This window comes from Saccostrea cucullata, unplaced genomic scaffold (assembly GCF_032062105.1).
Source record: "Saccostrea cucullata isolate Sc308-1 unplaced genomic scaffold, CSIRO_AGI_Scuc_v1 ctg277, whole genome shotgun sequence".
NCBI lineage: Eukaryota > Metazoa > Mollusca > Bivalvia > Ostreida > Ostreidae > Saccostrea > Saccostrea cuccullata.
The window spans coordinates 540520-684698 of NW_026935934.1; the positions used below are offsets into that span (position 1 = coordinate 540520).

The following is a 144179-nucleotide window of genomic DNA, read 5'->3' on the forward strand; positions in this document are numbered from 1 at the left end:
GTATAATCAATAAAGCCCCACCCTATCACTAGAATCCCTGACCCTGGGGCCATAAAATTCACAATAATGGAAGAGGCACACATTCTCATCAAAACTAAGCACTTAATTTGTTTATTTAATACCCAGAAGCAGAGGAGAAGATTTTCAAAGAATTCATGTATTTTCACTATATAATTTAAAGAGCCCCCCCCCCTACACCAGAACCTCTGACCCTGGGGCCATCGAATTCACAATTTTGGTAGAAGCACTCTTGCTCATCATAACAATGCACTTAGTTAGTTAATTCAATACCCAGGAGCAGAGAAGAAGATTTTCAAAGAATTCAAGTATTTTCACTATATAATCTATAGAGCCCCCCCCCCCCTTACACCGGAACCCCTGATCCTGGGGCCATAAAATTAACAATTTTGGTAGAGGCACTCTTGCTCATCATAACTATGCACTTATTTAGTTTATTTAATACCCAGGAGCAGAGAAGAAGATTTTCAAAGAATTCATGTATTTTCACTATATAATCTATAGACCCCCCCCCCTTACACCAGAACCCCTGACCCTGGGGCCATAGAATTAACAATTTTGGTAGAGACACTCTTGCTCATCATAACTATGCACTTACTTAGTTTATTTATTACCCAGGAGCAGAGAAGAAGATTTTCAAAGAATTCAAGTATTTTCACTATGTAATCTATAGAGCTCCCCCCCCCCCCTTACACCAGCACCCCTGACCCTGGGGCCATAAAATTCACAATTTTGTTAGAGGCACTCTTGCTCATCATAACTATGCACTTAGTTAGTTTATTTAATACCCAGGAGCAGAGAAGAAGATTTTCAAAGAATTCATGAAATTTCACTATATAATCTATAGAGCCCCGCCCTAACACCAGAACCCCTGACCCTGGGGCCATAAAATTCACAATTTTGGTAGAGGCACTCTTGCTCATCATAATTATGCACTTAGTTAGTTTATTTAATACCCAGGAGCAGAGAAGAAGATTTTAAAAGAATTTATGTATTTTCACTATATAATCTTAGAGCCCCACCCTAACACCAGAACCCCTGACCCTGGGGCCATAAAATTCACAATTTTGGTAGAGGCACTCTTGCTCATCATAACTATGCACTTAGTTAGTTTATTTAATACCCAGGAGCAGAGAAGAAGATTTTCAAAGAATTCATGAAATTTCACTATATACTTATTTAGCCCCACCCTAACACCAGAACCCCTGACCCCGGGGCCATGAATTTCACAATTTTGGTAGAGGACTCAATGCTGATTACAATCATGCAAACAGTTTGACTGCTTGATGTCCAGGAGTAAAGAAGAAGATTTTTAAAGATTGCACTAATTTTAGTGGTTTTTGCCCCACCCCCCAGGCCCCAGGGGGGCAGGGCCCATGAAATTCACAATTTTTGTTCCCCTTCACCCATAGATGCTATATGCCAAATTTGGTTGAAATTGGTTCAGTGGTTTCAGAGAAGAAGCTGAAAATGTTCAAATGTTAACGCACGACGCACGACGCACGACGAACGACGACGGACGAAAAGTGATAGCAATAGGTCACCTGAGTTTACTCAGGTGACCTAAAAAAATCAGTGTAAACTCAACATAAAAATGCACTTATGACATATAAAAATTATTGCCATTTGAAGTGCAAATTGTATTGGAACTGCAGAAAGATATTTTCTTTGACATTTTGCCGCGATGATGTATGATTTGGTGGATTTTCCTTTCCTGCACCCCAATACACAAAACGTCAACATTTGTGCTTAAACATGTTAAATTTGTCTGCATGCAGATTAAAATGTTAACTATTATTGCTAGCGCTCTCGAGCGCTAGCAACTACGTTAGTCCAAATTCCTTGAATACGCATGCTCGGCTTCACGGTCGTGCATTCTGGGAAAACTACTATAGATAGACCGTACGATAACAATTTCGTTGTATCATGTTGTAGCATTAAATAACTATGTTTATTGTGTAGCTTACACTTTAAAGACATTAACTACATATTTGTAATACTTCACATTTTACGGGTTTTTCTTTGATGGAAAAGCCTGGGTCATTATCTGATTGTCCTAAACAAAGACAAGGGAGGTTTTTTTGTTTTTTTTTTACGTCTAAGCACCACCAAAGATAGACTCTAATTTCTGATTGGTCAATTTAGCCAATCTTACAAATCCCAGGAATAAATCCATTATTCATATAAAAAAAAATTCATGATGTGTATGGTTTTTAACCTAACATTTCTTCACAAAGATGACCCAAAGGACAATGCAAGCTACTTCGCATCTTCACATTCGGAACTCTGGATTTCTTTATACAACATACACTTTGAGCTAGTTTCTAGATTCCTTTTAACTCCCCTGTATTTTCTTTGCTACATTGCCAAGAAAGTCTATTCTTAATCCAGCTAATACAATGCCTCAATCGGCATCTTCTCCATATTATATAGAGTCTCCCCCTTTCCAGTAAAGGTCATAAATGAACCGTTGCGCCAAAATTCAAATTTTTTAACCCCCCCCCCCCCCCCCCCCCTCGTTTCTTACATATGTGTCTATAAAATACACTTCACAAAACAATTATAACTTTATCACTCTCCAGCCGCAATAAAACTTAAAGAATTCAGCAAAATAAATCACTTGATCATGGATCCTCCTTTCTGTGTTTAAAAACTGCTACGGCGCTAGCTCATCTATCTTTTTAAAAAGATAATCTTGTGAATTTACCGGAGAGCTAAGATATTTTGATGCTGAGAATTGCTTTTTAATATTCCATTATAATTGTAAACCTTACATTGTAAACACGTGTCATTTTAAACAGATCTAAGTTGTACGACCCTTGATTTTCCGGCAGATTCTAAATACGTTAATTTAGTATGAAGAGAGAATATTAATTTTTCTCAAAATGCTTATACTTCAACTTTTTACCTTATTCCTGAATGATATATTGGGTAAATTTGAATGAAAAAGCACACGATTTGCAATCGTATTGCCGTTCTAAATAACAAACAGTTCTATATGTATTGCAAACACACAATTGGATTTGGAGTTTTTGAGAATATGTTCCGAAATTTATGTAGGTAAACTAACTTTCTTATATAGAGTAGGTCTTCGTACCATTTTTTTGAAAATGGTGAGAGATACATCCTTCCATACCTTTTCAAAAAGTGGTACGAAGACCCTATATAAAAAAACACAGTTTTAACATTCCATTTCTATCATTTTTATGGTTACTAAAGCGTGTTACCATTTTGGTGGGTTAATTACAATCAATTTCTAAGTCATTTGATTAAGGTTTTGTCTTTACTATACGCATATGGTTATAAATAACTTCCAAATTTAACAAAAAGTGGAATTTGTAAAAAAAAAAAAAAAAAATTAATTGATATTTTACCTGCCCTTGCGTAGGCATATGATTTGTCTCATTCCCCCAGATTCTTTAATCTCAATTATATCCAAATTTTATTTGATATTTCATCTAATATCAAAGTATACCTAATGTAAAATCTCTACAATTTACAAAAATCTCACGAAGACTGAAAATATTTTCCTATGAAAAAGCATACACACACTAAAAAGAACAAAAATGATCATTTATACTTCCACAATTTTATTCAGTATGAGAGGGTCTTCGCTCCATTTTTTTGAAAGATAATCCTAAAAGTTCACAATAAAATATACATTTTTTGGTTTACAAAAATATGGAGCGAAGACCCACTATACCTTAAAAGTACAAAACATTCGCATCTTTCCGAGGAATACTTCAAGTCCATTAAGTCAAGGGTTATATCACAAACATGATTAAATGCCAACAAGTTAATTCAGAGAATTTGTGTCCCCCGATTAGGGAAAAAGTAAGCCATGCGCAGTTCGGGGGGGGGAGGGGGGGGGGGTCGGATCCCCCTGACTGAATTTGTAGAATTATTAAATGTATACATGTATACTGAAGCGAATAAAATATGCCAATAAGGATATAAAGACTTGATTGCTTATTCTTTATTATGCGTATAGAAGATTCTTATAAATGGAATATTTATCACACTGTAATGATAATTTTATGAGTTTGTACAAGCCAGACCTCATAAATTTTTCATTTTACATGCTGAATACTATCATTTAGTAGAAAAAAAAGTATTTCGGAAAAAAAAGAAAATGTACCTTTCGGGAGTCGAACCCGAGACCTCTCACATGTGAAGCGAGAGACATACCACTACACCACGCAACTGCTTACGATCAGCAACAATTATATGCGAACATGAAGTCACATACATGTATATATTCACGTTCGATATTGTCAAAATTTTACACAATGCATGGTGTCTAATTTAGCCTTTATTAAACAGTTCTAATAGTTGTAATAAGAATATAAAGTCCGCCGAGAACCTGTTTTATAAGCAAAAACTCTCCTAATGCCCCTGCGCTAAAAATAGAGGCATGTAATACTATAAATAGTATTTATAGTATTTATTAAATACTAATAAAACAAACGGGGAGGGACACTTTGAGAGGATTGAGAGAGGTCCAAGGGAGTTTTGGTATAGAATTACATGTACATTGCAAAAGCTCAAAATCTTCTTGAAATATCGCCCGGAAACGATAGTGCAACAAACAGAGAGAATATATAAATTTACGACCTTGAACTTTGACCTTTTGACCTCAAAATCTATTGGGGTCTTCCTTAGGCCACAGGGAGTTGTTATGTAAAATTTCATTGCAAACGCTCAAAGGGTTCTCGAGATATCGCGCGGAAACGAAAGTGTTATAACAGACAGAATATGCGAATTTATGACCTTGACCTTTGACCTCAAAATCAATAGGGTTCTTCTTTAGTCCTTAGGGAGTTGCTATGCAAAATTTCAGTTCGAAAGCTCGAAGGGTTCTCGAGATATCGTGTGGAAACGAAAGCATTACAGACAGACAGAAAGACGGACGGACAGACCCAAATTAACATCCCCCACTTTTCAAGCGGGGGACAAAAATCATCATGAGGCAGGTAGCATAGTGGTTAGCGCGTTAGTCTCAAACCAGTATGATACTCATACGTCGGATTTGACTTTGTTGTTCTTATAATAAGAATATTTTTTCCTGTAAATTCCTATGTAAAATTTGACCTCACCTATCCCTGGGGGTGCAAGCACTTTTTTTGAACAAATTTCAATCAATTTTACTTGTCAAGTGAGTACAATCAACCTGCAACGTATAAGGATGCTTCTTTAAAGTATCAATGAAGAATATTTTTTCCTGTAAATTATGACTAAACTTGATTTTGCTGTTTTGGAGGAGATTTTTGTAGTTTTTATCCCATATTAAACAGATTTTGATTTACACTATGTAAAATAAGGTTTAAAAAGAAAATGTCTAACTTTTTTGCCCAGTGGTTCTTTATGAAAATTATGAGTATATAACTATGACCTATACGTTCACATTTATATTGAAATTCATCGAAAACGCGTGAAATTATGGAATCCAACGTCAGATCCTTTATGATTTTCTGGATATTGATTATGTCATACATCTGTAATTAATTTATATATTTTTCAATAATAAAGATATCTAATGTATTCACTGAAAAGTCCCCATTTTATCTGATGCTTAAATAGTATTTTAGTATATTCTTTGTGCCAAAAGTTAACTTTCATCTTCTACTGTTTCTTACTTAACCCCCCCCCCCCCCCCCCACTCTTTCAATTTGCTTCCGATTCAACTTAGATACACGTATGGGGTTAGATATCTTTCTTTTTCTCATTACAGTTTATTATTTTGCCCACATGATTATTGTATGGCATGTTGGTAGTATGTAGAAAGAACATTAACTCTTCAATGTGCTAATATTAAATATGCGTGTACAACAAGAGGGAAAGAAAAATATTCCTTAGATAACTTAATAAAACAAGAGTCCCATGGACCGCAACGTTCACCTGAGTTACTTTGGCCCTGTGGTTAATCATATTTTAACACATCTTCTGTTGTAACCAAGCCTTATCTACAGAGGCCATGATATAAAATGAATAAGAAATTAAATCTGTAGTATGATGCCCCCTCATTTTCAGTAGGGCCTATGATTCGCTATAATCTGCACTTGAGAGAGGACGTGGCATTTTCTCTGAACAAATCCAAATCCCCTTCACCCAAGGATGCTTGGGTGAAATTGGCCAGCTGGCTCTTAATTGACAAGAAGTCGTAAATGTGAAAACATTACAGACAACAGACGGACGTCGGACACCGTTTATTGATTCAACTTTAACAAGCTAATTCAGAGAATTTGTGTCCCCCGCTTAGGGAAAAAGTATACCATGCGCAGTTCGTGGAGGGGGTGTGTCGGATCCCCCTGACTTAAGTTGTAAATAATTAAATTTGTAGAATTATTAAATGTATACATGTATACTGAAGCAAATAAAATGCATGTACGTCAATATGCATATAAAGATTTGATTGCTTATTCTTTATAATGTGTATAGAAGATTCTTTTTATATGGAATATTTATCACACTGTAATAATGATTTTATAACCTCATAAATTTTTCATTTCACATGCTGAATACTATCATTTAGTTAAAAAAAAAAGTATTTAAAAAAAAAAAAAAAAAAAAAAAAAAAAAAGAAAGGATCGACCGAGATTCGATCCCGGGACCTCTCACATTTGAAGCGAGAGACATGACCACTGGACCACGCAATCGCTTTACTCGTTGCGAAGTATATGCAGAAGTGAAGTCACATACATGTATATATTCATGTTTTCATGTTCGGTATTCTCAAAATTTTACACAATCCATGGTGTTTGATTTATTTAGCCTTTATTAAACAGTTCTTATAGATGTAATAAGAACATAAAGTCCGCCGAGAACCTGTTTTATACGCAATAACTCTCCTCTAAAAATGCCCAATAAAACAAACGGGGCGGGGCACTTTGAGAGGGGCGAGAGATGTCCTAGGGAGTTTTGGTATAAAATTACATTGCATATGCTCAAAATCTTCTTGAAATATCGCCCGTAAATGATAGTATTACACACAGACAGAATGTAAAAATTTACGACCTTGAACTTTGACCTTTTGACCTCAAAATCAATAGGGGTCTTCACTAGGCCACAGGGAGTTGTTATATAAAATTTCATTGCAATAGCTCAAATGGTTCTATAGATATCGTGTGGAAACGAAAGTGTTTTAACAGACAGAATTTGCTTATTTATGACCTTGACCTTTGACCTTTTGACCTCAAAATCAATAGGGGTCCTCTTTAGTCCATAGGGATTTGCTATGCTAAATTTCATTGCAAATGCTCAAAGGGTTCTCGAGATATCGTGTGGAAACGAAAGCGTTACAGACAGACAGAAAGACGAACGGACGGACGGACAGACGGACGGACGGACGGACGGACAAACCCAAATTAATATCCCCCACTTTTCAAGCGGGGGACAAAAAAAAAGCTCAATCAATAGCTAAAATTCAATCTTTTCTATTCACATTTTTTCCCTCCTTCTGACCGTCCGTAAAATATCAACATTAACGACTTTTTCTCAAGAATAAATGAATCATTTTCAACTAAACTCCTTTGTTTAAGGGATTTTGTTGAAATTGAAGGACCATGATTCGCCCGTTATGCATAAATTATCCCACGTTTCCAATTATCGTTGCATACCCAACAAACTAGACAGTGATTCCTTAAATATACCACAGACCTTCACTGTAGGTCTATGAATCACAGAAAGTTAATAACTGTAACGATCGTTCTTATTGATATTGGTTACATGTTCACGTAGTCTTACTATGGCCATTATTTATTACAAGATATATGCAATGCCTGGTTGTGAAATTTTAATTCTAGTTTGTGCACGTTCAGAAGTTCATTATTACAATAGATCTTCAATTGAGCGTGAACACTTTAAATATATAACAGATTCTGGAGCTAAAAGGATATCACATCGACAAACTACTGCTGTTTTAAAAATACTAAGGTTAATTGATATACAAATGTTGTATTTGAACTTTATTATATATTTATGAATTATATAATAAAGTTCAAATACAACGTTATATCAATTAACCTTAGTATTTTTAAAACAGCAGTAGTTTGAAATAACGAATATGATCATCACGCCATATGCAATAAATTCTATAAAAAGAATATGGCGTGATCGCGCACGTGTAAAATAGTAACCGAATAACAAACACAACAAGACCGGCCTCTAACACGTAAGCATGCTCTTATAATTAATTTAGAAAGCTTTTTAGTTTAATTCAGTTAATTTTCTTTCTTTCTTATTTTTAAATAATATTACATTTAGAATAAATTGATTTTTTCATGGTTATTTGCTCGTCAGTAAAAATATTTATGCAATAAAATCGTTGTATCGATTTTAAACAAGTTACTACGCGTTCTTTCAAATTCTCTTTTTAAACATTTTCTTTGAACATGGAAGAAATGGTTTCATTTGATAAACTTAATAAGCATTACAGAAATAAATTAAGTGTAAAAATTGAAATTTAGCAATTTATTTCTTCGAATTTACTGCTCCCTTGTCATTCGGATCTGTTCGCTATGTTCGAAAAAATCGTGCACTGGAGTTAACTCTAAAATTTCTCCTCTTAAAATTGATGTCCCCCTTTAAAAAAAACGCTTGAAAAAACTGGGAGGTATCTAGTGATCGGGATATCCGTCCGTCCGTTACGCTCTAGGGTCTCTTATCCGCAACTCTTCTTATATTGTGCTCACAGTACCTCTATAGTATCTATAATATTGATGGGTACCAACTTTCGGGTCTCTGAGAGAAAAACATGGACCCTGCCATTATAACCATATGGAAGGCAGGGGTGTCATTTTGTGAGCCCAGTGCTCACAGTATCCTCCAGTTGTTTTATAACTCCTCCTATACAACTGAATAGAATTTTATAATACTTTGATATATTCCTTATTACCATTATCTGCCATTGTTCACCACCAATTTAACCTTTCGATTGGACACATTTCGGGTCTACCAGTGCAAAACATGGACTTTGCCATGAAACTCATATGGGAGAAGGGGGGGGGGGGGGGGTTATGATTTACCGGTAGTCAGCGCAGTGCTCACAGTACCTTGTAAAACATTTGCCATTATAACTATATTGGAAGCGCTGGGTATCATTTATTGAGCTCATTGCTCACTGTTTTACCTCTAGTTTTAACTAACTTTTGGCTAATGATGAATAATTTTGATTTTTTAAATTAATAACTTGTTTCACTTTCTGCTTAAACATGCGGAAAATAGGAGGATTGATAACTCCTATAGTTGATGGTATAAAAATATCGAGCAATTTCTAGAAGTCGAAATGTTCAATATACATGCATGTATTCTGTTTTACCGTATTGCGTATTTCCCCTGGTAAATAATGAACATTTTGTGCTCTGAAGATTTATATCGCCCCGTATTGATCTGGAAAACTCGGGAAAGGTCCGGGCCTTCTTCCGTTAGTCAAAACTTTTCGGGTAATTTCTAGAGACTAAAACTATATATAAAGTTACCCCAAGAGGTTGCATCTGACCAGATACATGCTTGTTCGCCTATTCCTTAACTTTATCTATTTTTGTGGATCTTTTAACCGAGGTAGGTTGCAAGATTTGCACTGATTCGGTATGGAATTGTGGAATGAATTTTTTGTTATAGCTTCGTCATTTTTTTTTTTTAAATTTGATATTTGAGAGTTACTGATCTTTTTATTTTAAATAAATTTTACAAGTAGGAAATACTGAACTGTTTATCCATATACTATAGATTACTTAATTTTCGCAAGATATTAATTGTTGACTCCATTAACGAGACATTTTTTTTGGCTCACAGGTACTTGGGTCTTGGTTTATAAATATGTATGTACCTTATTGATATGTAAAAACAGTACTTTTGTACATATCAGTAAGGTACATACATATTCATAAACCAAGACCCAAGTACCTGTGTTATTGTTCTATAAACTCGTTAAAAATTCTAATATACGCGAAAATGTACTTTTTGCGAGGATACTATCTTGCCTAATTACGCAAAAATAAAGTTTTCGTGAATAAAAAGTAATTTAAAGTTACAGTATTTACCCCAGTATATAATGTTCAGAGTACAAGCCTTCAAAATTATCTTCCTTTAATTGGCTGAAATACTGCTTATTCGGCGAAAAGCCTCAAGTCAATCAATCGAACACACTTGAATGCTGCAATCGTCCATTGTGCAGGACAAATCAAGGCCCCATGATCATGAAACATCTAAGCTTTAATCAAAAGTTTTGAGATTAATTCAATTACAAACGAATGTTTTACAGGCGATTGAAAATTTGACTTGGGTCAAAGTCTGTTTCGTGATCTTTGGACCGGAATTTCGAGATTAAAAAATTAAAGATGGTTTGTGAGAACTGCTTAAATAGTAAAACTTATAAAAAAGACTTGATATATTTGGAAATTATTTTTGCAATGAAATCAATGTCATTATGGTTTTAGAATAATTAGTTTCGATGCACTATGTATCATTACATCATGGCATAAAAAAATTTTTCAACTATATTTTGTTTTGGAAACTCGAAAGATACTACTCTACATTTTAAAACAGAAAGTCAAACTATGCATTTTTAAAAATATTCAAAATTTGGTACATTCAAAGCACAAGTACCTGTGATTCAAAGTTAAGAATATTACATGCATCATTAATTCAGTGGATCTATCCAGCATTAGAAAATGGGAGAAAAAAATATGTTGCACGATCTATTTACAGCAGCAGATCAAAATGGCAAGCGTTGAAGTGAGAAGCCCTTATGTTTCCTACACAGCTGATTTCATCCAATCCAAATACGAGTACCAGTCTACTAAAGTGGACACGGACTCGACAGGAAAAATCACCGCCACACCCGTCTCTACCCAGTATCTGTTTCGAACACACAGAAAGGTTCCAAAACTGGGTGTGATGTTGGTTGGTTGGGGCGGTAACAACGGAACTACAGTGACGGCGGCCATCTTGGCCAATAAGCACAAGATGGAGTGGCCTACAAAAGAAGGACTTAACAGAGCGAATTACTTTGGTTCCATCACTCAGGCTAGTACGGTGTTACTAGGAACCGGTCCACAGGGTGAAGTTTACGTACCTATGAAGTCCCTGTTACCCATGGTTGACCCAAACGATATTGTTTTAGATGGTACGTTTCACAGGGGAAAACAACAAGAAAGAAAACTTGCATTCACAATCCTTAGTAAAACTTCATAGTTTCATAGACGTTATATTTCAAAGTGACATAACTGTACAATTTGTGTAACCTTTATTATACTTTTAGGATGGGACATTTCCTCAAAGAATTTGGCAGATGCCATGGAGAGAGCAAGAGTTCTGGACTACAATCTACAAACTCAACTGAAACCATACATGGAGGATTTCAAGCCCCGCCCGTCAATATATATCCCAGAATTCATAGCTGCTAATCAGGCAGAGCGGGCCGACAATGTATTAACTGGTACCAAGCAAGAAATGATGACAAAAATCCGAGAGGACATCAGAGAATTCAAGAAATCGAGTTCTGTTGACAAAGTCATCGTCTTGTGGACCGCAAACACGGAGAGGTTTTCCGAAGTAATACCAGGTGTCAATGATACGTCAGAAACCTTGATTAAAAGTATTCGGGAAAATGAGAGCGAGGTTTCGCCTTCAACTTTGTTTGCAGTTGCATCCATTCTGGAAGGTGTATGTATATCATAAGAATATATTAACATAATAAATAAAATTATTCTTTTCAATACTTGAGAAAATCAAAACAAAAATCGTTGATGACATTTTATTTCATCAAAATAAGAGAACCCGGGCATTGCAAAACGAGGTACAACTAAGGTTAAGGACAGAATAATTGCACGATGGTAAACATTTCTTGACAGGTAACCTTCATTAACGGATCTCCTCAGAATACGTTTGTACCAGGTTGTTTGGAACTGGCCGAAAGAAAAGGGGTCTTCATTGGAGGTGACGATTTTAAATCGGGACAAACAAAATTGAAGTCTGTCCTGGTGGACTTTCTTGTTAGCGCGGGGATCAAACCTAGGTCTATCGTCAGTTACAACCACCTGGGAAACAACGACGGGAAAAACTTGTCTGCTCCTCAAACCTTCCGCTCAAAAGAGGTACATTTTTTAAAACGAAACTATTTTTCACATGGTTTAATACTAGAAAAATTACGCATATTTGTTTTTTCACTTTAGTACTTCATATTATCTAATTCGTACAGGGGGTATAGTAACGTAGAGCAATATAAATTCGTTCATTTTCTTACGTCAGATTTTTGTGCTCACTAGTTGAATTTATAAACTATGTTCATTTTATATTTCAGATTTCCAAAAGTAATGTAGTGGACGATATGGTTGAATCCAACAATATTTTATATGATAAAAGGGAAACTCCGGATCATTGTGTCGTCATCAAATACGTGCCGCACGTGGGGGACAGTAAGCGGGCTATGGACGAGTACACCTCGGAGATCATGATGGGTGGAACCAACACGATCGTAATCCACAACACGTGTGAGGACTCCCTGCTAGCCAGTCCTCTTATCATTGACCTAATAGTGCTGGCGGAGCTCTGCGAGAGAATCCAATACAAAGTCGAAAACGAGGCTCACTTTCAGAAGTTTAACTCTGTATTATCCATACTGAGTTACCTATGTAAAGCCCCTTTGGTTCCCAGAAGAACCCCCGTCATAAACGCGTTATTCCGACAGCGGTGTTGTATTGAGAATATCCTGAGAGCTTGTATTGGACTAGCTCCTATCAATCACATGCTATTGGAGTATAAATTACAACAACAAGAAATGATTGTTCCTACCAAGAGTGCAAAGCCAACCATAGACTCCAGCAAGGACCAAATTATTTGTAAGAACAGCGACAGTAGTGATGATACTGATTGTGAGAAATAGCAAGATACTCAGATTAAACAATTTATATTTTGCTGACTTGTCTTTCAAAAAAGTCCTTTTTGGGAGGTGTGAGCAATTCTAAGCATTTGAAGTTGATGCTCAATAATTTCTCGGTGAAAGATATACTCCGTAAATTCCCTGTAAATTCCCTATCACAAGATGAAACTGCTCCATTCAGTAAGCTAAACTGTTATCAGAAGGCAAATGGCATTCAATGAAGTTTCAGTGAACTGAATAGTCTACATGTAGTTTCATCCTGTTTGATAGTGTGTTTACTATGTGAAGATACAGAAGTTACAAGGGACACTATCAATATCGACTACTAAATAAAGAAACATTTCTGTCACCCTATTTTAATTCAAACAACTTCAAAATAAAATGGTAGTAAAATAATTTTAGGGACTTTTTTTAGTGTGAATAGACCAAAAATGCTTAGAAACAGAACATACTGAACGTACATGTAGGGTTGTGCAAAATAATGTTGGAGATTTTAAATATTTGTTCATTTTTACATCAATAAATGACTGTTGTATTGTTATATTTTTTCTACACTTGAGGACGTGGAGGAGAATTAATATGGGGTTTGTTTCATGGTTTGTTTATTTTTGTGTGCATGATGACCATTCACATGCTTCATTTGTGAGAACATAATACTGTGTCATCTAATATATAATAAGAGGCCCATGGGCTACAACACTCACCTGAGTAACTTTGGTCATGCTGTTTTACACCAGATTTTCCCCTATTGCAATACCATTAGTGGCACCGCCCTACCCCTGGGGCTATGATTTGAACATTTTAGAGTCTATACTACTCCAGGATGCTTCCACATAAGTTTCAGCTTTTCAGACCCAATATTTCTCAAGTAGAGGATTTTAAGATTTTTCCAACATTTTTTTATTGCCAAAATTTGATTCCCTATTGTGGTCCTGACCAACCCCCAGGGGTCATGATTTTTTAACTATTTAAGCTAAATGAGGATGCTTTTACATGTACATAAGTTTCAGCTTTTCTGGCCCAGTGGTTCTTGAGAAGAAGATTTTTAAATGACCCCGACCTACTAGTATTTCTGTCTTTTCTTGATTATCTCCCATAGTAAGAGGGCTTGGTCTCACCAATAATAACTACAGCAATAAAAAATAACTTTTTTTCCAGTAAAAATAATGTAGCATAAAATACAATGTACTTCTGTTTTTTGCCTCTCAGTCTAATGTCATTCTGTATATAGAAGTTGTCACTCTTTGATCTTAAGGAGGAATGCAACACCAATATCTTATTTAATGGCTCGTTTATTTGCGAATCTTAAAATTAACATTGAATTTCTCTTGATTATTTTATAGATTTTCTCTTAGAAAGAAAATGTATATTAAATTCTTTCATTTGTAAAAAAGAAAGTGTTTGATTGAAATTGGCAATATGTCTGTAGAAAAAAAAATTATTGAAATTTATTTAAGGATACATGTAGTTATGGATGAAAAGACATTCAAATATTACTCAAGTAATGTATAACCCCCCCCCCCCCCCCTTCAGCTTCAATGCACAAAAATGCATCTGATATTAAAATCCAAGTTCACATCTATTAAACATAATTCAAGTGAAGAGAATTAAGTATAGGCAAGACTTTATTGTCACCTTGAAACAACCTGTTTGTACACTAAAATGATATCTGCTCCACATCCATTTAACGCCTCCTACAACAGAAGAAAACATTGTTATAGCATGAGAGACAGCTGATCTGTAGATAATGCTATAGACTCTATCCTAAGGGCAGCTAAATCACTCACCTGAGGATGCTTCCAAGTTTTTTTTCCCAATAAGTCATTTTTTTTTTTCCAAATTTCAACTAACACCACCTGAGGATGCTTCTAAGTTTTTTTTCCCAATAAATAGTTCTATGTTAAACTATTATCTATTTGTGGTTCACACTACACCTGAGGGTAATGATTTGAACAAACTTGTATTTACACCCCCTGAGAATACTTTCAGATAAACACGACTAACCATTGCTTTGCTGTTCTTGAAAAGATTTTTTATATATTCCTATGTAAATCTTTGATCGACAGTTGTGGCCCATTCCTACCCCTGGGGGTCATGATTAGAACAAATTTGAATCTACACTAACTGACAATGATTCCACATGAGTTTAATCTTTCCTGGCCCAATGGTTCTTGAGAAGAAAATTTTTCAATGATGCCATTAATTTTCCCGCATTTCATAATTATCTCCCCTTGGAGGAGCACCCTTATTTGAAATTGGTCCACTGGTTCTGGATAAGACGAAAATGTGAAATTTCATGACAACAATGACAATGCTGATGGGAGACAACAAACACATTTTGTTCAGAAAAGTTCAGTTAGGCCTTTGCCTCAGGTAATCTAAAAATACTACAAGTTGACTGGGTTTTACTAGATCCATCATGACATCATAATTGCTTTTTTTCTGAAGGCTACACTAGAATTATGTAAAAAATGAACATTTCCACAAAAATCACTATTTGCTTTGCATTAAACAATGTCATTCATTATGTTCATAACATATCATTCCATAATTTACTAATTCACAAATGGTCTGTTCATCATGAATTAAGATCATAAAACACATCACATTTCCAAAATCTACCAAGGTTGATGGTTTTTGAGACAAAATTAGGATTCTATTAAAGGAAAACAGTGAGGAGATCACTGTCTTTAGTCTTGTATGATTTTGACCTTTTTTTGACAGTCAATTTTCATTTTTCTGTAGCCATGCCCTATTTCTTCAATCAAAATTATCACTAATTAGTACTCAGTACATTGATCAACCCTTGATCATTGTCCAACAGGTGATCATTTGTTAATGAAGGCTGACAGTAAAAATAAAACTACGGTGCTGCACTCGATCGGCTGGCTATAGGATTTGTAAATTTATGAATATTCAAACATTTAAAAGTTAGGGATGTTCCTATGAACTAACACAACTGCTTTGTCTAATACTAATTTTGTGATTTTTTTTTTCAGCTGCCGACACGAGAAATTTTAATCCCATTAACTAAAATGTGTCTCTGGCATATTGGTCATGATGTGAAAATAATCATTAATTTTTAATGTATATTTTGCCCTTTTCACCTCACACACTATTCAGACATAACAAATGCACTAGCTGCAGATCTGTAGCGTTATGGTTTTATATATATTGTCTTTGACCATAACGCTACAGATCCCGTAATGCAAAAAAGGTGCAATTTATGGCGCAATATTTTTTGCGCACTTTTTGGGAGAATTTCTCCATTTTCCAGCAACGGTCAATTAAATACCTTTCACTCCCTAATTCTAGGCATATTATTTAACCAATCTGTATATTTTATCCATCTCCCAAACCTTTATAGTCGTCTCTACAAGTGATTAACTCGCGTGATTAAAATGATTTGTCAGATTGCTGAAAATTCCCTTCAAGCGAGTTTATTGCCTGTAAAGACAACTATAAATGGTTGGGAGGTGGATAAAATATACGTATTGGCTACAGAATGTGTCTAGAACAAAGGAGTGAAAGGTAGTTGATTGACCAATGCTAGAAAGTGGAGAAATTCTCCCCAAAAGTGCGCAAAAAATATTGCGTTGTAAATTGCACCTTTTTAGCATTACGGGATGTGTAGCGTTATGGTCAAAGACAATATATATAAAACCATACGCTACAGATCTGCAGCTATAAATGCACCAGTTTACCTTTGATACATTTCTCAGCTGATCTTTAGTTGCAGATTTTAAACATCCTTTCACAAATTCTGAGATCTCTGTCCAATCATGAATCAGGATTTCATTCTAAATTAAATAAAATCAATTAAATTAACAAAACACACAAGGGTCATATTGGTTATCAGAGTATAATAAATCCCCTTTAATTTGCATAGGTGAATAATCAAAGGGAAGTAACCAATCTCAGAGTAAAACTAGAAACATGTCCATAGGACATGAATGCCCCGCCAAGGGTATATTAGTGATGCAACATGAAAATTTGTTTAAGTATATGAAATTTGATCAAAATATCTTGAATAGTGATGCATTTGAATTGCTCACATCAGTATGTATCACCATATGAAGTTTGACACTAATTTCTTTAAAGTGATGTCAAGGTCAAAAATGCCAAGGTCAAAAAATGTTGATGCAGTTGAAAAGCTCTCATCAGTATGTATCAGCATATAAGTTGAAAAATTATTATAAATGGTTTCTTTAAAACTGAATTACACCAATTTGATAAAGTGAGGTGAAGGTCAAATGAAAGGTTAAGGTCAAAAATGTTGATACAGTTGAAATGCTTACATCAATATGTATCAGCATATGATTCTGTTTGACAATAATTTAGTAAAATGTGAGGTCAAGGTCAAAGCAAAGGTCAAGGTCAAAAATGTTGATGCAGTTGCATATCTATCATCAATATGTATCATCATATAAAGGTTGATAAAAAAATGTTGAATGATTTCTTTAAAACTGACTAAAACACAATTTGAAGGTCAAGGTCAAATTAAAGGTTAAGGTCAAAAATGCTGATGCAGTTGAATAGCTCTCATCAGTATTGAATTGTATGTATCAGCATAAAAAGTTTGTCACTTATTTAGAAAAAGTTCGGTCAAGGTCAAAGGAATGGTCAAGGTCAAACATGTTGATGCAGTTGAATAGCTCTCATCAGTATGCCTCAGCATATGAAGTTTGATAAAAATATCTTGGATGGTTTCTTAAAAACTGAGCTAAACACTTATTTAAGAAAAGTGTGGTCAAGGTCAAAGGAAAGGTCAAGGTCAAAGGAAAGGTCAAGGTAAAAAATGTTGATGCAGTTGAATAGCTCTCAATATCTATCAGCATATGAAGTTTGATGAAAATATCTTGGATAGTTTCTTTGAAATTGAGATTTGAACAGAGCTAAACGCAAAGTGTGACGAAAGGACAGACAGAAGGACAGAAGACGGACATGACAAACACAATATGCCTTGGCCACATTCATGGCGGGGCATAAAAATTTCAAAAGAGCTCTTCCCTTGGCCATATTCATGGCAGGGCATAAAAATTTCAAAAGAGCTCTTCCCTAAAACCTGAATATCCTTTTCTACTGGATGCAATGAATTCAACAAATCTAGTAAAAACCTTTGGTACTTATACCTGTTCTGTGTACTTTGCCTGCAAGATGTCCAGTTGCAGAAAAAAATGTCTCAAAATTCCATGTAATTTTACTATTTGGAAAAAAAAAGAGTCTCATCCCAACATCAGAGCCCCTGTCCCAGCTAAGGACTATTTAACTGACAATTTACATCGAGACACTCTTGATCCCCGTACCATGTGTTTTACACATTTTGATTGGATACTAATGTACCATGTATTTTACATATTTTGATTGGATACTTATGTACCATGTATTTTACATATTTTGATTGGATACTAATGTACCATGTATTTTACACATTTTGATTGGATACTAATGTACCATGTATTTTACACATTTTGATTGGATACTAATGTACCATGTATTTTACACATTTTGATTGGATACTAATGTATCCTGCTGACGTGTACCTGGTCCTGTTTACAGCTGCCTCCTGGTAGTCCCTCCATACTTCTGAGGACATCTCTGTACAGCAGTAACACTGATGATATATAGGTCAATTCACTTTGACAGGGGGAAGTCTGACTTTTCTCAAGAAACCTTAAACAATGTACAAAAAGGATTATTTTACTAGTCTTTCAAATGTAAATTAAACATTTCATTATCATTTTACTTTAATTTCCGTAACTGTTAAAATATGTTTTTAGCAAAATTTGACACAGATTTTCTTATCTGACTGTGATTAAAAAAAAAAAACCATGATAAGTAAGTGTTCCAGAGAATAACAACTTCCACCAAAAGGCAGAAGACAAAAGACAGATTCAGGTATCAAATAAGGTCCCCAATTCTATCTTAGTAAGGTGTAGGGAAATACACAAAAGTCAGACAGATGCAGGTGATGAAGTCCTCTATTCTATCTAACCTGAGTAAGGTGTAGGGCAGAAGACAAAACAAAGATTCAGGTAATAAGGTCCTCCATTCCTGCTTTCCATCACCAGCCAGATAAGAGAGTGAACCTGGAGCTGAGGAGAGCAGATAGTTCAGGACTGTCTGTGCTTCACCATAAAACTGATTCTGTACACAAGAGAAATATCAAGATTTGTTTTCAGGCATTTACAACTAATTCAAAGATTTACATGCATTTTTTTTTCATTTACCAGAATTAATGAAAAATTAACCTTTGAATCAGACAGCTCAGTTACAAGGAGAACTGCAAATCCCTCCAGAACCTGAAAAACAGAAATATAACAATTCAATAACATTTTTTGTTCATGTGGATAAATTGTTTTCATTAAAAAAAAAAACAAATTAGAAAATGCTAAATAGAAACTTTTTTTAAAATTCCAATCTATTGGATAAGATGCTGAAATTTGTGACAACTTAAATCATCTTCTGTGCCTGAAAAATTTGTATTTTAGGAAAAAGCCCTCTAGTCAGACATTCACTCAACAAGGTCTTAAGATCTATCTGGTCCTCAGCTCAACTGCTTGTATGTAATGGAGCCCTACTCATACACTGACCCTTACCAATGAACTGATGCTTTACCTTGCTGTCTTTTTCTGCTTTTATGATCTCTGTTACAGAGGATGATCTGAAAATTTAAAATAATTATTTTTTTGTTCATATACAAACATACATAAAGCATGTTTCATAATATTTCTCCCCACTCAAATCGATCATAAAATCTTGAATTTGAATCATTTTTAAAAAGGAAAACATTATTCCAAAGAAAAAAGAAAATAATTTTACTTCTTTAAAAAATTAAGAATATTTCCATCATGATGTCATATTTGATGTCATAAAAAGACTTTCACATCTTTGTCCAAAGAGCACAGTTTTGATGTTGTTGCAGATGAACCTTGAATGTAATTCACCAACTAATTCATGTTATCTTGCTGAATCAAATAAGTATCAAAGGCAGAAAAAAATCAGGGTCTTGTAAAATCAAATTTCAAAAAAAAAGCAAGAACTGAAATGATTTCTGATGCAGTGATCTGAGTTTTTGACCTCGCATTCAACTCTTTGTATAATGGGAATGTCACTTACATCACATCATGAAACACCAACTTTTATTAGAGGTAAACTTAACTAAGAGCACCATGAAATAAAATTACAAATATGAGGGGGAAAATGTTGAATTAAATTCTTTTAACTTATTCAAACATTCTTCATAGATTAATTTATTGTATTTCTATATCAGTTTGTATTAAGGACAGATATTATGAAATACCTGTATAACTATGTGGGTCAATTTCCGCTGCATTTCAGTTCCAGAAATATGCAGAGCATATCCGACAATTTTTTATTTCATTTCCGATATTTTTGTTTTCATTTCCAACATAGTTTTTTTTCATTTCAGGTATTTACCGGTGAGGCAATTTTCCAAGTAAGTGAAATGGAATTTTAAAAGTATTTATTGCTAAATACTGATAAAATATATATAAAAATCCATCTATACATAAATACATACATGTAGCACTAAGTCTAGGTAAAAGATTCCACTGAGCATAAAACTGTTTTCACCATGCACATTTAATGTGCATTGAATTTAATGTCAGTGACAGCGCCAAACTTACATGTATGTCCAAGTCATTGATCGATTTAAAAAAACTCAGAAAATAGATTTCAATGATTTATTAATGATTTATTCCTTTTAAATTTTTATAGTTTAAGTCTTCAAATCTGTTACTAAAGCTATCTGAAAATGTCGGAAATGAAAACAAAAACATGTCGGAAATGAAAAGCTGATAATTACAAAAAATTCCGGAAATGAAAATCAGCCTCAATTTCATTATATGCATGCTTAAATTAAGCCATTTCCACCTACTCAGGCTATTTTTGCCCTTCTAGTAATTTCCAACGCATATTTATCACGCAAGTAGAATTCTAGAAATGTTTTTCAGTTTATTAATCTTTGTGTTGTCATTTACATCTTCATGACTTTAATCAAGAAAACAAATAGCTGCCAGGAGTTTTAATTATAATTAACACAAGGACTTGTTATGTACACAAGGTGTGATATGTTTATGTTAGAGCTGTTAATTATACTCATTAAGTTTTCATTTGTACTCGTCGGAGAGTTCAATTATTGAAATTATAGGTACTGTGAGCAAGCTCAGATATTAATATCCTCGCTGCTATCAAAAAAAAAAAATTTTCATTCAAATTTTGTAAATGTGACCTTGAACTCACCAAAAAGACCTTAATTCATTACACAATTTCTGTGCATTGGAAATCTTTCTGTGAAAATCTTTATATGGACATGCAATGTTTTCTCCATTAAAAAACATACTAGGTGATCATAGATAACAGAGCTCACCTCAACAAATGTTGTCTATAAGTAAATATTTACATTTCCAATGTCTTTGTCCGAGGTAAAATTACCAATTGTAAATGCAATTTATTTCCTCATGAATGTTTTGGCACGGTTCCAAAAAAAACCACGTGTAGGGCGGGACAACACCTAGAGAGAAGCAGGCTTGGAGCCCGTGGATTGGCGGAATCAAAGCATGTAAATATAAGGAATAACTGTCTTATTTTTCGAATTCATGAAGATGATCAATGGATTGGCTTGTGTGATAATTTTATGCATAAACGCCTTCGGCGTTTATGCAAATTATCACACAAGCCAATCCATTGATCACTTCATGAATTCGAAAAATAAGACAGTTATTCATTAAATAAGGCAAAATCCTCCGTATTTAACCAATAATGTAAATGTACTATATTTGGTGTGTACAATATTTGACAGAAATTGATTTCTGGCTATGTTGGCGTAGATTTGATTTAATGCATTCATCAATGTTCTTATCTACCCAAACATGTCCAAGACATTTAGCATTTTATTTGAAGTAGCAGAAGTTTGTCTCCGCCAAAGGCACTAAAAGAAAATCTAGAAGTGTGCAACTCTATTTCTCAGGGGTATAATAATTATATAAACCAGAATCTCTTGTTGCTACAGCAACAAAAACGGTCTTCCGTTCTCCTTTATTGGTCTGTATGAATGATCTTTTATCCATGTTAAAAAAGGCATGTAATATTTACAATGATTACAGAAAAACAAACAGCCGAAGGTGTAACTTACCAAGATTCTCGACATTACTTTAGACAATTATACTCTTAATAACATTTATTAAAATCAATTTCAATTTTTTTTTATCACTTCCTGTGACGACCGGAAGTGACGGCGGATGTAATGTTAACTTCTCATTTTGAGGACAAGAAATCACGTGACCGGAAGTAAATTTTTAAAAAGATATTTGAGGTTACTCTAGAAATTTGTAGTCTGAATAACATGTCCTAAAATCATTCCAAATACCCTTTTTATCAAAGATATCTATGGGATAGTATGATACACAATTTATGCAGTTTTTCTCTCATAACGGGAAGTTGTCGTTTTTGATTCCGGTGGGACTGACATACAGGTGACTCTCGATCTCTCGAAGTTCAAGGGACCGCAAGAAAAGTTCCAGAGATCGAGGGCTTCGAGAGATAGAAAGTAAATAAAATCTGGAATTTTCAGTTCCGATCATCGATGTTGTACTATTATAAATACTGGAAGTATATGTAAATAAAGTCATTTCATGTTTTTCAATCGTATTTTACAGGTAATTTACTTGATATCAACAGCAATGATCGTATTTCGACTAAATAAAATGAAATTCTAAAGTTTCAATATTTATTTGTTATTTTTCATGATTACATGAAACCCGAATAGCAATTGTTGGTTTGGCTATTCTGCGGCTTGATCGGGTCCTTCACCAGTGTTCACCAGATGTTTTTAATCGGTATTCAGTCCTTCAGAAAGGAATTTCTGTGCAATATTTGCAATACTGGGATTATGTAGACTCCAATAAAACTTCACAGTCTTTGGAAACTTAATAAACCTAACATCTATACATTATTTTCTAAAAATTATTGTCTCGATTTCAAGTCAAAATAAGTTGTGAATTTGTTTATAATTTACCAATATAATAACCAATTAATTATATCAACACACGGACGACCCACAGGTGTAGTGTCATCTATGTAAACACCCAATTAACACCTCCATGCCAGCCCCAGGCGTTCATTGTTTCTAGGTAAGTCCAGGCTGCATCAATTTTACGCTTGATTGGCGTGTATACGCACGCAATCAAAACTTCGAGAGATAGAGAGTAAAATTCAATGAAATATGTGTAACGGGACCCAAGTTTTGGTTCGAGAGATAGAGAACTTCGAGAGGTAGAAGTTTGAGAGATCAGGAGTAAATTTGCTTAGTTATATAGAGGAAAAAAACGGGACCGGAGGTTAACTTCGAGAGATAGAGAACTTCGAGAGATCAGAGTTTGAGCCATCGAGAGTCACCTGTATTTCGAAACTACAAATAAGATGCTAAAATGTAATGCTAAAAAAGATTCCATATAAAAAAGTTGAAATTTTTGATTTATTTTACCACTTCTTGTGACAAGCGGAAGTGACGGCAGACAAACTTAACTTAAATGGATTTGCTAACTCAAGATCTACCATTCCTTTAAGTTTGGTTTCTTAATCTCTTGCCGTTTACAAGATCTAGCTATGATAACTTCTCATTTTTAGGACAGGAAATGATGCGACCAGAAGTGAATTTTACAAAGATATTTGACTTAACTGTAGACATACGCAGTTTAAATAACATATCTAAAAATCATTACAAATACTTTATCAATAAAAAATATTTATGGGAATGAAAAATACTCAAATTATGTAGTTTTTCTCTTATAACCGGAAGTTGTCGTTTTTGTTTCTGGTAGTACGGATATAATTTGAAACTACAAATAAGATGCTATAATGTAATGGAGAAACAGTTTCATAAAAGAAAAGTTGAATTTTTCGATTTCTTTGATCACTTCCTGTGACGACTGGAAGTGACGGCGGACAATCTTATCGCAACTGGTTTTGTCTACTCATCAAGATCTACCACTTATATAAGATTGGTATCTTCATCTCTTACCGTTTACGAGATCTAGCTGTGATAACTTCTCATTTTGAGGACAGGAAATCACGCGAACAGAAGTGAATTTTACAAATATATTTGACGTTACCGTAGACATTTGCAGTCTCAATGAAATATCTAAAATTTATTACAAATACTTTATGTATAAAAAATATTTATGGGAAAGAAAAATACTGAAAATATGCAGTTTTTCTCTTATAACTGGAAGTTGTCGTTTTTGTTTCCGGTGGGACTGACATATTTCGAAACTACAAATAAGATGCTATAGTGTGATGCAAAAAAGATTTCAAAAAAGAAAAGTTGAAATTTTCGTTTTCCTCGATCACTTCCTGTGACGACCGGAAGTGACGACGGACAATCTTAACCCAAATGGGCTCGCCTACTTATCAAGATCTATTACTCATATGAGTTTGGTGTCTTAATCTCCTATCGTTTCTGAGATATGACTCAGACAAAATTATTTTGAAAAAAGCAGAAATCGGACATATCTGACGACCGGAAGTGAATTTTGAAAAAATAAAAAAAATTGTCTGAGCGTATTTAGGTTCTCTATCATCCCTGAAAATTTCAGGACAATCAGTCCAGCCATCTCTGAGAAATCTTGCCAACAAAATTAGGGAAAAAAAATAATAATAAAAAGAAACAAGAGGCCCAGGGGCCACAGCGCTCACCTGAGCACATCAGGCTTAAATTTATCCCCCATTCGATCGGCCATTTTGGCCCCACCCTAACCCCGGGGGTCATGATTTGAACAAACTTGAATCTACACTACCTGAGGATAATGCCACATGAGTTTCATCTTTCCTGGCCAAGTGGTTCTGGAGAAGAAGATTTTTTAAAAGATTTTTACTATATATTCCTATGTAAAACTTGGGTCGGCCATTTTGGCCCCACCCTTGCCCCGGGGGTCATGATTTGAACAAACTTTAATCTACACTACCTGAGGATGATTCCACATGAGTTTCATCTCTCCTGGCCCAGTGGTTCTCGAGAAGAAGATTTTTAAAGATTTTTCCTATATATTCCTATGTAAAACTTGGGTCGGCCATTTTGGCCCCACCCTTGCCCCGGGGGTCATGATTTGAACAAATTTGAATCTACACTACCTGAGGATGCTTCCACATGAGTTTCATCTTTCCTGGCCCAGCGGTTCTGGAGAAGAAGATTTTTTAAAAATGCTATTAATTTTTAACAAATTCATGATTATCTCCCCTTGGAAAAGGGCGTGGCCCTTCATTTGAACAAACTTGAATCCCCTTCACCCAAGGATACTTTGTACCAAGTTTGGTTGAAATTGGCCCAGTGGTTCTTGAGAAGAAGATGAAAATGTGAAAAGTTTACGACGACAACAACGACAACGACGACAGACAACGGACAAATTTTGATCAGAAAAGCTCACTTGAGCCTTCGGCTCAGGTGAGCTAAAAACAGTAGAATCACTATAAGGTCTTCCGTCTGAAACAGAAGACCTTAATAAATTCTGCAGTATTATCAGGGATACCAAAATCAGAATGGGAGACTTAAGAATCTAAATTTCCTGGGATTTCCTTGAGATTTTTCCCCTGTAAATGTCGCAAAATTTTGATTCCCTATTGAAGACCTATCCTTCCCCCTGGGAGCATGATTTGAACACTGAACTTTGGAACCTTCAATACTAGTACCTGGAGATGCTTGTAAATGAAAATCTCTATTCAGGTCCTATTGTTCCTGAGAAGAATTTAATAGCCATTCTCTGTAAGCACTTAAACTTCGTTGCCACGCATGGTCACCGATTTTGATGAAACTTTACCCATGCATAGTACTTGACACCAGAAACAAATATCAAACAAAATTTCGTTGCTAAGTGTCTCGGTTGCTATGGCAACAGCTGGAAAAGGTTGAAAAATCGAGATTTTCAGCCACTTTAAATCTTGAATGTGGCTTAATAAAAACTAGAAAAAGCAAACAAACCATTCTCACTAAAACATGACACCTTGATGTCACTTATACTGTAAAGAAACTGTTTAGAATATATCTCTAAGTAAGTGGTAACCAAGGGTACATTTGGAATACATTTAAAATGCTGAAATATGCTGATAAACACTTCGTATTTACTAATGGTAGGTGTTACATGCTCAAACTCAATCAACGACTTCAGAAAAACAATGAAAATGTTTGACCTTAAGTATATAAGTGTAAGCAATATTATTCTATAAATAGCTTTTATGGTTGCCATGGTAACACAGTGTAACCATGCAAAACCAGTAACTAAGATTGGGTTAATGCTACTTTCTTGAGGAAAAACATAAAAATTCAAGACTGGCAAATATGCATCCTTAGGACCTTGCATCACCAAATACATGAGAAAAATTGGGTATAATTGATACTTTGCAGTGTTACCATGGAAACAAAGTACCAGTGCTTAAAAGTGAATTATTTTTCACTGTATTAAGAATTAAATTGTCATATAATCAAGAAACAAATTAAAGGACTCAGCTTGAATAGTACTTATCTGTTAGAACTGAAGTTGAATATCATATATTGATAAAATTTTATGAAGAATACAACACTGTTGCTATGGTAACCAAGAAGGTAAAATGTTCAACTTTGTGAACTTTATATCAATATAAAACTCTGTGTGCCAACTTCTTGCATCCACTTAGAGATTGGATGATAGTCAAAATTAAAAGTCAGGTTAGCTGTTAATAAATATCAATCATAAAAGTTTTGGGAATCTACATTAAAGGGTACGTATCCAAGGAAAGAAAATATGTTTCAGGTTTTTAAGCATATATTTTCTGCTTACTTCCATAGCAACGCTCTATTTAAAGAATCTAATCTGAATTTCTTCAAATGGGAAAACTAGGAGCACACCAACATCTTTAAAAATTGATCATTAGTTATGGGGAAATGTGCTTTTTTAAAAGATAGGATCAGATTTAAAAATACAGAGTGTTACTTTGAAGGCTCTCTTTGGTATAAAAACCTTGGCAACCATTGCCAACCAATATGAAATATCATATTTTGATCTTGGTATATGTTTCAAGGCTCTTTTTTCTACTATTTGGTCACATTTCATCCTATAATTGCTTTTTATTTTTACGTGTATGAATTTATAAAATTCAATGAATATTTTTTTTTACTTTTGAATACTTTGTTACCATAGTAACGTATGTAATAGTTGATTTACCAAACATATTTATCATGCATTTGAGACATCTAACCTTCAACTTTTGGAAACAGTCATTGCCAATTGCTTTGCCGCAAATGTTAACTATGGGGCTCTAAACATGTTAAAATATGCCATTTTTCGAACTTTAAGACATGTTGCCATGGTAACTATAAAGCATAGCAACCAATTTTTGCCTGATATTAGTTTAGGGTATCAATGACTTTTATCATAGAGAGTTTGGAGAAATTCTGAGACTATGCGTGCCACAGCTCCTATATAAAATTTCAAATCATTACAGAGAATGGCTCTTAAGCTTTCTAAACATATTTCTTGTAAATTTAGGGGGGTCACACTGTATGAAAATAATTTCTATATGCTTGTGAGCCTCAACATGTTAGAAGAATTAAGTTCTTACCTCACGTGGACGAGGGAAAGTAGAGCAGCACACCTACGTGGATCTGTAACATTAACAACTGGCAGAAGTGTATCAGGTCTCATCCGGCAGCTGATAAATAAAGGAACATATTACAATTTCAAAATATCTGTGTCATAATGTCCTTAAAGAAGTATTTCTAAAGTACCATGATCTGAGCAAAAGTATTATTATATTTTATATATGATAAAGACATACATGTATACTGTATTTCTGTCCCCAGTAATAGTAATCTCTTAAAATGTGAACAATTGTATATTTTGTATAAAAAATCTATAATAAATATAATTATATCAAAACAATTTAAGTACATAAGCAATGTAAACAATGCTGTTTGAACTTTACTGCCTCTTCCCCTGTAGTTGAAGAGTTCCAATACTTAAAGGAACTATGTGCTACAATTTAATGTCTATATTTATTTTTGGAATTTTACAAAAACAACTAGAACTGTCCAATAGGGACAAATACCCCCGCTGGGTTTTTCAGAGTAGGTGCCAATTCAGAAATATTTTATGGATCTAGTAAGAGGTATTCACTATTGTCTAATAAAGTGCCTTGCCACAGCATGATACGCCCATCAAATATTGTTCGATAACCATAAATTGGTTAGGGTGCAAGAAAATTAAGTAACCTTGATTAACAGATTGACACAGATTTCAATGATCTAATTTCCATTTCTTATCATGTTTAAAATATTGTACATACATCTCTAAGAGACTTACAGTGTAGGGATTAATTAAAACAAATAATACATCATATAATTCTAAACTGGCTGTGTTAGAGCTTAACAAATATCCATCTGCAGCTTTAAATTGTTTATTGCATATTTTATGAAATAATGGAAATGCTACAGTCTAATAAAAAAAAATCAAAAATTAATTATTCTTTAGACTATAAAATTCTAAGTGAGACATGACTGCAATTTGTTGCAAATATATAAAAATTGAAATGTAATTTTTTTTCAATGAACACATGTATAATTGATTTTAATTATATAATACAATACTAATTCAGTTTTAATCATACACTAAAACATCAATTTGTTTTAATTACATTACACCAATTGAAAGATCATTATCTGAACTACAGTCATCAAGAACTCTTAATTAACACAAGCAACTAAGGCCATTTCTTTTTGCCCAACTCCCAAGAGATAAATTAAGATTAGATCTAGAGATGCTCTTGCCAGTTAACTCCCAACAATGAACTCATTAATTTCTCTCTAATTTGACATGCACATTTCTGCTATCAAAAATTCTCCTTGACCAGTGCTTGATAATTATGCCCATGGGAAAAACTGAATTCCTCTCAAATCATTAACATTTGTTATAGAATTTGCTGTAAAGTATATGATAAAAAATAAGTTTTTACTTAATTTAGCATTTTTTAATAAGGATACAACTATATTTTTACATTTTTTAGGATTATGAAATTTAAAATTTTAAAGACTTATTTTAAAAAAAAAAATCACTTAAATTTAAGGTCACATTGACCTTGAAATAGGTCGTGACACACTGTCTACCCAAGATGCATATAAATTGTCCAAGTTTGATGATGGTAAGTCTAATAGTTTTCTAGTTATGAGCCAAACAATATCACAAAATAAAAAAGGAAAAACGCCTGTAAAATGCAGAAAAATCATCCAATCATGATGAAAATCCCAGGTGCACACCCTCATATAGTGAATAATAAGTGTATAAATTTTCAGACAAATCCATCCAACAGTTTCTGAGAAACGGTCCGGACAAAATCTTGTCTACAGACAGACGGACAGACAGACGGACATGGTGATTCCAATATACCCCCCTAAACTTCGTTTGCGGGGGTATAATCATCAATTAATATCTTTTCACAACCCCTTGTAAATTAAAATTATCCTGATTTTCAATCAATGAACCTCTGATGGCACTGTAATCTTAAAATACGAATATCCTCAAAAATTATCAGTAGGTAAGGTACTTTGCATATATCCTTAAATGGATTTTTTGGTCTCAGTGACATTGCAAATTTTCCACTGAGGCCTATGGGCCACAACACTCACCTGAATGACTCTGGCCCTTCTGTTCTTCAATAGCAGATTATTTTCCCTATATGTTCCTTGGTAATATATAAACAACTTATTGTGGCCCAACCCTACCCATGGGTGTAAATCTATACTGCCTGAGAATATGACAAATTACACCTTAGCTGTTTTTTGACCAAAAAACAATTTTTTTTCTTTTATATTCAATTATAAAACTGTAATTGGTTGTTCATCATTAAAATCAGTAAGAACCAAGCACACCACTGCATATTTATCTTGAGTAGATCCATGCTGTTCCATCAAAAACACATAGGTTTTAGATTCCAATAGTATTATATTCAACGTAACTAATCCTACTTTACATATCAATTTTAATATACACAAAATGTCTTTCTTTGTTACTAAAGGAATTGATGTTTAACAGCTTACACATGTTATGCACTTTTCTGGAACAGTTGCAACTTTAATCCTCATATTAACAAGAAAGAACACATATTATTGTTTATTTAACCTTCCAAAAGAAATTAAAAAAACAAGAGGCCCAGGGGCCACATCGCTCACCTGAGCAGATCGGAATCAGATCAGAACTGAAAAGTTTACTGAAGGGGGGGGGGGGGGGGGGGGGGGGGGGGGGGGGGGGGGGGGGGGGGGGGGGGGGGGGGGGGGGGGGTGCTTGAATTTTAATACTACTTGAGAATGCCATCATATCAATACAGCACATGACTTTGCTGTTCTAGATAAAAAGATTTTTTAAAAACATTTTCTTCTTATATATTACTTCATAACAATTTAAATTAGTATCCCCATTGTTTCCCTCCTACTCCAATGGGCCATGATTTGGAACAAAGAAGATGGGGGGATAAGGTGGGTGAAGTGCCTATAGTGCAACAGATAAGAAGTGAAAAATTAAATCTCAACTATATCTAAATTTTATTTGATATTTTATCTAATAATAGAGTTTATTATATGATTGAATAATTTCCATCTCTCGGATTGGCTGAGATCCAACTATGTTAGAAAAATACTACGTTGTATTGACCTGCACTTGACGTTCCAGGTGAATACAAGGATTTATTTCCTCTACATTGATCTAAAAATAGATCGGGAAATTCCAAATTGATACAAATTATTTTGGAAAGCTGTTTAAGTGACTATGACTTTTTTTTCATGTGAGCAAAACATAAGCGAATATATATTTTCGGGTGAGGGTGGTAAGAGGGGATGCAGGGACCGCCCTCCAACACTTTTACTGAACAACAATTTTGACATTTTGGCAGTCAGTTTCCCTGATAATACTCCTTCCTTTCAAAATCTATCCTATAATAAAGACCGACATTATATTTTTCTTCATGGCAACTAAAATTGATAAAAAACATTTCAAATTGATACGACTGGTAAGGTTTATTTACATTTTAATTCTGCTTCTTTCTTGTATTTAGCTAGGACTTAATTAAATGCAAACAAGTAATGAGCTTTATCATTTTATCAAGGAATCATACAGCCAAAAAGTAAAAATTGTTGTTCAGTAAAAGTGTTGGAGGGGGGTCCCTGCATCCCCTCTTACCACCCTCACCCGAAAATATATATTCGCTTATGTTTTGCTCACATGAAAAAAAAAAGTCATAGTCACTTAAACAGCTTTCCAAAATAATTTGTATCAATTTGAAATTTCCCGATCTATTTTTAGATCAATGTAGAGGAAATAAATCCTTGTATTCACCTGGAACGTCAAGTGCAGGTCAATACAACGTAGTATTTTTCTAACACAGTTGGATCTCAGCCAATCCGAGAGATGGAAATTATTCAATCATATAACCAGAAGTCTCTGTCGAGACTGAAGCTCTACTGGTTTGTACTTATAGCAAAGGAAGAGAAAAGTACTTAGGTAGTTGGAAATTGAAACTTTTCAACAGCAATAAATAGAATAATGATTCTTGATTAAGTCTCTTTATGTTCTTAGTGTAGTCTACTTGCATGCCACATTATATTATAATTAGACTAAAACTGTATTTGGAGTAGCATTTTGAGAGTATTTAACAGAAATTTCTATTTTTAGTAACCATGGCAACACCATTCATTGAAGTGAAAAAATGACATACAGAATTATGTACCTTAGTGTAGTCTACTTGTGTGCCAAGTTATATTGAAATCAGACCAAAACTGTAGTAGGTGCAGCATTTTGAAAGCATTTCACAGAAATTTCTATTTTTAGTAACAACAGCAACACCTTTCATCAAAATCAAAAATCGATACACAGAATTATGTATCGTAGTCTACTTGTGTGCCAAGTTATATTGAAATCAGACCAAAACCGTAGGAGGAGTAGCATTTTGAAAGAATTTCACAGAAATTTCTATTTTTAGTAACCACGGCAACACCGTTCATTGAAATCAAAATCCGATACACAGAATTATGTATCTTAGTGTAGTCTACATGTGTGCCAAGTTATATTGAAATCAGACCAAAACTGTAGGAGGAGTAGCATTTTGAAAGAATTTGACAGAAATTTCTATTTTTAGTAACCACGGCAACACCGTTCATCGAAATCAAAAACCGATACACAGAATTATGTATCTTAGTGTAGTCTACTTGTGTGCCAAGTTATATTGAAATCAGACCAAAACTGTAGGAGGAGTAGCATTTTGAAAGAATTTCACAGAAATTTCTATTTTTAGTAACCACGGCAACACCGTTCATCGAAATCAAAAACCGACACACAGAATTATGTATCTTAGTGTAGTCTACTTGTACGCCAAGTTATACTGAAATCAGACCAAAACTGTAGGAGGAGTAGCATTTTGAAAAATTGTTTACAGACAGACAGACAGACGGACAGACAGACAGACAGACGGATGGACGACGGACGCATTACTATCGCATAAGCTCTTCTGGTCTCTGACCAGTAGAGCTAATAAAAACGATTATTGCTGTTTTTTTCGCTCAATACAATGATTTAGCCATCTTCGAAACAATGTTCACCTCGCCCTTTGGGCTCAGTGAATATTGTACTCCTCAGATGGCTAAATCATTGTACTGACCTCAAAAACAGCAATAATTGTATAATATTTACTGTAAAATCTCCACAATTAACAAAAATCTCACAAAGACTGAAAATATTTGCCTAGGAAAAAGCATACACACACATAAAAGAACAAAAACGATCATTTCCTCACACTTAAACAAAAATTTTCAATATGAGTGGGTCTTCGCTCCATTTTTTTGAAGATGATCCTAAAAGTTTGCAACAGAATATACAATTTTGGTTTACAAAAACATGGAGTGAAGACCCACTATACCTTAAAAGTACACTTTTATGAAAAAATATTCGCATCTTTCCAAGAAATACTTTAAGTCCATTGAGTCAAGGGTCATATCACAAAATGATTTAAATGCCCAATAAAATCATGAGCTATGTAGCATAGTGGTTAGCGTGTTAGTCTCAATCTCAAAGCAGAACGATTTGTCGGATTTTTTTTTTGTTGCTAGGGTTCGAATCCCACGAAAACTATCTAATATTTTCATAAAAGTAAATCTTTTACGATATTTTTTTTCTCTCAGAAAAGGTATTTTTCTAATAATCTCAATAATGAGAAGTTAATTTGAATACCCCTTTCACATATTGAATATTATTTCTTAATATCTGATGCTATAGGCATTCTGCCCGCTTTGTTCCCCCATCTTCTTTAAATCCTCAATACATGAGGACGCTTACATGTCAATATGACTTAACATAGCTTTTCTGTACTTGGGATTTTTCCCTATATTTTTCTATGTAAATCTTTGATCCACCATTGTGGCCAACCCTACCCTTATTTGAACAAATTTAATTCTACACTACCTGAAAATATTTCCATATAAATACTAGTATCACTAATGATGGCTTTGCTATTCTTGAGAAGAAGATCTTTTTAAATGTATTTTAATGTTAAACTTTAATCCCCCATTGTGGCTCCACCCTATCCCCGGGGGGGTTATGATTTGAATAAACTAGAACCTAAACTAGCTGAGGATGATTTCATATAAATATCACTAATCATGGCTTTGAAGTACTTGAGAAGAATATTATAAAAGATTTTTCCTATATATTCCTATGTTAAAATTTGATCAGCCATTGTGGCCCCACCCTACCCCTGGGGGTCATGATTTGAACAAATTTGAATCTACACAACCTGAGGATGCTTCCACATGAGTTTCATCTTTCCTGGCCTAGTGGTTCTTGAGAAGAAGATTTTTAAAGATTTTTCCTATTTACTCCTATGTAAGACTTTGATCGGCTATTGTGGCCCCACCCTTCCCCCGGGGGTCATGATTTGAACAAATTTGATTCTACACTACCTGAGTATACTTCCGCATAAGTTTCATCTTTCCTGGCTCAGTGGTTCTTGAGAAGAAGATTTTTAAAGATTTTTCCTATTTACTCCTATGTAAGACTTTGATCGGCCATTGTGGCCCCACCCTACCCCCAGGGGGTCATGATTTGAACAAAATTGAATCTACACTACCTGAGGATGATTCCATGACTTTCATCTTTCCTGGCCCAGTGGTTCTTGAGAAGATTTTTAAAGATTTTTTCTATAAATTCTTATGTAAAACTTTGATCGGCCATTGTGGCCCCACCCTACACCCAGGGGGTCATGATTTGAACAAAATTGAATCTACACTACCTGAGGATGCTTCCACATGAGTTTCATCTTTCCTGGCACAGTGGTTCTTGAGAAGAAGATTTTTTAAAAATACCATAAATTTTTCACTAATTCATAATTATCTCCCCTTGGAAGAGGGCGTGGCCCTTCATCTGAACAAACTTGAATCCCCTTTACCCAAGGATACTTTGTGGTAAGTTTGGTTGAAATTGGCTTAGTGATTCTTGAGAAGAAGATGAAAATGTAAAAAGTTTACGACGACGACAACAACAAAGACAAATTTTGATCAGAAAAGCTCACTTGAGCTAATAAGTGTCTGTGCATATTGCTTAAGCAAGGTGACTCAGGTGACCTAAAAACATACTTGTTTTACTCAGGTTCTAAAGCTCTTGGACCATAGACTTTGAGTACCTGTTCTTTGTAATAAAACTATGGTTACAGTAATTGATTATACAGTAATAGAATCTTATTTATTTTGTGTAAATTTTGACTTTGATCTTGTTCTCACCTTTCTACCCAATCTGTGATTTTCATTAAATAGGCTAATTCAGGACAGGAATGCCGTTTACACAGTCTTTTCAGTAGATTTTTCGTGACCTGTGTATGGACCTAAAACATGATGCATGCTTGTACAATAACAATTTAATTATGAAATTATGAAACATTTTACTAACATACTTTTATCTGTCCCCTTGTTGTACTGGTTTACAAAATATTGAGTGGATAAAATGTTCTAATATGGAGAGAAGTTTGATCTTGTGACCTCAATATAAATAGGGGTCACCTACATCTGAGTATCAGTGTACCAAGTAAGTGTAGAAATACATATAATTCTTACCTTTACCCTGATTTGTACAGGTATAGAGATCATTCTATTTTTTTTTACCTTATGAGTATGGAAATAATCCTTAAATTTTATCCTAATTTGTAACCAAACAGTAAACTATAACTGTCCAAACAAGACAAAATACCCCCCGCTGGGTTTTTCAGAAGTAAGTTTTTCCAAGATATGGACCAAACACGAATTATGAAATTTTTCTTCAAGTGACCTTGAACTTCCCCATATGACCTTGAGCCAAGGTCATGACACACCCTTAGGTCATGGGCAATCTTTGTGTGAATGAGAACTTACCAAGTTTATCCATAAGAAAGATATGGACTGGACACGAATTATGAAATTTTTCTTCCAGTGACCTTGAATTTCCCCAAATGACCTTGGATCAAGGTCATGACACACCCTCGGGTCATGGGCAATCTTTGCATGAAATAAGAACCTACCAAGTTTATCCATAAAAAAGATGTAGACCGGACACGGATAATTAAATTTTTCTTCCAGTGACCTTGAACTTCCCCAAATGACCTTGGGTCAAGGTCATGACACACCCTTGGGTCATGGGCAATCTTTCAGTGAAATGAGAACCTACCAAGTTTATCCATAAGAAAGATATGGACCGGACACGAATTATGAACTTTTTTCTTCCAGTGACCTTGAACTTCCCCAAATGACCTTGGGTCAAGGTCATGACACACCCTTAGGTCATGGGCAATCTTTGTGTGGAGGAGTACATTCTAATGTCCCTCCGTAAGAAAGATATGGACCGGACACGTTTGCACAGACAGACGGACACTGTGATTCCTATATACCCCCCCAAACTTCGTTTGCGGGGGGTATAATAAGGATGTAATCCTTTCCATTTACCCTGATTTTGTTTACGATTAGGAAGACAACTAGTGTTTATGTCATATTACAACTTACCACAATAGACAAGGTCAGAAGAGGACAATTCTTTAGAACAGTTTCAATATCTTCACTGCTTGCCAACTGGCTCATACCCTTAAATAATAACATATTTAAAAGCAACTGCATAAATATAAAGAATTGCAATTTGTTTGTTGATTTTTTCTTTGTCTTTATTTGTTTGTTTTGCTGCAAATTGAACAATATGTAATATTAATAAATTTAATCAAGCTTAAAGTCTGTTATAAGCAAATGATTCAAATTTACAAATCTAAATATTAATTGGCACATACTGTAAACGTATTACATTTAGCGGTGTATTCTATTTAGCGATTTTGGCGGAAGGCAGAGTCCGCTAATTCAAGTACATCGCTAAATGTCTTGTATATTAACTTTTATAACTAGCCAATTCAGACAGCGCTAAATCAAATCTACGCTAACTGTTTGAAAATTGAATTACCGCCAAATATCGTACACGCCAAATGTAATACACTTACAGTATTAATTGATATAAATTTTGTCTCAGATTAAAAGAAATCCCAAGTTTTACTGTAATTTAGAAATAAACAATGTACCTGTAGAATATATAAGGTGATACTTGTTGGCAAATAACCATGTCTGCATAAAAGTGACTGAAAACAAAAGTTTCTGATTAGTATGTACACATAGCAAATTTAAATAAATGTGGTGGACAGCAACAGCCATTGAAATGGACAGTGTTCAATATATCCCTTTCTTCTATTGTCTTTTATTATATTTGACTTGTTATACATGTATTAGTGTTCATACTTGTTTGTTTGACCTTTGTTTTCTTTTATCCCACCCTTTTTTGATGGCAGGCATATCAGTGCCTGTTTTATGCTATATATTTAATTTAAGGGGGTCAGATTGCATAATATGATACCAAAGATTTTTGTTTCTTTCAAAGTTTTTTCTAGTTTTGTCTGTTATGTGTATTTTTGTTTTGCATCATTTACTCGCTTAAATAACATTTTTTTCACTTTCAATATTGTTGTTATTTTCTTTTATCCATCAAAAACTAGCTCAGTTGACTTGGCTTCGGTCTTGCAATAATACCTAATGAACATAAATATATTTGGTCGTTTCATTGGATATTAAATACATCTACAATATGACTTTTCACTGTGATTTGAAATTCATAAAAAATTCTGGAATTACACAACCGAGTATGCCTTTCCCATCTAATCTATTGCAGAATAAAAAATACACTGAAATAAATAATCACTTCCCTTCACCTAGCTTATTTTTAAAAGGAAAGTTGTACTAAGAACTGTAATTTAAATCAAACCTCAACTTTCACTTTTAAAGAATTATGCATCAGGATTTTTTATATGAATTTAAAAACCAGTAGTTTTTTAAGGTCCTCTGATTCCTTGTTAATCAAACATCTTTATCATTACCAATCATTATTACAGTCTACGTTGTATGTTGATAAATGAGACTTACCAAATAATTGTTTATAATTTGGAAGACTTACGAAGTACTTGTTAATGATCTGACAAGGCAGATCCAGCGCTCCTGAAGTGGATGGACAGTTGACAAAGATTGAGTACGCAGGTAAACAAGAGATCAATCTACAAAACAAAAAATCAATACACAATATACAAAAACCAATAGCAATACATGATATACAAAAATCAATAGCAATACAAGATATACACAAAATCAATAGCAATACATGATATACACAAAGTTTTATGCATACAGAATGAAATTAAATGATAACAAGCAGCCCATGGGCCACATTGCTCACCTTAGCACTGTGACTGGGGAAAAAATGAATTCTTTATCCAAAAGTTTAAATCCATGATTTAAACAAACATAATTCTACACTACTTTCATAAAAATATGACTAATTAGATGATTTTTAAAGATGTTTTTCCCATACAGTAAAACTCGTTTAGTACGAACATGTATATTACGAATTTGCGAATAAAGCGAATTTATCTTGCATCCCCAACTACATTTGATAGGTCCCAGTTACTTCGCTACAACCAAATTTTACTGTACCTATTTCTATGTAAAACTTTGATCGCCCATTATGGCCCCACCCTACCCTCAAGGGTCATGAATTGAAAAAAACTGCAATCTTCACTATCAGAGGAGCTTCTACATGAGCTTTATCTTTCCTGGCCCAGTGGTTCTTGAGATTTTTAAAAGATGCCAATATTTTTTAACTTATTCCTAATTATCTCCTCTTGAAAGAGGACATGGCCCTACATTTGAACAAACTTGAATCTCGTTCACCCAAGGATACTTTGTGGCAAGTTGGTTGAAATTGGTCCAGTGGTTATTGAGAGGACGAAAATGTGAAAAGTTTACAGACAGATTGACGGAAGCCAGACAAAATGTGATCCAAAAAGCTCACTTGAGCACAGGTTGGTTAAATTCAAAACTCAACTATACTATTAAATATTTTCAATACATTGTATAACCCAAACAAAAGAAATCAATTTTGTAGCAAAACAGGATGACATTGCTTTCATATCTAATCCGAACAGTTTTTCTTCACATGAACAAGGAAACTAAATACACTTCTCTTCAATCCAAGGTCAAGGTCAAAGTTAGTTTTGACAGAGATAGGGTGGTCAATTAACACATGAATTTAATATCAGTTTGGTAGCAAAACAGGATGACGTTGTTTTCATAACTAATTATCCAAATAACTAATCCTAACAGTTTTTTTTACATGAACAAGGAAACTAAATACACTTCTCTTGAATCCAAGGTCATGGTTAGTTTTGACAGAGATATGGTGGTCAATTAACACATGAATTTAATATCAGTTTGGTAGCAAAACAGGATGACATTGTTTTCATAACTAATTATCCAAATAACTAATCCTAACAGTTTTCTTTACATGAACAAGGAAACTAAATACACTTCCCATGAATCCAAGGTCATAGTTATGATGGAAATATCATAGTTAATTAACACATGAATTAAATAACAAATACAGTACAAGCCGTTTAATTTAATACCTGTTTTATATCATAGGCCGTTTTTTATCATAGATATTTAAAACACAAAACCATTTCTTAATAATTCAATGTTAATTTCTTACGTTATTATCATAGGTAAAAGTGTGTACTTCGGTTACTATCATAGAAAAATTTCGTCCGTAATATTTTTTTTCAAACATTTTACACTCTTGAGACAATTAACAAAACAAAAGATAACACCTGTCAACACCTGTGGCCCATGCACTGTCGCTTATCTATACACAATGGCTTGACTGAGGGGGATTAGTCACACTCCAGCGCATTTACCTGAGCGATGACTGGAAGTTTGTTTATTTCACAAAGTACATTACACAACAACAGGAAGCCATCCGCAATCTTATTTTCTTCTTTTGTTTAATTGTTTAATTGTACATTGATAATAAATGTGTTTTACCAAAATGTGTTGAATCTAAATTGAGTGTCAATTTACCCAAGCTATCTTACGCTTGTTGCCTGATCAATGGTCATAATTAATCACATTTATAAATTGTCCAATTTATTCAGAAGTGATGTGAAATTAACTTTTTAACCAGCCTGTCCAAGCGGCTTTGATTTACATCAGTGTATCAATTAATTTAATTTCAATTAAACGGCACCATTAAGTGTAATTAGCGCTTGGGTGCAAGGAAGAAAATAATTGGGCTTGTGTTTTAGATGAATTTTCCCTGACACTTAATAGCTTGAAGGTTGAAAAAGAATGAGAAAGAATTAAACAATTTTAATTCATGTTCTGTTATGTTGTAACATAATTTTGATACCGTAAATATTGTGTAGTTGGTAAGCAAGTTGTGTTATGCTGAAATGTTAAATGTTTTTTTCGTTTGTACGTTTTTATATACTTTTTATAGATATTTTCTCTTTTTGTTTTGTGTTTCATTAAAGCTGCAACGTAAAAAAAAAAAACAAACGAATTATTAATAGATTGAATTGATCATAGAACCAAAAAACGAAAGTAGATGAAAATGAAAGTTAACAAGATGGATGCCAAGACATCTAGAAGATTGAGTTCGGAGATTATTAAGCTTTAGGAAAGTGAATTTATTTATACAAAATGTTGAAACAGTAAGTAAAAAAAGTAAAATGACATGTTAGCTAACTTGTTTTTCAAAATAAACCTAAAAATATGAAATTAATACTATAATACTTATTTAATATAGTGTAAAAACGGCAGGCATGTTATTGATCAAGTCATGTTCATGTCAGACCTCGGAGATGAATTTCAGCTGTCTATGGTTATAATCATAGTCGGTTATTATAAAGTTTTGGCCTGACAAATAAGCTATGATAATAAACGGCTTGTACTGTACCTTGATGTTAATGAAAAAAAGACATTGTCTCTTGTTTGTTACATGCTTTGCGTTTTGTGAACTCTATTAATTTCATTCTTAAATATTAATTTACTTATGTTTTTTAAGATTAGAGTTTCAAAATAAATCGGTTGTTGCGTTAACTCATGTGCACCAAAGCTGCAGGTTGTACAGTGATAAACCTGTTAACACTGCTGTTTGTTTATAATATATACTACACTGAAGTGAAACATTTTTGACCAGTCAAACCTGTTGTAACCCAAAGTTAATCAGGTGTTTAACTCAAATGAGCCGAAGGCTCAAGTGAGCTTTTCTGATCAAAATTTGTCCGTCGTCTGTCGTTGTTGTCGTTGTCGTAAACTTTTCACATTTTCATCTTCTTTTCAAGAACCACTGGGTCAATTTCAACCAAACTTGCCACAAAGTATTCTTCAGTGAAGGGGATTCAATTTTGTTCAAATCAAGGGCCACGCCCTCTTCCAAGGGGAGATAATTATGAATTAGTGAAAAATTAATGGCATTTTTAAAAATCTTCTTCTCTAGAACCACTGGGCCAGGAAAGATGAATCTCATGTGGAAGCATCCTCAAGTAGTGTAGATTCAAGTTTGTTGAAATCATGACCCCTGGGGGTAGTGCGGGGCCACAATGGCCGATCTAACTTTTAAATAGGATTATATAGGGAAAATCTTTAAAAGTCTTCTTCTTAAGAACCACTGGGCCCAGAAAGATGAAACTCATGTGGAAGCATCTTCAGGTAGTGTAGACTGAAATTTGTTCAAATCATCACCCCCAGGGGTAGGGCGGGGCCACAATGGCCGATCAAAGTTTTACATAGGACTAGATGGGGAAATCTTTTAAAATCGTCTTCTTAAGTACTTCAAGGCCATGGTTAGTGATATTTACATGGAATCATCCTCAGGTAGTGTAGACTCTAGTTTGTTCAAATCATAATCCCCACAATGGGGGGATCCAAGTTTAAATTTACATTAAGGTGGCTCATTACATCCACAGTTTATTTTAGATTTCATGACAGCACCACTTATCATGTAGATGCCAAATATCCAAATGGAGATATTGATATCGTAAATATTTTTTAGAGAATTTTTTAACTTTCTTTTTATTTTAGTGAAATGTTTTATTTCAAGTTTATTATTTCCAGAATTTCAGAACTTTCAGTATCAAATGATGGACATCTTCTTTAGACAAGTACACACAATGAAAATACTTCATAATACCTAATATTAATTTTATTAGAAAAAATAGTTTTCTTCTAAAAAACAATAAATGTCATTATCTTTTTAATCTGCGCATAAAATATTTTTAAAATGAGTTCTGAAGAGACAATGAATGTATTTCAATGAATTGCTTGTGACAAATTGAAAGAAAAATGTTTTAACGAAATGAAAATTCCAATTTCGAAAATATTTGGTATAAAATGTTCTTTTTCAAGAGTTATCTTTCTTAATTACCCAAGACTCAAAACACAAAGGAACGTGTGAACATTACATCTAAATTTCAAAATAAAGCTTTAAACTTCCATAATATATATTTAAATCAATAAAGCAAATGTACAAATTAACACCAACACAGTAAATTGTGCAAGTAAATAACATTTTTAATTTCAACAAGGTTGTAAATTTAAACTCGAATTTCCTCCATGCAAACACGTTGATTGATAGAGCCCACTGCTTCGACATGTCAGAAATTGCACATTACTTGTTTGGCGAAGATTTGGCTGTTGTTTTCTTTTGTTTCTGCTAAAAAGTAATCCCTCTTGGTGTATGTAAAATGAATCCGTTACTTTGTTTTCACTGTTTATAACACCGCATGTTTCATCTATTTTTAAAGCGTTCTAAAGGTCAGGGTCATATAAGTGAGGTACCCATACGATTCGACCCCAAAGTAATTCGGTCGAAACAATGGAGGTTTATTTTATTGTGTAGTACGTCATCAAAAAGTGGTGTAATGAGCCTCCTTAAAATATATTTTAAAAAAATCTTCTTCTCAAGAATAGCAAAGCCATGATTAGCGATACTAGTATTTATATGGAAGCATTTTCGGGTAGTGTAGAATTAAATTTGTACAAATCATAATCCCCAAGGGTAGGATTAGTTCCACAATGATGGATCAAAGTTTTACATAGAAAAATAAAGGGAAAAATCCCAAGAACAGAAAAAGCTATGTTTATTCATATTGACATGTTTGCATCCTCATGTATTGAAGATATAAATTTATTCAAATCATGGCCCTTTGGGGTAGGGAGGGAAACAATGGGGAATCAAATTCAAATTATTATGAAGTTATATATAGGAAGAAAACGATTTTAAAAAATCTTTTTATCAAGAACAGCGAAGTCATATGCTGTATTAATATGAAGGCATTCTCAAGTAGTATTAAAATTCAAGCCCCCCCCCTTCCCCCTTCAGTAAACTTTTCAGTTCTGATCTGATTTGTGCTTTTTCCTAGCTGATTTGCTCAGGTGAGCGATGTGGCCCCTGGGCCTCTTGTTAAAATTAATATGAAAAATATTAGCCAAAATACAACTCCTTGATAGGTTTTCTATCATCATTACAATGACCACAGAATTTAGGATACAGATTTCTACCTGACTACTGTCTGTATGTAGAACTCTTGGTTTAGTCTGGAACCTCTCCCCTCCATGATGTCCTGTATTTTTTGTGCCAGCCAAGCATCAGACTTATCATCAGGCTCCATATAGGAAATCAAAGTCTACAACATCAAGGCATTTTAATTATTTTCATACTTACACAAAATAGAACTGTCCAAACGGGACAAAAAACCCCCCGCTGAGTTTTTTCAGAAGTAAGTTTTATAATAATAAAGATATGTATCACACATGAATTATGAAATTTTTCTTCCAGTGACCTTGAAATTCCCCAAATGACCTTGGGTCAAGGTCATGACATACCCTTGGGTCATGGGCAATCTTTGTGTGAAATGAGAACCTACCAAGTTTATCAATAAGAAAGATATGGACCGGACATGAATTATGAACTTTTTCTTCCAGTGACCTTGAACTTCCCCAAATGACCTTGGGTCAAGGTCATGACACACCCTTGGGTCATGGGCAATCCTTGTGTAGAATGAGAACCTACCAAGTTTATCCATAAAAAAGATGTAGACCAGACACGAATTATGAACTTTTTTCTTCCAGTGACCTTGAACTTCCCCAAATGACCTTGGAACAAGGTCATGACACACCCTTGGGTCATGGGCAATCCTTGTGTAGAATGAGAACCTACCAAGTTTATCCATAAAAAAGATGTAGACCTGACACGAATTATGAACTTTTTCTTCCAGTGACCTTGAACTTCCCCAAATGAACTTGGGTCAAGGTCATGACACACCCTTGGGTCAAGGGCAATCTTTGCGTGAATTGAGAACCTACCAAATTTATCCATAAGAAAGATATGGACCGGACACAAATTATGAAAATTTTCTTCCAGTGACCTTGAACTTCCCCAAATGACCTTGGGTCATGGTCATGACACACCCTTAGGTCATGGAAAATCTTTGCGTGAAATGAGAACCTACCAAGTTTATCCATAAGAAAGATATGGACCGGACACAAATTATGAACTTTTTCTTCCAGTGACCTTGAACTTCCTCAAGTCACCTTCGGTCAATTCATGACACACCCTTGGGTCATGGGCAATCTTTTCATGAAATGAGAACCTTCCAAGTTTATCCATAAGAAAGATATGGACCGGACACGAATTATGAACTTTATCTTCCAGTGACCTTGAACTTCCCCAAATGACCTTGGGTCAAGGTCATGATACACACTTAGGTCATGGGCAATCTTTGTGTGGAGTAGTAGATTCTAAATGTCCCTCCGTAAGATTAAAGAAAGATATGGACCGGACACGTTTGCACAGACAGACGGACAAGGTGATTCCTATATACCCCCCAAACTTCGTTTGCGGGGGGTATAAAAATAACTTTTTTTTTATTTTACTGAAAATTTATTTGGCAGATAAATAGCTAATGAGTAGATCATTCAACCTTAAACATATAAATTATATTTTCATGAACTTTCTCAATTAACACAAACAAATATCAACTGTTAATCAATTATGTAATAATATTGACTTGAAAATGTGAAAAACAATGGGCCAGCTGGTGACTTCACTCACCTTATCTACAAAACATTATGTTAACAAATTTCAATTAAAGCAATAACTATCCAAGCAGCCACTTAAACCTTGTCATTTCTGGTTTCAAACCTGCTGCCCATGCTACATAAATGATCATCTCAACCAAACCTGTTTTCAAATTGTGGAAAAAAATTTAACTAGAACTGTCCAAACGGGACAAAATACCCCCCGCTGGGTTTTTCAGAAGTAAGTTTTTCCCTAATAAAGATATGTATCAAACATGAATTATGAAATTTTTATTTCAGTGACCTTGAACTTCCCCAAATAACCTTGGGTCAAGGTCATGACACACCCTTGGGTCATGGGCAATCTTTCAGTGAAATGAGAACCTACCAAGTTTATCCATAAGAAAGATATGGACCGGACTTGAATTATGAAATTTTTATTTCAGTGACCTTGAACTTCCCTAAATAACCTTGGGTCAAGGTCATGACACACCCTTGGGTCATGGGCAATCTTTCAGTGAAATGAGAACCTACCAAGTTTATCCATAAGAAAGATATGGACCGGACTTGAATTACGAAATTTTTCTTCCAATGACCTTGAACTTCCCCAAATGACTTTGGGTCAAGGTCATGACACACCCTTAGGTCATGAGCAATCTTAGTGTGGAGTAGTAGATTCTAATGTCCCTCTGTAAGAAAGATATGGACCAGACACGATTGCACAGACAGACGGACAGACAGACGGACAAGGTGATTCCTATATACCCCCCCAAACTTCGTTTGTGGGGGGTATAATGAAGGATTTCAATTCCATTTACCCTAACAGTGTTCCGCACTACACAGACAACCTTTTTAAAAGTCTGCATTTCGTAAATTCTGTTGTCATTATAACTACCTTGTTAGCATATATAATTCATCATTAGATCATATTTTGCCTTGTTCCATAACCAATTGTTATGCCGTTTTTTTTTCTTTTACTGAATAAGACTTGGAAATGTTTCTTCTAACTGATCATTACATAGGGCCCAGGACAGGTGTGTCCAGTTAATAAGGGATGCTTAGTCCTCCAGAGCACCTGATCCCACTTCTTCAGCTCTGTTTTATGCCCTCTCAACTGATTTTTTGAGATTGATCGTTTTTCGTTATCTTCACTTTAATTTTTCTTTATATAGCAGTGCTTTATGACAGATGTACGTACCTGTAGGGTTGCAGTGAAGTGGTGTTGTGTGTCTGTCTGTCTGAAGCTTTCTCCCTCCTTGCAGTTACAAACTGGTACTGGAACAACAACCTGTCTACACATAAAATATACTGTCTTTTATACATCTGATATCAAAATACTGTAATAAAATAAAGACACAAGGCAGTCATTTACGTACCTTTGAAAATTAAGCAGGAGTTCTGTAAACAGCTCACTACATAATATACGACATCTTTTATTCATAGACTGTTCAACTGAACCACCCATCAGGTAGACATTGAAGACAGTATCATACACATATGTCTGCCTGAAATTAAGCAATTTATACTTTAGATACTGTTGATTCTTCCTACAAACAGAGAATTCACCCCCCCTCCTCCCAACTCCAATCTGGAGAACACAAAACTAAACTTGATATCAAAGTGACTGTCCTTCTTCAGCTGCTATCTTATAAATATTAAGGACAGATGATACAAACAAACTTTTGGTAAAAAATTTGAAAATAACAACCTAGGTTATGTTTAAATGAGTAAAATGAAAAACTTTTACCGCATAGTTTTTAATTTTTTATTCTAATTTTCACATAAATGGAATTTGAAGTGAAAAATATTTGTATAGATTAATAAGAATGGTTTCACAAGGGTAGACGTTTGAACATCATAGAAGGTTTACTAATTCTTTATGTTCAAGAAATTTATTATTTGCATCATTTGCAATGAAAGTAGGCCAGAAAATATATACCAATCCAGGCATCCATTTTTTTGTTTTTATCATCTGTCCTTAAATGACAACTAAAGGAAAGTTACCAAGAATTTCAAACAAGAGATGTTTGGGAAACACATATGTCCCACCTCCCCCCTCCTTGGACATACATTATAGGGTTCACAAGCCAGTGTACATGGAAATGAAATTGATTTTTTGAACTTAAAATCAATAGGGGTCACCTACCAGTACTATCTGAGATGCATCAACTGCAAATAATAGGATTTTTTTAAGTCCAAGGGACATAACACTGTCAAAAATTGCTCGATTGTACTCAAAACAGAACCTGACCTAGATATCTGTATTCCAAATTTCATTTCAATATGTGCAACTTCTGCAAAGAAAATGAATGGAAACTGCAAATAATTGGAATTCATCTATGTCCAAGGGGGATAACTCTATCAATCATTGCTTTATCAAACCCAAAACAGACCTAGATATTCAATTGATAAATCTGTACACATACAAAATTTAATCAGTATGTGCAACCTCTGCAAAGAAAATGAACGGAAACTGCTTGTGGACCGAGAGATAGAAGCAAAGCAATATGCCCTCCCTTCTTCAAAGAGGACAGGGGGATAAAAATTGTCCCTTAACCCGGAGATGCTATGTGCCAAGTTAGGTTGAAAATGGTCTGCTGGTTCTCAAATAGAAGTGAAACGTGAAAAAAAAACATATGGACAAAAGCGTTTGCACAGGTGAGCTAAGAAATGAAGTCATGCAGACAGATATTAACACCCTGTAAAGGTGTTAACCATGTTCTCTTTAAAAAGCACCTGATCTTACAGACATTTACTGCTTATGTAATCATGCAAACATAATTACACTTTTAGCACCAAGTATTTAAACAAGAGGCCCATGGGCCACATCGCTCACCTGAACACTGTGGCTAGCATAAAAGCAGAAATAAGTTTATTACTGAAAAGTTTAAATCCAAAAGTAATCCCAACCATTCCTTAAAGAGGAGAGGGTATGATTTGACCAAACTTGAATCTACACTACCTGAGGATAATTCCATATAAATATTGACCAATCATGGGTTTGTTATTCTTGAGAAGAAGATTTTAAAAGAATTTTCCCATATATTTCTATGTAAAACTTTGGTCGGCCATTGAGGCCCCGCCCTTCCCCCGGGGGTCATGATTTGAACAAACTTGAATCCACACTACCTGAGGATGCTTCCATATTAATATGACCAATCATGGCTTTGTTATTCTTGAGAAGAAGATTTTCTAAAGAATTTTCCGATATATTTCTATGTAAAACTTTGGTCGGCCTTTGTGGCCCCACCCTACCCCCGGGGGTCATGATTTGAACAAAATTGAAGCTACACTACCTGAGGATGCTTCCATATAAATAAGACCAATCATGGCTTTGTTATTCTTGAGAAGAAGATTTTTAAAGAATTTTCCCATATATTTCTTTGTAAAACTTTGGTCGGCCATTGTGGCCCCGCCCTACCCCCAGGGGTCATGATTTGAACAAACTTGAATCCACACTACCTGAGGATGCTTCCATATTAATATGACCAATCATGGCTTTGTTATTCTTGAGAAGAAGATTTTCTAAAGAACTTTCCCATATATTTCTATGTAAAACTTTGGTCGGCCTTTGTGGCCCCACCCTACCCCCGGGGGTCATGATTTGAACAAACTTGAAGCTACACTACCTGAGGATGCTTCCATATAAATAAGACCAATCATGGCTTTGTTATTCTTGAGAAGAAGATTTTTAAAGAATTTTCCCATATATTTCTTTGTAAAACTTTGGTCGGCCATTGTGGCCTCGCCCTACCCCCAGGGGTCATGATTTGAACAAACTTGAATCCACACTACCTGAGGATGCTTCCATATAAATATGACCAATCATGGCTTTGTTATTCTTGAGAAGAAGATTTTTAAAGAATTTTCCCATATATTTCTATGTAAAACTTTGGTTGGCCATTGTGGCCCCACCCTACACCCGGGGGTCATGATTTGAACAAACTTGAAGCTACACTACCTGACGATGCTTCCATATAAATATGACCAATCATGGCTTTGTTATTCTTGAGAAGAAGATTTTTAAAGAATTTTCCCATATATTTCTATGTAAAACTTTGGTCGGCCATTGTGGCCCCGCCCTACCACCGGGGGTCATGATTTGAACAAACTTGAAGCTGCACTACCTGAGGATGCTTCCATATAAATATGACCAACCATGGCTTTGTTATTCTTGAGAAGAAGATTTTTAAAGAATTTTCCGATATATTTCTATGTAAAACTTTGGTCGGCCATTGTGGCCCCTCCCTACCCCCGGGGGTCATGATTTGAACAAACTTGAATCTACACTACCTGAGGATGATTCCACATGAGTTTCATCTTTCCTGGCCCAGTGGTTCTTGAGAAGAAGATTTTTTAAAAATTCCATTATTTTCTCACTAATTCATAATTATCTCCCCTTGGAAGAGGGTGTGGCCCTTCATTTGAACAAACTTGAATTCCCTACACCTAAGGATACTTTGTGGCAAGTTTGGTTGAAATTGGCCCAGTGGTTCTTGAGAAGAAGATGAAAATGTGAAAAGTTTACAGACAGACGGACAGATGGACAGCTAGACAGACAGACAGACAGACGGACGCCGGACAAAATGTGATCAGAAAAGCTCACTTGAGCTTTCAGCTCAGGTGAGCTAAAAAGCCAGACAGAATTAATAACAATTTAACACATCTTAGAAATCAAAATATCAAATGGGATTGGTGATCATGGTGCAATTTTTATATAGGTCTTCGATTTCAACCACTCCTACCCAGAAGTAAATGCACAAGCATCTAAATTTTTTTTAATTTTTTTTAATTTTTTTTAAATGAATATCCTTTTTAATGTTTTTAATTCATGTTCTGCATTGAAATCAACATAAGGCTTTTTAATAAATGAAAATATAGTTGTGTAGAAAAGGTCTAATTCATTTTGTTATTGTGTACGTAAACATGTGATTTTCCATATATATTAAAAAAAAAACATTGGTAATTAAAGAATACAAAGCTCACTTGGACAAGTTTTATCTATCTAGTAAGGCAAATGTCATTATAATTAATTATATTTTTTTCTAGTTAGTGTGCATTTTGAGATCAATTTCCATCCAAGTTTGATTTTTTAGGACTTATGGTTACTTGGGAATGGGCCTGCTTCAAAAACTTTAATCTATTCATTTATCAAGAAATATGTCAGTCAGTTCAAACATTTGGAGCAAGTCTGTAGATTTCCATCCTAAGGTTCAATATTCAAGCAAGTTTAATAATAACGGGCCAAAAATTACAGAGCTAGTCCAGAAACATTACCCTTGTCACTCATCAGGAAAATGTATGTCCCACTCAGCATCCAAAGCAAGTCTGGAAGTGTCCATGCGTACATCATCCAAGCCCATTGGCTGAATATTGGCTATATTCACTCATCTTGAAAATGAAGGCCAGATTCAGCATCCATAGCAGATTGGGTAGAGTCAATCCCAAGATACATTATCCATGCATGTTTGATTTTGGTAGGTTTTATAGATACTTGATAACAGACCTGCTCCAAAAACTTTACCCTGGTTCACTTATCTGGAAAATGTAGTTCAGATCCAGCATCTGAAGCAAGTCTGGTAGTATGCATCCCTATGTATCATCCACACAAGTTGATCAAGTAGGGTCTATATTTACTTGGGAATAGACCTGATCCTAAAACAAGGCTAAATCCATTACAGACGCTGGGGTATAGCATATAAGCTCATCTCAACTTTGTCAAGGTGAGGTAGACAAATAATGGACAGGTTTAGGTTTTCAACATGTTTATCAATTTTTCAGATGTGAAAATGTAGATCAAGAGTCATAAATGTGATGCTTTGTTTTATATTCGTGAGGATTTTCACGATAAATCTGTATACCAAATTAAATCAGTATGTGCAACTTCTGCAAAGAAAACGAACGGAAACTGTTTGTGGACCAACAGATAGCAGCAAAGCAATATGCCCTCCCTTCCTCAAAGAGGAGGGGGGATAAAAATTGTCCCTTAACCCGGAGATGCTATGTGCCAAGTTAGGTTGAAAATGGTCTGCTGGTTCTCAAAAAGAAGTAAAACGTGAAAAAACAAGAGGCCCAAGAGCCACATCGTTCACCTGAGCACATCGGCTAAGAAAAGGCACAGATCATGTCAGAACTGAAAAAGTTTACTGAGGGGGGGGGGGGGGGTGTTCTACCCTCCCTACCCCAAAGGGCCATGATTTGAACAAATTTAAATCTTCAATACATGAGGAATATGACTAAACATAGCTTTTCTGTTCTTGGGATTTTTCCTTTATTTTCCTGTGTAAAACTTTGATCGACCTTTGTGGCCCCACCCTTTCTCTAGGGGTTATGATTTGAACAAACTAAAATCTACACAAAGGAGGATAATTTTATATACATGTAAATATCACTAATCATGGCTTTGAAGTACCTGAGAAGAAGATTTAAAAAGATTTCCCTATATATTCCTATGTAAAACTTTCATCGGACATTGTGGCCCTGCCCTACCCCCGGGGGTCATGATTTGAACAAACTTGAATCTACACTACCTGAGGATGATTCCACTTGAGTTTCATCTTTCCAGGCCCAGTTGTTCTGAAAAAGAAGATTTTTAAAAGATTTTAACTAGGTATTCCTATGTAAAACTTTGATCAGCCATTGTGGCCCAACCCTACCCCTGGGGGGCATACTGTATAGGGGGAAAATAACTCGCGGTGTTTATATTCGCTATATTCACGGTGTTCATAAATACGTGAATTCAAGAAACAGTGAATTAATTTATTAAACTACGATAGGTATATATACATGCATGCAGTACATGGTCACTTCGGTAATTACAAGTAGTACTTGTCATTCAATTACAGGTGACTCTCGATGGCTCGAACTTCGATCTCTCGAAGTGAACCTTCGGTCCCGTTTTTTCCCTATATATAACTAAGCAAATTTACTCCTGATCTCTCGAACTTTTCTATCTCTCGAACCAAAACATGGGTCCCGTTACACATATTTCATTGAATTTTACTCTCTATCTCTCGAAGTTTTGATTGCGTGCATATACAAGCCAATCAAGCGTAAAATTGATTCAGCCTGAACTAACCTGGAAATTAGTGAACGCCTGGGGCTTGGCATTGAGGTGATAATTGGGTGTTTACATAAATGACACTACACCTGTGGGTGGTCCGTGTGTTGATATAATTACTTGATTATTATTGGTAAATTATAAACTGTTTTTAAATTCACACATTATTTTGACTTGAAAACGAGACGATAATTTTTACTAAATAATTTATAGTCGAATCTAGAAGTTCCCATAGACTATGAACTTTTATTAGAGTCTACATAATCCCAGTATGGCAAATATTGCACAAGAAATTCCTTTATCAGGGACTAAATACCGAATAAGAAAAATCTTGTGAACGCTGGTGAACAGATGAAGGACCCGATCAAGCCGTGGAATAGTCAAACCGACAATTGCTATTAGGATTTCATGTAATCATTAAATAAGAACAAATAAATATTGAAACTTTAGGAATTCGTTTTATTAAGATGAAATACGATCATTCTTGTTGATATCAAGTAAATATTACCTGTAAAATACAATACAAAACGTGCAATCACTTTCTTTACATATACTTCCGGTATCTATAAAAGTAGAACTTCGATGATCGGAACTGAAAATTCCGGATTTTATTTACTTTCTATCTCTCGAACTTTTCTTGCGGTCCCTTGAACTTCGAGAGATCTCGAGTCACCTGTATTTTAATTATCACGCTTTAATTTACTTCAATTCAAACCAGCAGATAATAACCTGCATTTGTTAAAAAGCTGTTTTAATAGCCAATGCTACATGTTTTGTCAATCAAAACACGTGGGCCATGATTTTCATTACCCATGCGTAACTAATGTTACCAAGTGTATTAGTTACATGTACCTGCATTAACACGCATATTAATTTTTATCGACGTTTTAAAAACATTCAAATAACTATCGAACTTACTGAAGATTTTGGAAGGATATTATTTCGATGACCTACATTAAAACATTTATTACCGCCCAGTGGTTTTTTTCGCCGTGTTAACGTTGTATTGCAGATCAAGGGGTGTACATGCACTCATCGTTATATGCATATAGGAAAGTCATTAGACGTTCAAAGTCAAGGACGTCTTATAACTGCACTTGTTTTAATCAATAGTTAATTATTTATTAAATCTAGCAATCCTGTTGATGTCGTTTACATGTAGCTAAACGGGATATAGACAAGGGAGGTAACTTTTATTTTATATCAATTCCGCGAATTCAAGAAACCGCGATCATGTCAGATGAAAGAAAAACGTGAAAATTACAACCCGTGAAATTAATCCCCTATTCAGTAATTTGATCAAACTTGAATCTACACTACCTGAGGATGATTCCACATGAGTTTCATCTTTCCTGGCTCAGTGGTTCTTGAGAAGAAGATTTTTCAAGATTTTTCCTATATACTACTATGTGAAACTTTGATCGGCCATTGTGGCCCCACCCTACCCCCCGGGGGTCATGATTTGAACAAACTTGAATCTACACTACCTGAAGATGATTCCACATGAGTTTCATCTTTCCTGGCCCAGTGGTTCTTGAGAAGAAGACTTTTTTAAAATGCCATTAATTTTTCACCAATTCATAATTATTTCCTCTTGCAAGAGGGCGTGGCCCTTCATTTGAACAAACTTGAATCCCCTTTACCCAAGGATACTTTGTAGCAAGTTTGGTTGAAATTGGCCCAGTGGTTCTTGATAAGATGAAAATGTGAAAAGTTTACCACGACAACGACAGACAATGGACAAATTTTGATCAGAAAAGCTCACTTGAGCCTTCGGCTCAGGTGAGCTAAAAACATATGGACAGAAGCGTTTGCACAGGTGAGCTAAGAAATGAAGTCATTCAGACAGATATTAACACCCTGTAAAGGTGTTAACCATGTTCTTTTTAAAAAGCACCTTCACGATCTTACAGACATTTACTGCTTATATAATCATGCAGACATACAGTAATTACACTTTTAGCAGGAAGTATTTAAAAAAGCCAGACAGAATTAATAACAACTTAACACATCTTAGAAATCAAAATATCAAATGAGACTGGTGATCATGCTGCAATTTTTATATAGCCCTTCGATTTCAACCACTCCTACCCAGTAGTAAATGCACAAGCATCAAAATTTTTTCCATTTTTTTAAATGAATATCCTTTTTTATGTTTTTAATTCATGTTTTGCATTGAAATCAGCATAAGGCTATAGTTGTGTAGAATAGGTCTAATTCATTTTTTTGTTGTGTATATAAACATGTGATTTTTCCATACACATTAAAAAAAAACATTGGTAATTAAAGAATACAAAGCTCACTTGGACAAGTTTTATCTATTTAGTAAGGCAAATGTCACATTATATTTTTTTTTCTAGTTAGTGTGCATTTTGAAATCAATTTCCATCCAAGTTTGATTTTTTAGGACTTGTGGTTAGTTGGGAATGGGCCTGCTTCAAAAACTTTAATCTATTCATTTATCAAGAAATATGTCAGTCAGTTCAAACATTTGGAGCAAGTCTGTAGATTTCCATCCTAAGGTTCATTATTCAAGCAAGTTTAATCATAACAGGCCAAAAATTACAGAGCTAGTCCAGGAACATTACCCTTGTCACTCATCAGGAAAATGTATGTCCCACTCAGCATCCAAAGCAAGTCTGGAAGTGTCCATGCGTACATCATCCAAGCCCATTGGCTGTGTATGGCTATATTCACTCATCTTGAAAATGAAGGCCAGATTCAGCATCCATAGCAGATTGGGTAGAGTCAATCCCAAGATACATTATCCATGCATGTTTGATTTTGGTAGGTTTTATAGATACTTGATAACAGACCTGCTCCAAAAACTTTACCCTGATTCACTTATCTGGAAAATGTAGTTCAGATCCAGCATCTGAAGCAAGTCTGGTAGTATGCATCCCTGTGTATCATCCATACAAGTTGGTCAAGTAGGGTCTATATTTACTTGGGAATAGACCTGATCCTAAAACAAGGCTAAATCCATTACAGACGCTGGGGTATAACATATAAGCTCATCTCAACTTTGTCAAGGTGAGGTAGACAAATAATGGACAGGTTTAGGTTTTCAACATGTTTATCAATTTTTCAGATGTAAAAATGTAGATCAAGATTTATGAATGTGATGCTTTGTTTTATATACTTGAGGATTTTCACAAAAAAAGACATCAAGAAACAGTTTAACACTGTCTTGAGAGAATTAATTTTAAGGACAAATACTACCAATCTCCATAGGATAATTCATCCTCTGGGACAGTAACTTCCATTTCCAGATGTACCCAGCTTCTAAAGGAAAGCTACAAAGATTTAATACATATATATACAATTTTAATGTTATACATATGTGTATATAAGAATATATAATATATATAACCTAGGTTAATTCAGTTTATTCTTTCTCAACCCCAAAAGTTTATAAAACTAGAGGTACTGTGAGCAAAGAGCTCACTAAATGATACACCCCCCCCCCCCCCATATGAATATAATGTCAGTGACCATGTTTTGCTATGGGAAATCCAATATATGTGTTGGATCAAAAATTAAAATAAGAGGTGCACAATGGCATTATATAATAAAGATTCTCTGAAAGTCTCATCAAATTTTATTCAGTGGTACAAGAGGAGTTGTGGATAAGAGATGGGTACCCCAAAGTGTCACAGACGGACATACAGACAGATGGACGGATATACCTATTACTATATAACCTCCCACATTTCAAGCGGGGGGTACAAATATGTAAATTGTTTCAACTCCAATTACTTTTTGATCAGACACAATATCAGGTTTCCCACAGCAAAACATGAAGATTGCCATTCTTTCCATAATATTGAGGGGTATCCATCTCTTATCCACAACTCCTCCTAAACCACTAAATGAAATTTTATACTTTCATGGATTCTTCATTACATAGTGTCATTGTGACCTTCTACGAGTTTTTCATCTGACGTTTATTTTGGGTCAGCCAAAGCAAAATACATGGCCTTTACCATAATAATCAAATGGTAGGCAGGGTGTATCATTTTATGAGCTCATAGCTCACAGTACCTCTAGTTCTTGTTTTTTCTTTATTTTTTTTTATTTGGTAAACTTTGCATTAGAACACTACTTGAGTAAAATACAATTGAGCAAAAAAAAAACTTTCCACTACAGGAAAAATATGTTAACATATTACTGCATAAGAGAAATTTTACAAACCTTTACTCTATATAAAGAAGCTTTTATTTCCTCCGAAAGATTTGAGATGTCTTCAACACTTTGGTCTCCATGATGAAAATATTTGATGTGGTGATACAAAAACTGAAACTTGAAAATAATACTGCACATTCACCAATGGGCTCTTCCTTTTTTTTAGAAACCAAAAGACAAGAAACTTGTATATGTATATGTACCAATATGTATATATATATATATATATATACCAGTTTTATTTTATTCAGATATTTGGTCTTATTAATATTTTCATGCAGACAATTTGAACGAGAGAACGCATTTTTAAGCCATTCCGTTTTGTTAAACACACAGATACTTTGTATAAGAAGGTGTCCGGCAGGAACTCTTTGATGACAATGCCATTCATACTTGACAAACTGCTGACATATTCCATCATTATTCTGTAAAAGAAATCATGCAGTCAAAATAATAGAATTTATATTTCATTTCACATTAATTAAGTGACCAAAGTTACAGTCCTTTGGCCAGTTCTGAATTTTGACCAGTTCCGAATAATTATTTATTTAAGAGCTGATAATTAATACATTCAAATGTGTAAAAATAAATTGATACCTATTAGGGCTGTGTATTGAGCAAAAACTTTCGATACGATACAATACAATATTTTTCAAAGCGATATGTGATATATTGGATTCTTAAACAAGTCCATGAAAAAAGGCTTATTAATCATTTAATGTATGGATTTCATAAAAAATTTAGTGTTTTATTACCCATTCCAAAGTTCTTATCCAACAGTCAGTAAATAAAACACTTCCAATCGAAACTTTTAATGACTGTAAAATCAACATGTTAAAATAAAATTATGTATTTTATAATAACTATAAAAATTGTGTTATTTCTTTTATAAATCTATAATTATTGATCAGTTTTAATTCAAAAAAGTGAAATACAATATTTGCTGATAAAAATTACCATCTTATTAGTAGGATTAGAAGAAAAACTGCTTGTCCGATACGTATTAGAAGTAATTTTTCGATACAATATTTTTCTTGAATTTCGATACGTATCGATATATCGATATATTGATACAGCCCTAATACCATTGGTAAGAATACTTATTTATGAGTGTTTGAATTATGGGAAGTTCTGATGCTTTGCCGTCAGTTCGGTTTCGTTATCGTACTTGAAAGAGTAGATATACTTTTACAAAGCAACAAATCTGAATCGCAGCGACACGCAAGTCTGCAGAAAAATCTCTGTGGAGACATCAATTTTTCACATAAAACAACATTCCAGGTATCAAAAGTAAGTTTGATATGAACTCTAACAAATATGTAAAACTTGTCTAAAATAATATTTAGAACACTGGAAAATATCGGAATATTTTTGTGTTGTCATTTTCCTAGTTCCGAATACCCATTTTAAACACTCTTATAAATTCATTCTTCCTTGTTTTCTTCATTGTAAACGTGACTTATTATACCCGCACTTGAAAAGCAGGGGGAAGGGGGATATAGTGATGGGATGTTTGTCCATCCATCGGTCTGTATGTCCATCCATCTGTCTGTACGTCTGTCCGTCTGATATGCTTTGGGGTACCCATTTCTTATCCAAAACTCCACAACTCCTCTTGTACCACTGAATGAAATTTAATGAGGCTTCACAGACTTTATGAGTCTTTCATAGAATCTTTGTTAAATTGTGCCAAAGTGCACCTTCTATTTTATTTTTTGATCTGGCACATAATTTGGGCTCCCTTAGCATTACATGGATACTGCCATTCTTTCTAATATTAAGGGTATATCCATCTCTTATCCACAATACCTCCATTCCACTGAATAATAAAATTTAATGATACTTTCATAGATTCTTTATTACATTGTGACATTGTACATGTGACCTCTTATTTTACTTTTAGATCTGACACTTATTTCGCATCTCCCAAAGAAAAACATGGACTTTGTCATAATAATAATATTGGAGGTGTGGGGTATCATTAAAGTGAGCTCAGTGTTCACGATACCCTTAGTTTCTCTTTATCCTTTGGAAATACAAATAATTATTGGTAAGCAATTAATTTAACTATTCTTAGGCATGCATATGGATAATGTGCTGAACATATATTTTTTTAATTTAGGGTTGAATTGAATGGGTACCGCTAAGGTATTCGGAACTCGTCGGCTAACTCGTGACTGGAAAAATGAATACCTATGTTAACTTGCGAAATAATTTTTTTGGGGGGAAGGATGAACTTTTATGGAACAATATTTAATTCCACAAGTCACTCAACTACCTAGCTTGACAAAAACTTGCATCTTGAAATAATGCCTCGTATATTTATAGCACCGCCAAATCTGTTTCTTATTCAGAACTGGTCATGCAAATACATGTATCAGTCACACCTGTGTCACAGGGTAAATTTTTACATATCATAACTTGTACAGGTATATGTACAAGTGTATGTTAATTTTACACCAAAGTACAAAGCATCCCTTCAGATCTACCAATATTTCTTGTCATATTAAAGTTCTTGAAAGGGAGATTTCTTAATTAATTTTCAATGAAGTTCTCTGTAAAATTTTAACCCTCTTTGTGAACCATTCTTTGCCTTGGCATAAGAGTCATAGGCTTCTAAACAAGCATTTGCCAGTGTAAGCCCTATAGCTCTGGTATCCTTCTGGTCTTACTCTAGGGAAAAACATATGTAATCAAAGGTTACGTAGCTCACCTCGATGAATGTTATCAGTTTAAGTAATGCAAATCTCACATCATATTTTCTTAACAGTTAGTATTTATTCTGACAATAATATTCAAGCAAGTTCTGTTTAAATAAGTTATAAGTTCATTGGGATCGATCTGTTACAAAAAATTTAATCTGGTTATTCATTTTGAAAATGTAGGTCAGATCCAGCATCCGAAGCAAGTTTTAATTGTTCATCCTTAGATGCATCATCCATGCAAGTTTGGTCCCAGTAGGGCTTACAGTTACTTGGGAATAACCTTGTCACTCATCTGGAAAATGTAGGTCTATCAAGCATCCGAAGCAAGTCTGGTAGTGTCCATCCCTAGATGCATCAACCATGCAAGTTTGGTCTAGGTAGGGCTTATGGTTACTTGGGAATGGACCTGCTCCTAAAACTTTAACTGGGACCCTGATGCTAACGCAGATGCCAATGCCGGGGGTATAGCATAAGCTCATCTGTGAGCTAAAAATGTTTGCATTGACTTCTAAGTTTGTTCATTTTCTGTTAAATCTTTAAAATTTGACTTTAACCCAGTATAAGTTGGCAGAAGTATATAATATCTTACAAATTTCTTGACAAACAATACAAATCTACTCTAAACAACATGTATTCCAATCTCTACAACAATTGTAAGATATAGCCTCTGTTTATGTCTGATTCACCTCAATGAAAACTTCCTCCACTTGCTTGTAGTTACTGGCAGCTCCTGCCAAATTAAATTCACAAACTTCCCATGCAGTGTCTGGCAGCTATTCTGGCATGTTATTATTTCTACCTCAAGAGATCCCAGATAAATGTGATGTAGATATGCCAGAAGAAAGCCAAGGGTTTTGATGTGATGACATTCCAACTCAAAGCCCTAAAAGAGACATACTATAAACAATTAAAAAAAATACCCATGAATGCTACATGTATATAGATCAATTTGATTGTTGTTTAACGTCCCTCTCGAGAATTTTTCACTCATACGGAGATGCCATCACTTGCAGGTGGAGAGCTGCAAATTTTGTCTATTGTGTCTACACACGAACCCATGACGTAAGGATCGCCTTACTTAACAACTCTAGAAAAGATGATCTAACTACTGCGCCAAGCAAGCGACTACATGTACATGTATACGGAAATTTGGTTCAGCAGTTAGATCTCTCATAATTTACCTGTTCCATAACAAGTTTCCAAATTCTTATAAGTAGTGCAGAGTGCGACTCTTTTACTTCTTTCAGAACAGTGAAGAAATCTTGTGGCCATGACACAGTATCTGTTTTGATGTTAACTGTCTGACAAGCTGATGCTAAAAACTCCAGAAGTTGATCAACAACCTGAGGAATCCAAAAGTAGCAAGTCCTTAACCATGCCGTTTGGATAAATCATCAGAGAAAATAAGTATTTTACATCTATCTCGATGCAACAAATAAATTAAATGTAAATACAAACTAATTATGTGTCCTGATATACAGAGCATATTTTAACATGTTTAAAATGAAGCAAATACATACAATGCACAACAAAGATTTCTTTGAATTTCTCCCTGGGATCTTACTACTCTTTGATAAATAAACCATTCCATTTTATATACCTTTATATTTGGTATAGAGATGTCTGCAGCATCCATGTTGAGGAGGAGACAAGCATGATTACATTCACTATTGTCCTCAGAGTTCAGACAAGATAATAACTTCTCCCTCACTAATGAACACTGTTCAATCACTGCAACAAAAAAAATCATCTTCAATTCACAGTGCAGCTAATATAACTTCTCTCTCATTAAATAAAGTAATTATTAACTTCCTCCTCACTTAAGAACATATTGCTACTCACAAAATAAATTTTCTCAAGGTTTTGGAAAGCTAATAACTTCTTCCTAAGTTAAACATAAATGGAACCTCAGAGTGCAATATGTAACAAGTTCAATTACTTTCAAGCTTTGCAATAATCATGGTCAGAATACTGTAACCAGAAAGGAAAAATGTGATGGACCAGGCCAGGTTTTATACCTGGGCCCATTGAATCTGCAGTCAGCCAGTTGCTCTACCTATTGAGTTTTCTGGCACCAGATGTCAAGCCCTTTTGACTGCCAATATGGATCAACCTATACATCCTATCATGACCTACTCCTATTGCTGGGAATTTCCCATATCGTTTTATGACCTACTCCTATTTCTGGGATTTTCCTGTATGGCTTTATGACCTTTATGACCTACTCCTATTGCTGGGATTTTCTGTATGGCTTTATGACCTTTATGACCTACTCCTATTGCTGGGATTTTCCTGTATGGCTTTATGACCTTTATGACCTACTCCTATTTCTGGGATTTTCCTGTATGGCCTTATGACCTTTATGACCTACTCCTATTGCTGGGATTTTCCTGTATGGCTTTATGACCTACTCCTATTGCTGGGATTTTTCCTGTATGGCTTTATGACCTTTATGACCTACTCCTATTGCTGGGATTTTCCTGTATGGCTTTATGACCTACTCCTGTTGCTGGGATTTTCCTGTATGGCTTTAAGAAGCTGGTCCAGTCTCCTCTGTAACTGTTCTGTCTCGGTCAATTCCATGTCCATATCCTCCTCCTCATCCAGGAATACCCCTGACAACAGAAACAAATGTCAACAGGTGATCTTATTCTTAGAATTACTCTTCCAGGATTCCAGTCTGACATACCTTCCAAAAGCCTGGATGATTCTGCTTTACAAGCCGTGATGTAGTTGTTATACAGAGTCAATGGAATTTTCTCTACTCTATTCAAAATATCAATTCATACATGTAATTATTCTGCATTTTAATCCACTTTTTACTTGGTGACTTCCCCCCCCCCCCTTAATTTTTCAATAAATACTAGTAATTGATGCGTTTCAGTCAAATTTTTGATGAAAATACATTATAATACTAATGTCAAAAAGATACAACAAAAACAGACTTACAATTTCAATGTATCGATGAACTTCATTCTCAGATCTGGAATGTCTGGAAGCTAAATAATAATGTTGGAGATAAATTATTTTATCTACACATACATGTAGCTTGACATTATTTGAATCAATCTCAAAACTAACCATTTTTTGGCATGATATTATATATTCAGTATAATTTGTTTAATTCAGATTCTGAGTACTTTTGAATTTTGTACATTTTGGCTTTATATTTTAGTCCCATGCACATTTTTAGTCTCTGGCATTTCCCATTTTTAAGTAAAATATTCTGAGTAGACCAGATTCTGTCTATTCTGTATTCAGTAAGTCAATGGTTCCAACTGCAGCCACAAAATGCAGCCACACAATATCAAAAATTCAATGTTATTAACACTTGGTTAATGTTTAAGTGCCATGAGACAACCTGAAACTCGACGATGGAACAGCCCATTGAAAGTGATATAAGGCATAGATACAAGTAGTTTTATAAAAGAATACTTACTCATTTGACTATTAGTACCAGACCTGTTTACCTGTATTGTTATCTCTCAGTATTATATATTAGATTTGTCAGTGAGATTTGGCATTTGTCAGTAAGATTTCTCTTTCCATTGATTTTACATATAAATTGGGATCAACCTCAAACATCTTAAAATCGGCACCTTTAATGCAGGATGAATACATTATCAATCATAAATAATTGGAATCTGCTTACTAAGACAAATGCCACTGTATTGACATGAGATATACTTACAGCCCTTGGCTTTAGGAGGACGGGTAAAAATCTGCCCACATAGTAAGGCTTCCTGAATATGCTGAAAATGAAATAAAGGTCAAGAATGAGAGAAACATATATTTGTCTCTGCTTTTATCTGAAAGAAAATTAAAATTAACTTAGTATTCAATTGATTAAAAATCATGCAGTTACAAAAAGGTTATTGGTTGCTACACTGAAGGCAAAAAATTGGTACAAAAATTCTGTAAAATACATGGTTTGCCAAGAACTTACGTTCTATGAAGATATAAGATCTATGGACCACAAAAAAGTCTGTAAAGTTAAGGCCATCGAGAAGGTCATAGTCTTATGATACAGCTGAAATTTTTGTCAATCTATATTTTTATATGAAGCTTGATGAATACATTAAGGACAGTTTCTTTTTTCACTATGCTTAATGCAAAACAATGTCTAGAGAGGTCAGGAACATATTAAAAGTCAAGGTCAGAAAATTTTGAAACAGCTCTATACATCTTATTGATTCAAATCTAAGATGTGTTTGAAGAAAATAACTGGAATAGTTTCTTTGATTTTTATTTAAAATGAGGAGTAGCAGAGTCAAGTCATAGGGAATTTCATTGTAAGACTAAAAATATGTCCATAGGACATGAATGCCCCGCCGAGGATATATTAGTAAAGTAACATGAAAATTTGTATGTGTATAAAATTTGATCAGAATATCTTGAATAGTGATGCAGCTGAATTGCTTACATTAGTATGTATCAGCATATGGAGTTTGACACTAATTTCATTAAAGTGAGGTCAAGGTCAAAGGAAATACCAAGGTCAAAAACTGTTGATTCAGTTGAAAAGCTCTCATCAGTAAGTATCAGCAAATGAAGTTGAAAATATAATTATAAATGGTTTCTTTAAAACTGACTTAAACAAAAATGGATAAAAGTGAGGTCAAGGTCAAATGAAAGGTGAAGGTAAAAAATGATGATACACTTGAAATGCTTACCTCAATATCTATCAGCTTACGACGTTTGACACTAATTTAGGAAAAGTGAGGTCAATGTTAAAGCAAAGGTCAAGGTCAAAAATGTTGATGCAGTTGCATATCTCTCATCAATATGTATCAACATAAGAAGTTAAAAATATAAAGAAATGATGTCTTTAATTAAAGACTGACTTATACACAATTTGATAAAAGTGAGGTCAAGGTCAAAGGAAAGGTCAAGGTCAAAAATGTTGATGCAGTTGCGTATCTCTCATTAGTATGTATCAACATATGAAATTTGATAAAAATATCTAGAAATGATGTCTATAATAAAACATAGGTAATCAAAGATTACGAAGCTCACCTCGAAGAACGTTATCAGTGTAAGTTAAATGCAAATCTCGCATCATATTTTCTAAATATTTAGTACAGTGGATCCCGCTTAATCCAATAGTAAAATTGTCAGCCTTCTGTTATCCGAATAGCCGAATATTCGAATAGCCGATTGCTCCATTTCGAGTCCAAACAAAGATTTATAGAGCTACATGTATTGACAATACATCGTAGCAAATTTCTAACTTGCACTTTCTTTTTGGTTTGATTATTTTACCTGGCGATTCTCATAAAATAAAATGTTAAACATTCTTATCAATTTAATGTGGTAACATTTTTTAATTAAAATGACTTATAAAAATCTTTTTTCAATAGTTATTGCCATTTATAATCAGCACATGTTTACATTCCTTCTTTGATGGCCGCCATTATGGAAACGGAAGTAGACTAAATGCCTGACTTTATTCCGTAATTTATTTTTCCCCGGATAAATGGTACATTAAAATTAAACAAAAATATTAAATTGTTTTGTTTTCTTTGTTTCTTTAACATGATTATGTATTTCATACTGTTTGTGACAATTCTCAAGCCAATAATCCCGTAACTATGACGCATTTCAATGTCCCAGCAAATTGTCATACACAAGCTAATACGTGCAATAATTAAAATCTAACTTAAGAAAAAATTGCAAACGATTATCATAATTATCAAGTACATCACTGAAAAGTAATTTTCATTGAATTTTCATTTTCATTCAATAATCATTGAAACCCTAGCTGATCATCATAACTGTATCAAAACAGTGTGCCAATTATTAACACAGGTAAGGTGATCGACTGCGTGCATTCAGCCGTGACTAATCCCCTCATTATCGTACTCAAGGTGTCAGATAGTGTAAACAAAGGCTTCACTAAGGAAGAGGTGTGAACAAGGTCACAATTTTCTATAAATACTACGATGGTCCAAAGAACTTTATTCGGTAATAACCAATATTTGCCCCCCAAATCAAACTTTGATGGAGATATATTTAATTAAGTTCTTAAACAGGGGAGTATATGCTGACTTCAAAGCACTGAATATTTTCATAAGTAATGACGCCATATGTACGTAATGACGTCACAAACATGACGTAAATTTAAGTTTTTTATGAATTTTACAGAAAAATGTACATATTTCGTCGATATTTTGAGTAAAAGTCACCGAGCGCATGTGTGTTCAGGATCAATATTTTGATATAATGTGTAGAATGATAATATCAATGAAATATGTCAATATTGTTCCTGAACAAACTTGCGCTCTATAAATTTTAAAGCTAAAATTGTTGAAATTTTGTCCATTTTGTCCTCTTTCTGAAAAAAGGATATAAAATCGGACTAGTTTGTGACGTCATAAAAACAAAAATTGTGAATACACTGCTTTGACACTATAATATTTTCTGTTAATTTATATTTCTCATACAATTTATTGAATTCAGTACCTTTCAGGAAGGTTTTCAAAATTTGACTTTTGTGGGGGCAAATATATCCAATATACCGCATATAGTTCTTTGTGTATCAGATTTTTTCTCATCAGAATATCATCAGAAATTATTAACAGGTATATAAGAAATGGTTCTGTGCTCTGATATTATATTGAAATAGCCGAAATATTCATTTAACCGCTATCCGATTAAGTGGAAGCCACTGTATCGGAATGTCTTGAACTTTGACCATAAGGTAAATACAAAATGTGATGGACTGATGGAAGGACATAAAAATGATGACAAACACTATATGAACCTGCCTTATTCATGCTAGAGAATCAATAATAGTACAGTATCTGTTTATCAATATTCCTTTACCTAGCTTCCATGATTGATGTTGGAATTTTTTTGGTGGACTTAAACACAACTAATGCCTTCTGGATATCTTCTTCTATCTGTTCATTCACCTACAATATTAACTTTACCTTCATTTTACAGGTATAAAATTACACTTCATATCTAATTCACACTACATGCCTCAGTTTTTTCAGCTCTAAAATATTTGATTTTTTTTCAAATGAAAAAAAAATTAAACATTATAGCCATTTCATGATTTAATATTTATCGACATAACAATTTCTCAGAGCCAGATATGCTTGTTTTTCCCCTTATTTATCCATTTGTAACACTAAACAGCCTCTCCTTTGAAGGGCAATGATTTAGATGTCATTATACTATATGAACTTGAATAAACATTACTTGTAGGTGAGTCTGGTATCCCATACCACCTTATGGACAGATGATACAAACAAAAAATAGATGCCTGGATTGGTATATATTTTCTTGTCTTATTTCACTGATTATGATGTAAAAATTAAATTTCTAGAATATAAAGAAATTGATGTTCAAATTCTACCTCTCTTAAACCATCCTTATTAATCTATACAAAATTAATATATTTCTCTTCAAATCCCATTTTTGTGAGAATTTGAATAAAAATTCAAAAACTACGCGGTTAAACTTATTCATTTTACTCATTAAAACATGACTCAAGTTGTTATTTTCAAATTTTGAAATTTTTGACAAAAATTTGTTTGTATCATCTGTCCTTTAAACAATAAAAAATAATTGATGTATTATACATTCAAAATAAAATTCTTATGTAGTTTTTACTTTCAAAATACCATCATTTACAATAGTCTCAGTGATCAATATAATATGTGAATAATTATGGTGGAATAACTTCTCTCAATGCAGATTAAAGAATAATTCCTACACTATCAATAGAGCGATGCCATAGCATTAAAACCCTGACCAAGGGTCACGACCTTCAAAAGTTAGGCAGAAGCTCTCACTATAATCATGAACTTAGTATGTCTGCTTAAACCACCCCTCACCGTTTCCATGAACTTCACAATTTTTGGAAGTAACATCAATACTCATGATAACCATGTACTGGATTTTAATCTTTAATGCAAGGAACAAATTTTAGGAAGTTTTTTTCAAAGGACTAATGCATTTTCACTATATGATCAAAATAGCCCTTTTTAACACACAACTCAAAGGCCATGAATTTAAAAAAAAAAAATTGGAAGAGGCACCAGTGTCTATCGTAACAGTGTAATTTGTTTGTTTACTCAGTACCCAGGAGCACATACAATTTTTAAAGAATGAAAGAAAAAGTGAGCAAGCTCACATACCCCAAGCTCCCCCAAAACTAGAAGTGCTGAAATTGCCGGGAAAATAAAGGAATCCCAATTTCCTGGTAATATGCACATGTACACATTGTGTCCTAAATATCTGCAAAGTTTGACGAAATTCTGTGCAGCGGTTTATGAGGAGTTGCGCCGACAAAAAAACAGGACTGACTGACTGAATGAATGACGGAGGGGTCAAAAACATTATACCTCCCGCAACTTGTATAATTAGCACATTAAAACTTTACTGATTAATACAGCCCTGCCCTAACACCTAAACACCTGATCCTGAATTTTACAATTTTAGAAGATGCACCCCTGCTCACAATAATCATGCACTAACTTTATCTTCAGGAATTGAGTCTTAATACTGTACACTGTCAAAAGAATGTCAAAACCTTTTTCCTGCTTCCTTGGTCCTTGTCTTCAGATTCTGCATCCAAAGGTTGCTGAAATAATATGCAAAGCACTATAATTCCAATCTTGATTTTATTTACTGATTCCTTGTGTTTTGATTGGACGAAAACAAATTCAAGAAAAAGTTTACACATCGATGAATTCTTCAATCAGAAGTGAACTACTTTCTTGACTGTTGTAAAAATAATGAAAACAGATACTTCTATAATCCGTTTTAGCTAAATTATGATTACAAGAAACTTGAAATAAAAAATGAATGAATGAATGAATGATCGAATGAATGAACGAAAAGGAGATAAACAGGACTGACAGACGGGAATATCATGTTTATGTCACTGTCGGATCACGAATGTGAATTTTAAAAAATCGCTGATCATGCTGTCATTTTCTCGACGTTCCATATCAGTTCAGTTGGTATCGTTGTGATAAGGAAAAGAAACGTACCTCAGACTCTGGCATTTTTAGCATCAAATTCATATGTTTATATCCTACAGATCCCATATTCTCCCTAAATCTTTGAACGAACCAAAGCAAATCGAGGACGTCGTCGGTCTGCTTCTTTCGTTATGACGTTGTTTATGTCAACATGGCCATGGTCAAGGACGAATTATTCTGGAGAATACGCGTATTTACGATATTTGTTGACTTAAACAACATTCAGTGAGTTTTTATAAGTTTATTTATCGATTGTTTTGACAATTGAAGTTGGATTTTATCGATATTCATCTTGTATACGTTTCTTTGCGACATAAAGTATTCCTACGCCGAACAAAATAACGGATTGTATGGCGGCCTCAAAGAGAAATAATTTTAATAATTTAAAAAATTCGTAATTGGAATTATAAGAATTAAACGTTCTTTTTTCAGAATTTATTGATGTGTAAACTCTGCCTTTTTACTCACAAACTTAACATAAAAGTGCTTCGCACTTTTATTCAGTTTGTGAGTAAAAAGGCAGAGTTTACACATCGATAAATCCTGAAAAAAGAACGATTAATCCTATAATATTCTGGATCAGGAACATTTTATCAATTACATGCAATCTTGTACATATTGAAAAGACATTTTTTTTACCTTTAAATCTGCAAGTCTGGTTTTCACTAACATGATGTAGTCTGTGAAAAGCTCTCTACACTTTGGAGGTACATAAGGGGGTCTTACTATATGGGCCTACAAAAGGGAAAAAACGCATTTAATCACATTTGCTTTATTTGAATTTAAATTAATTAAGGGAGACAAATTTTCATTTCATCCAAATGGTAATTTTTCAGTGGTGATCCATTTTGGGCTATGCCTTTTGTGTTGTAAATTGTTTATATACAGCAAATCTACATTTCTTCCTAGGTCCCCTTGTATATACTACATGGGCTGTATTCAAAATTGTTAGTAGCTTCTCTGTGTTGCTTTGTTGGTGTCTTTTGAATGGGTTTTTAGTGCTTGTTATTTTTACAAGGTATTCTGCACACACAAAAACATATAATTAGATCTGATAAAAGTTATTAAAGAATTATACACTTATTATTTATAAACAAATTACTGCAAAACAGAATTGCTTGCTAATATATGCATATCAAGAGAAGCATGGCTTTGGCCCGACATGATTCGCTAAAAAAATTGTCGAACTATCGCCTCACAAGTTCTTCTTACCCTTGGTAAGATTTATTTTGTAAATGCCACAACGTACTTTTAAATGTGACGATGACTCGAAAGGCACCATATCCGTGAGGAACTTTATGAGACACATGAAAGTCTTCCTGCTTCCTGCCGGATTCTGAGGAGACTCTGAAAACATTTTCTACAAAGACAAAAATTTTCAGTTATTGTGTGTACTTTGGAATTATAAAATTTTCTACAAAGACAAAAATCTTCAGTTATTGTGTCTTTACTTATGAATTATAAAATTTTCTACAAAGACAAAAATCTTCAGTTATTGTGTCTTTACTTATGAATTATAAAATTTTCTACAAAGACAAAAATCTTCAGTTATTGTGTGTACTTTCGAATTATAAAATTTTCTACAAAGACAAAAATCTTCAGTTATTCTGTACTTTAGAATTACAAACACAGACAAATTAAGACATTCTTACAACACGTACTTTGTCAATAGCTGTAGACTGGCAACCTTTAACATTTTACAATTGCTAATATTAACTTTCTTTGTTTGCTGATGCCTATATACAGTACTGCATGTGAATATACTTAAGTGTTCCAGAGAATATTTGCAGTTCTAGTATTATAGATTATAGTGTTCCCCTTTCTAAATAATAAAGTTTCGAACTCAAAATTCTAAAGATATAATGGTTTAATTTCAAAAAAGTCTGCTTAGAGTTAAGTCAAGTTGGCTATAAAGCTTTTATTTTTCTAAACTTTTTTACAAAAAATTCGGCCTTTTCTGAGGAACTCCTAAAATATTTTGACTTGTGGTTTGAAAAGTGTGGCCAAAACATTTTAATAAATTAAATCTTCAGATCAGAATTCTTTTAAATTCCTAGATATCAAGGAACAGATTGATGGCATGATAATTAATGCCAAAATTCATGATCCCACTCTTCAACATTTAGGTCCAATGATAAAACTAAGTTGTCACATATGCAATGATGCCTTCTTCTCATCATAAATTTGAACTTGAACTGCAAACCATCATGCAAATAGTGATAGGAAAATCAGTCATTAGAGTTTCTCAAATACCAATATTTTTTAAAAAGTTTATCAAACATTGTTACCTGGAACCAGTCTGGATATGAATCAATGTTTTATGGAACCAGTCTGGATATAAATCAATGTTACTTGAAACCAGTCTGGATATGAATCAATGTTAACTGGAACCAGTCTGGAAATGTATCAATGTTACCTAGAACCAGTCTGGATATGAATCGATGTTACCTAGAACCAGTCTGGATATGAATCTACCTGAAACCAGTCTGGATATGAATCAATGTTACCTAGAACCAGTCTGGATAAGAATCTACCTGAAACCAGTCTGGATATGAATCAATGTTACTTAAAAACCAGTCTGGATATGAATCATAGTTACCTGGAACCAGTCTGGGTATGAATCAATATTACCTAGAACCAGTCTGGATATGAATCTACCTGAAACCAGTCTGGATATGAATCAATGTTACCTAGAACCAGTCTGGATATGAATCAATGTTATCTGGAACCAGTCTGGATATGAATCAATGTTACCAAGAACCAGTCTGGATATGAATCTACCTGAAACCAGTCTGGATATGAATCAATGTTACCTAGAACCAGTCTGGATATGAATCAATGTTATCTGGAACCAGTCTGGATATGAATCAATGTTACCTAGAACCAGTCTGGATATGAATCTACCTGAAACCATTCTGGATATGAATCAATGTTACTTAGAACCAGTCTGGATATGAATCATAGTTACCTGGAACCAGTCTGGATATGAATCAATATTACCTAGAACCAGTCTGGATATGAATCAACATTACCTGGAACCAGTCTGGAGACAAATCAATGTTACCTGGAACCAGTCTGGATATGAATCAATGTTACCTGGAACCAGTCCCAAGACAAATCAATGTTACCTGGAACCAGTCTGGATAGGAATCAAACACCAGGGGCCCTTCATAGCAGCACTGTCTGGTGAAGAGGAAGGCAATGACAAGGTTCTCCAGATTAGAGCTCTCTAGTCCATCTCTCAGCAAGACGCCAACATAATCTGGTCATCAAAGAAAAGGAAATATTGTTGTCATTGTGCTATTTAAAATTTAGGGACATCAGTAAATATTTGACACATATATTATAGTGAGAAATAGTCTTCTTAATGTACGACAACTTAGTAGGTGTCTGTGACTATACTGTTTCTACCTTGTATAAGACTGGAGAGGCCTGGCATACAGACCACAGCCGTGGACAGGAAAGAGAGAACCGCGTGCCAGTTCACTTCCTGGGTTTCCATGACAACCTTCATCTGCTCCAAGACGTCCACTGCCTCCAACATTACCAGACACTATGCAAACAGGACAGTATCGTAGAAATTTTCAATTTTCAAAATTTTTATTACCAGACACTACGCAAACGGGACATTATTTAAGAAATCTTCATTTTTCAAAATTTTCATTCAAATTACCAGACTCTACGCAAACAGGACATTGTCATTTGACATTATCTGATATTTAACAAGAGGCCCAAGGGCCTTGAATCGCTCTTCTGATAAATTGTACAACCTATCACTTGTATTTGAAGCCTCTAACCCTAAGTATCCTAAAACCTAAGTTGCATCAACTGATAAAAAGTTTGATGATTCTTAGCCAATTAGGACTGAAGATATTTTAATAAAGCTATAAAAAAAAAACATGAGTAGGTCACGGTGACCTACTTTAAGATTGGAGTTTTCTGAGGACTCAAGATGCATTAATAGACAAACTAAGATTGAAGATTCTAAGCCAATATGTATTTGCGATATTCAAAAGTAGGTCACCTTGACCTACTTTTTGGTCTACATTCTTGGAAAAACCAAGATGCATCAACTGACAAAGTTTGATGATTCTAAGCCAATAAATACCTGAGATATTCAAAAGTATGTCACCATGACCTACTTTTTGGTCGACATTCTCTGAAAACCCAAGAGGCATAAACTAACAAAGTTTGATGATTCTAAGCCAATAAGTACCAGAGATACTTAAATATAGCCATAAAATGTCAAAAGTAGGTCATCGTGACCTACTTTTTGGTCGACATTCTCCGAAAACCCAAGATGCATCAACTGACAAAGTTTGATGATTCTAAGCCGATAAGTACTGGAGATACTTAAATATAGCCATTAAATGTCAAAAGTAGGTCATCGTGACCTACATTTTGGTTGACATTTATCAGAGGCCTAAGATGCATCTGCTGACCAAGTTTGATAATTCTAAGCCAATAAATACCTGAGATATTCAAAAGTAGGTCACTGTGACCTACTTTTTGGTCGACATTCTCTGAAAACCCAAGAGGCATAAACTAACAAAGTTTGATGATTCTAAACCGATAAGTACCAGAAATACATAAATATAGCCATTAAATGTCAAAAGTAGGTCACCATGACCTACTTTTTGGTCGACATTCTCTGAAAACCCAAGATGCATCAACTGACAACGTTTGATGATTCTAAGCCTATAAGTACTGGAGATACATAAATATAGCCATGAAATATTGAAAGTAGGTCACCGTGACCTAATTTTTGGTCGTCACTCTCCGAAAACCAAAGATGCATCAACTCACAAAGTTTGATGATTCTAAGCCAATAAATACCTGAGATACCGAAATATAGCCATAAAATGTCGAAAGTAGGTCACAGTGACCTACATTTTGGTCGACATTTTTCAGAGTCCCAAGATGCATCAGCTGACCAAGTTTGATGATCATTGGTCTGAAGGTAATCAAAATATGCCTTTTAAACAATTTGAAAACAAATGCCTGCAAAATTCTAAAAGTAGGTCACAGTGACCTACTTTTACTTAAATATGTTTTAAGGTCCCAAGATGCAGCAACTTACAAGATTTAATGATTCTAACCCTCTCAGTGTCTGAAATAATGGGATGAAATGTTTTAAAAAGAATAAGTCATAAAGTTCAAAAAGTAGGTCACGGTGACCTACTTTTAAGTTGACGTTGTTCAAGGACCCAAGATGCATCAACTGACAAAGTTTGATGATCATAGGCCTTAAAGTGTCCTAAATATGCCTTCAAATCAATTTGAAAACAAATCCCCGCAAAATTAAAAAAGTAGGTCACCGTGACCTACTTTTGAGTTAACATGATGTGAAGTCCTAAGATGCATCTACTTACAAGATTTGATGATCCTAGTCCTTATAGTAAGCAAAATATAGACATTTTCATTAATTGTAAATTTAGGTCAACTTTGAAGTGACCTTGAGACCACGCCCTTTGCCCCAGGGTCATGCCTTGAACAATTTTTAATCTTCAACATATCCTGATCATTGTATGTAAGTTTGGTGAAAATCTGCCTGGTGGTTCTGGAGAAGAAGATTTTTTTGCAACCAGTACTTTTGGTTTTGTTTTCCTGATTATCTCCCCTTGTTTTAGGGTCCCAACCCTTATTTTAGTATAAATGGTAGCCCATGGGCCAAGGATACCCTGTGACAAATTTGACACTGATTGGCCAAGGGGTTCTTGAGTTACAGCCCATATTCTAAAAAGTTAACGCACACCGCACGACGCACACCGCACAAATGGCCATAGCATTAGCTCTTTGAGCCTTTGGCTCAGAAGAGCTAATAATCTTTTTAAAGATTTTTCCTATGTTTTCCTATGTTAAACTTTGATACCCCATTGTGGCCCCACCTTACCCCTGGGGGCCATGAGTTGAACAAACTTGAATCTTTACTACCTGAAGATGATTCCACATGAGTTTCATCTTTCCTGGCCCCGTGGTTCTGGAGAAGATTTTTAAAGATCTTTCCTATGTATTCCAATGTTAAACTTTGATACCCATTGTGGCCCCACCCTACCCCAGGGGGTCATGAATTGAACAAACTTGAATCTTCTCTACCTGAGGATGATTCCACATGAGTTTCATCTTTCCTGGCCCATTGGTTCTGGAGAAGAAGATTTTTAAAGATTTTTCCTATGTATTCCTATGTTAAACTTTGATACTCAATGTGGCCCCACCCTACCCCTGGGGGTCATGATTTGAAAAAATTTGAATCTTCGCTACCTGAGGATGATTCCACATGAGTTTCATCTTTCCTGGCCCAGTGATTCTTGAGAAGAAGATTTTTAAAAGATGCCAATATTTTTTCACTTATTATTAATTATCTCCCCTTGGAAGAGGGGGTGGCCCTTCATTTGGACAAACTTGAATCCCCTTCAACCAAGGATACTTTGTGGCAAGTTTGGTTGAAATTGGCCCAGTGGTTCTTGAGAAGATGAAAATGTGAAAAGTTAGCGACGACAACAACGACGACTACAATGACAATAGATAAATTTTGATCAGAAAAGCTCACTTGAGCCTTCGGCTCAGGTGAGCTAAAAAGTCAGTGCAGTATACAAACAAATACAGATACACATAACTGCAATAAAATGTAAACAAAGGCAATGCAAGATAACTAGAATGAACACGGGTCACCATTCCATGCCGATACCCACGATAATAAAGCAGTCGAGTGTAACGAATGCGAGGGGTATACCCTGGTGCTGTTATCTTAGATAGTTACTGTATACAGGGTTATTTTCGCCCCGTCTTATTTTCGCCCTTTCACACTTGCAAACAATTTTGCCCTGTTTTAAATTCGCCCAGTCATAGTTTTGTTAAAGAAATTATACCGTATTTTTTTAATTCGCCCCGTTTTAAATTCACCCAAATGAAAGTAGGGTGAAAGGGGCAAAAATAAAACGGGGGCGAAAATTTCCCTGTATACAGTATATGGAAATTGGCATATGCCTATTTGAGAGTCATGTTCAGCTGTAAGTTTTAATTAAAATTATGGTCAAGGACTAAAATATAAAACCATAATGCTACAGTTGTGCAGCAACTATGAGGATATCTAGATCAATAGGTTTGCATTATCCATTGCTTATCAATGTGTGAACATCATAGCTTTTGTCTTTTAATATATATTTGTAAGACTCCAAAGTGCGATGGTGAAGCCAAAGTCCGATGGTCGCGCCAAAGTCCGATGGTCTGCACCAAACCCCGATGGCTCGCTGTCTTTACAGACGCCCAAGTCCAATGGTTACGCCCAAGTCCGATGGCTCGTTTCCTATGAGACACGTTGCACTAAAGTGTGATGGTGTGGTACGCCAACGTATGATGGTGCAGAGGAATCAATGTTTATGATGTCACAATAGTCCGATGTCATGCCTTTGTCCTGAATTCAAAATCCATTGAATCAGTACATGTATTCGTTTCGTGTATACAATTGTTCTGATTTTGCTTATTGTTTTCACCCACTAGAAGCATTAATTAGGGTTAGTCCTCGCACACAACTCGACTGATTAAGTTTAGTCCATGAACACTACTGAATTGATAATTTGTTCGGATTAGTCCTGCACTCTGCCAAGATATTTATGTTATAGTTACCGAGTAAATATGAGGGTAAATCTTTGCATTTTATTTTATATATTTGTATTTATTTTAAACAATGAGGCCTTGGCATGGCAGGACATCGCATTTTTGCATAGTAGTACTATGATGTCATAAACTTTAATTGTTTTCTGCACCATCGGATTTTGGCGTGTCAAACCATCAGGGTTTGGCGCAGACCATGGGACTTTGGCGTGACCATCGCACTTTGGAGTCCTACATCTTTAAATGAAGTAGCCAAATCTCTTTGAAAATGGCTCCTGGAAGCGATATTGATGTACATAACTACAAGAAAATGAGGGTGGAACTTTTTTTCTGGATTCCTCTCAGCATTACCAACATTTTATCAAAAATACAAAATTTGGAATGTAGCTACCTAAAAATGATGTAGCATGCTAAAAAACCTAACTTCTATTTTATTTAACGTATGCTGTAGATTCAAGTTCATAATTTATATAAGTTTGATCTGATTAGCAAGGCTATAGTTATAACATTAATTTCAGATTTTTTTACCTGTTTGTACCAGAGGATTAATGAAGAGGACAGTTTGCTGTAGGTCCATTCTCTTTGTCTTTTTAAGGCATCTGCCACTGAAAGCAATGAACACACATTAATTGCAATATCCTAGCAATAAGAAGTATACTGTAGATCACTAAATTTCCGCGACACCTTATTTTTGCGAGATTGTAATTGACTCTTTATAAGCGAAACATAATTTTCACGAATAGTTGTTATCCCTCTACATAATCGTATGGAATACTTTTATACGCGAGAATTAAATTTTGGCGAACGCATTGTCTCGCGTAATTACGCGAAAATAAAGTTCTAGTGAATAAAAAGTGATTTACAGTATTTATTTGTGAGACATTACTGAAAACTAAATCTTGTTTGCAATATCCATTCTTCAATTCTTTATACACAAGTAGTCCTAATGATACAACTTCCAAAAATCTTTTTCTCTCAGTCAGTAAGAATCATCATGAAAAATGTTATTCAATGCACTGACTGACTGCAAGAGATACACATCCACAGTAATAAATTTGGCAGCATCAGATGCCAACCCAGTTATCTTTAAATTTACACAATACTAGCTAGTGGGCAAACTCACAAAATTCTCATTACCTAAATCTAACAACTATGGGCAAGTTTCAAAAATACCATCTTTGGTTTGCTTGACATGCAAAAATGGTTAAACCCATTGAAACATGGAAATTTTAATTTTGAAATTTTGAAAAATTTTTGAAAGTAAACTTGCCGTGATTTTTCATCAGTTTTCTTGATCCAATCACCGAATTACAAAAAAAGAGGAACTTCAGAATAGTAAAATATTTTTTTAAAAGTTCCTTGAACATATTGAAAATAGCAATTTATTAACATCAGTTAAATGACTTCGGTAGGATGTTATGTTTGACTTACAGTACTAACATAATTCTAGAGTCATTGCTCTACAGAAAAGACATACCGTATTTAAATATATTTTTTTTAAAAATAATACAATTCATTTTAATGCAAGCCAACTACTAATTAACCATTACATGGAAGTGTGAAAACAAACTGTTTGTCTTTGTTCCTTCATGCGTAAAGTCTGGCAAGGGTCTAGGAGATAATTGATTATGCAGGGTGAAGTCCTAGTAAGTAAGTGCGCTACATTTCAGAATTGAAAGACGGTAGAATTGTTTGATTAAAGTTTCACTTAGAGAGAATTTATATGTTTGGATTTTCTAAGTATCACAGATCCTACTGTGTCCGCAAAATTTTTACTGTGTTGCATGCATAAAAATTGAATCGTTACCGTGTCGGAGAAAATTTTACTGTGTCGGGAGCAACACAGTAAAACAGCTCATGGAGAACCCTGGGAACTAGTCCTATTTCTTCCACTTTGAAGGGTTCAACCCAATCACTAAAGAGTGTATTTCTACATCCCTAGGTTACAAGGGGATAAATATGATGATTCATATGTACACTTTGTGGGTATATATTGTTTAAATAATGTTCCTCTCAAGAATTTTTCACTTATATGGAGACGCCACCACTTGCCGGTGGAGAGCCGCAACTTTTGTCCTATACTCGGCACTCAGGGCCATTGACCAGGGAGGGATCTTTATTGTGCCAGTATCTACTGTGACATGGGACCTCGGATTATACGGTCTCATCCATTGGACAGGTCTCCCCATCCTACAGTGGCATTTGAACCCACGATGTAAGGATCAGCTCCTTACTTCGCGAATCTAGAGCAGCCACTCTACGCAAACCTTGTGAGTAACAGCATAAAAGATTTTTTTTAAAACTATTTGATATTAAAATTTTATAAGTATTAGTTATAAACAATAAGCTTTTCCTTTTACCCTTCAGTTCAGGTCGATGCGACATCCACAAGCTGATAGTACTCAAGCAGTGTTTCTTTAGAATGTCTGTTGAACAGCAGTCTGACAGGTCCACAGTGTTTAGAGTTCCAGAGTTCATCATCAGCTCATCTAAAGCCTCTATAAGAATTCAGATACTAATGCTAAAACAATAAATATTACACAGCCAGACAAATCTAATGAGAATGTAGCTCTCCTGGTTTGTATACCGATAACAGAAGAGAAACTTGAAAAACTATCTTGTCACATCTAGAGAAATAATGTTATTTTCAGGGTAATGTTTTCTAAACCAAGTTATAAATTCAGTAAGAGCTAAAAATATCATATTTATAAGAATTTCACAAATCATAAATGTTCAGTAATCAAATTATTTTGATGTTTCATCAAGATTTCAAATGGATACACATAATTATGAGCCAAATGGTACAGTTATTGAAACAAGATCAAAGCTATTCTATTTTAAGTAACAATGGCAACAATGATTTATTGATTGTAAGTTGTTTAATGTCCCTGTGAAGATTTTTTCACTATGGAAATGCTTCCCCCCAATTTTTTTTTTTGCATTAATCTTATTTGGTCCTTGACAATTAGAGCTAAAGTATACTTACTCTTATAGAATAAATCCAAGATATGCTTGGAAATCTGAAACGAAAATATACTAGAAATTAATCTTTATAAAAAATAATTTCATTTGTATATTTAATGCACAGCAACTTCACCATCCCAAAAGTTTGTCTTGGAAGAAAATGTTTCTATTTATTTCCCTACAATCATATTTATATTCCAGCTCTGGATCATCCGTGTACTACCAAAACAAGATGTGTTTGTGAAACACTATGCCCCTGATGGTAACACAATTCTGGAGTGGGATGTAGAATGAAGTGGTATATACCTCAGGGTTAGGGCTAGGTTAAAGTTGAAAAGAGACAGACAGACAAACAGATAGACAGACAGGACACAAACAATATACGCCCGATATTTCGATCCAGGGGCATAAAAATTTTTAACCAAAAGTCTCTCAATGAAACCAATGGTAATTAACAAGAGCATGCATGTATAGCTCTAACAACTCTTCTGGGATTGTAATTTGGTTTACCTTTCTAAGTCTCCCGGCATCTTTGTCTCTCTGAGTAGACTGGGAATTCCTGATCACCAGAGATAAAATTTCTGTCAATACAAAACATCATTTTATGGAACCCTGCAGTCTCTGATGAGAATCTCTGTCTTCATACAGTAAAACTTGGTTGAAGCAAAGTCTCTGGGACTTGTTTTTTTTTTTTTTTTTTGTTTTTTTTTAATTATGACTACTGTATACTTTCAAAGACGTTCTACATACAATTCAAAGACAAAAACTAGTTTTTTTCCACGAGAGAAATATATTGTGTGCAAATATGTAGCATAGAGTAAGTGATATTTGTATAATGAGTTTAGCAGTCTCACATGAGTTAAATTACAGTGTATAAATACAGGTGACTCGAGATGGCTCGAACTCCAACCTCTCGAAGTTCTCTATCTCTCGAAGTGAACCTCCGGTCCCGTTTTTTTCCCTCTCTATAACTAAGCAAATTTACTCCTGATCTCTCGAACTTTCATCTCTAGAAGTTCTCTATCTTCCGAACCATGACATGGGTCCCGTTATACACGTCATTGTTTTTCACCCTCTATCTCTCGAAGTTTAGATTGACTTACCTGGATATCAGTAAATGCCTGGGGCTGGCATGGAAGTGTTAACTGGGTGTTTACATAGATGACACTAAACCTGTGGGTCGTCCTTGTGTTGATATAATTAATTGGTTATAATTGGTAAATTATAAACGAACTGCTTCACAACTTATTTTGACTTGAAACCAAGACGATAATTTTTAGAAAATAATTTTAAAACATATGTGTCAAAAGGTTCTTATAGACTATGAACTTTTAGTACAGTGTACATAATCCCAGTATGGCAAACAAGGATTGAACGTTGAATACCGATTACGAGAAATTTGACGAACACTGGTAAAGGACCCGATCAAGCTGTGCAACAGCCAAACCGACAATTGTTATTTAGGTTTCACGTACCCGTAATCATGAAATAAAAACAAATAAATATTGAACCTTTAGGAAATCAATTTATTTATTCAAAATACGATAATTGTTGTTAATATAAAGTAAATTACATGGCAAATACGATTGAAAACATGCAATGACTTTGTTTACAAATACTTCCGGTATATACAACATTGATGAACGGAAATGAAATTTCCGGATTTTATTTACTTCCTATCTCTCGAACCCCCCGAAAGGAAGTAAATAAAATCCGGAAATTTCATTTCCGTTCATCAATGTTGTATATACTGGAAGTATTTGTAAACAAAGTCATTGCATGTTTTCAATATTATTTACTTCTTATCTCTCGAACCCCCCGACCCCGTGGGGATCCGGGTTAGAATAGGTCCTCAGTACCCCTTTGCTTGTCGTAAAAGGCGACTAAATGGGGCGGTCCTTCGGATGAGACCGTATAAACCGAGGCCCCGTGTCACAGCAGGTGTGGCACGATAAAGATCCCTCCCTGCTCAAAGGCCGTAAGTGCCGAGCATAGGCCTAAATTTGCAGCCCTTCACCGGCAATGGTGAGGTCTCCATATCAGTGAAATATTCTGGAGAGGGACGTTAAGCAGTATACAATCAATCAATCAATCGAACCCCACGATCTCTCGAACATTTCTTGCGGAACTTCAAGAGATCGAGAGTCACCTGTAATTTATAAAATAGGATTGGGCAAAAGGCTCAGTCTATTTTACAAACAAATGTTTTTTACTTACATTTTACATTTTACAACATGAAAGTCTCACAAATTTGGAGATAGACTGTTTTTAATTGATATAAGAAGAGCTAAAGATTCTGATTACTATATAATAGTTATATATGTACAAGCACAAATATAGCAAGTTTAGTATGAATTAGACCCTTACCTAAATACCATGGTTCATCACTACAAGTAGACAGGTCTGATATTAACTCACTGGAAAAGGCCTCAACAAAATCTGGTGAAGAATATTTACTGAAATTTTAACAAACATAAAAATATAGGCATTGCACATCTCCGTCAATGTTAATTAATCAAACAAATTATCTCAAATGCTTTTCATTCGAATTCTATTTAAGCAATATGTAAGGGATATTTTTAAACAATGTTTATTCTACTTTAAATAAACAATGTTTCCAAACCTCGCTGACCATTATGGCAGAAGAGGAATCTAAGCACACTGATCGACCCACCCCACCCCAAATGGTCAATAGGAATCAACTCCTCCTGAGCTTATGTCCCACAAAATCTCTGACAACAAGCATATTTATGATTTGATAAATCAGTACCTAACTATCTATGTGATTTAAAGAGGCTGGGGGGTGGCATCCATTTTCAGACTATTTCGATCTCCTTTAAAAGAAGAGCTCCATTTTAAGATATACAAAAATGATCAAATTTTAAAAACTAAAATGTATGAATTTTTTCTTTGCCAAATGATAGTTGATTAGCTTAATATACCGTATCTAAAAAAATATGCTAAATCTGGTGGTTAATTTGTTGTTAATTTGTTGAACCCCCCCCAGCCTCCTTAATCAAGAAATAAGGTATCATTTTTAAAACATCTATCAGGATATAAATACAGGTTGGTCACGGATTAAATTCCATAAACCCCGAAGGGCTTTATGATGAATTTGATCTCGTACCAACCCGTGTTTATAGCCCGATAGATGTTTTACAAATGATACCTTATTACTTATACAGTGTATTTACATTTGTGACTTATTCATACTTTATATTTGCCTGATTGTGACTTTTAACGTGTGAAATGCATTATTTTTCAAACCCACTGAACGCCCGTCGACCCTTTATGACTTCACAGAGAAATTAAGTCGAACGTTTATCCATACGCAAATCTATTACCTCTTGACCCCGTACCAGTATTTATACAGTTATAGATACGCATTGCTTTCAGTAGTGTTATATAAAGGAAAACATTTGCAAATGTAAATATTTATAAATAACATTCAATAATGATCTGCTTTTAATTTGTTTTGGGTTGCTCGTATTTTCTAATTTTCAGTTATCTTTTAACTATAATAACACTAATCCCAGACTGCTTGTTCTAATACAAACTTTACAGGACAGACTTTTACTTACAAGGATAAGTATGTATCTAAAGCCATTACTTCTTCTTTGTGAAGTACCCATACAACAAAAATAGGCAGCATCCTCTATAAACAAAGCATTAAAGTTAACAATCATTAATCTTACACCACTGTAACAAATAAAGGTTTATACGTCATAATGCTCACCTGAGTAACTTTCTCAATCAACTTTATAAAATATTGATATGTAGATGATTAAATTGTCCATCTAGTTACATGTACTTATCAAATCTCAGTATATTTAGTCTTGATATCAAGTTTACATAATGCAGTTTTCTATTTCTTGATTAAGTCAATAAATCTCTATGTACAGCTTTCTTTACTTCTCATGGTGCCATCCTTGCCCAGGGAGTCAAGATTTGAACAAATTTGCACCTACATATATGATACAGAGGTAAATGTACATACAGATGTACAAGAAAATGAAATAATGAAAGATTTGATTTTTTTTAATCAAAAGTTAACCTCAAAATACACTCACCTCATTACAAAACAGGTTCAGTAGTCTTGGTCTGTTGACAGTCTGTCTGTCTATCATTTCACGAACCATTCTGACCAGACAAGTCAGCTTCCCCTGTTATAAATATATTAACATCACAAAGACATAAAAGTATTAACTTTTTTAAATTCCAAATATTGCAAGGAAATAAACTCAACTGTATTGGAAATGCTACAACAGAATTAAGCTTGCTCTGTGTTTTAACATTGTTTATCTACCTTGCAAAAACAAAAAAAAACACATATGAAAACTTTCAATGACAAAAATGAGAACACCTACTTTGAGCTCTTCATTGAGACTCGAGTTTCTGGGCTTTTCAACCAAGCTCAGAATGGAGTTGACACAAGTCTCCAAAGTACTCAAGGCATTAGCTTCTGACTGGCTCGTGGAGGAGACACATGACTCCAACACCCCTAAAACAGAAAGGAGGAATTTTATTGATGAACACTTTCAGGCATCAAACATTATGAATAGTGTAAATACTTTTACCACAACACTCATTAAATTTCCCTCGTCCCTTACAAACTACAGCTTTTAATTGTTGCTTGCAGCAACTCTGAATCAAAGAAGTGGTTATGTTTTCCAAACCTTAATCTAATAATGCTAATTAGCACATTTACTAGGAAATTAAAAGCTTAATCTACTTAGAACCTTTACTTGGTTGTTAAAATGGCTGACAAAAGATAAAAGAACCAGAAGTCTCTGTCGAGACTGAAGCTCTACTGGTTTGAACTTATAGCAAAGGAAAAGAAAAGTACTTAAGCAGCTGGGATTTGAAATTTTACAACAGCAATAAATAGAATAATGATCGTTGATAAAGTCTCTTTATGTTCTTAGTGTAGTCTACTTGTGTGCCAAGTTATGCTGAAATCAGACCAAAACTGTAGGAGGAGTAGCATTTTGAAACAATTTTACAGTCATTTCTATTTTTAGTAACCATAGCAACACCGTTCATCAAAATTAAAATTAAAATTCGATACACAGAATTATGTATCTTAGTGTATTCTACTTGTGTGCCAAGTTATACTGAAATCAGACCAAAACTGTAGGAGGAGTAGCATTTTGAAACAATTTTACAGAAATTTCTATTTTTAGTAACCATGGCAACACCGTTCATCGAAATCAAAAACCGATACACAGAATTATGTATCTTAGTGTATTCTACTTGTGTGCCAAGTTATACTGAAATCAGACCAAAACTGTAGGAGGAGTAGCATTTTGAAAGAATTTCACAGAAATTTCTATTTTTAGTAACCACGGCAACACCGTTCATCGAAATCAAACCCGATACACAGAATTATGTATCTTAGTGTATTCTACTTGTGTGCCAAGTTATACTGAAATCAGACCAAAACTGTAGGAGGAGTAGCATTTTGAAAGAATTTCACAGAAATTTCTATTTTTAGTAACCATGGCAACACCGTTCATCGAAATCAAAAACCGATACACAGAATTATGTATCTTAGTGTATTCTACTTGTGTGCCAAGTTATACTGAAATCAGACCAAAACTGTAGGAGGAGTAGCATTTTGAAAGAATTTCACAGAAATTTCTATTTTTAGTAACCACGGCAACACCGTTCATCGAAATCAAAAACCGATACACAGAATTATGTATCTTAGTGTATTCTACTTGTGTGCCAAGTTATACTGAAATCAGACCAAAACTGTAGGAGGAGTAGCATTTTGAAAGAATTTCACAGAAATTTCTATTTTTAGTAACCACGGCAACACCGTTCATCGAAATCAAAAACCGATACACAGAATTATGTATCTTAGTGTAGTCTACTTGTGTGCCAAGTTATATTGAAATTAGACCAAAACTGTAGGAGGAGTAGCATTTTGAAAAATTGTTTACAGACAGACGGACAGCTAGACAGACGGACAGACGGACGGACGCCGGACGCATTACTATCGCATAAGCTCTTCTGGTCTCTGACCAGTAGAGCTAAAAAGTGAGCAAACTCACATACACCAGGCTCCCTGAAAAGTCCAAGTGCTGAAATTCCCGTAAAAAATAAAGGAATCAGAATTTCCTGGTAATATGTACATCTACACATTGTGTCCTAAATATGTGCAAAGTTTGCCCAAATTGTGTGCAGAAGTTTATATGAGGAGTTGTGCTGACAAACTGTTCATCTCTATATTCAAGATATAGCCAAAAATCTAAGTTGAAAAGTACAGAAATTCCCAGAAAAAATAAAGGAATAGGAATTTCCTTGTAATATGCACATCTACACATTCTGTCCTAAACATCTGCAAAGTTTGACCAAATTGTGTGCAGCGGTTTATGAGGAGTTGCGCTGACAAAAAAACAGGACTGAAGGACTGACACTCTGACTGACTTATGGATCAAAAACATTATACCTCACACAACTTGTTGTGTGGGGTATAAAAATAACCTATTTTCTTGATTGTACAAACATTTTCTAAATAGTTAGTGGGTTTTTTTTGAAGTTATAATAAGGTTAAGAGGCCCATGGGCCTTATAGGTCACCTGAGTATCATGTAACAACTTCCCAACAATTGAATTTGATTTGTGTTTTAAACCAGAGGCCATGAAATTCACAATTTGGAAAGAGGCACCATTGCTTATCATAACTATACACTTAGCATACTTACTTTGGTTACTTAATACCCAGAGGTAGATCAGAGTAACAAAGAGAAAATGCATTTCCACTTTTAATTTATCAGTTGTGCACCCCATCCCACAGGAGTCACTGACCCCAGAGCCACATCTTTCAAAATTTTGGAAATTTTATAAAATTTTATTTCATCATGTTGTTGATTGATATTAAAGTGCAGATTTCAAAGCATCAAATTACTTTCAGACTATGTAACACCCCCCCCCCCCCCAAGCTCGAAAATTAACCATTTTGGAAGAAGCAGCTTTCTTCGTCATAAATATGTACTAACTAAAGATAATTGGCATAATACTCAGAAGCAAAGGAAAAGATTTTCAAAGAATTCATGCATTTTCATTATATAAAAAGTTAAGAGCCTTGCCCTTACACAAGAAGCCCTGACCCAGGGGCCCTGAAATTCACAAATCTCAAAGAGGCTTTCTTCCTCCTCATAACTATGTTTATAGTTCATTTGTTTAATACCCAGGTGCAGAAAAGGAGATTTTTAAAGAATTTATGCATTTTCACTATATAATCAATAGAGCCCCACCCTAACACCAGGACCCCCAACCCAGGGGCCATGAAATTCACAATTTCGGAAGAGGCGGCCTTATTCAACATAGCTATTTACTTGGTAAGTTTATTTAATACTCAGGAGCATAGAAGAAGATTTTCAAAGAAATAATTCATTTTCAATATATAATCTTTATAGCCCCACCCTAGCACTAGAACCCCTGACCCTGGGGCCACGAAATTAAAAAATTTTGGAAGAGGCAGCCTTATTCAACATAACTATGTACTTGGTTAGTTTATTTAATCCTCACGAACAGAGAAGAAGAATTTCAAAGAATTTATGCAATTTCAATATATAATCTATATAGCCCCGCCCTGCCACTACAACCCCTGACCATGGGGCCATGAGATTCACAATTTTGGAACAGGCAGCCTTATTCAACATAACTATGCACTTGGTTAGCTTTAATGCCCATGAACATACAAGAATTTCAAAGAATTTATGCATTTTCACTGTGTAACTTATTTAGCCCCGCCCTAATACAAGAACCCCAGACCCTGGGGGCATAAGATTTATAATTTTGGTAGAAGACTCAATGCTGATTACAACCATACCAACAGTTTGACTGCTAAATGTCCAGGAGTAAAGAAGAAGATTTTTTAAAGATTGCACTAATTTTAGTGGTTTTGGCCCCATCCCCCAGGCCCTGGGGGGGGGGGGGGACCATGAAATTCATAATTTTTGTTTGTCTTCACCCATAGATGCTATATGCCAACAAGAGGCCCATGGGCCACATCGCTCACCTGAGCACTGAGCACATGGGCTAGTTAAAAAACCAAAATCAGCTTATTATTGAAAAGCTTTCTTGATGGATGAGGGGGTTTTGTTTTCTATTACTAACTTGAAAATGTCAATATATCAATAAACCATTCAAAAGTCATGTAAAATTTTGACATATTTGAAAAGAAGATTTTTAAAGATTTTTTCCTATAAATTACTCGATCTCCCATTGTGACCCCCCCCCCCCCCCCCCCCCCCCCCAACAATTTTTGAATAAATTTAAATCTACGCTACTTGCAGATGCTTACATGTCAATTTGACAAAACTTTTCTGTTCTTGAGAAGAATTTTTCCTTTATATTCCTATGTAAAAATTTGATCAGCCACTGTGGCCCCGCCCTACCCTGGGGGTCATGATTTGAACAAACTTGAAACTACACTACCTGAGGATGCTTCCACATTAGTTTCATCTTTCCTAACCAAATGGATCTGGAGAAGATTTTTAAAGATTTTCCCTATACATTGTATATTCCTATGTAAAACTTTGATCGGCTATTGTGGCCCCGCCCTACCCCCTGGGGTCATGATTTGAACAAACTTGAATCTACACTACCTGAGGATGATTCCGTATTAGTTTCATCTTTCCTAGCCCTATGGTTCTGGAGAAAAAGATTTTTAAAAGATTTTCCCTATATATTCCTATGTAAAACTTTGATCGGCCATTGTGGCCCCGCCCTACCCCCGGGGGTCATGATTTGAACAAACTTGAATCTACACTACCTGAGGATGATTCCACACGAGTTTCATCTTTCCTAGCCCAATGGTTCTGGAGAAGAAGTTTTTTAAAAGATTTTTCTCTATATATTCCTATGTAAAAATTTGATCGGCCATTGTGGCCCCGCCTTACCCTTGAGGGTCATGATTTGAACAAATTTGAATCTACACTACCTGGGAATGCTTCCACATGAGTTTCATCTTTCCTGGCCCAATGGTTCTGGAGAAGAAAATTTTTAAAGATTTTCCCTATATATTTCTATGTAAAACTTTGATCGGTCATTGTGGCCCCGCCCTACCCCCAGGGGTCATGATTTGAACAAATTTGAATCTACACTACCTGAGGATGCTTCCACATGAGTTTCATCTTTCCTGGCCCAATGGTTCTGGAGAAGAAGATTTTTAAAAGATACCATAATTTTTCATTAATTCATTATTATCTCCCCTTGGAAGAGGGCTGGCCCTTCATTTGAACAAACTTGAATCCCCTTCACCCAAGGATGCTTTGTGGCAAGTTTGGTTAAAACTGGCCCTGTGGTTCTTGAGAAGAAGTCGAAAATGTGAAAAGTTTACAGACAGACGGACGGACAGATGGACTACAGACAAAATGTGATCAGAAAAGCTCACTTGAGCTTTCAGCTCAGGTGAGCTAAAAATTGGTTGAAATTGGTTCAGTGGTTTCAGAGAAGAAGCTGAAAATGTTCAAATGTTAACATACGATGCATGACGAATGACGACGGACGAAAAACGGACAGCAATAAGTCACCTGAGTTTACTCAGTATAAACCATATGAACAAGTATGTCGATGACACAATGTATCCAATATAGATGGTTTTCCATTAAGGTGATTAAAGCAAGAGTTATTTCCCATGGCCGCCATATAGTATGGCCCTTCATTATTCAGGTCTGGACGATTTCCAAATAAGGAAGTCAAGAGCGATAACCGTGAATGCTATAAATACACAGAATAAACACGTTGCAAGTCTTTCTGACCAATCAGACAACAGCATTTAGACAAATAAATAAAACACGTGGTTTTTAAGTTTTTTGCTCAAAAGATGTTTTTAGTACAAATTTTTTGTAACCTTTAAGCGCATTTGGGAATAATTTAATATTTATGACAATTCTACCGTGAACAAACACGACTTGTAAGCTTAGAATACATTTTAAGTGGGATAAAAAAATCTGTCACTAGGAGGTAGCAATCCCAAAAGTTTAACTATCGTTAAAATTTTGATATAAATACAGTAAATTTTCAGTTTTTAGAGCCTGACATAAAAATCTTATTGAATATATATTTATTTAGTCTATATTATTTTTTGAGTGTTTTTTACAAAATAGGGCCAAAATAAAAAATACCTTTGTTTCCCCTAACGCGACCGATCCAATTAAATTGCTTCGACTGAAAAGATTTATTAATTAAGATGATTCAAAAATTTTTTTTATTGTCAACCAAGTTTTATAGAATATACAATTTCATCAAATTAAAGCAGTTTTTATCAGAACGGCCGACATTGTTCTACCGTGGTTTTCAAGCATTTGATGGAAACAAAATAGCGCCCAGATGTGATTACAGGGAAGAAGTTCCTCATAAAACAAGAGCATTGTCTCAATCTTATGCCTTTAGCTAACTAAAATTCTTTACTCTTGAAACAGTTTGGTAATAAAATTTACCATGACTAATTAAGAGTGTTTCGGAGGTGTCTTGGCGTCTCTATGTGAGTGAATAAATTTTCGAAAGGTACGGTAAACGAACAAACAAATCTGTCTGTTGAATTTCAGGTACGTAATACATGGCATCATGAGCAGATGAGGGGCCCACCTATTGAACACATCATTCAATTTCACTGCATTTTATTTAATTTAAGTTTTGATGTAATAAACAATTTTTCGATGTTCCTATATATACTATTTGCCATTATGGAATCATAGGAGTTGTAAAAATGTCTGCATATTCATCCTGATAAATATAATTCAGTTGTACTTTTTCATGCCTTTATTTACGGGTTAAACTTCGTTACTATGACATTGTTTTATATGACAATTTTATCATTTGTAGATTTGTTTTGGTTCATTTAAATATTGTTTAAATACTCTTTCCAAATAGTTTTGAAATCATAATTCAGCTTCCCGAGATATCCAGTGTATTTTTCTTTAATCAGGCCCTTGAAGATTGGTTGTTTCTTTGCTTTTAATCCCTTCGAGATTTGTTGGGACATTTGAAGATTTCCCCATTGCTCCAAATTTAGACGTACTACGCACTTTTTTGATATTAAGCATTGGGGATCTTTTTTTGAGCCAGCATCTTCTGCGACACTGGATATGTTTTTATGGTCCCTTTCGAAGGACCGTTTTCAACGTTCCTCATTGGTATTTGAACCTGCGACTTACAATTAGCCACTTACTTTTTAACTCCAAAACAAAATGCTCTAACACCAATGCAAATCTCATTGCCCTCAGAAAAGTACATTGACTGTCTATAAGCACTGGAGGGTGATTGAAAGTTTGAAAAAATATACTCCGATGTCCAGTCTTTGCGTATTTGAGAATCTTGTCTTATTTATTCGATTTATATAAATGTACTCTGGCGTGAGATATTTCACAAGTTCATCTAAATTACAGTTGTGAATTAATTAATCATGAATTTTGCTTTTAAACGGCATATGTATGATACTTAGCATTTTGTTCACAAATCACTTTCTTTTGTACTTTTCTTATTTAAAAATGTAATTTTCCACTAAATTTTAGCATGTATTTTCAAAGCTGCTGTCAGAAAATAAAATTGTTTACCTACCTACCGACCAAACTTGAGAATTTAGGGTCGGGTTAGGGGAAACAAAGATATTTTTAATTCCGGCCTAGTCCATGCAGTTTCTGATATGCGAGGTAAGACATTGAGATACAACTCATTCATGTATAATTACAGGATTCTCTTTTCTCCACATTATATGCCTTTCCTCATGCCTATTTAAAGTCTGCATAGCTTAGTATTCAGCGCTCATGAAACCTGTGATAATTTAAAACTATATGTTATCGTCCATACGATAAACACTCGTGTGAGTTGATCTATACACATGGAATTTAAGCATTATCGATGAAAATCGGACAGCTAAGCAAATTATATTTACCAACATATAATATATTCTGGTAAATGTTACAATTGAACTTGATAAGAACTTGCTGGTGCGATTTATACCTCCATACTAAACGATTAAATTCTATAATCATGCATTATTTTTTTTCTTTACCGAGATAAAAATGTCAAGGTTGTTCACGGTAAATATGTGGGGAATACCTTATTCTTTAAATGTTTTCATTTTACTTCTGCAGATTTTTTGCTAAAAAAATCTTTTTGAGGAAAAAAAACAAAAGCACGTGTTATCTTTTTGTTTTTTTTAAATATGTTTTGGGGTGTGTAAAAATGCTGTTGTCTGATTGGACAGAAAAATAATTACGTGTATTTGATGTACATTTATAGCAACTTTCAGTTATCGTTCTTGAGTTCGCCTTGACTTCCATATTTGGAAATCGTCCAGACCTGTTATTCAACCAAGATCAATTTGTTACACTGGTTACTGAGATAAAGATAACATAATTTTTCTTATGAATATACATTTTTTTAAAGCCTCTATTAATTCATAATTTTAAAATTGTAAATATTTTCCCCCAAATATTTCTGGCATGCATGTTTAAAATTGGTTGCTCAAAGAAGAAAATTCACTGCTTTGCCCTTCAAGATGGTGGCTAAGGGGAATAACTCTGAGGCAAAATATGTCATAGGAAAACCATCTATATAAAATAACTGTCCCACCTGTCTGATTATGCGGCAACAATACTCCCCTCCTCAACGAAAGTCACAACAAGGGAGATAATCTTGAAATTTGCGTATTCATTTGTGCCAAGGTTACAAGAAAATAAAATCTTGCCTTACCACATATGTATTTTGTTCCATGCATGGTACTTATCATGCTTATGTTTGCAAGAAGTTGCAGAAAAAGCAGTCTTTTGCTGAAGATCTGATTACAACATTTGATATGATGTAAAATGACAAACTTCCTGCTTTTTATGTACCATGAAGTTCTTTCAATGGGCTAAATAGGCAGGGTTTTAGAAAATATCAAGTTAAGATTCACAAACTTAACAATGAAGTGAAATCAGCTTGACAAACAAAATAAAATTTGACTCATGTTCAAGTATTTTGATGCACCTTTGCTGCCCTCTACTTATGGTTTCCAATTAGTCCACTTCTATGTTTACGTTTTAAATCTTATGTTGCAAGTCTTTGTCAAATGACATAATTCTTTATATTGGACTCTAACATATTCTTGTTTTCCCTCCAAAAGATTCCAACATATATTTGTTCAGATCTAAAGTTAAATAAAACACAGCCTTTCATCTTATTAGCTTCAATTTTTAGCTTTAATTGCAGGTATAGATGAAAAGAAGAGTAAAACACACTAAAATATCCATTGTGTGTATATAGGAATTTAAAAGCAGCTATGCCAATATGGTTGGCAAAAGTGAACACAGTACCTTTCACATTTAGGTCTGAGGTTGATAACAAGTCAGCAACCTGAAAGGAAATAAAAGAAACCTGAAAACTGACCAGTCAGCAAGGACCTAACATAGGATGAGCATATACAGTGGAGATAATGGGAGAATATTTAATTTTATACAGAAATTTAAAATTCAAGAAGAATTAAAACAATTTATGCACTATAAAATGTCAAAAGTGATGATATTTCATAGAAAAATGTATATAACAGTATGTGTATAGTCAAAATAATTTTTTAGAAAAAGGGTGATACCATATCCATAATGCATTTACATAAAGCAGTCATAAAAAGTTGTTTTTAATAAATCTGTTGATGAACCGGAACTGATTAAATCTGCTTTTGAACTAGAATTCCTTTAAAAAACATTTATACAACGTACTTCAACCAGAGTGAAGCGAGTATTTTATAAAATCTAACTTATCAGTAAATGCAAAACCTAAGCCTCAATTCCACACCAAAATCACTGGCAGAAAGAGATATTAAATAATCTAAATGTGACAGATACAGATTGTGCTTTGGTTCCTCTGCAGCAAGCAATATAATTAATTCCTTGGGATGGCATCTACACCTCTATTCCAGATCCTAAGTGGATGACATACAGAATCAAACTTATCAAAATATGTCTTACTGCCTACAGAAACAAAATGCCAAATCTGAATTTAAATTGGATAATAATTAAAAACTTTATTAGGAAGAAACTAAAAATTGTGGATAGACAGAAAGTCAAATAGACAAACTGACAGTGATGACTATACAGCTCAAATTCTTGTGACCCCTAATAAACCAGAGAATTCACTCATTTTGGTGTCCAATTTTAATTTTTTCATGTATATTTCAATTATTGTCTTCTTTCACTAAAGTTCTTCTCTCACCTCTGTGACGGCTGCACTATTATTGTAGTGATAGGTCACCAACTGCAGTACTGCATTCTTCAGTTCTTCTCTACTTCTCAGGGATAAGATTTCAGCATTCTGCTCAGGGTCTGATATAAACATACATAGATTATGTTAAAGGTACATCTATTTAATAAATGTTATTTATTACCATTTCAAATGTTCATATTATTTTTGATCAGATATCAGAATATGGGTATGGTAGGCATTGAATTCATTTTTTTTTTTGACAGGGTTTTTTTTTTAGTAAAAATTTTCAGAAGCTTAAAGATGGGGGTGAGGGTGGTGAGTACACTATACATTTTTCAGGTGCCCAAAGCTTGGTTCTGTGAGTATGAATTCTCCTGAAACATTACTGGTTTTCTCCTGAAGAAATTACCCTCTCACATTAACATCTGTTCAAAGGACCATTGGAAATAAGCTTTTGAGCTGTCATGGGCTATCCTTGGAAACATTATATATAAAATTGTTTACATGTACACATATATATGTATATATTGATTAATTATTATTTTATTTTTTACTTCAATCTAGTACTGTAACTAAATAACCATGTAATTTACTCTTCCTGTCAAATTATAATGATTGCATAACACTTGATGGATGTAACACTGCACCTTTTCTATCTAGTAATCAGGGTTCAAAATTTACTCTATACATGTGTGTTGCAAAATCGGACCAAATTTACAATCGATTATCAAATTGAATCGGAAGCACACAATCGATTATTTTACTTTAAACAAAGTTATAAACCATGAAATAAAAATATTTCAATACAAATCTGTCAAACCAACACACCAAAAAATCAAGGTTCAGTCACAAAGGATTTATTTGTTTAATTATTTTTGGCTAATATTCAATCTCACATATGTTGATCCTGTCAAATTATAAAGTTTTTAGTTTTTTAAAACATTTATTTTCACTTTCCATAAATGCCTAAATAAATAAGGGTCAAACATCCCCAGTACTGAATTAACCAGGTACGGTATTTACAGTGGACACCCAACATGGCTGTCTTGTGGTGGAAAACGAATTAAGTTTAAAAAGTTGTTGGGGTATTGCTAGATGATATATATAATAATGATCATTATACTTCATATTTAAGGTGAATGGTTTTTAGGATGAAATATTTGATATCTCAAAGTTACCATTAACATTCTTGGTAAATATTGTATCAGTTGATTGATCAAGCACATGCAGATTTGGCATGGTAAAAAATCCATCCGACTAGTCACTACAAATTGAATGGGTCCCATTTCAAGAAATAAAGGAACGTCTTTCGATAAAGTTCAAAGATTAAACCTTTTTGTTTAAAAATATATTTTGAAAAAAAATTACCCGGTAGCCACTACCGATTTTAAAATGTTCTATCGATTGTCGCCAACATTCTGCCCTCAGTGATGATTTTTCGATAGTCTATCGTAACAACACTACTTTATACAACTCAAAAAATGAGAGTAACAATATCCAAATTGCGAGTTAAAATATTTGCACCATGCAAAAATTTGCGAGTTGATTTTTTCCTTGTAATTTTTTCACCCAGGAAAGAAACATCCGTTTCAAGGTTCCAGGTTTTAGTCTTTCTCTCTTTAGTTATTGTTTATATCTGCCATTTATAAATGAACGAGCATGTGCCATTTATGATGATCATGTTGAAAATTACAAAGTATTTTAAAAGATGGATAATGGGTTTTTATTTTTGAAAAGCTTTCATTTTAAAAGTGCAAACTGTCTTTTGAAATTACTCAGTTCATTTTTAAGGTACTCGCAATAATTGGGTGCATTGATTTACCCAAATGGACCCAAATGCAAACAAATGGACCCAAATGGAAATTCAAATGGACCCAAATGGAAATCAAATGGACTTAAATGGAATATAAAATATATATTATCGTATTTTCAAGTTAACTATTAACAAGAGGCCCAACCGCCTTACAGGTCACCTGAGTATCGCGTAACAACTTTCAAACAATTAAAATTGGTTCGTGTTTTACCCCAGAGGCCATGAAATTCACAATTCACAATTCTGAAAGAGGCACCATAGCTTATCATAATTATAAACTTAGCATGCTTACTCTATTTACTTAATACCCAGAGGTAGATCAGAGTAACAAAGAGAAAATGCACTTCCACTTTATAACCAGTTGTGCACCTCATCCCAAAGGAACCACTGACCCTGGGGCCACATATTTCAAAATTTTGCAAATTTATCATAAAATGGTTGATTAGTACTAAAGAGCAGATTTCAAAGCATCAAATTATTTTCAGACTATGTAAACCCCCCCCCCCCCCCGACCCAGGGGGCATAAAAAATAACCATTTTGCTAGATGCACTTTCTTCATCATAAGTATATATATACTTGGATCACTGGCATAAATCCAAGGAGCAAAGTAAAAGATTTTCAAAGAATTAATGCATTTTCACTATATGACCAAAGGAACCCCGCCCTAACACCAGAACCCCTGACCCTTGGGCCATAAAATTTAAAATTTTGGAAGAGGCACTCTTGCTCAACATAACTATGTGCTTAGTTAGCTTACTTAATACCCAAGAGCAGAGAAGAAGATTTTCAAAGAAATAATGCATTTTCACTATATAATCTATATATATAGCCCCGCCCTAGCACAAGAACCCCTGACCCTGGGGCCATGAATTTCACAATTTTGGTAGAGGATTCAATGCTTATTACATTCATGCCAACAGTTTGCCTGCTTGATGTCCAGGAGTAAAGAAGAAGATTTTTAAAGATTGCAATAATTTTGGTGGTTTTGGACCCACCCCTCAGGCCCAAGGGGGGCGGGGACCATAAAATTCATAATGTTAGTTCCCCTTCACCCATAGATGCTGTATACCAAATTTGGTTGATATTGGTTCAATGGTTTCAGAGAAGAAGCTGAAAATGTTCAAATGTTAACACAATACGGACAACGCACGACGACAGACGAAAACGGATAGCAATAGGTCACCTGAGTTACTCAGCTGACCTAAAAATGTTGAAAATAATGAAGTTAACAAAAAGAGAATATTTTAATATTATTATTTTCTTAAATTGTACTTAAAAATATGATTTTTTTTCTATTTGTAATAACTTTTGTACATAATTGAATATAAAACTGAAGTATATAGTTGTCATGGCCGTAGGAACGGACTTGTTGCACAGAAAAAATATTTGAGGACATAATCGGGCAAAATGTCACACATTATGTTAAAGAATCCTTACTTATATGGTCTTCAAAATTTCATATCAAAATGTTGTAAATTGGTATCAATTCTGAGTGATTTTTCAGGACATATCATTAAGTGGGGGAGGCATGCCACACATCCCAATAATAATTAATTTATGTCTCAAAATACAATATTAGAAATTAATAATTAATTTAAAACTCCATTTAAACTGTAAGTTTATTTATTTTCATCTTTTTTAATGAGTTATAACATACGGTAATACATAACTGATATTCAATTTGATTTCCACTTGGGTCCATTTGTTTTCATTTGGGTTCCATTTGTTTCCATATGGGTCCATTTGTTTCCATTTGGGTTCCATTTGGGTCCATTTGAGTAAATCGACGTGCTGCAATTATTTGCAAGTTATACTATGGGTGCGTTCAGAGTACTACCGTTGGCTGACAAAAGTTACCACTGGTAGAATTTTTCACCATTATAAGCCAACGGTACCAAAGTTTGCCGAAAAATTTTTACCATAGGTAGATTTTTCTGCAGACGAACTAGAGCTCTGTTAGCGATGGTAACTTTTTTAATGACGTCAAACAAAATGGCGGGTACTGATCGAGTCGGTCCTACTAAACAGAGAGCCCGAGAAATCTCTAGGTTTACCGGGTGGTATTTGGTAAATTGAAATAAATTTAATGCGTAATTGAGCTCATTTTTACTCTATAAATCGTTTTCTATGTATTAAATTAATAACAAGATTATTCTATGAAAGTTTTCCCTCGGGAAAAAAGTTGAAAAAGTAACAAATCATTGTAATATTTTTACCATACCTATATACATAAACTCTGTGTACGAGGGTTGTCCCATAAAATCGTGGACAAAGCGTTTTTCTCGAAAAGTAATGGGCGCACTAAGCTGAAATTTTCAGTAAATGTTTATTCATCATATTTAAGTGAATCATAATGTTTTTGATAATATATATTCAAAAACAAAGATTTTATTCTGCTTGAATGTGCACAAGGTATGGTCCTACGGCGCACGGTAAAAATAGCATGTTTATATTAGAGAAGACATAAGAATTAATTCGTAATAAAAGTTTTCAATACATAAGATTAGGATGAAAATTATCCTAATTCCATTCCTTAATCAATTCTGTCGCATTTTTAAAAATTTCAATGCATTTGGGTAATTTTTGGCAGTTTCCCGAGCAATTGAAATGGGAAAGTAATAAACACAATTCACGAAAAATGGCGACTTTTTATGACGTTACGGCGCACCGGAGAGCAGTTCAGATAGATTAGGATGTTGTAATGATGCCTTAAGAGACTTTAAAGGAATACGGAAGAAAGAAAATATGAAAAATATCACCAGATCTTTAGTATATAAATGAAATGAAAGTTTTCTTAGTGAAGTCTTCGTGAAAGAGAGAGAGAGAGTACAAAGACATATGGACAGACTGTCATTTGTAATAGCAAAGGACGCTGTCACTGTCGACCGTCGATGTGAGATTCTCTTTTAGTTGAATGATGGTGAGAATACTGTCTGTAACTTGCTAATAAATATTCAGAAGATCGCATGAGTGTGCCACATTGGTTTCTTAACTGGTTATAGATACTCACATATGTAAATCAATAAAATTTCTAAATTTAAGTTGGGCTTATCCAACTTTAAGTTTAGCAAAGATGAAATGTGACGCTGTTTTAGACACTTTGACGTTATCATCCGTGCGCCGTAGGGCGATACAGCACATAACATAAAATATCACGATTTGTTTACCTATGCATATATCTATTTGAAATTTGCTATGTATATTCATAATTTATCTGCTAAAAAGTGGTGAAAATTTCAGAACGCAGTGATGATTATTTTTCAAACTAGACAACTTGTCCACGATTTTACGGGACAACCCTCGTATATAGGTGTGAAACGTCTTTTTTTAATGTGGTTTTTCTTGACTGAAAATTTCAGAATCTTTTTTTTTATAACGTTTAAGTGTATTTAATGTAGAATCAAAATTTTATTTATTTAATTATTTTACATTTGACACTTCGGAAGACAAAAATTCTGTTGTGGAAAAGTACTTTACTGTACTAAAAAAGTATTTCTGAAAGCATTCTCTTGCTGCAAAATGATGCACGAAGCAAGAGTAATAATCTTCATTTGACATTTTCCTCTAAGAAATCTGTCAATGTTAAGAATGATATACTCCAATGTCACAAATGGTACACCAATGGTGCCATTGTTAACATTGGTGAGTTTCCTACCAACTCTTCCCAAAATTCGTTCAGAGTACACATGGGTCCAATGGTACCAACGGTACAAATAGTTACCATTGGCAGAGAGGTGATGGTACCACTGGCAATACTCTGAACGCACCCATAATTCTGGGGAGTTTCTATCCCTGTTAATCCTCCCGATGAAGCGACCCAGGCATCTCTGTATTGATTGTGTTTGTGGGTTTTTTTGTTTGTTTGTTGTTGTTGTTTTTTTTTTGGCGTGCTTTTACTGGACCGAGACGGCGGAAGCATCAAGTTGTGGGCTCGGCCTCGTTCACAGGCTTGCTGTGAAACAAGCGCCTAGCTGTGCTCTCGTTTCACTGATGTGATTACAACTCATCAACTGCAATTGGTCCTTCTCTGAAAAGCTAAACAAATTATTGAACATTTCTGCTTCACATATCTAAACAGTACTTACATGATCCCTGTACCTCCTGGATTAGATGTGAATTGGACATGTCACAGTCAGGTAATTCAGTCATTCACTTTGATCGAATGTTGTTTACCCGCCAAATCTGCCATCTGTCTATTTATTTTCAATTTCGATCCCGATCAAAAAACGGCAACAAATTCATGGAAACTGTTTACGCTCATATACTACCAATATATTTTTGAAAGAAAACATAATTTTTTCCTCAATAGGGGAGATATATTTTTTTATGAATCTTTGCTCATATTTTTCTATTTATTTGCATTCGGTTGCTCATGATCATATATTTTAAACAAACGGAATCGATCGTTCCCTGACACAGATTAATTTATAAAACACTTCCCTACCAAACCCCACGGAATTCTACTGGGTCTCAATGCTTCTTTAAAAAATAGAAATTAAAGATATGTTGTTGGTACGTGAAAAATTTTCAATCTTAAACATTTTCTAAGCTATGTCGGAGTGACTTTTTTTTTTATTTTAAAAACATAAAATGTAATCTTATAAAAGTAAATTTTAGTCTGCAGCAATTTTTATTATATTACTTGTAAAAAACAATTAAAATGGTTTACTAATCCCAATATTCCCGTGCATACATACAACGACTTCAAATGCACGTGAAGTGTCGCTGGTTTGAAGCAAAACACGTTGTTTTATTACCGCGCACAGCACTATTGCTCATAGCTAAGCGATCAGGAGCAAGTTTTGTAAATTCTCTCGATGCGGAAAAACACCCTCATAAAATTAGGCAAAGTGCATTACCTGCGGTGAAAGTTTCACTTTTAGAAGATGTCAAAATCATATTTACTCGTTGTTTTGGAGTATTTAATATTTTCACTACATTTTAAAGGTAAGTATTTAGTAAGAAAAAATATATTTATTCGATCATTATTAAAACTCGGATTACGTAAGTTTGAAGCTGGAATTCCTTTTGCATGGCTTGCTCTGGCACGCAGATGTTTCACTTCGAACTTATAGATAAATTAAAATCTATAGATATTAAACAAAACAAGGAATGTCGACAAAAACAAGAGAAAAGCACACAACTTGACAGTATCTCCTTGTAGAATCAAACCAAAGATAGTTTTAGGTAGTAAATAAATCACTCATACAAATAAGCTAAGTAGTACCGAAAAAAAAGTCTGAAAGAAGCATATTGAATTTTTGATAAGTTATTCTATAAATAATAAATTACATTCTCTAATATAATACGTTTTAAAAATTCAATTATATAAATGTGTTTTCATGACGCATCATTATTTTATTCTTATGCATTTTTTCATATTAGTTGCGATTAACATGGCCATCTTGACTGTGCATATCACAAAAAGGTGGTAGCAATATTCTGAAATAATATGTGCACTGAGAAATGGCGACATTCAGCATTTTTCTTATCATCCAACATCTGAAAAAATGTTACGCCATCCAAGACAAACAACTGTAATAAATGGGTCGGTAATACAGCTAGTTCCCATAATGCCGCCGCCTCACGCAGCGAGTTACCGAGTCCCTCCCAATCTGAATCAAAGACTCACGGTTAACTCTTGGAAAAAAGACAACCTAGCTCAGAGAGAGAGAGAGAGAGAGAGAGAGAGAGAGAGAGAGATTTCATCATAACCCTTGCAGAATGTTTTGATAGCTTATATTCACCAGAAGGTGTGTGCGATATATTTTGCATAAACAACATCGGACGTAATAAACTGTCAATAGAGTCTTACAGATACTTCCTTCTGATATATAATTCGTTGATTCAAGTGGAAGGACATCCATTTTGGTACTATAATAAGAACGTTCTTTTTGAGAAAATATACAAAATAAAACAAATTTGTTAAGTTCATTTTTTTTTATTCATTATAGAAAAAATTGTACCATTTTTATTTTGAAAAGATATTTAATTCACTTTTTAAAAATACACATTTAATTAAAAATATTTATCTGGACCTCGAGTCTTCTGACAAATGATAGCATATCAAATAATTAGCACCATTGTCTTCCATCTCTTTGCATCTCAAAAATCTGCAACATATCAGCAATTATAATATAAACTGTACAACTGCAAAGAATTTATACTTTTAAGCTGATATTTAAATCTGTCCACACAGCAACGCTCTGACCCCCATTTTTGGTTATGAATTTTTATCAAGATATGGGTGTAGATTCTAAAAAATATACTTGACAAAAAAAATTCTCAATACTTTTGATAACAGCCAATTGACCTCCTTAACTATATTAAGAGCTTTTCTATATTGTATCCCCTGGGAAAGAGATTCTGAGTGAAAAATATGAAATCTTTATTTTAAGAATCCAGGGCCTGTTACATTTTTTTGTTCATTAATGTAGCAGATTGTACAACAAGACCGCCCGCTGTAGAAGATAAAGCTATAATTACTTAAATACACATCATCCTCTTACTCTCTCGAGGCTGAGATGAAAAATGGTGGGAGGGGCATTTCTTTATAAATTGGCAAGATTTCCTCTTCCGTTTGTTTGATGCGGTGTTAATTGCATTTATTTTTTATAACTGTTTGTTAAATATATGATCCCCTGCATGATATGAAGGATGTAATTATAAGAAATGAGATTCATATTTATATATTTTCGAGACATTCCTGTTTCATTTTCCTAATTTGCTTTTTTATAAAAGTTTAAAATTACATGTACAGTGGTCCATTTCCCGAAACAACTTCCACGTGGACAGGAGTCTTTTAAGATATTCACTTGGCTCAATTGTATTTTTTTTTCATTTATTGTTTCTTATGCGGTCGAAAAAATCCCGTGAGCAAGAGTGTATATGAGGAAGGAATTGCAAATACCTGTGCATATATCACAACTGATTTGTTACACAGCAAAGAATGTTATATTTCATAAAAATCTCCGAACTCGAGATTGAGCCCTCATGGTTTTACTTCGTGATGCTAGGGCTGTTAATTGCCTTTTTTATACTGTTTGTATCAATATATGAGCCACGATGATATGTATCACGATATGTTTAATTGCTTATAAAATCTTTTTTTATATAAATAAACAAATTATTTCTTTGCAAATTTACTTTTTCAAAATAGTTGTAAAATTATATGTTGTAAAACAAAGTTATTTTACTCAAGTAGTGTTAATTATTTATTTCATATCTATATTTATATTTAGCTTATTTTTTTTTATATATTAAACCCAAAATGTGAAATAAACAAAGAAAAATAGAAGTAAGATTTTTGTGCATATATCACAACCGATTTGTTACACAGCAAAGAATGTTATATTTCATAAAAGTCTCCGAACTCGAGATTGAGGTCTATTGGTTTTACTTCGTGTTCTAACCTAGCTGTTCTCTTCAAACTCTTCAAAAAGTGATTAATATTTGTTTTTTGTTCACCGAGGGTAAATTACACATGTCTACATTCTCTCATTGGCAGAGGTAACAAAATTATTGATTACGGTATCAGAAAACAGTAAAAAACAAACAAGTGAAGAGAATCCGTCTTCATCTGGACTTAATTACTCCGTCAATCAATGTTGTTCAGCTTCTGTTAAAGCCATCTTGGAAAGTGGTAGGTATATCTAGCAGTGCATTAACCTCAGTGGTAGATGTAGCCAGACACGTCCAATCCTCAGACAAAAAAGGGATAATCACTCCAAGTCTGTTTGTCTATCTATAATGTGTAAAAACACTCTTCACAGATGAAAATTTATCCAATAAAAGGATTGACTTTCACAATGACAGGGAACCAGAACAAAGTTTTGGTTAATCCAGTTTTGACTCTTTTTTATTATATTCAATTCAAATTTTACGAATCATTCGAAGGATAAAAGTAATTAAGATTCATGTGATTAATTTTCAAAACAAAGAATAAATTATATAAATTCTGTGATGATGCTTTCAAGTTGACCTGTATATAATTACCTATAAGTTATTTTTCAATAATTTACCTCTTTTGAGAAATTGTTCATACCTAGAGCATGCGCTTGCATATCGAATCAACTGAAATATATAAACTCCGTTTGCAGGTGATGAAGGTATTTTGCTGCATAAATAAGGAAAGTTGACGATAGAAAAGTTAAATTCATCACGTTTATCATACAGTCTTTTTCAAGTAAAATATCCAAGTATGAAACAGATGTGTCAGACTCTGTGGGTTCTTTTATCTCAGGCTCACTAGGATATATCGTATCGACATAAGAATGAACATTACCATTGTTAATTGACAATACATCGTCGATATATCTAAATGTCGAACTGAAGGCCACAGCAAGTGTTTTCTTCTTTTTACGCATCAGATTTTGCACAAATTCTGCTTCATATAAATACAAAAATAGGTCTACTAATAATGGGGCGCAATTGTACCCATGGGAATACCAATAGATTGTTGGAAGACCTGGTCTCCAAAAACAACATAGATATTGTCAATCAGAAACTCAAGCGTCTTTTTGATGTCAACTTCAGAGTACTTGTGTGTACAATCAGAATGCTTTTTAACAAAATAATTTTGCAAATGACCAATGACGAGGTAAGTAAATTAACGAGTTCCATTTTTATTGAAATGGCAGCTGTCGATGATATAAAAAAAGCCTGGACTTTAATTTATCATGGGAAATGGTTGTGTATAAAGTTGAAATGTCGTAAGTTTTTAAGCTGTGGATTTTGGTAAAATCTTGTGATTTCAATATGTCCAAAAGTTCCTTGTAATTTTTAAGTATCCACATCTGATTTACACCACTTCTTGAATATATTGTTGCACAGTACCCTTGAACCTTCATTTCTGTTAATATCTTAGTGAGGAGTAAAGAAAGAGACTTGGTTGAACATTTACTGGAATCCACTATGTATCTTTGTAAGGATTCTTATAAAGTTTTGGTTCTTCGGGATATTAAAAATATCAAAACTGACAAATGATTTTGAAGATTTCCTCTTTAGAAAGGGAACTATGAGTATAAGTTGGATTACCACTTGTAGAATTAAATCCAAGTTCTTTTAAATTAAATACAATTTGTATAATGAACCTTACAAACGAAGACACGTAGCTATTTGCTTTGTCAGCAGGGACCAGTACTTACTGATGCGTTCAAACAATGCGTTCGCTTGAAAAACGTATTAAAAAGAAAATGACAGGAATTGATTTTTTTTTTATTTTTGTAATACAAGTAAGTCATCCACAAGCTTAATTTTTCTGTTCCCTTACGCTTAATGTTACATGCCCTTGGAAGATATCTAATCACAAAAATGCCATCACAAACACTATTCTGTCAATATTCTTTTATCTCATGCTTTTCGCAATTATTTTCTCTCTATATAAATTACCAAACTCTCATTTCAGAATACCTGTGCCAGTATAAGGTCGCCAGTTCTTGTAATGGTAATAATTTACAAATCACCTGTTTGGACAACGAAAAGATAGCAATACAAAGAGTATTTTTTGGAGCGAGACCCAGAGATTCTAAATTGGATTGTAAAGCTGAGGGAGAAACTGATCCAAACTGTTGCCGTAGAGGTTATGGGGACTGTCTTTCTTACAACTCCAACACTGCAGCGATAGTGACGCGACTATGTACTGGTCGTCCGACCTGCTTATATCTAACAAGATCAGTCAAATTAGACAGATGTCCGGATCCAACACTGGACACCTCAGACTATATGACGGTGTTCTATAACTGCATTCCAGGTACGTGTGTTAGAGTTTTCCTGAAAGTAGCATTGAATGCAGGCATTAGCTATTGGAGAAACCTGTCCCTCAAAACACACAAATTAGTTGGAAGCATTACGTAAATGTTGAATGCGTTTTTTCCATCAGAGGGCTTGTCTTAAGTTTCTTTATTAACCATACCCAAAGAGCAATTAAGAAACCAGAAAGATTGTCAACAATTAGAAATCCGAGAATATAGTGATGCGCTTATTGAGAGACATTGAACCATAAATCGTTTTAAAGAAACACCATGTAAACTGTTAAGAAAAGTGTTGAGTCTATCCTTTGATTTCACAGCTTTGAACAAAGCAGAAGGTTTAAAAGGAAAATGTGAAGATAATGAACTGTAATCGATCTTATAATCTGAACACGGATCTCTGGAAACTCCAAGAGTCCTCCGTTTTGATCAGGTCAATGTTGTACACTGTACTCAAAAATGTATTAAAACAATGTCCTAGCAGTTAATTATGTAAAATTATGTAAATGAAATAAATCGATGTATAGGTTGTATTACAAATAAGTTTTAAAATTATAACGTATATTTATGTCCCCAACTTATTCGATACAAAGAACGAGTACGATAAATACCGGTATTTAACAGGTGACTGATAAGATTGATATTAAGGGACTTCGGAAACTTCGTTTAAAATATTTCAAAAAAACATTTCGATATTCTATGGTTGTGAAAATGACCATTTAAATATAACCTATCGTTGGTTTCATACATATGTCAGGCTATTGTTTTTATACTAAATTGCTGCGGATTACTAGTACTATGTGTATCTGATCAATACATACGGCACATGGATGTTTTCTTCTGTGAGAGCCTGATCCCTTATCTGGACTCTTCAGGGTACGTGTTCTATGTCCTGTTCATGATTTTGTATTTAAAAAAGAATTATATTTATCTCCAATGTCGAGATGTCCCTTTTTCACCTCAATCGCCCGGAATAGTTCGTCTATATTAAGGTCTTGACACACTGTATAGAGACTAGCTCAGTAGGACTTTGGAGGGTTAACTGGCAGTCTACCCATATAAGTGACTTCAGAATTAAGCAGATTAAATCTATATATTTTGTAACTTTGCCTAAGGAAGAGTAATGATTGAATAAAGTGTCAAATCTTTACTGTGCTTTAGGGATTTGGACTCTAGAGACAATACATATTATATACATAAATACACCTAAGGCTATGAAGAATTCAAGACCATGACACAACGCCCATAAGCATGTATTCAGATGTGAAGAACATCGGGTCATTTCTTTGAACATTCAAGTAAACAATATATATTTTTAATTATGACATTATTTTCATCATATCATCCCCAACCACCGTCTCTGAAAAGAACCCATAGAATCATTGATTTCCTTTGACATTTTGTCAGAATGGATTAAAGGCATCAGATCCATGTTAAACTCGCATATTAAAAGACTGAGGGACAATATGAAAACCATCTATCCTTCTGTATTACATACATAAATAAATATAAATATATATATACATGTATATATATATATATATATATATATATATATATATATATATATATATATATATATATATATATATATATATATATATATATATATATATATATATATATATATATATATATATATATATATATATATATATATATATATATATATATATATATATATATATATATATATATATATATATATATATATATATATATATATATATATATATATATATATATATATATATATATATATATATATATATATATATATATATATATATATATATATATATATATATATATATATATATATATATATATATATATATATATATATATATATATATTATGTATATATATTGGATTCCGAAACTTCATAAGAATCCCAACCAAGCTTCTTTCTTTACTCCTCACTTAGATTTTAACAGTAGTGAAGGAGAAACCTCAAAGTACTGTGCAACAATATATTCAAGAAGTGGTGTAAATCAGATGTGGATACTTAAAATATCCAAGGAACTTTTGGACAATTTGAAATCACAAGATTTTACCAAAATCAGCAGCTTAAAAACTTACGACTTTTCAACTTTATACACAACAATTCCCCACGACAAATTAAAGTCCAGTCTTTTCGATATCAGTGACAGCTGCTTTTTCAATAAAAATGGAACTCGGAAATTTACTTACCTTGTCATTGGTCATTTGTAAAATTATTTTGTTAAAAAGCATTCTGATTGTACACACAAGTACTTTGACGTCGAGATAAAAAAGATGCTTGAGTTTCTGATTAACAATACCAGGGGTGATCAAAAAGTTTGCGAACTATTTCTATACCTACAAAACCACAATTCAGATTAGAAGTAAAATTAGTACACACATAGCCATACACAAGTTCTATAAATAGCATATGCTGAATAAAGCTTTACTCCTTGTTTGTGACGTCACAATGTGAAAATGACGTCACTATGTAGGTCACTTGTGACGAAAAATAGTTTTCTCAGTCGTACTCGTTCAACAAACGACTGTAAAATTTATGGTATATCTTAGAAATCCCTTTGAAGTAGCGTATAATAATTTGCACATAGTTTATTAAGACAAATAACTTCTCATAAATTCCATCAATGATTGGAATCATCATTTTAGTGAAGGAAGGCAGATTGTTAAAAATGATACTTGTTATTTTTCCCAGTGAAAGCAAGTTAGAAAAGAGATGTGTTTTTAATTAAGCAATTTGCTATCAAAGACCTCTAATTTACACTTTGAAAAATAGTTAAATATTTCAACAATAGTATAATTATTAAATTCCTAAGATATCATTTCCTTTAGATTTTAAACATATTAGATATGATAAAAAGGAGGCACCCATTCTCTATCCACCTTAGATAAACGTCTCTCCCGAGGCAGAAGATTTGAGTTTTGATGGTCTCCATGCTTATTTTTGGAAAGGATATCCTTATTCACCCATTCTGTTGCCGAGAATTGACCATTTCCGACAAATGAACTGTTTTTGTTATAAAAATTAAACTTACTTGGGAAGAAATATAAAAGTCAGAAAAATCTTTCAGCTTTTGTGACAGAACGCTACGGAGGGGGTCACATAATCGCCTATATCACGTGATTCGCGCATGAGCAGAATGGTGGCAGATGTGCTATAAAATCAGAGAGGACCAATTTAAAATATATCAACACTGAAACCAAATATTGTGTCTTTTATGGAAGTTATTCAATTAGTTCGCGAACTTTTTGATCACCCCTCGTATCTATGTTTTTATTTCTGGAGACCAGGTCTTCCAACAATCTGTTGGAATTCCCATGGGTACCAAAGGCTCCCCGTTATTAGCAAACCTATTTTTGAATTCATATGAAGCAGAATTTGTGCAAAATCTTATGCGTGAAAGGAAGAAAACACTTGCTCTGGACTTCAACTCGACATTTAGATATATCGACGATGTGCTGTCAATTATCAATGGTAATTTCCATTCTTATGTCGATGCGATATACATGTATCCTGGTGAGCTTGAGATAAAAGATACCACAGAGTCTGACACATCTGTTTCATATTTAGATATTTTACTTGAAAAAGACGTTAATGTTAATCTAACAACTAAGCTCTATGGTAAACGTGATGACTTTAACTTTTCTATCGTCAACTTCCCTTACTTATGCAGCAATATACCTTCATCACCTGCATACGGAGTTTACATATCTCAGTTGATTAGATAAGCAAGAGCATGCTCGCTCTACGTACGGGCAATTTCTAAAACGGGGTAAATTATTGACAAACAAGTTGATGAAGACTCGTATAAAGTCATCATTTCGTATGTTCTATGTTCGATACAATGACCTTGGCAATAAGTACAATTTATCATTGAGTCAAATGCTGATTGACATTTTTCATATAATTGTAAGTCCATTATCTATACACTGAATTGACGACGGATTTTTCCATTATTTCCCGATCATGACAAGGAGCACACGGCAGGTGTGACCAGTCGGCAGGGGATGCTCACTCCTACATGGCACGTGATCCCACCTCAGATGTTTTGGAGGTCCGTGTTTGCTCTGCTCCTATTTTGTATTGTCTTATGGACTTTTGATCTGGAATACTGTTCGTTATCTCCTTATGTTTTCACTACATTTAAGGTTTTGTAAACTTTCTCATGTTTATAGTGAAACTTAATGATTTCTTAAAGCTATTTACATGCATTTCTTTGTAATCTAGTGTAAATTTGATGTAAAACATGTACACTTAACCAATTCATCATTTTTTGTTCTTTGAAAAACACATTTTTTTTTCGGAAACCAAGAGTGTGTTATCCCTTCAACTAGAGCGGCAGAAGATACTCGATCTGCAGTCTTTCAAACAATGATATCATTTTTTCTGCACCACTTAATGAATCACTAAGTGGCGTTGCATATTGCTTTCAGTTACTACAACAACTCTGTAATAATTACCAGGCAGGACCGGGTAAAAAGTGTATGAAGCAGAAGCCTGAACACGCATATTAACAGAAATCTGTGGTTAAGATTAGAACGTCCTATCTTGTCAACAGATCAGTTTTACCATCATCCACGATTCTGAAAAAGATAAATAATTATTTAGATTATTAGATCTTGTTGAATTCCAATATGATGATCTTAAAAATTTTAATTTTTTATTCCAACATATTATATATATTATACAAACCTCAAAGTTCTCGATATCGACGCTCTATGAATATATAACAATATGTTTATACAGTGTATGCTTAAGAAACCAAAGAAATCCAAAATCAAAATGTTCAGGTAATAGTTTACTCAGAGCCACAGTGTTTATAAATGCTACCTTACTTTTGTAGATTCTTCAACAGTAAATATTTGCTCAGATGACAAAATACAAGCCAAACCTCCTTTATACCTCTCAAACAAAGAGTACCCTCTTCCACGAACAGGGATCAGCAATTGTACTTGTATGATTGTGAAGCACCCGAGTCAAGCAAGGCTCTCCCTGAGAGCAATAGAAATATCCTTTATTGACCCTCAGTGTTCAGTTTCGTTGACAGTAAAACTTGGAGAAGGTCCAGAGAACAAATTTCCATGTAGTTATAAAATGGTTGCCTATAGACAGTGGCTGGAAGTGACGTCAGACAAAGCCACCGTTAGTCTGACCAACGAACAGGACCAGGGCGACACATACCTCTGGATGCAGATTGAATGTAAGAAAAATGATTTGATCAGTAGACCTTTAAATTTGTTTTTGATAGGATTCCATTGCGTGGATTTATGCGATATGTCAAGCACCACTTGCAAGAAATTGGTAAAAAAGAGACATCAACAAAAAGTAATATAAACAAAATTCTTCACTTATCTTAACTTTAATTTGCCCCTGTATTTGTGCAATATTTTTCAAGGGTTGACATATCTTAGAAAATTATTAATATGTTTAATTGATAAAGTAATGTACAGATTATCAATTATTATTATAAAGGAAGTCAACAAAATCCTTTTTTTTAATTGTTGTCATTTTTTTTTTCAATATTGAATAAATGTGTATATTTTCACATCTATCTAACACTAGCTACTTTTCTATTTCATTAATCCATAGAAATATTTCTCTACAGCTCCTGATAAATCAGAGGACCCAGTCCGTTTATATTGTGGAGATGCATTAGAGAAATTTTTAAATCCTGATGCGACGATAACAGAGGAATCAATGACATCTACAAACGCACCATCCATAACAAGTATGGAATCAACGAAGCAAGAAACAACTATGGAATCAACGAAGCAAGAAACAACTATAAAGCCAACGCAGCACGCAACAACAATGGAATCAACGGCCACTGTGAGAGAAACATCAAAAATGACATCAACTGTACAAACCACCACAGAGGAAGATATGATTATAAGAAGTGGTATGTCCACTTCAACTTTAAATTCCCAAACTACCAAACGCACAACATCTAAACCTATCACAACCCACAGCACAACACTAAAACCTATGGCAACGAAAAGCACAACAGTGGAATCCATGACAACCAAAAGCACAACAATGAAACCTGTGACAACCAAAACCACCACAATGAAATCAATGACAACCCAGACTACCACAACGAAAGAAGAGAAGATAGATAATATTCTAAGTACAACCAACTTAACAACTAATAGAACCTCTTCCTCCACATTGAGAATCCCTTCTACCACTATAACCACCACTAAATTTGTGCCACATTTGTCCGCAACCACCCACATCAACCCCAAACTTCCAACCTCCACCGTCTCTATGGATAGATCATCTAAAGGTTTAGTTATTAGTCATCAGAAAAAATGTAAGTCCTAAAATTGTTTTGATAAAATAAAACAACCATGCTGCTCTATGGATATTAAAAGAAGCTGTGAAGTTTTATGTCTTAGTGCGTAAAATGAGAAGATAACAGACAGGATGCGCAAAATTGTGAGCAGATTAAACACAAACCACTACAAATCCATCACAGGTGGGGCTAAGTTTCATAGAGAAGACACGAACCCTTGTCAAATCGTGGTTGTCTCCAGACCTTATTTAGGTTAAGGAAGTAATCAGTGAAACTTACATCTTGAGTTGTCTGAAACACATTTCCCAACACTGAAAATGACTCAGATTTTACATGTTTTCGCAAAAAAGGCCAATGTATTGACCACAGAATATGAGAAATATTGTTAACCTTGCATCATCAACTTGTTTGTCAATGACTGCCTCGTTTTAGAAATTGTTCGTTTGTGGAACAAGCTCATGGGTATCGAATCAATACCGAGACATAACTCCCCAAGCAGGTGATAACGGAATATTGCTTCATTTAAAAGGAAAGTTGATGATAGAAAAGAAAAGTTGTAAACATCACGTTTATCATAAAGGTTTTAAGTTAGATTGTCAACAAGGAGTAAAAAAGCAATGTGCAAACAATACTTATTGTTAAAAGAAATATTGAACTGTTGAAGAAAAATCAAAATCTGAACTAGTTATCCATCTGTTTAACATTGTGTCGAGAGAATAACCAGTGAGCTTTATGTCAAGAAAATGAATCACGGATAATAATCTATGTGTTGATTACTTGTGTTCTCTACAAGGACGTTACACGTGTTAATTAGTAATCCACAGTCACAATAATAAGCCATGCAAGTGTTCCTCTGTTAGTCTCCTGCACAGGCTACAAGATTACAACAGACACAGACTTTGTATCATATTTTGGCGTGCAAGAATTCAATAAGCAGATGCCTGTATTTTTATGTGAGAAAAAGGGGGCTTGTTGATATCGCCTGTGATGTGAAAAGACGTGGCACGTTTGTTGATGACATTGTTTCGTGCTTCAGCACATGCAACCCTCTCCTCTCTGGCAGGTTGTAATTAGGCAATACAATGTATGATGAAACCAGTTCGTGAGCAGGCACGCATTAGAACATCAATAGCATATATGTCTGTCGAGGATAACTATCACGTATCATTCATCCTATACATTTAATTACACATTTTGCAATTTGTAATTAACTTGTGATATAGAAGTTTCATTTCTAGCAAGGACAGTTAAATTTTTTTGGATTAGTATATTTAAGCATTTGAGAAGATTTAAGTGTAAATTGCTTTTCCTATATTAGCTGATGGGATTTTTCTGTTCGTTTAATTTTCTAGCAACATCTGATTGACAAAGGAGTTCTTGTCTATAGCAATCCACGTCAATATACAATATTCTTAACATTACGCAACTGGTGCCAAGAATCTATTCGCATGTGCTGTTTTAACATGCTGATGTATTTATAATTTGATGCATTTATCTTTAAATTTTCACAGATGCATATTATGTCTTTGAAAAAATGTTTGAGTCATCAGGAGTGAACGGTTTGACTCTGTGTCAACACTGACTTTTTAATGCTCTATTTCTTGCGGTATATACTTTTGCGGGGGAGTGGGTGGGTAATTGCAACAGAAGTTAAAAAAAAACTCTTTTTCAGATTGCTTTGGCACCTGTCACGACACTTTTGGAAAAGGTTTCACGCTGAATTTGAAGTCCTTTATCAACCCATCAAAAGTAAAAAAGTACTGCCGGTGAGTAGAAAATCTAACAATCAACCCCATCCCCCCCCCCCTTTTTCTTTAAAGAAATGAAGACTGAGGCCATATTTAAGCAAACCTAGAAACCCAATGGGCAATTAGTTTCCAACATTAAAAACGTGTTAATTTCTTTTTATACCATATGATCAAATAAAACAATGCACAAAAAACCTATGCAACTTCTAATAAAAAATCAACCAGGTTTATGTCACATTACGTGTATATGACTGCTTTGATTTCGATTAAATGAATCAAATAAAAATCGCTTTAAAATTGTAAAATTATTACTTTTTTGATTGTTCGGTAAGATTTAAATTTGGTATACATAAATGCGAAAGTTGACAGAAATTCTAGTAATAATTTATGTCATTGGAATGTTTATTTTTTGCGTTATTTGATGTACATATGTATATGAGAATGTTCTATACAAGAAAAGTTAAATATTGCTTAAATTAATCACCCGTACACTGCTATTACATACGATTCCTTTTTTTTTTTACTTAAAAGGAAAATAGACGATCGACTTTCCTGTTTCGAATCCCAACTTGAACAATGCTCTTCTACAGAAGAAATGGATGCAGACAAGGAACTCAAGGCCAACTTAGCAGGACAAGAGGTCATATGCGAGGAAAATCTGAATGGTAAATTTAAATCTAAACTGCTTTAGAAATTACTACGACTTTTTGGGAAGTTTTTGGAGGGGGTGTATACATACTGAATACCTGCTCGACTTCAATATTGCTCGTGTATTAAGAAAACAATAATTATACCTAGGGAGATATCATCCTACTAAGATTCTACCAAAACATTTCAAAAAACTGCAAACCACAGAAACCATGGAATGTTATTAGTTATTGGCATTAAGCTGGCGATGCGTCCCAACATGTTATAGATCAAAGACGCCATGCATGCACAGAATGCAGGTTGTTTATCTTTGAACTTGTCTGTTAAGCATTATTAGCTAATTAATGCAGCAGATGTTTATCATGTGACTATAATTAGGAATCTTCCAATGGATTATAAGTGTCACATATCACTCTGGCGTATTATTATTGAAAAGAAAAAATCATGACCAAAAAGTGGACCGCAGAAAAATTGTGATACCTGTTTATAAAATGCAATCGATGCTTGGCAAATGGGCGAGGAGAAATATATTACACTGTCTGTCATGTAGAAAGCAATTAATTTTTTAAAAAAAGCTCTGTATTTATGAATTTCATAAAATCTGTGCATGCTTAAGACTCAGAAACAATTTTCATGTCGAAGGCGTTTTTACATGAAGTATAGCTGAGGTTCATATATAAGGTCGAGTGCGGTTTGAGCTTGAAATGAAAGTACTACAGAGTGTGGCACACCTGTTTCATATTAAGATATTTTACTTGAAAAGGACGTTAATGGTAATCTAACAACCAAGCTTTATGACAAAAGAAATGTCTTTAACTTTTCAATTGTCAACTTCCCTTACTTATGCAGCAATATATACCTTCATCACCTGCATATATATCGGTATATATCTCAGTTGATTCGATATGCAAGAGCATGCTCTACGTGCATGTATGAACCATTTTTACAACGAGGTGAGTTATTGACAAAAAAGTTGTTGAAACAAGAATATCAGCAATCTCGTTTGAAGTCATCATTTTGTAAATTTTATTGTGGAACCACTGACCTTGTCAGCAAATACAATTTATCATTAAGTCAAATGCTGACTGAAGTTTTTCATGCTTATTGTATGGCCATTATTTACACATTTAATTTGTGATGACAAGGAACACACGGTTGGTGTGACCGGTAAGCAGGGATGCTCACTCCTTCATCACACCTCATCCCACCTCTGATGTTTTTGAGGTCCGAGTTTGCTCTGCTCCTATTTTGTAATGTTTAATGATTGTTGAACCTCAAAACTGTTCGTTATCTCCATATATTTCATGTATAAGACTAGTAAACTATATAGAGGTACTTAAAGAAATACTACTAGGTATTCCAAAGCAAAACCTTTCGTAGCTGGTTTAAAATACCCCTCGCTAAATGTCAAGCGTGAGGTGTTTTTGTGTTTTGTAGAGGTCCAGTATATGGAAGATTGTTACAACATGAAAGAAGTAAGACGCAGTCTGACATCTTGTGACCAATTGCTTCACCCTTTTGAAAATGTAGACAAGACTGATATATGCAAGTAAGTAAGGACAGGTCACAAGAATACTTTTCTTATCTGAAAAAAAAAATTATATGTTAAAACAAACCAAACAGCTGAGAATAACACATATAAATTCTATAAATTTTGTCATTTGATCTATAATTTTTTTTAATACAAAATTGTCATTTAATCTTTTAATTTTAAGTAATTTACTATAAGACTTCTTTTTAAAGTTTAGAGAAGGAATTCGTAGATTGTGTGGCAAAAGCTGTAGATGACTGTAATGATACACAAGTATCGATGTTCATGTATAATGTAACCAATGAACTGTTTGATTTCCTGTACAATACAGAAGACTGTGAGACAGGTATGGGTTTTTGGTAACTTTCACAGACATTTTTTCCCTTGATCCTTGTGTGTATTATGTCTTGAATATGTTAATGATTATTTTGCAGAATCAGACAAAAGTGTCAAAGAACAAGAAGTTATGGTGACTGAAAAACCGGAACCGGAAACAGACGACGGAGCTGATAAAACAACACAACAACCAGTCGTACCAGAAAAAAAGGCGGGAGACGACAAGAGAAATGCGGCCTCCAGAGTCCCAGGATTCCTTTATCCCTTCCATATAGTTCTAATTGCTTATTTAATGGTTTTTCTGTCGTGATGTGCTGTATTGACGAAGTGTTTTGGAGTAATTGTGAAAAATGTATGGAGTCATTTTCTACATTGATGTATGGTATAGACAAATTAATGGAGTAACGATAGTTATGTAGAACTCCATGTATCATCTCTTCTATGAATCTGGTAATGTTGAGATATATCAAACACAAAACTTGAGATCTCAGGAACTGTTCTTGTTTTATAGCTCTTTATAGATTGCAAAGGAGTACCTTGGATATTATATAAGTAATATAGTTTAATATATTGCATTTTTAATAACATCACCAATGCTCTAAATCAATTCAAATGAATTATTCCAAAAGATCTTCTACATGATTATAAATATTATTCTATGTACATAACAAAGTTTCTCATAAGGCATAGAAAAAAATTGCTTTGCTTAAAAATGTTTTACATGGACGTGTTTGTGAAAAGAATATATGCCAAATGTATGTTTATTTGCCATTTTTCTAGATAGTTATAATATTTACTAAGTACTTTTTTCTAGAAAATGTATTTATGATTTAGTTATTTTTTGAAAAATAAATCTTGCTTTTTAATAGTTAAATTCGATTGATCAATCAAAATGGTTTTTCAGAAATTTACTTTTATTTCATGCATGATATTTTTTTTTTCTAGAAAATATTTTCAAGATTTAAAACTGTCTATACTGAAAAAAAATCTTGCTCTTTTAATATCAAAATCGATTGATTGACAGATCGATCGAAAGAAAGAGAGAAAGAAAGAGAAAGAGATTTTTCCTTTAAAGGTTTAATTGAGAGGTAAAATTTAAATTGGTTATTTAAAGTTCATATTACAAGCAAATCATTATGTTTTAATTATTTGTTAGACTCTAGCATGTGTTCTTTCTTTAAACACCATTTTAAGTTTAAAAGGTTGTCGTTTTGAAAATTTATATTAGCTTTACACCTTTAGTGCTAAATCTACCATAACAGCCTGTATTCTTATCAAATTAAGCTACATGTAAAATTTTCTTTATTTTTTTTTGTAGAAGATAATTATAAGAAAGAACCTTATTCACTCATTTATTATTATATTTTTTCAACATATGCATGCACGTTATCCATTATTTTATTTACAATCAAGTACATTGAAAAACTTCTTACTACTTGGTTTCTGATTTATTTGGTAATGGGTGAAAAATCTTTTTTTTTAAACTAGTAATGCGTGACTGTGTTTAAAATCCTTATCATTTTGAAGTGCCTTGAGTGGCTGAAATTACATGTAGAAATGCATATGATACATAGAAAAGATACTAGATGTTAGAAAATTTCATTGTTACACGTGTTTCAATATGAAATGAATGGTATGTATATTTTGTGATGTTTATTGTGCTTGTATAATTTGAGTGCTATTAATGTTCCTATTCTTCTTGTAGTTATCATATAACTGATGGATTCTAGTTATTATTTTTTTATCAGTATAGTTACAGAAAATTTCATCCATTGCAACCGTGTGTGTAAACCCTTCATATGATGTCAGAAAACCTGTTTATAAAATCTATGCAACTTTCCCCATGGAATGATTATAATTAAAATTCCTTTTTAATACATTTTAACATGACAATAAATGATGAAATATTTATTTCATTCTGTTATATTTATAAATCACCATAATTTTTATGTCTTTAATAAAATTTAACAATGTTTTATTAAACATAACAGCATTGGACAGCAGGCTCTGCCTATATAAGTCCTCTCCATAAGGAGATACGAAAGGAGCCAAAAGAATTCAGTAAGATTTAACATTTATATATACACTGAATAAAAGCAGTAATTGGAATCACTTCAATGGAATGGTTGTAAAAAGCGTATTTAAAAATTGTGTCCTTTAATGTTTAAGATTTTGGTAAAATGTCAAATCTAAAAAAAAAATCCTTGGACTTTTGAGTAGTCACATCTGAATTACACCTCTTCTCGAATATATTGTTGTACAGTACTCTCAAAATTTCTTTTTTCACTACTGCCGAAGAAAGGAGGCTTGGAAGAACATTTACTGGAACCTGCTGTTTTCTTTCATCGTTTATTCAAATATAAGAGTAGTTTGTCTCGTGTCTTCTCTTGTCCTCTTAGATCCTTCAGTTTTGCACAACTTTTCTTTCTGGTTTATTTTTAGATTGCCAAATTAATGGTTTTCTTAATTTAAAGATGTGTCCATCATTATTATGGTTGCTTCGAATCAGGGCATTTCAGCCTTTAAAACAATGGTATAATGGGTATCGAATTTCACAATATGAAAATATGTAAGTACTTACATTTATGGCTTTAGAATAACTTCTGGTTGATTAATGCATATAGCAGTTATGACCTAAATAGTTCCTTCAAATAAATTGTAAACAGGGAAAAAAGTTGACTCTGGAATCACTAGAGGTAGACTGGATACCTTGTTTATTTTCACAAATATTGATATAATTATAATTTGTCATTTCCAAGTAAGTGAAAAATTTTCCATAAATAGTGAAACTGTGTAAGAAATATTATTTTCTCTGTCTTGAAAATCCAAATTAAATTAACTATTTTGACGAAAAATCATCTCTTGATATTGCGCATTCGTGAACTGTTGATAAAATGACCATTAAAGTAAATGGAGTTTCATTCACAGAATGTAAGATATAATGAAGCATATCAGCCAGAAGTCGACTTAAAGATAGACCATATTTGTGAAGTGCTGACGTGAAACGAAATTGTAGATTGTGGACTCTTGACGGCAATGTAATGTCAACTTTATTTGAAAGTAAACTGGATTCCTCTGAAATTTATTGTATACTCAGATAATACTTTTGCGTACGGTTCTAGTGGGATATAGCTACTAAAATAGGAGAGGGTGGTGATTCAAAAGCTTACGCCGTCTGGTTTTATTTGCAGTTGACGTTTTAGGTGGTACGAATACACATCCAAGTTTGTATGCACGCAAAAGCTACTGTATTATTTTTTCAATACCCTTTAAGTAAATATTCTGCAGTAAACTGTCAGAACGTGTAAGAAATATTTTTCTAATTGTCTTTTTAGATTAATATGAATTAGAATTTCGTATCTGTCATATTTACATTTTAAGAGAAAATCATTACTTGATATTGCGCATGAACTGCTGTTGTAATAACCATTAAGGATGTAAATGAACAGCTCACTGCGACATAACCGGATTGATACTAGGGACATTCAATTAAAAAAAACATTTGCCAGTCGTAAAACAATCATCTCAGACCGCATTCAAAAAGACACATTGACAGGGACGTTACTGCTTTAGATATCATCATGCCATTAAAACATTTATGTGCATTGTAAGTGGACAGGATTTCCCACATTTACAGCTATCAAGGGAAACACAGCAGGTTTTTGCATAAAATTGATATTGACAGAGCCTGTTTATTTAAGCTATAAATCATTGAGATGTATATCAAAGTCCAGAGAAAATATTCTCTATTGGAGTATCTGATTCTAATGAAATTTGACAGATGGTACAGATATTCCTAGCACTAATTCCGTATGAAATCTACATCAATGACGACCATGTCAATATTTTTCTCTCGAAATTACATTTATTGAAATTAATCTTCAGAATCATCATTTCTATTGACTCTAATTAAACTTTGGTACGTGGAATATATAGAGATTCAGTATTCAAGCTCACACGTCCATGAAACAATAAAAAATTGGAGTAGAGCAAACACGGACCCCCAAAACATCAAAGGTGGGATCAGGTGCCATGGAGGATTGAGTATCCTGCCGTATGCTCCTTACCATAATAAATTTTATAATATTTGGTGACAGAGTCATTGTATCAACCATAGAACTTACAAAATGATGACTTTAAACGAGACTGCTGATAACCTTGTTTCATTAACTTGTTTGCCAATATGTTACCCCATTTCGAAATTGTACATACTTAGAGCATGCTCTTGCATATCGAATCAACTGAGAGATATAAACCCCGTATGCAGAACGTATCTCTATCTGTTGCATTGTGCCATTGTACCATACATACAGTGTCAGATATTTCCTATCATGTCCGATTATACAGAGATTCAGAAGAAGAAGAAAGAATGATAGGGAGTTATTAGCATCGAAACTGTCAACCAATGAAGCAAACATACAGTTACGGCATAAAAATCAATGAGCAAATATATGCGTTTCTAGTTAAATAAATTTATAGTATCTTTTACAGGCAATAAAAATATTATCAATCTCTTGTCGAAATTACAATTAAATGTCTGCAAAATTTACTTTGTTAATATTGGTATGAGTAAAATAATTCAAAACTAGTTCCCCCACTCACCGTGGTAGATACATACATGTACTATCCGGCCTTTTCGATGCCGAGAATTATAGAATGGGAAGTGATACTGGCTAAAGAATATCTAAAATATTTGTTTTTGTCACAATGTGGTAAAGATGAGAACCACTTCGTTGACATGATCACCAAAGCTAATGCCCCCCCCCCCCCCCAACACACCCACAAACACCTACACACACAAAGATTAAGGATTAGGTAGTGTGTTATGACAGGATATCAGAAAAAATTCCAATATTAGCAGATCAAATGTAAGAAGATGTTTATTCATTTTTACTTTATTTGGACTTTCTAAATACAAAAAAAAAAATCCAATAGATTTAGCACGTAAGCTTAGTCAAAAAGTTAAAGGTGTGCTTGGGGTAGAGTTCGACCCAGTGCTATATATTTTTATGTAAATATGAACAAAAATGAATTGTGCCCTACTAATAACATCGAAAAGCAAGGAAATAAAACGAGAGAGTTAAGCGTTTCTATATTTACTACTCATGTTAAAAAGCTAGAGTAAAGGGAGTAAAGATATTTTTGACCCCCTACCTCCCTTCAGTAGTGTTGGTGGGGACACTAGCCCCTGTGACTACATGTACGCCTATGATCCCACTACTGCTGATGACTCCCAATCTACCTTCTTCAGATCTTTCTGAATCTCAAACATATTATAAATTTCACACTATAATCGTTTAAGATATAGCCAATACATGCGACAATTGCTGTTTCTGAATATGGCATTTCATTAGAATTCCCATTTTTGCGAAATCAATTCAGTCGCAATTTTTCTCCCTTTCTCCCAAAATTATTAATAGATTTACATCGATATCTCTTACAGATTTTTTGTTACATGTTGAATTACTATATTAACTGTAGATATGAGTGAATCTTTTGGTACAAGAAATATTTTTTTACATTTATTTATGAAGGCGATTTAACTTATAACAATAAAATCAAGTAAATAAAAGAAAGTTTTAAAACCTTGCCATGTTGCTTTGATAACAAAATGTATAATAGCTTGATATCTTAGTATCTTAACGAGATGATTTAGAATTTGGCAAAACCAAAAAGTTGTCTAAATGAGATATCTTAACATTTTATGTTGACAAAGACTACTGGAGTATGTGGATGACATAGATACCCTACCATAAGGCAAATACTGGTAAACAAAGATACAAAATAAAGAAAAATGTCTGATTAACCTCTTTGGTGATGTACAAGTAACAGTTTGTGATTTCATTATTTTGCATTAAATCATCCGAATTAATTCTTGCACTAGCTTTATTGAGAAAAAACCGTTTATTGCAAATTAATCATTATTATTATTCATATTAATCATTCTTCCAGCATCACCATTTAATGATAATTATTCCAAAGAAACAAAAAATAATGTTTTAAACACCTTTCTACTATATTTAAATAAAACAAACCGTGTATTGCAAATTAATCATTATTATTATTCATGTTAATTATCTTTTCAGCATCAACATTCACCGATAATCATTTTCCATGAAACAAAAAAAAAAATGTTTTTCAATCACCTTTGAACTATATCTAAATTAAAAACCGTGAATTGCAAATTAATCATTCTTATTTATTCATATTAATTATCCTTTCAGCATCAACATTCAATGATAATTATTTTCCATGAAACCACAAAAAATGTTTTTCAAACGCCTTTCTACTATATTTAAATTTAAAATGATATACCAGGTCAATAACTTGCAGTATTCAGACTGGCTTAAGATGTAATTATATGACGACCTTCCTCACGAGAGGATTAATTTGGATTAATTTAAAAGGGATTGCTCTACTGTAAAGAATTTCATCAAAACAAATTAATTGCTAGATGTTTGTGACAGTGTCCGTAGTTTCTAATATGATAATGTATCATACAATCTTAAAATATATCATATGAATATCATAAATACAAATGTATCTAACTGAGCAAGAAATGATCAGATAAGTATGAAGCACATGCTAATATTTCATATAAGAATTATTACTTGTCTGAAATACACAAGGGCATGCTCTGAGTATTCATCAATTTTTAAACAAAGAGACTTTTGGCAAATTAGATGAGATGACAGGGATTTCAAAGTCAGTATTTCGCAAATTCATTTTAGCGATCTTGATAGCAAATATAACCAATATGCCATCGAGTTTTGACTGACTTGTTTATTCCGATTGGTAAGCCTTTGTTTTATGCTCAATTTGATTAGGGAAATTTCCGTCTAGATGTTCAATTCATAAGGCTCACTACAGGTTACCGGTCAACAAGGAATGCTTACTACTCATTGGCACCTGATTCAACCTCTGGAATTTTCTGAGTTCCATGATTTATGCACTCTGTGCAGTTTGCATTGTTTATAGAGATTTTTTTTTAGATCTGACTATTAGTATTTGCGTTAATTTTTCGGTCCTCAACTGACCTCCTGTTTTAAAATGTAATTCCCAAAGCTTTTTGTACATCTATAAGACACTTCCAATTACTTTCAAAAGATGATATGGCTATAGAGGGTTGTTATAGAGTAGTAATACATGGGTGTATAACATGTCCTTTGTTTGAACTCTCCCCCAAGAAGTTCCTTGGATGACAATTCCAAAACCTTATTATACATCTGAAAGACATCAACAATCAAATCCCCGGAGAATAATATAGATACTTCATAAATGTAAGACGAGTCCTAGGAACCAAATTTTTTATAGGTTATAGCTGTTTGGACTCCTTTCGTCCCTCGGATGAAAATGATAGTTTGAAACCTACTGAACAAAAATAAAGAAACATCCTGTAATATTGGCTACTATGTGAAATGTACTAGTAGTTAAGTCCTCTTAAAAAACCTTCAAAATCTTCCATGTAAATTAAATATTTAATTTATTATTGGATGGAAAATTACATGTACCAATTGTTTAAGTATATGAAGTAACAATACATAGTAGTAATGGTATCAAATTCATAGCAATTATCCCTCATACACATAATTAAATGAAAGTACTGGAGAGAAAAAAAAACGAATGTTTTTGAGAAGAAGAAGTTTTATCTTTGTTATTTATCAAATGTCTGCAAAAATTTCTGACAGAAAGGAATATTTCAACCACGAAACAATGGTATGAAAAAAATTAAGTTAACTTCAAACCAGCAAATTTTAAAAATATATGAAAAGTTTGTCTACAGAGGGTAATGCTATTATTGTAGGCTATCAAATGCTTCTAAACATCTCCGTCATAATGCTGAATCCCGCACTTGAAAACATCTGAAGCATCAGAGATTTTTTTATGCTATAAAATTTTATAAAATGATTTGTCATGATTGGTATGAATGCCAATTGAATGGGTATTTTTCTCCGAGGGGTGAAAACCTTTTAAGATTATTAAAAACCGACGTCTTTTTGCAAACAAGTCATTCATCAAAACAACTGAAATCATTTTGAGAGACCTTGTCATTTAGTACCAGATTAGATAATATTCTCGTTTTATAAATTGTTCATACGTAGAGGTTGCTCTTGCGAATCGAATTAAACGCCATATGCAGGTGATGAAGGTATACTGTTGCATAAATAAGAAAAGTTAAAGTCATCTCGTTTGTCATAAAGCTTAGATGTTAGATTACCATTAAAGTCTTCTTCAAGTAAAATATCAGAGTGTCAGACTCGGTTGTATCTCTTATTTCAAGCTCACCGAGATAAATCGTATCGCCATAAGAATGGATATTCCCAATGTTAATTGAAAATACGTCGTCGATATATCTCAAGGGCACAGCAAGTGTTTTCCTCTTTTCAAGCAGAAGATTTTGGACAAATTTTGGTAAACATACAATTAATGAAATAGCCTTGACATCTTTTGGAATTTAGAAGAATCGTCTCAGTCTTGTTTTCAAAAATTTTGGGGAAAAAATTAATACTAAGGCCTCAAAGAACATTGAGCTTTGAAACCTATCCTAAACCAAGGTCATCATAAAGGTCGACGGCAGGTTAAGGGCATAAGTCATCTTTCAACTCAAAGTTCTATAAGTTTTGTTTTCAAAATCCATATATGTGTGAAACATATTGAATTTAAATAAAACAATGAGTCTAACCCTTTTTTACGATTGTTTTAAACACATTCTCTGACTTCCTTAGAATGAAAACGCTGAAGATCACGATCAGTTTGATCGCGAACAGATTGATCCAACAAATCTTTTAAACATCGCATTGTAAACAGAGCATAAAACACAGACCATTGAAACTTTCAGAGGTACATGTATACCTATAAAGAGCTAGCATCGCCTGTTAACCTGACACACCCGCCGTGAGCCCTGTCAGGACGACTAAAAACTCTAAAGTTAAATAAGAAGAAATTTGGAGACCGAACAATGTGTATTAAACCAAAAGTCTCTGTCGAGATTGAAGCTCCACTGGTTTGTATTTTTAACAAAGGAAGAGAAAAGTAGCAGTTGGGACTTGAAACTTTACAACAGCAATAATTAGAATGTTAATACTTGATTGAGTCTCCTTTTGTGGCAAGATATTGCAATAAGACTACAACTGCATGAGTAGCTTTTAATAAACTTTTACAGTATTTTAGTTACCACGGCATCATCATTCATCAAAATAAAATAAAAATAAAACAATAAAGATAATAATTATCTCAGTTTAGTCTACTTGCATGTCACATTATATAACAATATAATATTTTACAAAAAGTTCTATTTTTTAGTGACCACGGCATGAATGTTCATCGAAATCAAAAACCAATACACAGAATTATGTATCTTAGTGTAGCCTACTTGTGTGCCAAGTTATATTGAAATCAGATCAAAACTGTAGGAGGAGTAGCAATTTTAAAGTATTTCACAGAAATTTCTATTTTAGTAACAAGGCAACACCCTTCGTCGAAATCAAAAACTGATACACAGAATTATGTATCTTTATGGAGCGCCGTCACTGCCTTATAGCAGAACACTACAATTGCATTGAGTCAACTTTCCATTACATTATGTCAACTCTTAATGACATTTACGCACACTACTATTGCGTTATGTCAACTTTCCATTACATTATGTCAACTCTTTATGACATTTACGCACACTACTATTGCGTTATGTCAACTTTCTATTACATTATGTCTACTCTTTATGATATTTACTCACACTACTATTGCGTTATGTCAACTTTCTATTACATTTGTCAAGTCTTTATGACATTACCTCGCACTTCAATTACATTGCGCCAATCTTCCGTTGCATTATATCAGCTCTTTATGACATTAAATCAAAACAATTTTTACGTGGTGTAAAGATGTTTTTATATATTTTCAACTCATTATTACATTATGTACACTCTCTGCTATTTGGTCTAAGTAGTTCATTACATGATGTGAATTTATCTTTAATTCAATATCAAGTCGCTATAACATGATGTCAGAATTTCATTACATGATGTGAAAAGAATAGTCACATGTGGCCAATTCTTTACTACATTGTGTCATCAATATGCTACATGACGACGGGAATCTATTACATGATGTCAATTTTCCCTTACTTTTTGACAAATCATTATTATGTTATGCCATTGTATCTTTACACTGTGACTAAAATGCTTAGCCTCTTGTTAGTATATCTTAGAATATTTCAACTCTTTATTGTGTGACGTAAGGTTTACGTTATGCCTAAAAGTTCGTTTTGTGTTTTCAATATTACATGCACATATGTTAAACATGCAAATAATTTAAATTAAACATATCAAATATTAAATTATACACAAGACTTAATCAATCCTTGACTAAATATCAGGTTAAAACTTATAAATAGGATTATGTTCCCGTGGAATCCTTATTGACGATTCATGCGATTGTTTTTTTAACGTCGATATTCAATGGCCGTTTAATTTCATAATATCGCAAAACAAATAGTATGTGTCATGCAGCAATATTTTTCTTTTTATTTTGAATTGTTTTAAAAAGTCCGAAACTTCTAATCTAACTACAAAACATTGTCCTAAGCTTTTTATCTGTCTTTAACCCTCCCTTTTTTTAAAAGTGTAAACACATCGTATTGCGTACGTGCACTGGTGGGTGTGTGGGGAAAGGGAAAGCCCTCCCATCTTTAGTGACCAAAATATGCATGAAATCAATTGGTTTTACTTTGTAGGACATTGCATTACTTTCACATAAAGTATAACTGAAATAAATTGAAAACGTTTTATATATAAAAAAAAAACCTAAAGCCTTAGAGCTTCCAGGCATTCACCCTCTGGTCCCCAACTTAGACACCATACCGTCCCCCTACAGCTACTCTTCTCAAGAATCCAAGATCGCCACTGATATGTGCCCATGTTTACTGAGGCATGGTCAATTGATTTAAGTGAGGGACTGGTAGATTTTTTTGTAACAGAATTCTGGTCCTGGAATAGTTGAAAAATGACTAATTCCAGTGACGTTGCATCCTTTTTCGAAAGTTGGGGGAGGTTTGTCAGCGAGAAGAAAAATAACGTACAGGAAAAAGCAAAAAAAAAAAAGATAATTATAATATGTCCAAACTTGAAATCCTATTTCGGGTGAAAGGGGGTGGGGTGTCCAATTTCGATCAGTCCTCAAAAAATTTCCAAATATACTACATTACCCTTATACTTCAGCAAAAAGTGGGTGCGGAATTTAAATGAACATTTTTCTATGATAAATCTATGTCTGGAAAAAAGAGGAAGCCAGACCTCCCCCCCCCCATAATGCGTCTGTCCTAATTAACCAGGACCCCTCTTCCCAGTCGTGAAAACACGGTTATCAACTTTGGCATAATGTAAATGTATTTCACAGCACGTAATGAACATTTGTAATCAACATGATAAAGAATTAACACAATGTAAAGTTAATTTTAAATCACATAAGAAAGAGTTAACATATTCTTATTAAATATCCACATAAAGGAATGGAGTTTTGACATAATGTAATAAAGTGTTGATATAATATGGAACGCCGGGACTGTCTCCATAATATGTGTTCACATTATGTTATAAACCTTTATACATCACGTAATAAAGCACTGACATAACATCATTATGACCTCGAGCTCGGCGTAAAAATAAAGATACATTCAGATCAGGTAATAATGGTTTGTTATAATAGAAATATACACTCACAAAAGGGAATGGACTTTGACTTAACGTACTGATAAATTTAATCATAGAACACTTGTAAAACGAAATTAACTTGACGTAATGCAATTTTGACGTAACTTATTAAAGAAATGAAATAATATAAAGAAACATTCAGTTCACGTAATAAAGTTTTAACACAATGTAAACATATTTTCACTTCACATAATGAACTTCGAACTTCAACTTATAAAGTGCTGACATAATGGAAGAATGTGTTTACTTCATATAATGCAGCATTGACATGATGTAAAGATTTTTTTTTACATCACCCCATAAAAGTTGACATAACGTAAAGATATGTTCACATCATGTAATGATAGATTGGCATAATGAATGCATAGTTTTATGCTAATAAGACAGTGATAGTGTTCCATATATCTTAGTGTAGTCTATTTGTATGCCAAGTTATATTTTTTAGTGACCACGGCATGAATGTTCATCGAAATCAAAAACCAATATACAGAATTATGTATCTTACTGTAGCCTACTTGTGTGCCAAGTTATATTGAAATCAGACTAAAACTGTAGGAGTAGTAGCATTTTTAAGGTATTTCACATAAATGTCTATTTTTAGTAACCAAGGCAACACTGTTCATCGAAATCAAAAACTGATATACAGAATTATTTGTCTCAGTGTAGTCTACTTCTATGCCAAGTTATATTGAAATCAGACTAAAACTGTAGGAGGAGTAGCATTTTAAAAGTATTTCACAGAAATTTCTATTTTTAGTAACCACGACAACACCATTCATCGAAATCAAAAACCGATACACTGTCACAGAATTATGTATCTTAGTGTAGTCCACTTGTGTGCCAAGTTATAATGAAATCAGACCATTCTGAAAAATTGTTTACAGACAGACAGACAGACGAACGGACGACGGACGCATTACTATCGCATAAGCTCTTCTTGGCTCTGACCACTAGAGCTAAAAAGCCGATTTAAATTCAAATCATCAACAAAGCCAACAAGGACCTATGATAAAAGGGGAATCAGGTCCCATGAAGGAAAAAAAAAACATCCTATGCCGATTATTTTTCATTTCTCAATAGGTATAAAACTTGTAAATAAAAAAAAAACTTCTATGAAAAGGTTTATTTGCAGATCATTTAAGATATAGACTTTTTCCAAATGATGAATTTAATCGAGGTTGGTGAAATCCCAGTGGCTAACAAAATCTTAGCAACAAATTCATTTTTATTCAAAATTTAAAAAAAATGACTGTAAATTATGCAGTTTTTGTCATACTGAGGATGAAACAATAGAACACCTTCTATGGGAATGCGATAATACACAATTTTTTTATAGAATTTGTGCGTTTGTTGGAAGATAAAACTGGTCTAATGATAAATGTTACTAAGAAATCTTTTATTTTAGGATTTATTGATGGAAATACTGACATTCAAAATGCTATTCTTCTTTGGCTTAAATATTATATTTATACTGCAAGGTGCAGAAAGAGACCTATTAATGTACAAAATGCAATATCACAAATGAAATTTTATTATGAAACTCAAAAATTTATTTCTTATAAGAATGGTAAAAAGGAAAAGTTTGATACCCAGTGGAACAGGTGGAATCTGCTATTCTCTTAACCTGAAACTTTACACACACACACACACACACTCTCTCTCTCTTTCTCTCTCTTTGTTGCTTTCCCCCTCCCTCTCTCTCTCTCTCTCTCTCTCTCTCTCTCTCTCTCTCTCTCTCTCTCTCCTGCTATCTCTCTCTCTCTCTTAAATCAAAAAAAAAACACATCATTTTCTGTTTCTGTTGAAATGTTTTTATAATGCTGTATATTGTGTGAATAAAAAAAAAAGAAGAAGAAGAAAAAAAAAAGAAATCCCAGTGGTATAAAGTTAGTAGTCTCTCTCAATTTAAAGTACTCAGAGCAGGCTGTTGTGTGTCGAAAAAGCTGGGAGATATAAACGCCATTTGCAGGTGATTTTTAGAAAATTACTTGAAAAATAAAATATCAAGTACATCAAGTCATACTTAAACAAATCGATAATAACCAGTGATTTTTAAAGACTTGAAAAATAGTTCTTTGGAATATTTATTTATTTATTATGCTTTTTAAAATGTTTTCTACATTTTTAAGGCACTTTCTTTCCAGATACATTTTTTTTAAATATGAAGAAGAATAAAAACCTTATTTTTTAACACGTGACATTAACTGTAGAATCTTCATGTTGTCTTACCTAGACGAGCATACATGTGTAATAAAGTGAATTTAAGAAGAATCATATGGAGAGAACGAACAGTATTCAAGATCAAAAGTGCATAAAACAATAAGAAATACTAGCACAGCAAACACGGACTTCGAAAACATCAGAGGTTGGATCAGGTGCCATGGAAGAGTGAGCATCCCCTGTCGACCGGTCACACCCGCCGTGTGCTCATTGTCATGATCGGGAAATAACAGAAAATCCTTTGTCCATTCAGTGTATAACTAATGGACTAACATTTAGTATGAAAAACGTCAGTCAGCATTTGACTCAGTGATAAATTGTATCTGCTGACAAGGTCATTGTATCGACCATAGAACTTATGAAATGATGACTTTAAATGAGACTGCTTATATTCTTGTTTCATGAACTTTTTTGTCAGTAATTTTATTCGTTTTAGAAATTTTTCAAACGTAGAGCATGCTCTTGCGTATCAAATCAACTGAGATATATAAACTCCATATTCAGGCGAGGAAGGTGCTGCATAAGTAAAGGAAGTTGGCGACAGAAAAGTTTCAGCCATCATGTTTATCATAGAGCCTGGTTGTTAAAATACCATTAACATCTTTGAAATAAATGTGTCAGACTCTGTGGTATCTTTTATCTCAAGCTCAGCAGGATATATCGTATAGAAATAAGAATGGAAATTACCATTGTTAATTGACAATACGCCGTCGATATATCAAAATGTTGAGTTGAATCCCACAGCAAGTGATTTCGTCTTTTCACGCATAAGATTTTGGACAAATTTTGCTTCATATGAATACAAAAATAGGTCTGCTTATAATGGGGTGCAATTGGTACCCATGGGAATTCCAATAGATTGTTGGAAGACCTGGTCTCCAAAAACAACATTGATATTGTCAATTAGAAACTCAATTTTTTTTTCTGATGTCAACTTTAGAGTTCTTGTTTGTACAATCAGAATGTTTTTTAACAAAATAGTTTTGCAAGTGACCAATGAAATGTAAAGTAAATTTTCGAGTTCCATTTTTATAGAAAAAGCAGCTATTAATTATTTGAGAACCTGCGCTTTAATTTATCGTGGGGAATGGTTGTGTATCAAGTCGAAAAGTCGTAAGTTATTAAGAAATAATAGATACCAGGCAGACAGGGTCACAAATTCAAAATGTACACCGAACTTGTAGAATATCAAATTAATTCAAATTACACCTTGGTGTGAAATACAAAAAATTACATACAAATATAAATCGGAAACTGCACAGACTCACAAATTGACAGTTAGAAAAATTTAATATATTGAACATTGGTATGTGGGTGTTCATTGCTTTTAAATTGTAAATTTTAACACTTGAGTCATTATTTGTTGTAATTTTTAAAAGAAAAGTTCATTCGGTATTTATTCGTCTACGTAGGTGTTGCCAGCTGTAAGGGTCAAGAAACTTGTAAAAGTTTGCACTGTTTTCTTCAACAAGTAAGAAAGGTAGTTTTTATGTAATAGACATTACATAAGAAGGTTGAAAAGAGTGACAAGATCAACAATTTTTTATCCAAATCATCTTATAAAATTGACTAAAGAAATAATTTGTATCATTGAAATCATAAAGATTTGAGATTGAGATTTTTTTAATTTTAAAACTCGATTTGAAAATCATACAGTTGCACTAATTAAGAAGATAAATTTCTCCCCTTACATAAAATAGAATATTTTGTTCGATATTTATATTTGATCTTTTTGTATTTTCAAGCATTAAAAATGATTTTATATTGCATATAATTTCTTGTTGAATTCTTTACAGATTTTTCGAATATAATGATTTTTCAGATATCAACAAATGGTGATCTAAAATCCATATTTTGTAAATTAAAATAAAAGATTTTTAAAATAACTGTTAAAGTTAAATCATGTGTTTCTTTTAATATATCTGTAGCATACAGAGAAAGACTTCTGAAAATTATGAGTATATTACGATGGCCGATATCAGCCTGTACAAATTCCGACTGCTTTTGAAATTTGTACATCTAAAATGTACATTGACATGTACATTTTGCAATGACAGTGCACACTTCGTGTTCTTAACTTTTTTCTGTACATGTACATTTTGCAATGACAGTGCACACTTTGTGCTCTTAATTTTTGTCTGTACATGTACAAAATGGCAAAAAGGCAAATGTCAAAACGTGAGCGGTTGAAACGCATATGCTCTTAATTACAATTCCTGGTCGGCGAAAAACCATTAAATATGAATAAAAGTGTACAACGGGGGAAAGTTGAACAATTAATATCAAAACAAGATTTGTTTTGTAAAACACTATGCCAGCAATGATAACACAATTCGGGGCTGGGACGTAGACGTAGTATACACCTGTAAGATGTTTTAAGGGTAGCAAAGTCGAAAACACTTAAGACCTTTTGTTTTTTCAAGAAAGTATTGTGTTATGGTTAATTACTGAATACTTTATGAAACGCAATGTTACAGTTTTTCAAATGATGGTGAAAGGTTACATTTGAGGTCACAAATTAATCTTACGTTATATTATGGTTAAACTCTTACTCGATTATAAAATGTCCTTTGCAACTTCCCTTTACTTTTGATCAAAAAGGAGTGCAGGGACGTAGCAACCGGGGGGGGGGGGGGGGGGCAGGGGGGGCCTAGCCCCCCCCCCCCCACTTTTTTCCCCCAACATTACCTTTACTATAGTAAATGTTCATTGAAAGGATGGTTGGCCCCCCACTTTTTACTATAGTATAGTGATATCAAGGATTGTAGGGAAAAAATTGGGAAGTGATAGTAAGTTGGCTTTGAAAAAGTTTTTCCCCCAACATTACCTTTACTATAGTAAATGTTCATTGAAAGGATGGTTGCCCCCCCCACTTTTTACTATAGTATAGTGATATCAAGGATTGTAAGGAAAAATGGTTGGCCCCCCCACTTTCAAAAACGATGCTACGTGCCTGGAGTGTAAACTATATAGTCATCATTTTCTGGGTTGGATGGGGGCAATTCATTGTACAAGAAATGTTTGTGGAAGGTGATTTTAATCTATTGGAATTTCATTCTTTTCAGTAAAAGGAGACAAATTTTATCATTAGTTTTAATGTTCACAAGAATGTTTACATTTTCTTTTAATATTTCTCATCCTTTTTATCGCAAAACTAATCTTCTCAGTGCCTTGTCTAATTTAATTCATATTTAATCGTTTTTCGCCGACCAGGAGTTGTAATCAGATGCAAATGTGTTTCAACCGCTCACGTTTTGACATTTGCCTTTTTGTCATTTTGTACATGTACAGACAAAAGTTAAGAGCATAAAGTGTGCAATGTCATTGCAAAATGTACATGCACAGAAAAAAGTTAAGAACACGAAGTGTGCACTGTCATTGCAAAATATACATGTCAATGTACATTCTAGATGTACAAATTTCAATAGCAGTCGAAATATGTACAGGCTGATATCGGCCATCGTAGTATATAGCGAAGATATGACAATTAAACTGCACTGTCTAGAACTGCACAACTAAAGTGCTTGAAAAACAAAGGTTGTATCTAGCGTTTCGTTGTTTTCGTGTATGTCAAGGTCACGCCACTTTTATTTTTATCTCAAACTTTTAAACGACATTCAGCTGGAGCATGCAAAGGTGATAAAATGTTCTAACAACTTTTTTGAAGATTGTATGAAAATTTTTGGTCTTCATATATTAATTCCTGGGTAATTGAGACCATGGTAGCTATGGTAAGTTATTCAACTTTTCTGTGCATGCGTAAAATAGGTAGAAAGAATTCGAAGTAAACGGAATATTTTCGTCATAGGGCATACTGAAATTATTTTTACTTTTACTTTTCTCCAATAAAATAGATTTCTTAGGTTCTGAAACCTGTAATTTTTGAAACCATATACTTTTAGGAACTGAATAAAATTTACATGGGTCAGACAAAAATTCGACGTTTGCCAATTTTCCCGTTAGTGCGTCACGGTGTCTCTTTTTTACTCCGAGAATAAAACAGGATAGGAATAGAAAAATATTTACACCTCCTTTACAAACTTCAATATTCTAACGCCGTTTGATCACTGTTTCTTAATCATCTCCTTTCATGTTGGATTTTTTAAAAGCATGAATAAAATCCCACCCCTTATTATTGTTATTTCACTTTTGTTTAAAGGTGTGAATTATTCTAATTATCTCGAAAGAATAAGCAATTCAGAATGGCAGTATCTGTCATGGCTTTATTTTGTTTAAGATAGGTTATTACATAATAAATCAATGGTATCAAACAATGGACAATGATCAAGTATTATTGCAAGTGTCAATGAGTAAGCGCCGATCCTCAATCTGGCATTTGGCGCCTACGGTTTGCAGAAACGGAGCCATATGGTGCTGACAACCCTGGAGGGTAAACAGAAGTTGCCAGCGATGGCTTGTTGCAAAATTCTGTAGTTCGTCGGCATGGATTGCAGCCTGGAAGGATCTCTAAAGCCATGACGAGGGACGATGTTGCGCTGGAATCGGAAATGATAACAGCAGAAACACAGGAGAAAACTAATAATAATTGAATGCACAATATTTATGCCCTAACATACCTATGATAAAAATACTATATGTATGCATATCCGCGTACGTAACTGAATAGGGTGATGTATATATGTAAGCAGTTTTTATGGATGACTGGTATATGTAAACAAGTTTTATGGATGATCGGTGTAAAGGAAAAAACTGTGTGAATTAGATGAGGAATATTAATCTACATAAAATGGTGGGGGCGGGTGGGTAATCAAAATCGTCGAGCGAAGAGGATGTGTGCGCAAGCGCATTTAAGGCTTGGGGCTATTTTGGAAATTTGGTTGAGGACAGGGGAGTTATCGCGCTTAGGCTATTCTTCTTCGATAACTGGCATTTACCGCACATGGCGGTAAATGCAATTATCTCGAAAGAATAAGCAATTCAGAATGGCAGTATCTGTCATGGCTTTATTTTGTTTAAGATAGGTTATTACATAATAAATCAATGGTATCAAACAATGGACAATGATCAAGTATTATTGCAAGTGTCAATGAGTAAGCGCCGATCCTCAATCTGGCATTTGGCGCCTACGGTTTGCAGAAACGGAGCCATATGGTGCTGACAACCCTGGAGGGTAAACAGAAGTTGCCAGCGATGGCTTGTTGCAAAATTCTGCCAAGTGGATTGCTGTGCACGAATTTCGAGACAGCAATCCATCCGCCAACAAGTGGCGGACAATTTGGCAAACAAGACATCATGTCTTATGCAACGCAATGATTCTCAAAGCAATACAAAAACAATATGCAGGGTATCATCAATGAATAATGTGGCAAAGCAATATAACACAACATATCAAAGCATCAATCAGCATGACTGGGGGGAGGGGAGAGGGAAGGATGCAATGCAACTCAGTGCAATTGCGACTACTATCATGAATATGGGATGGTGTGAAGGTGTTTCTTTTACAAGCCATGCACAGATACTGTGTTTTATGGGAGTGTGGGGAAAACCTTTTGACTGGAAGTCAGAAACTTGGACAATGCCGTTTGAATTGTAGTTGTAAAAATAGAATTTCCAAGATCTGATAAATGAACACAATCGAGGAATAATTTGGGCTGATCAATTCTAATATCTGGGTAACGAATGAGGGCCCCATTTAACTTTTGCACAACAAAGCAACCAATGGAATTATTGATTCTTTTTCTAGATTTCTCTGCAGCTTCGCTCGAAATCATGTAACGCCAGTATTTGCGAGGAAGTATGTTTGACCATACAAGAAGAGTGTTTGGTAATTTTCTATGAATGGAGGCTAATAATGATTTCATGGCTATTTGTAATTTTTTAAGGGACTGAATGCCAATACTGTTGCCACCACAGTGAACTATTAGAACTTGAGGAATGATTTCATTATGGCGATTTAACAAACTAGCAATGTGTTGATCAAGTTGCTCCCATTTTAGTCCCCCAGATCCGGACCAGGTTACATCTATGTTTAAGTGCTCCAGAGACAAGTTTTGGCCAATTGGTGAACGTGTGCAGTAATCTTCAGCTCGTCTGATGATGGAAGATCCAACAATCCATACTTTGCAGCGAGTTCCTGCAAACTTAGCTTACAGTTAGTAAGACTGACTATCTACAAGACTACAGTATTAGGGCGAACATATGACTTAAAAGCGTTGGATTTCCATCTACCCATGGTTTTGATTTCTTGCTCTGGAGTACCTTGCATATACAATGAAGTTGCAGCCCCTATGCGAAATGAATGGGATTTGAATGTTGATATATCAAGTTTGAGGAATGATAGAGCTTTCTTTAGTATTTGATTGAATTGATAGTAAGTCAAGGGTGAGCCATCCATGTGGCACAGAAACTGTGATGTTTGAGTTTGTGATGGTCTATGGGTCGCGTACTCTAGAATGTTGTGGAATAGGACTTGATTGTGCTTTGTACTGTTAATGTGCATTGTTGTGCCCTTGCCATGCTGATCTGTTTTAGTTTTCCCTAAAGTGACCTGAATGGATGATTGGGATATTGATACATTTTCTATTGATAATGGGGAAGTGTGGGTATTTGCCCTAGTGGTGGTTATTTCACCAACTCGAAGTAAAGCAAAGAATGCGAGCCCATATGCTGAGGAGAACAGTAATTTTTCATAATAATTGCGACACACATGTTGCAGCGAGTCTATTAACTTGACTAATAGGGGAAATGTTATCGGGCTTCTTGAATCTTTTCTATGTTTTAGTTGTTTAAAGCCATTTAGCATTTTCTTAACTATGAAAAATTGGCATGGGTCTGGGAAATTACCAAGTTTTATGTTGAAGCTTAAGCCAGCTAGGTAGGTTTTGGCTGTAGAGTATGTTGTCCCCTTTGAGGATAGGTAAGCAATATAGTTAATTAATTGGTCTATGGGAGGGGGCCATACTTCTGTTAAGTTAAATTTTTTTCTAAATTGTGCAAATGAGTCAAGACCTTTCTGGTATATTTCTTGAGTGTTATGAGAGACTGATGCTGAGAGTAGTTGTTCTACTTCCTGCTCAAATGGTTCCAGAATTCCAGAGGAACTTGGCAGGGATAATAGTCTGCATGGGGGCCAGCTTCCTGAACTTTTGCCACTGAAAACGAGATATGGCATCAGCTATAGAATTAGAATGACCTGGTACATGTTCGCAGCGGACTTGGATATTGTATTTTAATATTTTATAAAGAAAAGGCCTGAGGAGGGACATAACTCTTGGTGACTTTGATGTTTTTTGGTTGATTATCTCGACAACAGCCATGTTATCAATATGCAAGATTATTTTTCTGCCTTGTAGTTTGTGGCCCCATATGTATATTGCAAGGGCGACTGGGACTAGCTCCAGATAAGTCAGATCTCTACAATCGTGTTGTGACCATTCTGTGGGCCATTGTAGGTAGGACCATTGTGTACCAAATATGACCCCACACCCAAGTGAACCAGAGCTATCAGAGGATATGTGAATAGTGTCTTTATCTGACCAGTGAATATCTGGGAATACAGTTGTGCCATTAAAGTCGGACAGGAACTCGAGCCATATATCTACATCTTCGCGAAGTGCCCTTGAGATAGTGATATAATGGTGTTGTTTGTATCCCTGTGATAGGCTGTCATAAAATCGCCTACAAAAGGCTCTCCCTGCAGGTATTGCCTTAGAAATAAATGCCAAAGATCCAACTAATGATTGCATTTCTTTAAGAGTAATTTTGCGACGCGAGGCAACGTTTTGAAGTTGGGCTTTAAGGGCGTCGACTTTATCTTTAGGGACAAATATAGTTTGGGTGATGGTATTAATCCCTAACCCTAGAAATGTTAAACAAGTTGTAGGACCTTCAGTTTTTTCCTCTGACAGAGGAACGCCGAGCGTTTCACAAGTTATGTCAAATATTTGCATGAGGTTTTTGCACACAAGGGTGTTTGCAGGGCCTGCAAAAAGGAAATCATCAAGGTAGTGTACTAATGTGTCAATATTGGCTCGAACTTGAACAATCCAATGGAGGGCTGTTGCAAATTTTTCAAATGTAGCACATGCTATAGAGCAACCGAATGGGAGGCACTTATCGAAATAATAGTTGTTAAAATAAAAACCAAGCAAGGAAAAATCCTCGGGGCGAATAGGAAGGAGTCTGAATGCACTAGAAATGTCTTTTTTCCCCAACAAAGCTCCCTTGCCTAGTTCTTTTATCATTCTTACTGTCGAGTCAAATGATGTATAATGAACGGTGCAGAGATCTGGGTCTATAAAGTCATTAACACTATTTCCCTCTGGTGCAGATAAGTTACAAATCATACGCCACCCCCCTTGCTTTTTGGGAACAATGCCTATTGGGCTACACTTGATATTTGACATGGGGATATTCTTGAACGGCCCAGCTACTCTACCTAATTTAACCTCTTGATCAATTTTTTCTTGGAGCTGCTGTGAATTTGTTTGTGCAGATTTCATGTTTTTAGATTTTTGATATTCCCGTATACCCGAATAACAAATGTTGAAACCATATTGAAAACCATTGATTAATTCATGAGCAATATGTTGCAAGGGGTAGTCTTTTAGCATTGATTTTAGGATGTTAACGTTGACTGGGGTTGGGGCCAGGTCCCAGAGGCCTTGGTTGAAAAAAGTTTGGGGGGAACCCTCTACTCTGAAATCTGCTTGGGGGCTGGCGGGGATGTTCGGCTTGGGATGGGCGAAAGTTTTCTGTGCGAAATGCCTGACTGTTGTGCCAGCGGCAGTTTATGAGTGGGTGATTATTGGAGCACTTAATGCAAGCATGTTGATAAGTGCAGTATGGTCTTCCGCATGTGCCTTTGTAATTGAAGTCAAAGCATTTTGGCGATTTAGTTGTATAATTTGGGGTTTGCTGTGATAGAGTGTTGTGGCCATGAGACACATACAAGAGCCATAATTCTGCGTCGACACACCCCCAGTCGAGAGTATGGTTCCTGGAGCGCTTTAGTCTAAACTGTATGTCATAATTGAGCCAGTTTAAGTTTGATGATCGCTGTGCAGCAGTGCGTATGATGTTAATGTATTTAAGGATTGATTGAATGTGTTCAGGGAACTTAGTCAAGTAAATGCTGCTGAAAATGAGGAAAGCATTTGTCCATGTTTCAATTGAAGTTATTTTGATTTCTTTATGCTTAGCCTTTAGCACTAATTCGCCAGCAACAAATGCGAGCTGTTGCTGGGGCTCGTCATTTGGTTTGAGAGGAAGTAATTTATGCAAGTGAATGAATGCATTATCATATATGTTTTGTCTCAGGTTGTCTGGGACATGGACGCCCAATGCGTCTGAAACGCTACATAATGAATTTGGTGTTGTTGCACTTGAATTAGATAATGTATTAGTGCTGCCTGAAGTACCTGTAGAAAGCATTGTTGGCGATGCCTCAAACTCTAAGGGGTCAGGGATGTCTATTCCTGAGGAAGTTGTAGGCTGGTTTGATAAGGCTGGAGGTATGGCATCAGGAGTGACCTGGTTCGGTTGAGTCACGGTGCTTGTAGCAGTGGTGACCTGGTTCGGTTGAGTCACGGTGCTTGGAGGCCTGGATGCTTTGGCCTTTTTGGTGGCAGCTGGAGCTCGGCCGGGCCTGGCATATGGAGACTTTATAGTCCTTTTTGCACGGAGCATGTTTCTATAAAACAAACAACTGTGTAACTTGTGTTTAACATATACATAATTTATTATTATTATTATTAATTGCTTCTATATTTATAAATTTTTACTATTAATGTTTTTTTTTTTTTTTTTTTTTTTTTTTTTTTTTGTTTGTTTGTTTGAATCTGAGATTGTAAGTTATTAACATCGTTTACTAATTATGAATGATCAAATTATATGTAGAGTTAAAGCCCTTTTGTTTAACGTTTGGCATGCCGCCATTAACGGATGGTGCTGATGAATATTGATCCAGCAAAATCTGCTGACATCTTAAGTGCTGAGGCAAGGGAAACGCCCAATTCGCTTCCAATGCTTCACTAGATGTTTAATACATACCGATGACCGGTGGAACGATACCTGTACAATATAGTAATCCACGTAATGGGTTGCAACTTGGAGGTGATTTTTCTGTTGATGCTGTCTGATCAAAATCGTCGAGCGAAGAGGATGTGTGCGCAAGCGCATTTAAGGCTTGGGGCTATTTTGGAAATTTGGTTGAGGACAGGGGAGTTATCGCGCTTAGGCTATTCTTCTTCGATAACTGGCATTTACCGCACATGGCGGTAAATGCAATTAATTACAGGTGTACATGGACATCTTGATCTTACAAGAGTTTTGACACATTCTGGATTTTACACTGCATTGTTTTAGACACATTTTTAATTTGACTCCCATTCTGGAGGCGTTGCACATATTAAGATCCTCTAATTTTAAATAAACATATTTGTTTCAATGGTGAAGCGAACTATAAGGTCAACCACGTTATATAGTGGTCTAGAGTCGTGGAATAAGGTGGGGTCCCAATATGAGTGAAACATTTCCAAAAGTGAAGGTAAACAACAACAAAAAAACAAAAGATTTAAGTAAAAGCATTTTTTTTCTTGTTAAGTGGACATCCATTCTCTGTTGTTGACAAATATCTACGAGAATATACTGTTCTGTCTAAATCGTTTAGGAATTTGATCTTTCGGTCTTTTGACGCTTTTTCGTGTGATTTGAAAGTCTCTTTAATTAAATCTTACTTTCTAAAGAAATATCATAAAAGTTACTTCTAAGAATTTGCATTCTAATAGTGTAGTCAAATATGTTGAATACCTATATTATTTATGCAAGGCCAATCTGTTACAAGAGCTAATTAAAAAAAATATGTTAAATGTACTATATGAGACTTGTAATTATGTAAAAATTTGGCTGCGAACAATTTAATTCTATATGTACATACGCTGCGCTAATTTAAAAAGTAATTACCATTAATGTAGTCAACTTATAATCTAAATAACGATTCTTAAATTTCTTATTGACCTTTAGTTAAAAAATATTTATTTACCTAATTTACAAATGTGTTTGTTGCAGTGGATTTTAAATAATTAAGGAAAGTAAACAAAAATGTAATGGCCTGTAACATAGACACCGCACCTGTTTATGTCTTGTTATGATTTTACAAATATCAGTAGCTTAAAAACTTACGACTTTTCAACTTTATACGCAACATTCCCCATGACAAATTAAAATCCAGGCTTTTTGATATCATTGACAGCTGCTTCTTCAATAAAAATGGAACTCATAAAGTTACTTACATGGTCACTGGTCAATTGCAAAATTATTTTGTTAAAACAGATTCTGATTGCACACACAAGTACTCTGAAGTTGACATTAAGAAGATGCTTGAGTTTGTGATTGATAATATCTATGTGGTTTTTGGAGGCCAGGTCTTCCAACAATCTATTGGAATTCCCATGGGGACCAATTGCGTTCCGTTATTGGCAGACTATTTTTGTATTCAAATGAAGCAGAATTTATGCAAAATCTTATGTGTGAAAAGAAGAAAACACTTGCTGTGGCCTTTCAACTCGACCTTCAGATATATCGATGACATATTGTCAATGAACAATGGTAATTTCCATTCCTACGTCGATACGATATATCCAGAGAAGCTTGAGATTAAAGACACGACAGAGTCTGACACATCTGTTTCATACTTGGATATTTTACTTGAAAAAGGCATTAATGGTAATCTAACAACCAAGCTCTATGATAAACATGATGGCTTTAACTTTTCTATCGTCATCTTCCCTTACTTATGCAGTAATATACCTTCAACACTTGCATACGGACTTTATATATTTCAGTTGATTCGATACGCAAAAGCATGCTCTGCATATGAGCATTTTCTAAAACGAGATAAATTTTTGGCAAACAAGTTAATGAAACAAGAAAATTAGCAGTCTTGTTTAAAGTCATCATTTCGTAAGCTCTATGGTCGATACAATGACCTTGTTAGCAAATACAATTTATCATTGAGTCAAATGCTGACTGACGTTTTTTTAATACTTATTGTTAGTCCATTATTTATACATTAAATTGGCGACGGATGTTCCCGTGATCTCGATAATGACAATGAGCACATGGCGGGTGTGACCGTTCGGCAGGGTATGCTCACTCCTCCGTGGCACCTAATCCCACCTCTGATGTTTTGGAGTTCTACTTTGCTCTGCTCCTATTTTGTATTATTTTATAAATACTGTTCGTTATCTCTATATCCTTCATTTAAAAGAAAACACACAAAGCAGAACAAATGACATCGAAAAAAAACAACAATAAAACACATTCTTTAAAACTATCAAAACCTGGGATGCTAGGTTTTGCTAAAAAAAAAAAAGCACCCAGCTCTTTCTCAATTAAATAATTGCCCAAAAATACAAGTACATGTATATGCATTTTATGCAGGAATTATTCTCTGGTTTCTGACTAGATTTTCCAAAGAAATTGCAAACTTCTTAGCTTTCTAGCCTAAATATTAGCAGACCAATTTAAGCATTCATATGAAACAGAATTTGTTCAAAATCATTTTCATGAAAAAGAAGAAAACATCTTATGTCGAAAGGATATAAACCGGTGAGCTTGAAATAAAAGTTAACACAAACTCTCAACTTCCATTATCTAGAATGTGTAGTGATATACCTTCATCGCCTGCATGCGTGGTTGATTCGATACGCAAGAACATCCTCTACGTATGAAAAATTCTAAAACGAGGTAAGATAATGACAAACAAGGTGATTAAACAAGAATATCAGAAGTCTTGTTGAAAGTCATCATGTCTTAAGTTCTATCGTCGATACAATGACCTTGTCAGAAGTTAAAATCTATCATTAAATCAAATACCGATTGACGTTCTTCAATTGTAAGGCCATTATCTACATCGTGACAAGGAGCACACGGCAGGTGTAATCGGTCGGCAGAGGATGCCCATTCCTCCATAGTACCTATGATGTTTTAGAGGTCCGTGTTTGCTCTGCTCCAACATTTGTATTGTTAAATGAATTTTTGAGCTTGAATACTGTCCGTTTACTCAAAATATTTTATGCATGGAAATTAACATCTAATTTCCCATAATCGTTTGACTATAAACATTTGTTCAGTTTAACCAATCAAAACCACTCACTATGGTTCTAGGAATCGTGCTGTTAACGTAAATTAAGACAGTTATTTAATCATTTCTAAACAGGATGTCGATAGCAGGTGTGTAGAAAAGGCTTGATGATAATATGTAAGACATCACTCTGCCTCTTTGGAAGGGATCATTCTTTTATTAAAAAATTGAAATTAAGCGATCCACAATGTCATTCTTCATTGAATCTAATGGTGTGACTCTCTCTAGAGGAAATCAAGAAGTGAAAGTTGACAGACACACAAACAAACTTCAGTCACTTGATAAATTAAAATCGATTTTTACCAACGGGAAAAATGCAAAGACTCGGGGAAAATTGTGCATTTCTAAAAATACAAGCAAATAATCGAAACAAATTTACTTTTGGAAATGTAAAAGTAAGGAAATGTGCAAATAAACTAATTCAGGACAACCTTAGCAAGGAAAAGTAAAACTCTGCATTAATTTTTGTTGTTCATATCTTTAAAGGACGTGGATTTCTTTGAAACTAAATTACCATAAAAAAGGGGATTTTTGTTTTAGATTGTTTTCTGATGTAAATCAATTTTTTGATCACATATTGGGACCAGAGGTTTAATATCAAGAAAGGAAAGACATTTTTTCTAAAAAACATTTTGCATGAAAACTGTGTATTTTTAATGTAGTATGATAAGAATGGAACATAAATAAACTGCCATCAACGTAATTGAGCTGGTTTTCAAAAATAGAATACTTTTTAATTAAAACAAAATAAAAATATTCAAAGATAAATAAACATCCGAGGAATGAAATTGAATTTGTGGGTGGGTGATATGAAATCTGAATTGCGAAATAAGAAGTGCGAAATTAAAATACTCCAGTGTCATGCAAGCCTTAATCAGCTTTATTTAATTCTTTTCTTTGTCTTAAAAATTTTGAAGCCATGCAAACAAAGACAATGAATTGTTTTATTTTATTTGACACAAAATTGTAAGCATTGTATTTCTTCTTTCTCAGCCAGCATTGACAAGGAATCGCTTGTACATATGGTAGTTATAAGTCATACTAAATGAAGACAAAATAAAATAATTTGATTACCCTTAGACGGAAACAATATGTTGTCAATGAGTGAGCACATTTCATTCTTTTTTCCTTCAAATACATATCATCTGTAATTGTTAGCGGTAAAACATGTCGCTTGTTCGTTCAGGAGTGATTTATTGCTTTCTCACATTTCTTGATTTAACCTTGCGATGAACCTCCAAAATTAACAATATTGGCAACTTTCCTTCCTGGTTTTTTATTGCTTGTCACCCCCTCCCGTGCTGTGACTTTTTTCTGCCTGACAATAAATCAGTTGACCATTGACAAATAACCAATCTAAGATTTATTTGTAGGATTCAGCGCAATAAGTCAGCAGGTTTTTATATTGACTTTCCATTAACTAAAAAATCTCGGAAATCATTCTGAAGCTATTTTCTGCTTTTAACTTTATTTTATATCGGTTTTTTTTAAAGATAAAGGAGGATAAAATATATATTAGTATATTCTATATATAGTATATTCTTTCCTAACTGTGTACACGTAATACATATATGGATGCTTATTTTTACCTATTTTGTTTGATTTGTTGCTTTACCTTTTGTGTATGCTTTCCTTTATGCAAATTAAAAAAAATCATTGCTGTTTACTAGTGGCTTACATTAAATTTATAACATTCATTGACTGGTACAAAGTAACCGTGCCATCAAAATCCCTTTTTTAAAAATTTTATTTAAATACAATGACTTTCGATCCTTGAACTCTTCTCTGCTGAGTACAACAAATTATTTTTTAATCTTCTTATTTATACCGGTAATAATTTATATTTTTACCATGACGCAATACATTAAACAAGCTTTCATATTTCTTTATCCTTTTTGACAGGAATACTAAACACTAGCTACTGTCAAATTAAATTTGGATCTTCAAATGTTTTTATCATAATTACGCATTCATTTAATAATTGATTAAAAAAAATAATGATAAAGACAAATAATGGAAAATATTGATTTTCAAAAACAAAAAAATAATTTTTATGATAGGACAATACTGGTATATGATATTTTTTTAACCTTAATTTTCTTGTGAGAAAATTGACTGAAAACTAACAATGTAGGTAGGCCCAGTCCTTCCAGGACCAGCGTAATAAGTAACACTGATTTATAGTCAGGATTCTTAAATACTCCCTAGTCCAGTTAGGACATCAGTTATATATAATGGATATGCAATAATGGACAAAAGCAATCACACTGGGTTAATGGTATTGGCTTTCTCACAGAGTCCAATCAAGGAACAAAATGACCTACACAATAAAAATGCTAATTACAAAGGCAGGTATCGGTCAGGGCGTTAAGATACATGTATTTACAGCCTTCAGAATGTATTTCTTTGAAATTAAATTCACTGAATCAACATTTAAGACAAAACATTGGTTGTGTGACTTGTGTCCTCGATCTCTATAGTTCAACTAGGTACAAAAACCAACCTGATTTCTGACTACGACACTTATCCTTTGATATATGTCAAGTCTGATTTCTGACCATGACACTCATCCTTAGATATATGTCCACTCGCTATATCTCAGTGAAACTGAAATAAAAGACAGTACAGAGTGCCACATCTGTTTTATATTTAGACGTTGGGTATGACCGGTCAAAAGGGGACACTTACTCCTTCTAGGCACCTGATCCCGCCTCAGAGATCGCCATTGGTCGTTCTGTGTTTTTTTTTTGTCCCCCGCTTTCGAGAAAGCGAGGGGGTATTAAATTCGTCTGTAAGTCTGTCTGTCCGTCCGTCACAAAAACTTTAACCTTGCCCATAACTTTCGAATTAGTGGAGCTATGACTTTCATATTTCACTTGTGTATTCCTTAGAACGAGACCTTTCTTTGGGTA

The 144179-nt window shown here is 34.1% G+C and overlaps 4 protein-coding genes across 7 annotated transcripts; 2 read left to right on the forward strand and 2 right to left on the reverse strand.

Moving 5' to 3' along the window:
* The first annotated feature begins 8105 nt into the window (after window positions 1-8105).
* On the forward strand, window positions 8106-13439 carry LOC134244287 (inositol-3-phosphate synthase 1-B-like). Of its 2 annotated transcripts, none has more exons than XM_062726547.1 (5): window positions 8106-8188; window positions 10726-11143; window positions 11279-11682; window positions 11871-12113; window positions 12320-13439. In XM_062726547.1, the coding sequence occupies exons 2-5, from the start codon at window positions 10738-10740 to the stop codon at window positions 12899-12901; spliced, it is 1635 nt and encodes a 544-aa protein (XP_062582531.1). In that variant the 5' UTR covers window positions 8106-8188; window positions 10726-10737; the 3' UTR covers window positions 12902-13439. The 2 variants fall into 2 exon arrangements, with proteins under 2 accessions (XP_062582531.1, XP_062582530.1); XM_062726546.1 differs by lacking the exon at window positions 8106-8188 and adding an exon at window positions 9472-9576.
* Window positions 13440-14505: 1066 nt separating this feature from the next.
* LOC134244288 (Fanconi anemia group A protein-like) lies at window positions 14506-98049 on the reverse strand. Its single transcript, XM_062726549.1, has 41 exons — window positions 98009-98049; window positions 92119-92228; window positions 91224-91263; window positions 82279-82412; window positions 81982-82074; window positions 81493-81566; window positions 80279-80367; window positions 78422-78492; window positions 77934-77967; window positions 77308-77445; window positions 75476-75552; window positions 70745-70886; window positions 70462-70595; window positions 68583-68693; window positions 67973-68068; window positions 66880-66930; window positions 65163-65251; window positions 62029-62089; window positions 61287-61336; window positions 61027-61103; window positions 60839-60952; window positions 59938-60068; window positions 59519-59680; window positions 59024-59220; window positions 55973-56057; window positions 55642-55749; window positions 54670-54743; window positions 45764-45892; window positions 45586-45679; window positions 42870-42994; window positions 37432-37528; window positions 36509-36565; window positions 35952-36029; window positions 34704-34804; window positions 27512-27601; window positions 19517-19562; window positions 19150-19200; window positions 18894-19045; window positions 18442-18571; window positions 16603-16698; window positions 14506-14592 (listed from the first exon to the last, which is right to left on the reverse strand). The coding sequence occupies exons 1-41, from the start codon at window positions 98046-98048 to the stop codon at window positions 14530-14532; spliced, it is 3891 nt and encodes a 1296-aa protein (XP_062582533.1). The 5' UTR covers window position 98049; the 3' UTR covers window positions 14506-14529.
* Window positions 98050-98645: 596 nt separating this feature from the next.
* LOC134244293 (uncharacterized) lies at window positions 98646-114987 on the forward strand. 2 transcript variants are annotated; one of them, XM_062726554.1, is made up of 9 exons: window positions 98646-98870; window positions 103330-103674; window positions 108517-108873; window positions 109279-109986; window positions 111641-111734; window positions 112248-112381; window positions 113802-113913; window positions 114108-114241; window positions 114330-114987. In XM_062726554.1, the coding sequence occupies exons 1-9, from the start codon at window positions 98810-98812 to the stop codon at window positions 114539-114541; spliced, it is 2157 nt and encodes a 718-aa protein (XP_062582538.1). In that variant the 5' UTR covers window positions 98646-98809; the 3' UTR covers window positions 114542-114987. The 2 variants fall into 2 exon arrangements, with proteins under 2 accessions (XP_062582538.1, XP_062582539.1); XM_062726555.1 differs by having other exon boundaries at window positions 98647-98870; window positions 109279-109800; window positions 114330-114986.
* Window positions 114988-132365: 17378 nt separating this feature from the next.
* On the reverse strand, window positions 132366-138409 carry LOC134244294 (uncharacterized). Of its 2 annotated transcripts, none has more exons than XM_062726557.1 (2): window positions 137543-138409; window positions 132366-132658 (listed from the first exon to the last, which is right to left on the reverse strand). In XM_062726557.1, exons 1-2 carry the CDS (start codon window positions 137808-137810, stop codon window positions 132630-132632), a joined length of 297 nt encoding a protein of 98 aa, XP_062582541.1. In that variant the 5' UTR covers window positions 137811-138409; the 3' UTR covers window positions 132366-132629. The 2 variants fall into 2 exon arrangements, with proteins under 2 accessions (XP_062582541.1, XP_062582540.1); XM_062726556.1 differs by lacking the exon at window positions 132366-132658 and adding an exon at window positions 134728-135274.
* Window positions 138410-144179: the final 5770 nt, after the last annotated feature.

Bases quoted from the DNA above. Each gene is read 5' to 3' on its own strand.
- LOC134244287 (XM_062726547.1), top strand. From the start codon at position 10,738: ATGGCAAGCGTTGAAGTGAGAAGCCCTTATGTTTCCTACACAGCTGAT. The intron at 11,683-11,870 runs GTATGTATATCA...ATTTCTTGACAG, and splicing joins TTGCATCCATTCTGGAAGGT to GTAACCTTCATTAACGGATC. The intron at 12,114-12,319 runs GTACATTTTTTA...TTTATATTTCAG, and splicing joins AAACCTTCCGCTCAAAAGAG to ATTTCCAAAAGTAATGTAGT.
- LOC134244288 (XM_062726549.1), bottom strand. From the start codon at position 98,048: ATGTCCAATTCACATCTAATCCAGGAGGTACAGGGATCAT. The intron at 77,446-77,933 runs GTAAGTATACTT...GAATTCTTATAG, and splicing joins CTTGGATTTATTCTATAAGA to AGGCTTTAGATGAGCTGATG. The intron at 37,529-42,869 runs GTAGAAATCTGT...TTTGTTTTGTAG, and splicing joins TACATACAGACAGTAGTCAG to ATTGATCTCTTGTTTACCTG.
- LOC134244293 (XM_062726554.1), top strand. From the start codon at position 98,810: ATGTCAAAATCATATTTACTCGTTGTTTTGGAGTATTTAATATTTTCA. The intron at 98,871-103,329 runs GTAAGTATTTAG...CTCTCATTTCAG, and splicing joins ATTTTCACTACATTTTAAAG to AATACCTGTGCCAGTATAAG. The intron at 113,914-114,107 runs GTAAGTAAGGAC...TTCTTTTTAAAG, and splicing joins GACAAGACTGATATATGCAA to TTTAGAGAAGGAATTCGTAG.
- LOC134244294 (XM_062726556.1), bottom strand. From the start codon at position 137,810: ATGCTCCGTGCAAAAAGGACTATAAAGTCTCCATATGCCAGGCCCGGC. The intron at 135,275-137,542 runs GTACTTCAGGCA...TCTCGTTTTCAG, and splicing joins GCCAACAATGCTTTCTACAG to TGGCAAAAGTTCAGGAAGCT.